The following is a 144,179-nucleotide window of genomic DNA, read 5'->3' as shown; positions in this document are numbered from 1 at the left end:
ATACAGCATACAGTGATTGAAACTGTAAATTCATTTAAGGACCTGGGTATGTGGGTAGATCCAGCTTTGAGTTTTTCTAATCGTAGCAACCAATTGGTTAATGATAGTTGTAGAACTATGCATTGTATAAATAGATGTATAAAGTCTAGGAAATCAGAAATTATTAAATCATTGTTTGATAGTTAATTTAGACCCAAACTTCAGAATGGAATAACAATATTAAAAGATAACAAGCATAAGTAAACTGGAAAGATTACAGGGGAAATATACCAAGGGCATTTATAAATGTGAACATTTAAGTTATTATGAAAGACTAAAGTATCTGAACTTGTACAGTGTCTCATATAGACTTTAAAGAGAAGATCTTATTCAGATTTATAGGTCATTTAGAAATAACTACTTGTGGATATGCATGGCATTATCAAAATATTGTACAGAGTCATCAGACAACCCATGTAGAAGATTGTATAGGACTGAGAAGTGTATTTATTGGTTCTCTGAGTAGCTGATGAGTACAATAGACTACCAAAATACATTAATGCAAACACTAGTTTAGATATTTTTAAGAACAACCTGAATACTCATTTTTTGAATAACTGTTTTGGCATATTGGCAGGCTAGAAGGGCATTGTGCCTAAAATATTTGTCTGCATGTATGTATGTATGTATGTATGTATGTATGTGAGAGCTTTGAGATCTGTTGTTTCCTGTAGGCATCATCTTTAAATTCACACCAAATGCATGCCTTTTCTGGAGCCCTTGGTCCCTAGTCAGAGAAGCTTACCATCTGTACTCCTATTTGGTCAACCCTGACTAAACCAGCCCCAGCTAATACATGGTACATGCTGCCTAAGAACTATCCCTGTCCAGCAGCTATAATCTAAATCTGAAGTCCACCCTTGAAAGGACTGAGAGTATGCAAAGTACATAGCCATCTATACTCCTACTCTGTCATTCCTGGACAAATCAGCCCCAGCTAATATACGGCACAGGCTACATAAGAACTATCACTGTCCAGCAACTATCATCCAAGCATGAAGTCCATCCTTGAAAGGAATGAGAGTGTGCAGTCAAGGTAGATATCCAGCTCTACTCCTACTCTGTATATATATATATATATATATATATATATATATATATATATATATATATATATATATATATATATATACATATATATATATTATACTATAGCTGTATTGGTGCATACTCTGTTGTAGAGAATGTGACGCCATAGAATACCTAACAACACCTATGCCACTGGTATATGCTACAGTCCATAATAACGGGCAATCAGTTTAATAGGTTTTTGTGTAGTCCAAAATAACAAGCCAGTACATAGCTTGTTGTCAATCCCTCCATGAAACAGGACAAACTATTTGCTTTGCTTTCATTTTCAGACTACTGCCTCCTCCTTTTCTTCCTTTACCACAGTATCTTGCAGCAAACTCTCTAAATACTTAAACACACATGTACATCTCTGTTTAGTCTTTCTGGACTTGTGTGCTGCTCTCTGTAATTCTCTTTCCCCCCTCTCATCTTCTATTTTACACTGTTCAACTCATGTAGTTAACTATCTCAGGAAACCTTTTTACTTTTTTCCATAATCAAAGCTTACTGATTGGTTTTTTAAACACCGTTGATTTGCTGATTCAGCGGTTGGGCTCCACTCTATTTATTCTCACTATGCTTGGGCTCATTCCACTCCCCTACCCTACCACCAATTCCAAGCCACCCCCTACTACTTGATACTTGAAATATCCCAACTCCACCTCTGCTCTTTTCTGAACTTATATCTGCATCAAAAAATCAGAATAAACCACAAATGCATTTTGTTACAGGCTTTCCTTCACAAAGATTCCACCCAAAAAAATCAGTGGAGACATTCACCCAAACCCTGGCCCCACACAAATGCAACAAAAACACAGTAACAGTACAGTATTAAATGTACCATTCTCTTTTCTCTCCCACCCCACAATTCCAGCCTTCTGTTCTTAAATATCAATCTTAAAAAAACAAGTAATCTCCGTGGTATCCCCGAAGTCTCAAAACCCACTAAACAGGTATAGTGGGTCCAAAAACAAAACAGTGTAAGAAACTCCTCTGTGTGGAAGATTTTCAGTCCATATAGCTCTAGTTAATCACTGTATATTAATCAGATCAGACAATAGTAGTAGAAGTAGCGAACTTAAACTTGTCTTAAGTAAAAAAATATATATATATAATTGTACAGAATTACTAAGTATTCGAAAGTAATCCAAGCAAGGCAGGCAGTCTGTTTCCAGTCAAAAATCCTTTATTAAGTGCACAGACAAGTGATCCAAGTAAAACAAAAATAGAGTAATAGTTTCCTCACAAGCTTTCTAAATATATATATATATATATATATATATATATATATATATATATACACTTTTTATCAGGCAAGGGAGTGGTTTATTGTGCTGTAAAACAAAGTAAAATCTTCCACACAGAGAAGTTTCTTACACTGTTTTAAATATCAGTCTTACAAGCATATGCAATATGCATATGCATTAAAATCCAGGGCATACATGCTTATATCGCCACATATTCCCAAGATGTAATCATAGCTACAGAAAAATGGTTAAAAAAAGACACAAATGACAATGAAATTACTTCACCTGGTTTCAGTATAATTAGGCTTGACAGGACAAATAAGTGGTAGGTGGAATAGCCATCATCTACAGTAATTCCCTAAACATAACTGCATATGCACAGGAGATACCACAGTTTAATAATCCGGAACTACTTATATCACATCTCAAAATCAATAATAGGAAAACACTTTGTTTAGCAGCCATATATATCTCACCAGCTAATAAACATTACCACTGAAGAAAATATCCTATACTGGATATCCCAGCATATACAGCATGAAACAATAATACTAGAAGGCATAAATATAGACTGGCAGCTTATCAATGGCAACACCTCATTTGATTCCATAAACCTGTACGGCTTTATACAGTTAATTACATCAGTTATTAGAGTCCACAAAAGTACTGGTAAGCAATCCACCTTACACTGGATTCTTACTAATAGACTCAACAAAATTAGGCCAAATGGTGGCCTTCCAGACAGCCTAAGTGACCATCAACCTACTTACTGTCTCAGACATTACAATATCCAAGATAATCATATTATTTACAAGCAAGTTTGTACGTCAAAAAAACTTTGATAAACACACTTTTATCATATCCTTAAGAGAATATAATTGTAATACACTAAAATATATGTCCTTAGACTCTACTGTCTCACATTTCGATGAGATAGTCCTAAAAAAATTCAATAACCTTGCCCCAGTATGTATTTAAAGGGTCAAATCCAATCCTGCACCATGGCTAACAAAAAAACTAAGAAATTAATGCTACAGCATTACAAAGCCTGGAAAGAGTAGCTCAAAAATAGAACATAAAATACATTTCAACTTTTCAAGCAACTAAGGAACAGGACAAAAATACACAGTAAAATATGGCAAACAAACATAACATCCTGTAAACATAACATGTAAATGCCACTGACTATTCTGCCTGTCAACTAAATGACATAGCTTGTCCTTTACTCAGCTGAAAACACCTTAGACTAATGTCATGTCACCATTTAGATATACGTATCTTCCTCTCTCTCCATCTAGATATATACCTAAATATATATTTATATATATATATATAAATACACATAGATACATAGATATAGATATACATAGATAAAGATGTAAATCTCTATATACATCTATAGTTATCTCTCTCCTTCTATACATACATACATATATATATATATATATATATATATATATATATATATGTATGGAGAGACACAGAAATACATAGATCCATACATCTATCCATCCACAACCCCTTTTCCTGTTTTTGTACATGGGGTCGGGGTGTCACTTCAACAGTGACAATCATCTAGAGCCAAGGATTACACTGCCGGGTGTCTAGCCCTGCCTTGGTTGTTCTTTCGCACCACACACTCACACCTATGAGCACTTTAGTGTCCAATCCACATACTGTATGTCTTTGGAATGTGGCAGGAAACCAGAGCACACAGAGGAAGCCCACGTGAGCACAGGGAGGACATGCAGACTCCATACAGAAGGCACCATAGCTGAGAATCAAACCGAGACCTCTTGCTGAGAGGCAACAATGCTAGCCACGGTGCCACTGTGCCATAAACAGATATATAGATAGATATAAAGGTTTAGAGCCACAGCCCTTGGCAGGTACAAACTACTGTAAGACACTGACTTATCTATGAGCCATGTAGAAGTTTGTTATTGGCATATTTATTTACTTATATATTTGTTAAATGGGTAAGTGGGCTAGTCCAAAGGTCTTTTTAATCTGTGACCCAGTCTAAGCGAGCAACAACAAAATATATTGTACACAGAGTTAGAGCTGTACAGTGATAATACAATGCATAATATTCAAATAATACAAAACTGCCCCATGGTGCAGAGGGATAAAGCTCTTACTGCACACTAAATGACTCATGTTAAGCCAGTGGATCGGTCATTGTAGGGACCAGGAAAAAAGGATGGGAATGAGTGTCCAATACCAGTTCACCCATCCTGGGGGGCAGAAGCCAGCCTAGGCTGCTTTAAATATCAGTATTAAGAGCATGTACCTGTCAAAGGCAGTGATTGCAGAGTTTATTCAGCTGTCTCAGGGAGGTGGTGAGCTAGGGTATACTTCCTGGCAGAAGTCTGATGCTGTACTAGTGACCTCTATCACTTCACTGACCCTGTACATGGTTCAGGATGAGCCTGACAAAGACAGTTCCTGCCGATCCAGTGTACAAAGGGTGGAGCTGGTACTACATGATGAGCAGCTTTGGGAAGGAAGATAGTCAGATAATACATTTACTATACTTAGTTATGGATGCAAGATTTCTAAATTCTCAGACTGAGGCACTTTTAAGGGAAATGTGAGCTTTTGTAGGACAAACCCTAGCATCAGTAGAGAGAAAAGCTGGACTTCAATTTCTTGCCACTATAAAAGCTTATTTTTATTGAAATTGAGTTGTTTATGCTTTTTCGTGTAATATTTAGGTGTTTCAGATACACGGTGACTGTCTTATGCAACTGCAAAAGGAATTTAAAAAACATTTTTTGTCCTAAAAAATCTCTGTGCATTTGCCATTTTTCATGTCTTTTCACAGGTTACAACTTCCCAAACTGGGATGCTAAGACAGTCCTATGTAAAGAGGGATGTTTAAAGTATTTTGCTTGTACAAATGTAAAAGCTTTAGTGACGTGTGGTCACAGAAATATCACAGTGAAGGCTTTGAGGTTAGCATAATAGTTTTTTTTTCTCTCAAACACAAGGTGCAGGGTTTCATTCTCCCCTTTGGTCAATGATTGGATATTGGCTAGGTATATAATTGTCTGCAGAATAATTGCCTAGTATTTACCTATGAAATGCATAGCAGATATGTCTTGTACTCACCCCAAATGGCAACTAATATAATATTTATTAAATGGCAATTAACATATTGTTTTTATTCAGGACATGTATGCACTGCTTTATTTACTATTGAACACATTTTCACTCCTAGTCTGTTATGCAGTCTCAGTATAACAATTTTTGTAGAACTATGCCTACGTTTTGCTGGAATAAATGAAATTATTATTGCAGCTGTAGCTGTCCATCCAGGACAGCCTCTTGTGATTCAGTACCTACTTAGTAAGTAGCAGCCATGAAATAATGCTATAATGCAAAACAGTCAAAAAGCTGAAATATTGCATTCAGTACCATATAAGGCACTAACAATATTCAGTGAAGAAGAAGAAGAAAAACTATAAAGGTTTCTCACTAAGGGGGTTCTCCTCCGCCTTGGTGAAATTTTGAAAGAATTCAGAAAAGACAGGTTATAATGAAAAGAACTCTTCAACATCTTGCACACAGTTCTGAAAACAGAACCATGGAAGGCTGTTTACTGCATGATTACTGAAGTGACCTAGGAATGGCAGCTTAAATTATTGTTCTTTTTTATTCTGCATCCTGATAATTACTACAAGGACTGTCTGCTTTCCTAAGAAGTTGTTGAGTAACCAAAAAATCTCTTTTAGCACAGTTTTTAAATGCAACACCAATATCTTGCACATCTTGCTTTTACAACATTACAGTGAGTGTGTGGAACTGTATTGAGCCCAGTTTAAAAAGCAGGGAAACTCTATTAAAAAATGATTACAGAGGAGCAGCCGAATTCAGCAAGGCCATAATTCTGATTCTGTAGGGGAAGAACTGAACTAGATTTCTCTTCTATCAGGTTGCAGGCAGTCCCAGAGGTCACTCAACTAACATTCAAAGTCATAACTAAATTCATAAATAAAACTTGAACTTACAACTAAAAATCTTTCAACTACCCTAAGGGAAAGAAGGAAAAGAAAAAAATTAAATGAAAAGGTACTAGCTGCTTGCTTTGGAAAGCCAATAGAGCTTGAAGGCAACATTTTGCTTATGTATGTTTTCAAGTGTTTATATTAAGTTATAATATTGGTTTCAGACGTTGGAATGTCTGTGCAAATTTAAAATATTAATTTTTCAATTATTTAATGAGTAAATCTGTTTTTAATATGCAACGACACCACTATAGCTGGATCAGCCATAAAGCTAATCAATACTATGCCAGTGGTGCAACAGGTAGTATATTTGCCTTTTGTGCTGGAAGATCAGAAGGCTGTTGGTTCTATTCCCACTCTAAGTACATGATTAATTTCTCCAAATCGTTCGGGCTTCTAATACCATGGCGGAGATGGACCCCATTCCTAAGTCAAAGTACTATTAAAGTTCATGAAATTAATACTGTTTCAACCTTTGATGTCAGACAAAAGTGCTCTTCATAGCACCCACAATGTACCCAGTAATGACTTCTTCTGCAATTTGTAAGGGAGTTACATATACTGGTAACATATCTAAATATGATTGTAGATTCTTTTTTTATAAGACCCATTGCTCCTACTACTATTGGAGCTGTCTGGGTATCCTTCTTCCACATTGCTCTCATTTCTGCCTGCAGATCCTGATATTTTATGACTTTGTGTCTCTCTGTACACAAGACACTGTAGTCACTGGGTGTGGTGATTTCAATAATTAATGCTACTTTTCTTCTTTTCATGGACCACTATATGCAGTTTTCTAGCGTCTATCTTTTGAACTGTTAGTAATGGGTGATCCCATGTGATGTAATCTTCATCGTTTTTTATGCTGCTTTGTGGATCATGTTTCCAGTGTTTTTCAGCCACTTCAGTACCATAATGTTTGCACAATCCCCAGTGCAACAGTCTTGCCACATTATTATGCCTTTCAGTATACAGTTCTTCTGCCATTAGTATGTCACATCCAGCAATTAGGTGTGCGACTATTTCCAATTCGGTTTTACAAAACCTACATTTGTCTGTTTCTCCCACATGTTCAATGGACTTTGTAAACCAGCATGTATGTAGTCCACTATCCTAGGCCACCAATATTAACTTTTCATCTCTTGGTTTGAATTCGCCTCTCCTTAACCATTCCTGCGTTCATTCCTGATCAACATGAGGTTCTAATATAATACAATAGAACCACTCATTCTATATAAGATCATAGTAGACGTCATATGATCATAGTCAGCTAGTCATAAAACTCAATTAATAAAACAATTCAAATACAGAATATATCTAAAATATGTATAGGCTCATAGCTTAGTACTAGGCTAACTTCCCTCATGGGCCATTTTAAGCCTAGCCAAATTACCCCATGTAAGAATAAAACTCTGCACCTTGTACTTCTAAGGTAAGCACCTTATCCATTACACCAACCTCCCACCCATAAACAGTTGTTATTTTATGTTATGTTCTTTCTAACTTCTAGTTTACCACTGCATTAACTTTTGGTGTTGAATATGAGGTTCTTCCAGAAGTTTTCTATACTTGCAGCTATACTTATGCATTTTCCACATTTCTTGCCTTCTCGTCTGGTCTTTTGTTTTTTGACTCATTCAGTTGCTGCTTGATTTTTATCTACTTATGGTTTGATTTCCATTCCTGCTTGACACAGATATGCTTCTGCTAGATTAAGCAGAGAAGTCATCCTAGATTTATTCTCCTCATGTTTCAAAACTTTCACTACATTTGGGTCCTGTGAGGTCAGCAGATATGTGTGGAGTCCCACAATTGCAGATCTATACATGCAATCAATTTCAAGGAGGCCCATCCCTCCTTCAGAATAGGGAATATATAATCTTGATAGGCACTGATTTTTATAAATTATTTGGTGAGCATGAAGCATCCTTCTTGTCTTCCTATCTAATCTATCCAACATGTTTTGGGGCCAGTCAATCACACCAAAACTGTAAGTTAGGACAGGAAGAGCAAATTGGTTTATAGCTTGGATTTTGTTCCTAGATATCAATGCTGTTTTCAGGATTAATTTAAGTCTTCTAAAGAACTCCTTGCTAAATTTTATTCACATTTGTTCATGTTTTATTGTTGATCCTTCATCAGTTCCCAAATATTTATACACTCCCTCTTGCTCAAGTTCTTTTAGATCACATTCTTGTCCCAAACTGATGTTTTCCTGCTTTAAAGGTTGCTTTTGTTTAAGCTTTACGCAGCTTAGTTCCAAAGTGTTTCTAGCAGTTGGTGTCCAAAAACCAAATTTCATATCACCACATTAACATGCTTGTGACTATTGAAACTCCTAGAACAAAATGTGATTCACAGTCCGGGTAGTCACGCCAACTTTAATCCACATATAAACCAGAATGGCTTCAGTGGTGAAAAAACGATCCACTAGGCGTATAATATAATACAAAGCACTTTATTAACAACACACACAGAGGAAAAAAAAAAAAATAAATGAATAATACTAATCCAAATAGACCAAATCCAAGCGCTTTTGTCTCCTGTGTAGGAGACTTTTTCAAGAACAGAGCATGCCCAACAACTGAAAACATTTATAGCATCCTTAATTAAATTTCAAACCAAAATGCCAATCATTTTCTGTTTCTACTAATTAATCCATTAGTGTAAGGTGTAATAATTAAAGGTGTAACACAATAAAATATGCAACAAAATATGCAGTTCTACCACGACCAAACAATACAAATATTAAAACATATATGTGTGTATACTGTTTATGCAATACAGTCAGTTATCATGAAATTAAAAAGTATATAACTAATGTACTTGTATTAGGTTTTACAAGTACATACACATACATGCATGCTTATGTAACCTATTCACAAAAAATCATGAATATATGAATGAATGAGTATCTGTATAAGTAAAAGTGTAAAATATTTGTGAGTATATCTAACTTATATACACACACAAAATTCATTTTAGAGGATCAGAATGCACATAATTAATATTCATTACCAACAATATACATATGTGTTGGTATCATAAAAGATTTTTTAAAAACATAATAAATAAATTAGTGTAAATGTATTTCTAATAAATTAATAAATAAAAACATGAACCTATTATGTTAAACACTTAAAATTGTTGACTAATCACCTATGTTAAAATACAATGTATAACAAATTCACCTATCTAGGGCCTTTAACTTCAAAAAACAAGTAACTGAAATGGAATCATTCAGGCCTGGCCATTGAGTAGCATTTGTTCTTAATTGCCATAAAGCTTCATTCATTTCCAAATATAATGGCCATGGTCCACCCCTTGGATTCACTTCCATAGGTTCTATAACAGTAAATTTAAAACCATGATCCGGCCATTCATTACAATGCCTTGCCAAAGCATTTATATCCTTTTTTAGTTTAATGTCCCTCAAGTGCTCATAAATACAGGTCTTTAACTTTCTTTCCATTTTTCCAATATAAAAACAGGTGCATTTGCAACAAAAAGCCCAATAAACAACTCTTTCAGTGTTACAACAACATTTTTCTTCAAGGTAACTCTAATGCCATTAATGTTAAATTTCATGCCTTCCATTATATATTGCCAATACTTGAAATATCCGCATTTTCTCATGCTCCCAATACTATAAACTTGGGTTTTGTTTTCGAGTATGATTTTGAGGGTCTGACCTTTTCTGTAGACTGCAATAGGTCTTTCTCCTATACATTATCTGATTTCATTACATGAGGTTGAAATAATCCAGTTCTTCTCTAAGATTCTTAATATGTCATGACTTTCAAGGTTATATGTGGTAATAAAAGAACAATGGTAGTTGGTTTCTAATAATATTGGATTTTCAAGACTCATAACCATTATCCTGTATATTATTATTAAAGACCATTTGTCCATCTAATTCACTCTGTGTTTTGTTGTATTGACTACCATCAACCATTAAAATAGCTTGAAAGAAACCCCTTTCTCTTTTGTTAACAACCTCTAACATTACATTGTTTACTAAATCACTTTGATACTCTTTTTTTTATAAACATTTATTTTAGTAAATCACACTCATTCAGAAAAGTGATGTCATACGGGCCGCTCTTACAAATTGATCCTTCACTACTGCTCTTTTCTGTTTATAAGGGTGTGCACTGTCAAAATGTAAAAAAATATTAGAATAAGATTCCTTTCAATATACTTCTGAAACAAATTTTCGTAACTGTCTATCCTTTAATAGTCTAATATTCAAGTATGAAATTTCCTCTTCACCAATGTTGTGGGTGAATTTAAGAAAGGGCATTGAATTATTGATATAAATTAAAAAATCATCAATAAGGTCCCTTGGACCAACCCAAAAGATGAAAATATCATCCAAAAATCTGACATACATTCTACAATAGTTAAAGAAATGTGATTTAAAAACAACTCTCTTTTCCCATTGTAGCATCACCATATTAGCATAAAGGCCACCACAAGGGGAACCCATAGCAACACCCACAACTTGAATAAAAATTCTTTGCTAAAAATATATACAATTATTTTTTAAAACAAGATCAAGCAGTTGTTTGAACACATTGATTCAGGGTTGGGGTATCCCTTTTTCAAGTAAATAGTCACATACCCATTCAACCCCTGTATCATGAGATATTGAAGTATAGAGGTCCTTTACATCAATGGTTATGAAGAAGCCACTCTCATTGAATTCTAAGTTATTAATTCTCTTCAAAAAATCCCATGAATCCCTACATACATTAGTCTCTTCAGCCACATACATTTTTAAGTTAATGTCTAGATCTCTAGCTATAGGATAAGTAATAGAACCTTGTCCATTAACAATAGGATGCATTGGTGGGTCACACATATTTTTGTGCATTTTAGGCAACCCAAAAATGCATGGGGTAATAGGGTGGTGAACAGATAAAAAATTAAACTCATCAATTGACAAAGAAACTTCAATAAATAAATCATTCAATTCATTCCTAATCTTATTATATGTTTGATTCAACTCATTTAAATAAATTTTTCTATAAGCATCACTCATTACATTTTTTATCATCCTCTCATTATAATCACCTGTATCCATAATTACAATACCACCACCCTTATCAGGTTTTATAATTCTTATATCCTTATTGTATCCTAATTTTTTCAAACTATCAAATTCAGTCTTATTCAAACTAGAAAAATGAACATTTTTATCTAGATTCCTGGCATCAACTTCACATATCTTATCAAACATTGCTATAGAAGGATGTAATGGTGGATTATATGTACTCAAAATATGCAGTGGGTTACTAACATGTTATACAGCTCTAAATAACACATTTAGATTCAGTTTTCTTACAAAGTGGCGAAGATCCACTAATGTACGTGCAGTATCAAAATTCTTCATAGGCACAAAAGTTAAACCCTTGGACAATAAGTCACAATCATTCATATTTGCCTCCAATGAAGAGAAATTATATACATTAAAATCACATTTCATATTTTTTAAAATTGAACAATTTAATACATTATTGACCTGTGCATTCAATTCCATCCTCGGCGTCCCTCCCTCTGAACAAATGATGTTTGACCCCCACCGACCTCTGTTCACTGTAAACGAAGCCTGCCTTGCTGGTTCTGATTGTACCTGTCCCTCAGTCTCTACAAAAAACAAGTAATCTCTGTTGTATCCCCGAAGTCTCAAAACAACCCACTAAAGTGTAGTGGGTCTAAAAACAAAACAGTGTAAGAAACTTCTCTGTGTGGAAGATTTTCAGTCCATATATTTCTAGTTAATCACTGTATATAATCAGATCAGACAATAGTAGTAGAAGTAGCGAACGTAAACTCGTCAAGTCAAAAAGTAATAATAGATATATAATTCTACAGCATTACTAAGTATTCGAAAGTAATCTAAGCAAGGCAGGCAGTCTGTTTCCAGTCGAAAATCCTTTATTAAGTACACAGACAAGCGATCCAAGTAAAACAAAAATAGAGTAATAATTTCCTCATAAGCTTTCTAAATATATATATATATACTTTTTATCAGGCATGGGAGTGGTTTATTGTGCTGTAAAACAAAGTGTTATTGGTACACATGTTAAATTCACATCCCTTCTCCCATGAGTGTGACATTCGAGCTGGTCCTACCCTACCATGTAGCTGTCATAATAATATATAGCCCTAATGTACTTTAATGGTACATCTTATTTAACCAAATTATTAAGTAGATTATTAAGTCTGTGATTTTATATACAAGGCAATATACTACATGGCTGGAAATATATAAACCTTAGTTCATTTTGCAATCAAAAATTATATATAAATATATACATATACATTTAGCATGTAAAAATCAGTTTCTATTTTCATAACCTATTGTTAACAAAGATCGCTTTCATCCTTCTAGACTTCTTAGGTCTGTGTACAAGAACCCTAAAAACCTATATAATTGTATAATTAGTATTGTTATTACCATCATTTTGAATAAACTTGAAAAAAAAAAAATATATATATATATATATATATATATATATATATATATATATATGTATGATGATGGAAACAAAATATACACTTAAATTTCAAATTATTTAAAATGGTATTTAAAACCAATTTGCAGAAAAAAATAAAATAAAATACAATTAGTCATGTAAACAATGTGGCAATTTTCTAAGTTTCAATGCACTTTTAATTGAACAGTAGTAGTTTAGTCCAGGCTTTCTAAAAGAGTTTAGCTTTAATTGCCACATAAGTTCATGTTTCTCCAGAATATTCAGGATGTCTCCTTCAAGATCACCCATGTCTATGCAATCCAGGATCTGGAACTTAAAACCTGTGTGTCTTTTATGAAGAGAAAGGTGTTTGGCTAGTGCATTATTTTTACATCCAGAGCGGATTTCTGACAGATGACATGAAATCCTTTGCTTGAGTTTATTTACAGTCTTGCCCACATAGAATGCATCACATTCATTGCACTGTGCCCTGTAAATTACTTTTTTAGTGTTGCAGTCGCCCCCTGCACTGGTTTTAATGATCTTCTTTAATAAGGGCAATAAAAACTATCACCTTGCTGTATAAATATACAAAATGTACAATTAGTTTCACATCTTTTAGTGCTTTTCTCACATGGTCTAGGTTTAAATTCAACAAAACTTCTAATATTCCTGGCCTTCCTATAAACAAATGATGGGGCTTCACCTAAGAACAACCCCCTTCCTGAAGTTTACCTCTTCCCATAGCTGTACTTCAACTACTTTCTTAGATATGCAGATTTCCAAGGACAAGAACAATAACAGAATCACCACTGATCTATTCAGAAAACCAACGAGGGTTACTTTTCAACCCTTTCACAAGAACCCAAATTTGAAAATCAATAATCAACTGATAAATCTTAAAAAATTTCCACTTATAGTTAATTTAACTTTAATTGATCTCTGTTTCTCAATACATGATATTTTAAAGGAGACAAACCTTCTAGTGATGTTTGAATGTGTTAGAATTAAGGAAGAAGATTTAACCATTTGTTCAAATTTATGGCAAACTCTTATACAAGATTCCAAATATATAACCTCTACGTATAAATTGGTAAAAGACTTGAAATATCAAAATCAAATACTGTTATCAAAATACTGGAGGGGGAAAATACCATCGATAGAAGATAATAAAATACTAAAAGCAATTAACTTAACTATAAAATCAATATCTCTTCAGAAGTTATTATTTACTCAATTGATGATTCTTAATAATGCTTATTATACTCGTCTTAGCCTGCATAAATTCAATTCTAAAAATTCGCCGAAATGCCCATACTGCAATGATCAAGTGGCTGACCTCTTACACATGTTCTGGAGCTGTAAATGCATATATAAACTTTGGAATTCCCTAAAAATTCAATTACAAAAGATGGGTTATCAACACTCTGCACTTTCTTGGGAATTTATGATCCTACATATCCCTCCGAATAATTTGGATAAATCCCAAATAATTATACTTATAAATATTTTCTTATTAATGAAACTTTATATAGCTGCAAATTGGTTGAATCCATCCCAAACTTCATGGGATAACTTTAAAGGTTTAGCGATAAAACATATTTTAGCTCACAAATTATTAATTAAGGATCATAGGAAAAACATAAATAATCCAAAAATATGGGAGAAAATTTTCAATATTCTGTTGGCTTAATGTTCCGAATCCACTTTAACCCCTGGACATATATGTTTAAATATTTGTTTAGCATTAACTATTTCATATATTGATAAATGATCCTTTAATATTCCTGTCAGAAGTTCTTATCGTTTTATATTGACCTTGTTTAATTGATGGAAGCATTCATGTATATAGTGTATATATTTTGTAGTATTGTTTTTATAAGTTTCATTTGGACATTGTTTGTTTTCTTGGTTTTCTGTAATATTGTATGATAACTCAGAAAAAATAATAAAGATTGATTATGGAAAAAAAAAAAGAAAACCAACAAGGGTTAACTTATTACTCCACAGTAAAAGTCTACATCCTACAAAAACCAAATATAATGTAGTGAAATCCCAAGGCTATAGATTAGCTTGAATTACCACAGAGATGGAACCATTTTTGAGAAACCTGAACAACTTAGAGAATGATTTTCTAGTGAGAGGCTATGAAAGTCAGATGTTAAAAAAATCCTGGAACCCATTATAGAACTGAAAAGGACTGCAGCACCTTCACTCAACCTCCCCAGTAGAAAAATGTTAAGTAATTCCACAGAGAATAACAAATGCAAAAATAGCTGCATCCTGACATACACTTTGGATTATCACAGTATCAAAAATATTATTGAAGAAAACTGGGACATTGTCACAGGAAACCCTTTTCTGATTAACATCTTAGGTGAAGCCCCATCATTTGTTTATAGGAAGGCCAGGAATATTAGAAGTTTTGTTGAATTTAAACCTAGACCATGTGAGAAAAGCACTAAAAGATGTGAAACTAATTGTACATTTTGTATATTTATACGGCAAGGTGATAGTTTTTATTGCCCTTATTAAAGAAGATCATTAAAACCAGTGCAGGGGGTGACTGTAACACTAAAAAAAGTAATTTACAGGGCACAGTGCAATGAATGTGAGGGATTCTATGTGGGCAAGACTGTAAATAAACTCAAGCGAAGGATTTCATGTCATCTGTCAGAAATCTGCTCTGGATATAAAAATAATGCACTAGCCAAACACCTTTCTCTTCATAAAAGACACACAGGTTTTAAGTTCCAGATCCTGGATTGCATAGACATGGGTGATCTTGAAGGAGACATCCCGAATATTCTGGAGAAACATGAACTTATGTGGCAATTAAAGCTAAACTCTTTTAGAAAGCCTGGACTAAACTACTACTGTTCAATTAAAAGTGCATTGGAACTTAGAAAATTGCCACATTGTTTACATGACTAATTGCATTTTTTTTTTTTCTACAAATTGGTTTTAAATACCATTTTAAATCATTTGAAATTTAAGTGTATATTTTGTTTCCATCATATATATATATATATATATATATATATATATATATATATATATTTATTTATTTATTTATTTTCAACTTTATTCAAAATGATGGTAATAACAATACTAATTATACAATTATATAGGTTTTTAGGGTTCTTGTACACAGACCTGAAGAAGTCTAGAAGGACAAAAGCGATCTTTGTTAACAATAGGTTATGAAAATAGAAACTGATTTTTACATGCAAAATCTATATGTATATATTTATATATAATTTTTGATCGCAAAATGAACTAAGGTTTATATATTTCCAGCCATGTAGTATATTGCCTTGTATATAAAATCACAAACTTAATAATCTACTTAATAATTTGGTTAAATAAGATGTACCATTAAAGTACATTAGGGCTATATATTATTATGACAGCTACTTGATAGGGCAGGACCAGCTTGAATGTCACACTGATGGGGGAAGGGATGTGAATTTAACATGTGTACCAATAACACTTTGTTTTACAGCACAATAAACCACTCCCATGCCTGATAAAAAGTATATATATATATTTAGAAAGCTTGTGAGGAAATTATTATTCTATTTTTGTTTTACTTGGATCGCTTGTCTGTGTACTTAAAGGATTTTCGACTGGAAACAGACTGCCTGCCTTGCTTGGATTACTTTCGAATACTTAGTAATGCTGTAGAATTATATATTTTCTATTATTACTTTTTGACTTGACGAGTTTACGTTCGCTACTTCTACTACTATTGTCTGATCTGATTATATACAGTGACTAACTAGAAATATATGGACTGAAAATCTTCCACACAGAGAAGTTTCTTACACTGTTTTGTCCCTCAGTCTCTCTGACCTCTTCAATGGGGGAAAGTTCTCTTCGTCCAAAAAAGACTCTTGGTTATTTTTATCACCCATGTTGGTCTGTGTATCAGTCTCCAGACCTGTGACCGGGGTGGATGGGGGTAAGCAGTGTTGTTACTATATTTTGCTCTATCTCTTTCAATCTTCTTTAATTTTCTATTTTTAATAGAAATAATTTCTTGTTCCATAGTTCTAAACATTCTGTTGTAATCAAAAAAATTATTAGAGTGAACCACATCCTGTACAATCCTTCTATCCAGTTCTGTAGCTTATTTTATCAGGTCAGTTAAAAGGAGTTCATTATGCCTAATTACAAGCTCCATATATTCATAGCCATGCTTGTCAAACAAGCAAAGTAACTCTGTGAAAATCAGAACCAGCCATTAAACCTGTGGGAAAGTGCCACATGCGCAAACCCTTAGGTACTAATTTGTGTTTCAAACACTCTCTAAAATAAGCATTATCAAGTTGTTTTTTTTTTATTTTTAGTAAAATATGATCTAATCTCTGTAGGTTACATTCATAAGTAACAGTACTTACAGGTTCATTGTATGACAAAGTGCCAACCAGTCATTCGTGTTAGTAGGGAAGTTGAAATTAGATTCATTACCACCACAAGCGTTTCCTCTAGTGAAACGGCTGTTGTTCTGTAAATGCTGATCAACATTTGTCACCTACAATGCATTAGACCCTCCGGCCTCATTTACATGAACTTCAGTGCCAGGCACATTAGAATTAGTGATTCTATCACCTCCTGGTGCTATTCCAGTATTACTGGCATCCAAAAAAGAAGAAAACGAAGTTCCTTCAATGCCACGGTCGCTGGCAGCAGTAGTGACTTCCTGGTCGTGTCCTCCATTCAGAGCTGAAGTCATACAGGCATGGTCAATCGCATCAAGCCTTTGTGTAATTGGTTCAAGTTGTTGAAGTATAGATTCGATAAATTCATTTAATGGTGGAGAATATAGTGGCTGGGAGGATTCCATCCCTGGTACCTCTGAAGCCATAAACAAACAAAACTGTACAAACTAAAAAAACATAAAACAAATAAACCAGAATGGCTTCAGTGGTGAAAAAATGATCCACTAGGCATATAATATAATACAAAGCACTTTATTAACAACACACACAGAGGAAAAAATAAATAAATAAATGAATAATACTAATCCAAATAGATCAAATCCAAGTGCTTTCATTTCCTGTGTAGGAGACTTTTTCAAGAACAGAGCATGCCCAACAACTGAAAACACTTATACCATCCTTAACTAAATTTCAAACCAAAACACCAATCATTTTCTGTTTCTACTAATTAATCCATTAGTGTAAGGCGTAATAATTAAAGGTGTAACACAATAAAATATGCAGTTCTACCACAACCAAACAATACAAATATTAAAACATATATGTGTGTATACTGTTTATGCAATACAGTCAGTTATCATGAAATTAAAAAGTATATTAAAAAGTATATAACTAATGTACTTGTATTAGGTTTTACAAGTGCATACACATACGCGCATGCTTATGTAACCTATTCACAAAAAATCATGAAAATACGAATGAATATCTGTATAAGTAAAAGTGTAAAATATGTGTGAGTATATATAACTTATATACACACACACAAAATTCATTTTAGAGGATCAGAATGCACATAATTAATATTCATTACAATATACATATGTGTTGGTATCATAAAAGATTTTTTTAAAAACATAATACATAAATGAGTGTAAATGTATTTCTAATAAATTAATAAATAAATACATGAACCTATTATGTTAAACACTTAAAAATTGCTGAATAACCACCTATGTTAAAATACAATGTATAACAAATTCACCTATCTAGGGCCTTTAACTTCAAAAAACAAGTAATTGAAATGGAATAATTCAGGCATGGCCATTGAGTAGCATTCGTTCTTAATTGCCATAAAGCTTCATTCATTTCCAAATATAATGGCCATGGTCCAACCCTTGGATTCACTTCCATAGGTTCTATAACAGGAAATTTAAAACCAAGATCTGGCCATTCATTACAATGCCTTGCCAAAGCATTTATATCCTTTTTTAGTTGAATATCCCTCAAGTGCTCATAAATATGGGTCTTTAACTTTCTTTCCATTTTTCCAATATAAAAACAGGTGCATTTGCAACAAAAAGCACACTAAACAACTCTTTCAGTGTTACAACATTTTTCTTCAAGGTAACTCTAATGCCATTAATGTTAAATATCATGTCTTCCATTATATATTGGCAATATTTGCAAGATCCACATTTTCTCATGTCCCCAATACTATAAACTTGGGTGTTGTTTTAACGTATGTTTTTGAGGGTCTGACCTTTTCTGAAGACTGCAATAGGTCTTTCTCCTATACATTGTCTGATTTCATTACATGAGGTTGAAATAATCCAGTTCTTCTCTAAGATTCTTAATATGTCATGACTTTCAAGGTTATATGTGGTAATAAAAGCACATTGGTAGTTGGTTTCTAATAATATTGGATTTTCAAGACTCATATTATAACCATTATTCTGTATATTATTATTAAAGACCATTTGTCCATCTACTTCACTCTATGTTTTGTTGTATTGACTACCATCAACCATTAAAATAGCTTGAAAGAAACCCCTTTCTCTTTTATTAACAACCTCTAACATTACATTGTTTACTAAATCACTTTGATACTCTTTTTTTTATAAACATTTCTTTTAGTAAATCACACTCATTCAGAAAAGTGTCAAAGATAGATGTCATATGGGCCGCTCTTACAAACTGACCCTTTACTACCACTCTTTTCTGTTTATAAAGGTGCGCACTGTCAAAATGTAAAAAACTATTAGAATAAGATTCCTTTCAATATACTTCTGAAACAAATTTTCCTAACTGTCTATCCTTTAATAGTCTAATATTCAGGTATGAAATTTCCTCTTCACCAATGTTGTGGGTGAATTTAAGAAAGGGCATTGAATTATTGATATAAATTAAAAAATCATCAATAAGGTCCCTTGGACCAACCCAAAAGATGAAAATATCATCCAAAAATCTGACATACATTCTACAATAGTTAAAGAAATGTGATTTAAAAACAACTCTCTTTTCCCATTGTAGCATCACCATATTAGCATAAAGGCCACCACAAGGGGAACCCACCATTTGCATAAAAATTCTTTGTTAAAAAATATACAATTATTTTTTAAAACAAGATCAAGCAGTTGTTCGAACACATTGTTTCAGGGTTGGGATATCCCTTTTTCAAATAAATAGTCACATACCCATTCAACCCCTGTATCATGAGATATTGAAGTATAGAGGTCCTTTACATCAATGGTTATGAAGAAGCCACACTCGTTGAATTCTAAGTTATTAACTATCTTCAAAAAATCCAATGAATCCCTACATACATTAGTCTCTTCAGCCACATACATTTTTAAGTTAATGTCTAGATCTCTAGCTATAGGATAAGTAATAGAACCTTGTCCATTAACAATAGGATGCATTGGTGGGTCACACATATTTTTGTGCATTTTAGGTAACCTAAAAATGCATGGGGTAACAGGGTGGTGAACAGATAAAAAATTAAACTCATCAGTTGACAAAGAACCTTCAATAAATAAATCATTCAATCCATTCCTAATCTTATTATATGTTTGATTCAATTCATTTAAAGAAATTTTTCTAAAAGCATCACTCATTAAATTTTTTATCATCCTCTCATTATAATCACCTGTGTCCATAATTACAATACCACCACCCTTATCAGGTTTTATAATTCTTATATCCTTATTGTATCCTAATTTGTTCAAACTATCAAATTCAGCCTTATTCAAATTAGAAAAATGAACATTTTATCTAGATTCCTGGCATTAACTTCACATATCTTATCAAACATTGCTATAGAAGGATGTAATGGTGGATTATATGTACTCGAAATATGCAGTGGGTTACTAACATGTTCTACAGCTCTAAATAACACATTTAGATTCAGTTTTCTTACAAAGTGGCGAAGATCCACTAATGTACGTGCAGTATCAAAATTCTTCATAGGCACAAAAGTGAAACCCTTGGACAATAGGTCAGAATCATTCATATTTACCTCCAATGAAGAGAAATTATATACATTAAAATCACCTTTCATATTTTTTAAAATTGAACAATTTAATACATTACTGACCTGTGCATTCAATTCCATCCTCGGCATCCCCCCCATGAAAAAATTATGTTTGACCCCCGACCTCTGTTCACTGTAAATGAAGCCTGCCTTGCTGGTTCTGATTGTACCTATCCCTCAGTCTCTCTGACCTCCTCAATGGGGGAAAGTTCTCTTCGTCCAAAAAAGACTCTTGGTTATTTTCATCACCCATGTTGGTCTGTGTATCAGTCTCCAGACCTGTGACCGGGGTGGATGGGGGTAAGCAGTGTTGTTACTATATTTTGCTCTATCTCTTTCAATCTTCTTTAATTTTCTATTTTTAATAGAAATAATTTCTTGTTCCATAGTTCTAAACATTCTGTTGTAATCAAAAAAATTATTAGAGTGAACCACATCCTGTACAATCCTTCTATCCAGTTCTGTAGCTTATTTTATCAGGTCAGTTAAAAGGAGTTCATTATGCCTAATTACAAGCTCCATATATTCATAGCCATGCTTGTCAAACAAGCAAAGTAACTCTGTGAAAATCAGAACCAGCCATTAAACCTGTGGGAAAGTGCCACATGCGCAAACCCTTAGGTACTAATTTGTGTTTCAAACACTCTCTAAAATAAGCATTATCAAGTTGTTTTTTATTTTTAGTAAAATATGATCTAATCTCTGTAGGTTACATTCATAAGTAACAGTACTTACAGGTTCATTGTATGACAAAGTGCCAACCAGTCATTCGTGTTAGTAGGGAAGTTGAAATTAGATTCATTACCACCACAAGCGTTTCCTCTAGTGAAACGGCTGTTGTTCTGTAAATGCTGATCAACATTTGTCACCTACAATGCATTAGACCCTCCGGCCTCATTTACATGAACTTCAGTGCCAGGCACATTAGAATTAGTGATTCTATCACCTCCTGGTGCTATTCCAGTATTACTGGCATCCAAAAAAGAAGAAAACGAAGTTCCTTCAATGCCACGGTCGCTGGCAGCAGTAGTGACTTCCTGGTCGTGTCCTCCATTCAGAGCTGAAGTCATACAGGCATGGTCAATCGCATCAAGCCTTTGTGTAATTGGTTCAAGTTGTTGAAGTATAGATTCGATAAATTCATTTAATGGTGGAGAATATAGTGGCTGGGAGGATTCCATCCCTGGTACCTCTGAAGCCATAAACAAACAAAACTGTACAAACTAAAAAAACATAAAAACAAATAAACCAGAATGGCTTCAGTGGTGAAAAAATGATCCACTAGGCATATAATATAATACAAAGCACTTTATTAACAACACACACAGAGGAAAAAATAAATAAATAAATGAATAATACTAATCCAAATAGATCAAATCCAAGTGCTTTCATTTCCTGTGTAGGAGACTTTTTCAAGAACAGAGCATGCCCAACAACTGAAAACACTTATACCATCCTTAACTAAATTTCAAACCAAAACACCAATCATTTTCTGTTTCTACTAATTAATCCATTAGTGTAAGGCGTAATAATTAAAGGTGTAACACAATAAAATATGCAGTTCTACCACAACCAAACAATACAAATATTAAAACATATATGTGTGTATACTGTTTATGCAATACAGTCAGTTATCATGAAATTAAAAAGTATATTAAAAAGTATATAACTAATGTACTTGTATTAGGTTTTACAAGTGCATACACATACAGCATGCTTATGTAACCTATTCACAAAAATCATGAAAATACGAATGAATATCTGTATAAGTAAAGTGTAAAATATGTGTGAGTATATATAACTTATATACACACACACAAAATTCATTTTAGAGGATCAGAATGCACATAATTAATATTCATTACAATATACATATGTGTTGGTATCATAAAAGATTTTTTTAAAAACATAATACATAAATGAGTGTAAATGTATTTCTAATAAATTAATAAATAAATACATGAACCTATTATGTTAAACACTTAAAAATTGCTGAATAACCACCTATGTTAAAATACAATGTATAACAAATTCACCTATCTAGGGCCTTTAACTTCAAAAAACAAGTAATTGAAATGGAATAATTCAGGCATGGCCATTGAGTAGCATTCGTTCTTAATTGCCATAAAGCTTCATTCATTTCCAAATATAATGGCCATGGTCCAACCCTTGGATTCACTTCCATAGGTTCTATAACAGGAAATTTAAAACCAAGATCTGGCCATTCATTACAATGCCTTGCCAAAGCATTTATATCCTTTTTTAGTTGAATATCCCTCAAGTGCTCATAAATATGGGTCTTTAACTTTCTTTCCATTTTTCCAATATAAAAACAGGTGCATTTGCAACAAAAAGCACACTAAACAACTCTTTCAGTGTTACAGCATTTTTCTTCAAGGTAACTCTAATGCCATTAATGTTAAATATCATGTCTTCCATTATATATTGGCAATATTTGCAAGATCCACATTTTCTCATGTCCCCAATACTATAAACTTGGGTGTTGTTTTAACGTATGTTTTTGAGGGTCTGACCTTTTCTGAAGACTGCAATAGGTCTTTCTCCTATACATTGTCTGATTTCATTACATGAGGTTGAAATAATCCAGTTCTTCTCTAAGATTCTTAATATGTCATGACTTTCAAGGTTATATGTGGTAATAAAAGCACATTGGTAGTTGGTTTCTAATAATATTGGATTTTCAAGACTCATATTATAACCATTATTCTGTATATTATTATTAAAGACCATTTGTCCATCTACTTCACTCTATGTTTTGTTGTATTGACTACCATCAACCATTAAAATAGCTTGAAAGAAACCCCTTTCTCTTTTGTTAACAACCTCTAACATTACATTGTTTACTAAATCACTTTGATACTCTTTTTTTTATAAACATTTCTTTTAGTAAATCACACTCATTCAGAAAAGTGTCAAAGATAGATGTCATATGGGCCGCTCTTACAAACTGACCCTTTACTACCACTCTTTTCTGTTTATAAAGGTGCGCACTGTCAAAATGTAAAAAACTATTAGAATAAGATTCCTTTCAATATACTTCTGAAACAAATTTTCCTAACTGTCTATCCTTTAATAGTCTAATATTCAGGTATGAAATTTCCTCTTCACCAATGTTGTGGGTGAATTTAAGAAAGGGCATTGAATTATTGATATAAATTAAAAAATCATCAATAAGGTCCCTTGGACCAACCCAAAAGATGAAAATATCATCCAAAAATCTGACATACATTCTACAATAGTTAAAGAAATGTGATTTAAAAACAACTCTCTTTTCCCATTGTAGCATCACCATATTAGCATAAAGGCCACCACAAGGGGAACCCACCATTTGCATAAAAATTCTTTGTTAAAAAATATACAATTATTTTTTAAAACAAGATCAAGCAGTTGTTCGAACACATTGTTTCAGGGTTGGGATATCCCTTTTTCAAATAAATAGTCACATACCCATTCAACCCCTGTATCATGAGATATTGAAGTATAGAGGTCCTTTACATCAATGGTTATGAAGAAGCCACACTCGTTGAATTCTAAGTTATTAACTATCTTCAAAAAATCCAATGAATCCCTACATACATTAGTCTCTTCAGCCACATACATTTTTAAGTTAATGTCTAGATCTCTAGCTATAGGATAAGTAATAGAACCTTGTCCATTAACAATAGGATGCATTGGTGGGTCACACATATTTTTGTGCATTTTAGGCAACCTAAAAATGCATGGGGTAACAGGGTGGTGAACAGATAAAAAATTAAACTCATCAGTTGACAAAGAACCTTCAATAAATAAATCATTCAATCCATTCCTAATCTTATTATATGTTTGATTCAATTCATTTAAAGAAATTTTTCTAAAAGCATCACTCATTAAATTTTTTATCATCCTCTCATTATAATCACCTGTGTCCATAATTACAATACCACCACCCTTATCAGGTTTTATAATTCTTATATCCTTATTGTATCCTAATTTGTTCAAACTATCAAATTCAGCCTTATTCAAATTAGAAAAATGAACATTTTTATCTAGATTCCTGGCATTAACTTCACATATCTTATCAAACATTGCTATAGAAGGATGTAATGGTGGATTATATGTACTCGAAATATGCAGTGGGTTACTAACATGTTCTACAGCTCTAAATAACACATTTAGATTCAGTTTTCTTACAAAGTGGCGAAGATCCACTAATGTACGTGCAGTATCAAAATTCTTCATAGGCACAAAAGTGAAACCCTTGGACAATAGGTCAGAATCATTCATATTTACCTCCAATGAAGAGAAATTATATACATTAAAATCACCTTTCATATTTTTTAAAATTGAACAATTTAATACATTACTGACCTGTGCATTCAATTCCATCCTCGGCATCCCCCCCATGAAAAAATTATGTTTGACCCCCGACCTCTGTTCACTGTAAATGAAGCCTGCCTTGCTGGTTCTGATTGTACCTATCCCTCAGTCTCTCTGACCTCCTCAATGGGGGAAAGTTCTCTTCGTCCAAAAAAGACTCTTGGTTATTTTCATCACCCATGTTGGTCTGTGTATCAGTCTCCAGACTTGTGACCGGGGTGGATGGGGGTAAGCAGTGTTGTTACCATATTGTGCTCTCTTTCAATCTTCTTTAACTTTCTATTTTTAATAGAAATAATTTCTTGTTCCATAGTTCTAAACATTCTGTTGTAATCAAAAATATTATTAGAGTGAACCATATCCTGTACAATCCTTTTATCCAGTTCTGCAGCTTATTTTATCAGGTCAGTTAAAAGGAGTTCATTATGCCTAATTACAAGCTCCATATATTCATAGCCATGCTTGTCAAACAAGCAAAGTAACTCTGTGAAAATCAGAACCAGCCATTAAACCTGTGGGAAAGTGCCACATGCGCAAACCCTTAGGTACTAATTTGTGTTTCAAACACTCTCTAAAATAAGCATTATCAAGTTGTTTTTTTTTTATTTTTAGTAAAATGTGATCTAATCTCTGTAGGTTACATTCATAAGTAACAGTACTTACAGGTTCATTGTATGACAAAGTCCCAACCAGTCATTCATGTTAGTAGGGAAGTTGAAATTAGATTCATTACCACCACAAGCGTTTCCTCTAGTGAAACGGCTGTTGTTCTGTAAATGCTGATGGACATTTGTCGCCTGCAATGCATTAGACCCTCCGGCCACATTTACATGAACTTCAGTGCCAGGCACATTAGAATTAGTGATTCTATCACCTCCTGGTGCTATTCCGGTATTACTGGCATCCAAAAAAGAAGAAAATGAAGTTCCTTCAATGCCACGGTCGCTGGCAGCAGTAGTGACTTCCTGGTTGTGTCCTCCATTCGGAGCTGAAGTCATACGGGCATGGTCAATCGCATCAAGCCTTTGTGTGATCCGTTCAAGTTGTTGAAGTATGGAGTCGATAGATTCATTTAACCTTGGAGAATATAGTGGCTGGGAGGATTCCATCCCTTGTACCTCTGAAGCCATAAACAAACAAAACTGTACAAACTAAAAAAACGTAAAAACAAATAAACCAGAAGGCTTCAGTGGTGAAAAAATTATCCACTAGGCGTATAATATAATACAAAGCACTTTATTAACAACACACACAGAGGAAAAATTAAATAAATAAATGATTAATACTAATCCAAATAGACCAAATCCAAGCACTTTCATCTCCTGTGTAGGAGACTTTTTCAAGAACAGAGCATGCCCAACATTTGAAAACATTCATACCATACTTAACTAAATTTCAAACCAAAACACCAATCATTTTCTGTTTCTACTAATTAATCCATTAGTGTAAGGTGTAATAATTAAAGGTGTAACACAATAAAATATGCAGTTCTACCACGACCAAACAATACAAATATTAAAACATATATGTGTGTATACTGTTTATGCAATACAGTCAGTTAGCATGAAATTAAAAAGTACATTAAAAAGTATATAACTAATGTACTTGTATTAGGATTTACAAGTGCATACACATGTATTCACAAAAAACCATGAAAATACGAATGAATGAGTATCTGTATAAGTAAAAGTGTAAAATATGTGTGAGTATATATAACTTATATACACACACAAAATTCATTTTAGAGGATCAGAATGCACATAATTAATATTCATTGCAACAATATACATATGTGTTGGTATCATAAAAGATTTTTTAAAAACATAATAAATAAATGAGTGTAAATGTATTTCTAATAAATTAATAAATAAATACATGAACCTATTATGTTAAACACTTAAAAATTGTTGAATAACCACCTATGTTAAAATTCAATGTATAACAAATTCACCTATCTAGGGCCTTTAACTTCAAAAAACAATTGAAATGGAATCATTCAGGCATGGCCATTGAGTAGCATTCGTTCTTAATTTCCATAAAGCTTCATTCATTTCCAAATATAATGGCCATAGTCCCTTGGATTCACTTCCATAGGTTCTATAACAGTAAATTTAAAACCATGATCTGGCCATTCATTACAATGCCTTGCCAAAGCATTTATATCCTTTTTTAGTTTAATGTCCCTCAAGTGCTCATAAATACAGGTCTTTAACTTTCATTCCATTTTTCCAATATAAAAACAGGTACATTTGCAACAAAAAGCACAATAAACAACTCTTTCAGTGTTACAACAACATTTTTTCTTCAAGGTAACTCTAATGCCATTAATGTTAAATATCATGCCTTCTGTTATATATTGGCAATATTTCCAAGATCCACATTTTCTCATGTCCCCAATAGTATAAACTTGGGTGTTGTTTTCGAGTATGTTTTTGAGGGTCTGACCTTTTCTGTAGACTGCAATAGGTCTTTCTCCTATACATTGTCTGATTTCATTACATGAGGTTGAAATAATCCAGTTCTTCTCTAAGATTCTTAATATGTCATGACTTTCAAGGTTATATGTGGTAATAAAAGCAGTTGAAATTGTACCAGCAACAACAAAAAAAAGCACATTGGTAGTTGGTTTCTAATAATATTGGATTTTCAAGACTCATAACCATTATCCTGTATATTATTATTAAAGACCATTTGTCCATCTACTTCACTCTGTATTTTGTTGTATTGACTACCATCAACCATTAAAATAGCTTGAAAGAAACCCCTTTCTCTTTTGTTAACAACCTCTAACATTACATTGTTTACTAAATCACTTTGATACTCTTTTTTTTATAAACATTTCTTTTAGTAAATCACACTCATTCAGAAAAGTGTCAAAGATAGATGTCATATGGGCCGCTCTTACAAACTGACCCTTTACTGCCACTCTTTTCTGTTTATAAGGGTGCATACTGTCAAAATATAAAAAAAACTATTAGAATAAGATTCCTTTCATATATTTCTGATGCAAATTTTCCTAACTTAGGATCATTGCAGCAGAAGTCTCTGAGGTGTTCCATGCTGTTAAGCACAATATTTCCTATAACAGCTTGGACTGTGCAGTAAAGTTGGCCAGCCAGTTGTACAGTGACTCGGACACTGCAAAGAAACTATCTTGTGGAAGAACCAAGGCTGTAGCCATAGTTGAAAATGTTTTGGGACTGCACTCATTGGAATGCCTCCTGCATGACCTTCAAAAACCAGGCACTTCATTTGCAATTTCATCAGATGCTTCCAACAAGGGGAACATAAAATTATTTCCACTTGTTGTGTGGTATTTTTCTAAAGAAGAAGGGCTGGTGAATGGCCTTTTGGACTTCTATGAAGACCCTGATGAATCAGCACAGGCTATTTCACAGCAAATTTCCAACATTATGGAAAGGCACTCCTTGCCCTGGAACAGCATTTCAGCTTATGGGGCTGATAATGCCAGTGTGAACTATGGGGAGAAATCTGGTGTGTATACCAGATTAAAAGAAAAGTGCCCATTACTCCAGAAGGCTAACTGTGTTGCCCACATCATTCACAATGCAGCCAAAAAAGCTGCAGCAAAACTACCGTACGACGTGAAAGTATTTGTAATGAAACTTTTCAGCCACTTCTCAGGTTCTGCCACAAGGACCAGAGACTTGAAAGACTTCTTTGAGTTTTGTGGCATGGAATTTGAGAGTCATTTAAGACATGCCAACAAGGTGGCTGTCACTACTCCCAGCCATTGAAAGAGTAGCGAAAAATCTCCCAGTGATCCAGTACTATTTCCTCTCCCAGGGAGAAGAAGAGACCCCCCCCCCCGGCAGATATGGCAGTACTTTTCAGCTAATGAACATGGTGAGAATTAATTGCCTACACTGCCCCAGTACTATTTGCACTTTCTCTGTGCTGTTTTTGTTGATTTTAATGAACATATAAGTACATTAGAAAAATCAGTACTTACTGCCATGGAAACGTTTTGTGTAATGGTCTCTCTGAAGCAAAAACTGCAGACAAGAGCTGAAGGTGCTTTCTTTGGAGGGAAACTTAGGACACTTATGAGCACATTAGATAGCACTTCTGCTAACAAACTGAAAAGAGACTTCATTGTGTTCTTGGAGACAGCAGTGAAATACCTGGAACAGTGGTTTGATTATACTGAAAGCAACTACTTGTTTACACTATCTAAATTATCTCTAAATGAGCCCTTTGCTTTCAGTGACTTACTTAATGTGACCACTGCCCTGAGACTGCAGGATGTAGTGCCCCCACACCCCCCCCCGTACATTAAATATACTAACTCCGAGATCATACTACAGTGAGGAAATGGAATGATTGCATGTTTGTCATTGAAGCGCAACCTCCCTGCACAAAGTCAAACCAAAATGATCGACCTACACTACCCATTTGCTGTAGTGTAACTCGATCGATTTTTGTTCGACATTCTGCCTACCTGGAAAACTGCCTTTCGACCATGTGCCGGTCAACCACGGCAGTTTCAACATTCCTGTAGTAAACCATTTTGCTCTCACCAACATATTTGGGAGGTGATCTATACAACACAAAATGGCCTAAGCTACTCTGAAGACCCTCATTTGAAATGCAAAACCTAATAAAATAATGTAACTCTTCACAGCGAGCAACTCTCAGTTCTCATGACCAGTGTCCCCAGATAACAGGAGGTGTGGGACAAATTTATTTATTTACATTTGCTTACTGGGAAAGTCTGACTAGGAATTAAACTTCCTTTTCAGCAGAGTCAAATGAGTCAGTGGAGATTAAGGTTGCCAACTTTTCATGTCAAAAATTCTGGACATGTATGTGAAAGCGAAATGCGTGTAATTTTGGCACCTCTGTCCCCACCCACGCAACCATTCCAATGTCCCATTACTTGGCTGTTTCTCCATTTCTTCCCAGTTGCCTTAAACACTGTTCAAAACTCTCAGTGTGGATACTGTTTTTTGATTTACTTCTATAATGATTACAGATATTTGGATTTAATTTGAAACTTTTATTTGAAATTTTATAGCACAAACACTGATAGATATTTGCTAAACAAAGTAATACAGTCTTACAATGAAAACAGAATTAGCATTAAAACCTTTTGCCTTTGAAACTCACATTCACTGAAACAGCATTGCATCTGACCAGTGGCAAATTAAGTTTACCTTTAGGCTGTTTTCACATCATAGGCCCCCTGCACACATTTTCAGGAACATGCAAAAGTTCTTTGATTCACCTTCCAGATTGTAATAAATTATAATATATAATAATCAAATTATATCCTTGCATAATACAGCACCACTTGTTAGAGTGTGTATTAAATGTATAGTTTTGAACATTTTTCCAGTAAGCAATAAAACAAAGTATATGAAGCAACAATGACAAAACTTCTCAATTCAGAACATTTCATCCATAAAAGGCTACTCAAACTTCTGCCATTACAATCCACCAATATCAATCAGTATGCACAATCTCTGCAGAAATAAAAGTCATCTGAATAATTCCACATTAAAGAGATCTGTAACTAATGAAAGTGTTGCTGCGAGCAGACATCTTTACATTTCAGTGTTTCATTTACAAATTCAGTGCCTGCTGCCCTTGAAGAATAACTTGCCTATGTTGCATTAAAAAAAATGGTAAGCTGGTAATATTGCAACAAGGAATGGATGGCAAACTGAAAACAGGTTTATTAAAATCATAACAAATATTGACGTCTGCAGAAGAAGCGCTTGATGGTATGGATAAAAGATAATCCACCATCCTGAAGAAAATCTTGTTTAACTACACTCTGAAATTCAAGTCTGAGAAGCACAGTACTTACATGATTTGGTTTATTTTAAACAAGACAAAGCAAACAAAAGAATTAAGTACAACAAACGAGCAGCATTCAGCACAATACATATAATGCAATTCTTTCATTCCATTTGCATTTGTTTGTATAAAATGCCCCAAATACAGAGCGTCTTTGCTAGCTATTGTTACAAAGTCATTCAAAAAAGCTTCTGTTAGAGAGAAACATTTTCAGTGCTGAGTAATACAACACAGTTTCTGGTTCAGTAGCAGTGATGAAAGATAACTTGTTTTGGTGAGCTCTGCTTCCCTCCTAATGCAGGAACGTATATATTTCTAGATTTCTTAATGAGCATCCAGAAAAGGAGATCTCTAATGTAATATATGTATGTATTAGCCATTATACAGCTCCCTAAATGCTAAAAATCTGTCCAATGATAAAGCTGCCTGCCAGGCAATTAGTTAGTTTTTAACAGTTCATATAGGAATGAACAGAAGTTAAAGAAATATGACCAGGTAAAGAAATATGCTGAACTCTAGTTTAATGCAGTCTAGGCAATGACAGCTTCATTGAAAAAACTTAATAGAGTAATACTATGCCTGGGCACTGCTTCATATTTACAGAACAATGCCACTGTCCCAACTACTGAGCAATTCTGCATTTTTCCACTTAATCTGCCCCTAAAAAATAGCCGTCTGTATAATGAATGTTAGCACAGGTATCAAGGGGTTAAGAGGTGAACCCCTGCCTTCTAGAGCTAAACCCAAGTTAAAAGTGTGTGTGTGTGTGTGTGTGTGTGTGTGTGTGTGTGTGTGTGTGTGTGTGTGTATATATATATATATATATATATATATATATTATGAAGTGCTGGTGTTTCTACCAGCATATAAATTCTGTTAGACGACAGAAAATCCAGAACTGCAACAATGGCTTCTTAGTATAGTGAGACCATATTTCTCACCCCATTGTGTCAGATCTGGAACATCAGTCCTACTCAATATGAATATCAAGAAAGTGATATGAAGTGGAACAACCCAGGTGGCCACATAGAAAAGCATACAAATACAGCCATGTTAACCACAGTATATTATGTCTACATGTGAATTAGTCTGTTGAGTTAACAAGTTACACAGGTCAGTAAACTGGTCTGAGAATCTGTATCATGCCCCAGGCTAAATAAGCTGATATAAAAGAATGTTGACAGCTGTACTACATAGAGTGCATTTATAACTGGTTTAACATGCACATAAATAAACCTTATATCTAAACTATAGAGCTATATAAGCAGCAATATACAATAATTAAATTATGTGCATTTATGGAAAAAATCTATTTACACTGTCATATGATAGCATGGGAATCACAAGTGAGTTATGTTGTCAGCTTTGCACCCCTGTACCACTTTAGTAATGAGTGGTAACCCTGTAATGCTGCCCCTTTCCTCAGTCTTAACCCTACACCTTACCTTCATTAAATCCATTCCATAAAAGTGCCACTACATAAGACATACTTGGACACACAGACAATGCTATATCTTATCCCCTAACCTAATCCTGACTCTAACCCTAAAATACAGAAACTCGTACACAAATATATAACACCTATCCTTTACTCATCCCCGATTCTAATCCTACCTTGCATACACATGCAGAAACACTCTCAACCCTCCAACCTCACTTACCTATCTCGGAATTATACAATATCAACATTTCCCCTGTGTGGCTATCCGACATTAAACCATATCCCCTGTGTTTGTTGAAGAAACAGCATTCAACAAAATGCAGGGTCATATATATATATATATATATATATATATATATATATATATATATATATATATATGTATATATATATTTATTGGATCCGGACACATGCTCGACTAGCATATGTCCGAATCACAAAACATCAAACACACATACACGAAAGCGCTTAACATCGACAAGCGCTTATGCATATGTGTGCCTGTTTTGTAGATCGGACTTCAGTGCGGGTAAGGGAAAATTCCCTTTTCCCCACTGTATTGTGATCTCGGAGTGAGAATAATAAAGTAGGGGGGTGGGGGGTGCAGGGGAGCGAACTACCCCTGCAGAAACGTAGATTTTTTTTTGAACTACACATACACGGAAGTGCTTTTCGATGTTAAGCGCTTTCGTGTATGTGTGTTCGATGTTTTGTGATTCGGACATATGCTAGTTGATGATTGTGTCCTAGACCCATATATATATATATATATATATATATATATATATATATATATATATATGTGTGTGTGTGTGGATCTAGGACTATGGAGTTCAATAGTCGGAATCCACATTCACCGAACACACTTTAACAAAAGTGCTTTCACTGAAAAAGTGCTTTCATTAAAGTGCATTAAAAAAAACCAAACAAACAAATAATAAATCTACTGTGCCCCCCACACCCCCCTAATTTAATATTCTCACTCAGAGATCGCACTACAGTGAGGAAAAGGGAATATTCCCTTATCCGCACTGTAGTACGATCTCTGCAACAGTCATTCCCCCATGACTCCCTCTAGCTGCAGGCATACTTCTGCAAAAGTGCTTTTTTGGTAAAAAGCACTTTCGCGGACGTATGCCCGGCTGTTTGTGCTTCGGTGAAAAGTTCCTCCGGGGATCAGTCCCGATCCCATATACATATATATATATATATATATATACACACACACACACACACACACGGATTCCATACATTTGGTCGAATTACACTTGTCGAAAATGATACCAGGCATTGCACTTCACTGAAAGCTCACTTGACTGAAAGCTCACTTGGTCGAAGTTCATTTGGTCAAAAATGGAATATAGCTCCTGCCCCACTGCAGTGCATCCCTGGAGTGAGAATATTAAATAAGGGGGTGTGGGGGGGCACAGCCTCCTCAATGGGGGGTGGGGGGCATAGCCCCCCACATAATGTTAATGTATTCACTATTATAAGAAGGTATATCCATTAGAAATGCATTGATATATATATATATATATATATATATATATATATATATATATATATATATATATCTTTAGTAAAAACTATTGGCATAATGTGGGGGGCTATGCCACCCACACACCCCCAATGTGAGGGGCTGTGCCCCTCACCCCCCCCTTATTTAATATTCTCACTCCAGGGTTGCACTGCAGTGGGGCAGAGGCTATATTCCATTTTCGACCAAATGAACTTCGACCAAGTGAGCTTTCAGTCAAGTGAGCTTTCAATGAAGTGAAATGCCTGCAATAATTTTTGACTAAGTGTAATTCGACCAAATGTATGGAATCCATACACTCACACACACACACACACACACACACACACACACACACACACACACACACACGCACACACACACACACACACACACACACACACACACACACACACACACACACACACACACACAGTGGATATAAAAAGTTTATACACTCCTGTTAAAATGCAAGGTTTTTGTGATTTAAAAAAATGAGACCACAGTAAATTATTTCAAAACTTTTCCCACCTTTAAAGTGACCTATATCCTATACAATTCAAATGAAAATCAAACAAATCTGTTAATGGAAAAAATATAAAAAATAAAAAACATACAATAAGCTGGTTGCATAAGTGTGTACATTCTTAAACTAATACTTTGTTGAAGCACCTTTTGATGTAATTACAGCATTCAGTCTTCTTGGGTAGGAGTCTATCAGCATGGAACATCTTGACTTGGCAATATTTGCCCACGCTTCCTTGCAAAAGCACTCCAAATCTAATTGTTTGGGCATCTCTTGTGCACAGCCCTCTTCAGGTCACCCCACAGATTTTCTATTGGATTTAGGTCTGGGCTCTGGCTGGGCCATTCAAAAACTTTAATTTTCTTCTGGTGAAACCATTCTTTTTGTTGATTTGGATGTATGCATTGTTGTGTTGAAAGGAATCTCTTCATCTTCAGCTTTCTAGCAGATGCCTGAAGGTTTTGGGACAAAGTGACTTGTATTTGGAACTGTTCATAATTCCCTCCACCTTGACTAAAGCCCCAGTTCCAGCTGAAGAAAATCAGCCCCAAAGCATGATACTGCCACCACCATGCTTCACTGTGGGGATGGTGTTCTTTTAGTGATGTGAAGTGTTGTTTTTGTGTCAAACGTACTTTTTGGAATTGTGGTCAAAAAGTTCAGCCTTGGTCTCATCAAACCATAACACATTTTCCCACATGCTTTTGGGAGATTTGTTGTATTGTTTTGCAAATTTTAGCCAGGCCTGAATGTTTTTTTTCTGTGTAAAAAAGGCTTCCGTCTTGCAACCCTACCCCATAGTCCAGACATATGGAGAATACAGGAGAATATTGTCACATGTAGTACACAACCAGTATTTGCCAGAAATCCCTGCAGCTCCTTTAGAGTTGCTGTATGTCTCTTGGCAGCCTCCCTGACCAGTTTTCATCTTGCCTTATCATCAATTTTGGAGGAACGTCCAGTTCTGTGCAACGTCACTGTTGTCCCATATTTTCTCCACTTTTTGATGACTGTCCTCTCTGTGTTTCATGGTATATCCAATGCTGTGGAAATTTTTTGTACCCTTCTCCTGAGTGATACCTTTCAACAATGAGATCCCTTTGATGCTTTGTAAGCTCTCTGTGGACCATGGCTTTTACTGTAGCAGGCAACTGAGTAAATGTCAAGAATATCCTATTAGGACAGCCGAACTTTATTTGAGGTTAATCGGAGTCTCTTTAATTGATGGCAGGTGTGTACCCAGGAAGACTGAATGCTGTAATTAAATCAAACAGTGCTTCAACAAAGTATTAGTTTAAGGGTGTGCACACTTATGCAACCAGCTTATTGTACGTTTTTTATTTTTTATATTTTTCCCCTAACAGATTTGCTTGTTTTTCAATTGAATTGTACAAGTTATAGTCACATTAAAGGTGGGGAAAATTTTGAAATGATTTATTGTGATCTCATTTTTTTATATCACAAAAACCTGGCATTTTAACAATGGTGTGTAAACATTTTATATCCACTGTATACATGTTTGCAGTACCATGTGCATGTGGTACTCTAAGGTTTATAAGGCAGTCATAAAATCAGATACATGAATGTGCACATTGATCATATGGTCTTCTGACATGATCCCACTGAATACTGGCTTGGCAACTATCATCCTTATAGAGAGAGAGGGGTGTGCTTAAATTGTCTCAGTATTTGATGCAACTAGATTTGATTAGTACAATAGCATCCACAGGCTTGTCATACTTGTACTTTTGGATACATTATATTTGTAAACCACTAGTTATTAATATTTGTCAGAAGTCTGTGACTGCGTCTGTCACCAGAAATGAATTCATCCACAAACAGAAACTTTTAGAAGAGTTCTATGATCACATTAAATGATTAAGTCCCCACCAATAAGATTGAACTACATAATCAGGTGCAACAAAAATATTCTACTTAATCGCTTACTGAAAACATGAGTAAAACAGCTTAATAACTAAAAACAGTATCATAATTTAGTAGCCTTCTGTTTCAAAATACATTTAATATTCATGGAGTCCTTCAGACCTAGTATCTTTATTGCATGAAACTTTAACTGCCAACATAGCTACTTAATATCCAATAACAGTACTTTGAAATATTACTGTAGAGCTAGGAATTCACATTCTACTTCCTCTAGATATGCAAACAGACTGTGGAATGAGTGGGTAAAACTGCAACATTTCATAAGCACCTGAAGCATATTTGAAACATCCATTCCTGGTCTGCTGCATAGTTCAAATGTCTTCAAGAATTCAAACTCCCCGCATGCGGAAGACAAGGACTTCTGTGCCTGTGTGCGACTGGATGCAAAGGGTGTTCTTAAAGAAGAACACTCTTTCAAAAAAAGTAATTTTTTTAATTAAAAGAAAATATATCTCCTGGTATTTTATTTCTGGACAATATGCTGTCCTTTCCATTTTCTGGACGGGGTCCCTTAATTCTGGGCAGTCCAGAAAAATTCTGGACAGTTGGCAACCCTCGGGAGATAGGCTTAATGGTTGTGGTAAGCCCGGAGAACCAAAAAGAGCATGTGCAGTTTCTAAACTCTAGTAAACAGTCTCTTCTCAAATTACCTTTTTCTTCCTTCATGGGCTTTCCATCATCTCCTGTACCTGCCCTGAACGTCTGAAGTCCCTTGCCCAGTTAATTCTTATACCTTGTTCTAGCCATTGTGTTTTCACAATCCCACATATAACTGCTGAACCTTCTTCTATGACTTTTTCTGGCTTAACGTGTTTGGAATAAAATCCGTTTTTTGAGAAGAAGCAGAGGTTCGTGCACTTATTGGTGACAGTGTGGTTGTATGAGTTCCAGTTGAAGCAGTCTTTGGATTATTCATGCTTTTATATTCTAGCAACTCTCCCCTTGTTATTTGGCAGATTTCCTTGAATCTATCCCAATGTAGTCTTTGCTCCACTTCTCAAAGCTCTTCCCAGAAGTGTATATTTTATTATTCCTGCACCAACTCCTTATTTCCAGTGTGTTTATTGAGAATGGGTTCCAGCTCAGTCCAACAGGCCATACTTCACATTTTCAGTTTTTGTACTCATTTGTCCTAAATATCCCCTTTATTCTATCTCCTACCAATTTTTGGTAGACACTCTGTTGTCTCTCATCTAAAGTCTATGTCCACATTTTTAGCACCTCTATTTCTACATTTTGTTCCCTCTGGCCTATTAACATTTCTTTCCCTTTTGCTTTATATTTTGGATTCTGTAAGAAGTAGATCATTTTCATTTGAGATGCCTGATAATACTTGTATAAATATGGAACTGCTAATCCTTCTTCTTCAGTCAGCATTATAATTTTTTTTGCCATTGCACCCTTGGGTACTTGTCATCCAATACATAGTTCATAATTAGTTTTCTAAGTTTCTCGAAAAATTTCCTTTCTGGGTCATCGAATGATGCTTCTAATACATGTATGATCTGAGGGACTTTTTATCGCTCATCTAAGTCACTTTCCATTATCCTCCTCCACTTTCTTATCATACCAATAATTTTCTCCCAGACTTGTTCCTAGATTTCCTTAGCAGTCTATTCAACTGTTCTTGCTATCCAGGTGCCCAAATATCAAATCTTGAAATGTCTTCAGAGATATGGGAAATCATGTACTATGTTAAAAGATGGGGTATAACTGATTGTTATTGCTTTTGTCTCTCTGTTTATTTTTGTAACCTGATATTTTCTCAAAATTTCCAAATATTTGGGAAGAATAGCTTACATATAAACATGTCATAACAAACAGGAACCTATTAAAATGCAGTACCTAGATAACATGTCAAATACCTTACCTCAAAAAAAAGTTATATGTGTCACAACACCAAACAAACATAGCCAGGTGTAGTCTTTAATATAACAATGACAGTGAATTTCTAAACTTTCACTATCATAAATATTAGGATCCACCCTTTTTAAAGTCCCTTTCACTATACAAGGTCTCATCTACTACACTGCCTAGCAATAGTGACTCACTAAAACAGCATATGGATATTTCATAGCTGTAACCTGTATATATATATATATATATATATATATATATATATAGAAATTTGCAATTAAATTATCTAACACATGTTATATATCTTTAGAACTTTATAAATTCTTTGCTTTAATGTGTATTCAGTTTTTGCATGTAACCACATTGCTCTTCTCTCCATGTCTCAGCTGAAAAGGGGTCCAATTCCCAGTCAGACTTTTCATATAGATAAATAAATAAATAAATAAATTATATAGTGTAGGATTCTCAAAATATCCCTCCTGTCAATATTTTTCATGACACAGTACTCTAATACTGATAGCGTAGGTGCCACATTTTTCAAGGCCACAGGCCTTTCCCTCACTTTGACAGCTATGCTGTTAAATATAAGAATACAATAGAGAACTATATGTTAATAGTGGTTGATGCTGTACTCCAACACTCCAGCCCTCTAAACAGCACCCTACAATCTCAACTACATTAATAAAAATAATTTTCAGTGTGTTACAGATGTCTCTTAACAGCTTCATACAGAGCCTGCAACTTAATAAACAAACATCTTTACTTAAAATGCTGTTTTTTTTTAAATGCCTTTATTAAACTGAATTATTTTAAATGCAGACATAAGTATACAACATTAATTAAAAACAATCAAAACACAGTAACATTTTCCACTGTTACTATCATACATTATACTTATGTTATCTTTTAACAATTTTCATTCACTCCAGCATTATTTAAATTGCTCAGTTCTTGGCTTGCATTTCCTCATGAGTGTTACTCTTCATGTATTATTCCAACAAATTTCATTAATTTATATGTAACTGGCTCATTCCCTTTCTAAAGCTCCCACCTCCCAGTCTTTTTTCTTCTTTACAATATTTAGAAGCTAATAACCTTAAACTTAAGAAGGTCATATTATGTCTAAGGAATTGAGATCTTACATCCCAGCCAAAAACAATAATTTATTTTGTATTTATTTTATTTATTTATTTCTATTTGTTTACTGGGAAAGTCTTGTTGTATCTTTCGGCTTTTCCCGGTTAGGGATTGCCACAGTGGAACTCCGGTCCGCTAATGATTGGCAGTAGATTTTTACGTACAAAGTTGCCAGCCCTGATGCACAACCTTCAATGAAGGTATGCCCATTCACGCATGTCTCCACACAGAAGACGCTTTAGCTGGGAATCGAACAGGACAACATCTTACTGTGAGGCGACAATGTTACCGGCAGCACCACCACCACTGATTTATAGCAAATGCCTGGGGATTAAAGTTCCAAAGAACATTAACAATTTAAAAATAAATAAATCTGAAAAGTATATCAAACACTAGATAAAGGGAAAGAATGGGGTAAAGAATAAATGATAAATGTGATACACTTAACGGGAATACAAGATACAAATATAACAATTAAAGAATAAATACAAGCTCAGATATACATCAGAAAAAAAAAGAAGGTTGAAAGGCACACTAAGCTATTATAATGACAAAAGGCCAATGGCAGCTGATATTAGTTCTAGGGGAATTACAGAGGTAAGAGTAGAAAAACAAAAAGAATGAATGCTAGGAGCCATTCTGTATATGGGTCTAACCTGAGACACTGGAACAGCAGCAAATCAGGAGTCATTAAGATATTGTTTTAAATAATTTTTAAGCATGTGTGAAATAGATTGCTGTCTAATGTATGTTGAGATGTCCTTGGTTACAAAAATTGCTTCCCCAATATTTTTGACAAATACTTTGTAGGAAATTTTTAAAATATATCACCTTCTTACCCCCTCCAAAAAATGTTCAGATTAATAACTCTTTTCCATCATAGCATCAGCATTTGCTTTCTACTTAAGGAAAAAACCCTCTGAAGTCTGTTTTGGGTACACAATTACTTATGTAAACAGCTTTGTGCAAAAATCATAAAACCTCCGGACTTGTGGACTTTATTGCATACTTGTAGGCCATCCAGCTGATCTCCAATTGTTCCTTTGTACATTCTCTTTCCATTATCTTTTCCCAATCTTTTCCGGTCTTCTCTGATTGATTCTTATAGTTACTAGGTAATATTTTATATGCCCTACTGATTATCTCATTTTTAACAGCAGCTATTGCTCTAAACTGCAGCCAAACGTGTACTTAGCCTCATCCATCTACTTTCATTTCTATTTTAAAATATTTCCTCCACAAGTGCTCCAGAAGGTTACCACCTAATTTCCAATTACCGCACCCTGAGCCTTATACAAAATCAAGTTTCATATTCTCAGCACCAGCAAGTATTCATATCTCTCAAACAATAATCATTACTATGAAAGTATAAACAACAGATCTGTTTAATGTAATTCTTCTTAGTGACAGCATCACTCATTGCATTCAAAGTCTTTAACTACATTGTATAAATCACAAAAAACAAATGAATGTAACTTTTGTAATGTTTTAACAGCACATCGATAAGCATTAATGCTAAACACACATTTTCTCAGCAGTATTTACCTTCCTCAAGTTGTGAGCTTCCATATGAAAACAGTTCATACCTTTCAAGTGTCCAGATTTTCGGCTCATATTTTTGGTCTGTTCCTAATAAAATTTGAAGTTTTTCTGGCAAATCACTCGGATGATGTGAGGACTGAAGTCACTAAATAATGACATATATTTGAGTTTCAGATTTCATATCCTTCAGAAAATATAAGTTAAAACAAATCCTGTTATTTTAAAAATTTATAAGAGCAATATTTAAAATATATCCCTATTTTTGGGCCTTTGTACCTCAATTTTGTCAGGCTTTGTCCAGATTTCTTGCACTAAGAGGTTGAGAGATATGAACCAGTTAATTATATCCTTGTTGCTTGTATGTTGAGATACTTCAAAAAAAGAAAATGACATGACATTTGCATGATTATGTGTATGAACTTAATATTGCCAGACAAAGTCAAGTGTTACAAGAAGTTAGGATGCCAGTCATATAAGTTTTAAGTTGTTTTCTTTTAATTGCTTGTACAAAACATGGTTGTGCAATTATTAATGCAGAAGTAGATACCTAGAGGGGTCACTCAGCTGATGTTACAATAATGTCTGTGGTTGTTATCAGAGTTTTATAAGTTAAATTTAAGGATGCACAGTGACATGGTTAACTAGTTTTGTTTCATGCACTCAGCATTATTTATTTCAGACAAATTATTTGTTGTATACAATATATAGTAATACAGCTGGATTGTCATTTAGTCAATCTGAAATTATGTGCTCCTCGTATGAAATTATATTTACAAAATCTTAATTTGCTATTTGTCCTCAGACATGAACAAGTATAATTTACTTTATTTAGTCTTTATTTGCTAACAGGATACATTAATCAATCCATGTTGGACTATTTTCAATCAAAGCCTGGTAGGGCTTGTCATGGGAGGGTTATACTGATAACTTTGCATGTAGATAATATTAAACTGCATAAATGTATTAGCCAGCATTGAAGAATATGAATGCAAGCAAATAATATTAACAATTGCAAAGTCTTTAACCACATTTTTTTACCCCAGAGCACCTTATCTTGACCATCAGGTGCCAAGTAACCATTCTTTTGTCACATGGCCTCTCTTTCTGAATGTATGTGGCTGCCTTGATGGGGGTGGGAAGAGGAATGGAACTGTGACATTGAGAGGGGGATCACCCCGACTTCTACACAGCTCTTGATGATGCCATCTTGGAGGGGTGGGCAGGGGAGGGAAGCAGAGATTATCTAGGTTATCTGCAGCTTTATACACACTGCTTACATCAAGACTTTTTCTGTTAAGCTGTAATCCCTCTGATGTGATGGTCTGACATCATGGGGGCATGCAATGACACTATGAGGAACCTGCTCCCATCAGCAAGATGAGATTTCTCTGAAACTACTTGCCCCCATCATACATCTGAACACATTGCATGGCTCTAGTATTAACTCTATGTTTTTTGATCTTTGCACTCTCACACATGCTTCACCCTGAAGACAGACAAACTTGTTGAGCTGTCATTCCTCTCTTCCCCCTGCCATCTGTAGCAGGCACCTGAGCACTAATCAAGCTTGGGCTGCTTACTTCACAGTCTGGACACTGACATGGCCTAATTTCTGCCTACAAGTTTAATATAGCCATAACTTCACAATACCTGCCAATGAAAATGTCAGTTGTCCTTTCACAAACTCCTTAACAACTCGAATAAAGGATTTGCATCCCTGAGCATAGCTAACTGATACACATTCTAAAGTGCCTAGAAAAGATGACTGTTTTTTGCTTATTTGACAGCATTCCAACATAATTGGTTACCTTCTCTGATTAGAGCTTTGACTCAGTGGCCTTATTAACAATGCCCCTAAACTATTATATTTTTAGAAGGGCTTATCTGAATCCAAAAAGATGTGTAACTTTGAATTTAGACAGTGTTTGATTTTATTATGCCTGTCCTTTGTATTTTATACGTATTGCCATATTACTATTTATTTACCTTTTGTGGTATTTTTTAATTGTAAAGTGCTCCACTAAAAAGCATATAAGTAAATAAATAAATAATTAACTGCCTTCAGTCAAGCAGATTAACATTATTCTATGACTGTTTTAAGGACTTAGTTTCTTAGTAAGTGTCTTTTGAAGCCTGCATATTTAAGCCAGACCACAAATTACACATTACTTGCTCCAAGTGATCATCTCTGCAGCCTAACATGAGTCATGTTTGTTCTTCCTTATTTAATGGCTAACTTCTGAAAGGGATATGTGAACGCTATGTGCCTGACTTTTGCTAAGACAAAAGTAATGCATACTGGCCAGCAGCAGCCTGCATGGGATGTTTCTGCTGAGCATTTATTACTGAATGTTCTGTTTTGGCTTTAATGAAGTACACTGTCTGCAGTATTCTGACCTCAGTATTCAACAGCTATTTTATTTATTTGTTTTTAACTTTCAGTTTTCCAGCCTATGCTTGTCGGTCCTCCTGTTTTTTTTTTTTCTTTTGTTTTCTCCTCTTCTAATCAAAAACATCTGTTTCCTGACCTCTTTGTCACCCAGTTGTTCTGACTCACAAACTCAACACCTTGCTGCTTGTTAACTTGTTTCATAAAAAAAATGACATTTAGTAGCTGAAGCAATAGAACATTCCAGGCCCATCCATTGCCATAACAACTCGAACCTATAACAGACCCAGCCAAAGGCAATCACTTAGCTACAGTGATAACTAGTTCTTAGCTGTCTGACCAGATACTGTGCAGGCAATAAGCAGCCAGAATACTAGAATGGTGAGAATAGAAAAGTGCCTGGCAGATGGACAAACTGCCACCAGTGGTAGTCCAGACAATGGATGACAAATGCACTGATTGCACTTACAGTGTTGGTAGGAATTCCATTGGCTACACCTGAACTGGATAGTAGAAGAGGAATAAGGTACAATTTTAATAGACTGGTGGATACAGAGTATACATAAAAGTTATACTTTTATTTTGGTGAGGTGGGAGAAAGAGCCAACAGAAAACAAATTCATTCATTCCTTGCAACTGGTTTTGTCCTATACAGGGTTCAAGGGCTGCCAGATCTTATACCAGCAATCAGTATAAGACAGAAACTATCACTTTATAAAAATACAGAATAAATTTAATTTATTTTGATGTACATTTTACTTTAAAATTACAGCCCCATTATTAATGGTAGAGATCTGCCACAGTTTTGCAAATAATGTTAGGATTAGAGGTCCACTGTCCAATACAACTCTGCAACTTAATTTTTTAAGCTTTTAACATTTAGCACTTACTCATAGTATTAACACATTATTACAAGCATTGTAAGTTAGCAACAAACCACAGGAATATATGTTATTATATGTTGTTACATGGGCTAAATCTATACCCCAGGTACATTGTGAGGCTTAAAATAAAGTGAATTCAGTCACAGCACCTGAGTGCAAATTGTCAGTACTTGTATACTCTGAAGGGGGTTACACTGTTTATTAAAAGAACTCCTGCCAACAGTAAGAGAGAACAGTAAAATGTTTTCATGATTTGATATGTAATTCTGACAGTGTTCTCTCTATATCATCTGTAAAAATACTGTGCAACAATCATTACAGCCACTATAACAGTATGCATTTTAGGAAATAGTAGAGATGTTAATTGTTAACAACAGCATGTATACTTTTGCGGACTGTAAAAATCCTCACTTCTCTGTGTATTGCATAACAGAAAAATGTTACAGGTTGTTTACACACACATTGTATAGTTATCCCTTTCTCTACTTCAAATTCAGCATGGATCAGCAAGGTTGTTGCTGGGGTCTTCAACAGCACACCAGTAAATTGCTTGCATCATTCTGTATCCATAGAGTGAAAGGAACTAAAATTGCCATGGGCATCAGTAGCGGCACACAGATATTGTTTGTTAACATAGATCAGCAGCAACATTTCTTTACTTGTGGCATACTTCTTGTATAGACAGCATTGACGTGAAAATGCCATGGGCTTGCACATCAACACATTCTCAGCACAGATTAATAATAACTTCCTCTGCTCAGGAACAGAGGGTCTGACATTTTCTGACATTTCCAATATTTCTCATTTAACAAACAGTAAAAAAGAATGCCTGACCTGTAACAGAATCACTCTGAAGTGCTTCCTTTTAGCTGTCATGGCAAGGCTGAGGCAGTGTTACAGAGGGGATGTTTTCCATATTAAATATTCCAAAATATTGATTATAGATTGAGTTGTTTAATAAACTGCCAACAGGAATGACAGTTTACCATTAACCAGAATTCTGTGTAGAATCATTGTGCAAATGTGCTTTAAAATTACACTAAATATTTATATTACATAGTTTACAGATTAATGTACAATTATAGGATTTATCTTCAGAGTGCATTTTGACTTCTTGTTATTTTATACATTTTATATAAATATATATATATATATATATATATATATATATATATATATATATATATATATATATATCTGTGTGTGTATTATATATATATATATATATATATAAATATATATGTATACACACATATATATATATATATATATATATATATATATATATATATCTGTGTGTGTGTATTATATATATATATATATATATATATATATATATATATATATATATATATATATATATATATATATATATATATATATATATATATATATATATATCTGTGTGTGTGTGTGTGTGTGCGCGCACGTGCATGCGTGTCTGTATTTATATATTTATTAAACTGATCTCTTCGATATCTAATCTATATTTCTCTAAGGCCTATTCTTGTTTTCATCCATTGTATTTGTCCGAAGACAAAATTGAAGACTGATTTTTCTTTAAAGATAGAGGAAAGGGAACCTTCAAAAAAGTTTTATTATTTCTGACTTCAGAAAGTATGAACAGACTGGTTTTCTAGCTAGGAATTTTCTTCCATTGAAATGCTAATTGCATAAGGTCAACAAAGTCAAGTTATGTATTTGCTAGTAGTGTTAATGGCCACATTTCATACCTCCTAGGTTAATTGTTTTTCCAAAGGAAGTTAACAGTGGCAACAGAATTTTTACTATAATTTAAAAATGGTGCTGAAACTGTCTAAATACAAACTGTATCTTTCATAGCATCTAATTCTGGAATGCTCCATAGGTACTACTCCTAGAAAACTCAAAAAGTGGGTACTGACCATTTTTCCAGTGAATAAGCCCCCTTATCTTATTGTCTTAAGCAGTTTAAACATCAGTGTCAGCTTGCATTGTTTCCATGCAGACTAATAATGGAAATCTAAAGGGTCACTATTGCAAGATCATCAGTCAGAATATATCAATAGATAATTGGAAATTTGATATAATAGTTTTCAGTTTTCAATCAGTCCTTGTTCTTAGAGCTCAAGTGATCCCCTTTCTTAATTACTCACACTGGGGGATCAAGTTTTTGAGGTTTAAAACATCATATTTCTGGTTATGGTTGTGTCGCCCGTGCCCTGGCCCAGCAACTAAGGAGCCTCAATCCTCACCACTAACACCAGAGAGGGTGTCTCATATATGAGGAAAGGATAACAAATACACACAGTAAAGTGCAATTTTCCTTAAGAGCACATGGAGATCACAGTCAGTCTAGGGCTGGTTGCTCTCTTGCTCCCCAGGACCCCAGTAAGACTCTCCACTGGCACAGCTATAGGGTCCAGATCTCAGCCTAGCTGGGCAAGCTAAAATCTCCAGCACCCTCTCTGTACAACCAGTGCTTTGTGTCCCTGCCTAGGTAGCTCACACACTTTAAGATAAGAGTTTACACAACCACACAGACACTTCTGGGGAAGGCTGGCACAGGTTCTCCAGATGTGCCCCTTTTACCCAGACTATACGGTAGTACCCTGCCACCACCCAGCTAATAATTATCAGCTACTGAAAGATCCTTAAAACAGTGTCCAATTATTACTGTGCAATATTATTATCCAATTGGTAGTATGACTAAACAGACAAAGCTTATTAGAGTGAATTGGTACAGGATCAATATAAGCATGCAATGTACTCTAGAGCTTACCTTATCTCTACACAAGCCAGCCACAGTTAAAAGGTTTTAAAATATTTAATAATAAATAATTAAAACCACAAGACAATACTTTCTACTACACAGTGCTAGTCAAGAGTTTAGAGATCACACAGAAATACTTAAAATAATTCAGTAGTACAGTTCTGACATCACAGAAAAACACTTAGTCTAAACTTTCTAGCTTCTAGCTATCCCTAAAAAAAACACAAGTCTAAGATAACTTACATGTGAGCAAGAGGCAGTGCTGTGAGTTGGATGATCAAGACAAAAATGCTTAATGCCTTCTGATTCTCTCTGTCTAAATTGATATTGCAGTTCTGATAAATATTATATCATTTTTTACACTTTCCTGGTGTTCCCAGGCTACACATTAACTACATTTACATTCTTAACATTTCCCTTTTGTTATCTTGCAGCTGGTCAGGAAACAGAGCAATAAAATACATGTGCATGTTTATAGCTAGCAATTTAACTCTTGGTTAAAACAATGGAAAGAATGTCTTCATCTAGATGGATTGGAGCCAGCTTTAGATCAAAGGGTCACAACATGCTTTTATTGGGTCAGTAGAGAGCACTGTTGCCACATTTTTGTAACAGTACTTTTTTCATTTAAGACAACAAGGCTGTGATTTGCATTCATATTTACAAATGATAGAATTATGTATAAAATTCTATTTGGCTAGGCTGGCAGCCTTCACCCTTCTCTACCAGTCTTCACACCCCCCCCCCCCCCGGAGAACTCAAGTTAGTTTTTCAAGTGACCCTTGAGAAACACTGCTTGAGAGAGTCAGGTCTATCTGAGTATACCTACCCCATTCCCTGTCTTGAGAGCCCATCTGCATTGGCATTGCTACTCCCACTGTGGTTCTGCACTGACATATATGCTTGCAACCCTAGGCTCCATCTTAGCAACTTGGCATTTTTCTGGCTGGCTCTGTTTAACCATTTTAAGGGGTTGTGATCTGTCATAACAGTGAATATCCTTCCATACAGATAAGGCTGAATTTTCTGCAATACCCACACTATGGCTAGACATTCCTTTTCTACAGCTGCATAGCATTTCTAGCTAGGTTGGAGTCTAAGACTGAGATAAGCCACTGGGTGCTCTTCCTTCTCTGAAGAAATCTGGTTAAGTACAGCTCCCACCCCATGGTTTGAAGCATCCACCTGCACAACAAATTCTTTGCTGTAATCTGGACTGGCTAACACATGGGGTCCTCCCAATGCGTCTTTAAGCTTCTGGAATGCCTGCTCACATGCTGGGATCCACACTACCTTATCTGGCCTGTTCTTCCTTGTCAGGTCTGTGAGGGGGAGCAGCTATGGTACTATAACTGGGGACAAACTTTCTGTAGTACCCTGCTGTCCCTAAAAATGCCCTCACCTGCGTTTTAGTAACAGGTGCAGGCCATGCCTGAATGGCTTCCACTTTGGCAGGTTCTGGCCATATCTTCCCACTTCCCACTCTATGTCCTAGGTAGGAGACCTCTGCCCTACCCACGTGACATTTGCTCAGCTTAATGGTCAACCCTGCCCTCTGTAGTCTGCCCAACACCTTCCTGACATGCTGAAGGTGCTCTGGCCAGGAATGGCTGTAGATGGCAATATCATCTAGGTAAGCAAGGGCAAACCCTCCAGCTCCTACTAGGATATGATCTACCAGCCTCTGGAAAGTTGCTGGGGCATTCTTCATCCCAAAGGGCATCTTTGTGAACTCATACAAACCAAAATGAGTCACAAAGGCTGACTTCTCTCTAGCACTGGGAGTCAAGAGCACCTGCCAGTAACCCTTGGTAAGATCAGTGGTTGTAAGATACTTAACCCCACCCAGCTGCTCTAGGGCCTCATCTGTCCTAGGTATGGGGTAAGCATCCAACTCTGTGTGAATATTTAATTTTTTGTAGTCCACACAGAACCTGGTGCTGCCATCCTTCTTTGGCATCAGCACCACTGGGAAGGCCCAGGGACTGTTGGACTCTTGAATCATCCCTAGTTCCAAAATCTCCTGTACCTCCTCTCTCAGAGCCTGCCTGACTCTCTCAGGCACCCTATAAGGGGCCTGCCTTATAGGCCTTTAGGGCCCTGTATCCACCTGGTGCTGAACATGTCCCCAAATTCCTGCAACACTGCTCGGATTTCTCAAACCTGGGTAGGAGATAGCTGCTGGGATATTGCTACTCCTGTGGTGTCAGCCCGAGCCCCACTGAGTAGATCAGTCTCCAGATCTCCCTCAGACTCCTCCTGCAATCCACTGCAAATGCTCAGCACAAGGGCCTCCCTATCATGGTAAGGTTTCATCATGTTAACATGGTACAATTTGTGCCCCTGCCATTTGCCTAACAGTTCCACAATGTAGTTAACATCACTTACCTTTCTTACCACCTTGTAGGGTCCCTCCCAAGCTGCTTGCAGCTTGTTGTGTCTGACAGGAATGAGAACCATTACCTGCTGCCCCACAGCATACTCTCTAGCTTGAGCATTTCTGTCATACCACACCTTTTTCTGTTGTTGGGCTTCTGTTAGGTTCTCTTGGGCCAAGCCCATGAGTTCCCTAAGTCTTGTCCTGAGGTTTAGGATGTATGCCACAACAGACTCCTTGTGAGACTTGCACTCACCTTCCCACTCATCTCAAATTAAATCTAGAGGTCCCCTCACCCTATGCCCATACAGCAACTCAAAGGGTGAAAAACATGTGGATTACTGAGGAACTTCTCTGTAAGCAAACAACAGATGGGGCAAATATTTGTCCACTCCCTCTTAAACTGATCTGAAAATGTCCATAGCATGCACTTGATTGTAGAGTTTAACCTCCCAACAACACCATTAGTCTGGGGATGGTATGGGGTGGTCTTCATGTGTTTCACCCTACAGGACTTCCACAGAAAAGCCAGTAGGTCTGACTTGAAATTGGCACCTCTGTCAGTCAGTATTTCTTTTGGGAAACCTACCCTGCTGAAAATCTCTAACAAAGCATTTGCCACATTCTCTGCCTCAATAGAGAACAAAGCTGCTGCCTCAGGGTATTGTGTAGCATAATCCACTACCACTGGGCTATACTATTTCTCTGTGGAACTTGGGGTACTCAGAGGACCTACAATATCCATAGCTACCCTCTGAAATGGCTCCACAATCACAGGCAAAGGCATCAAATTAGCTCTCACTTGTTCTCCTGCCTTGCCTACCTTTTGGCACTGCTCACAGGTCCTGCAGTACTCTGTTACATCTCTGGAAATTCCAGGCCAATATAAGTTCTGTATAATACGCCTCTTTGTACGTTTTATGCCCATATGATCTGCAAAGGGAATATTATGGGCTATGGCTAGAAGTTCCAGATGGTAGGCTCTAGGCACTACCAACTGCTGTGCTCTTTCACCTTCTAGCCCTCCCTCAGGGGTCCACTCTCTGTATAGTAACCCTTTGTCCCAGTATACAGATTCCCCCTTTCTTTGAGAATCAGGTGCCTCCCTAGCTACCTGCCTCAGGCCTTGCAATGCAGGGTCTGAGAGCTGAGCCTGTCTCAACTCTCTCCTTGTAACCCTTCCCAGCTCCCCTTCCACAGGAAGTCTGGCATCCTCTGACAGTGGTGCCTCACTGTCAGCCTGGGTACTACTACTCACCTCTACCTTTGCAGTCACTCTGTCCAAGGGAACATCAGTACCCACAAGCAGCTGTGGCTCACATTCAGTCTCACTGCTACAGAGTAGCTCCCTCTCTGAAGCAACCACCTCAGCAGTCCTGGCTGCAAGTATGCAGTCTGTCTGGGTCTCCCCCAGGTTACCAGACCAACATGCTTGTCTCCTAGCCTGACTGCGTGTAACTGCATAAGCATATGGTAATTACTCATCCAAATCCTTCCCTCTCAGGACATCTGCAGGATGGTAGTGTAATACCCCTGTTGTCTCAAGACAACCTACTATTGGCATTTTGTCTTTCCCATTTACTGGCTCCCTCACCTTTTGTTCCCCACTTTGCCTCCGTGGACACCTGTATGCCACATGGCCCCACTGGTTGCATTCAAAACATTTAACCCTAGCTCCTGGACATGTACCTGGACTAGTGGCATCCCCTGTTACTGGCATATTCTGTTGGGGCACTCTGTGCTGCCCACCATGCATTCCTCTAGACCCATGAGCAGTACTGGGAGTCCCAGTCCTGTTCAGGGCTGCCCTGCTTGCCAGGTATAGGTCTCCCTTCTTCCCCAACTCATCTAAAGTAGCACATTGTCTATCAGCTATCCAGATCCTCATGTCCTCAGGCAAAGTGTTAAGGGCTTTTTCCCTCACCAAAGGGTCTGCCAGCCCTTCAAAAGTGGTGACCTGACATCCATTCACCCACCTATGGAAATAAGTGCTCAATTCAGCAACATATTCACACACACTTTCATCTACCTTGCATCTATGCTCACGCAACTTTTTCCTATATGTTTCAGGTGTTAGCTTAAATAGTTCTAAAAGACTATTTTTTACAGCAGTTTAATCAAAACATGCAATGTCAGACATTTTGGACAGAACAGTTACAGCTTTACCATGGAGTAAGGTGGTCAGGAACCGTACGCAGAGCCTTTGATCAACACCATACTGTTTGCATACCCTCTCAAACATATGAATGAAACTATCAAAATTATCCACTCTTTAAATTGCAGAAGAAATTTCCTGACCTGTTGTGCTTCTGGGGTCCAGGTACTCCCTTTCCCATTACCTCCATGACTCTGGCAAAGAGTCAGTATCTACTTCTCGTGCTGCCTCTGTCTCTCTTGCTCCTCAGCTTGCAGACACAACATTTTCTCATTCTCCTCAGCCTGCAAACGTTGCAGTCACTCATTTGCTTCTAATTCCACAGGCCTGGCCTCCAACTCAAGTCTCTTTAGCTCCAGCTGGATTTTTAAGTCCACTGCAGAAAGGTTGAGCTGTCCATTCTCCGAGGGTATTATATCTCCACTACCAGTCTGATTGTCCGCCTAGTTGCTGTTTTCTGTTGCAGCTGTAACCAAGGCTGCATTCAGGTCTGTCTTAGTCAGGTTTGCATGCACCAGTCCCCTAGCCTGGCATATCTACATCAGCTGGCTCTTTCTCAGCTTTCCATACTCCTCTGCTGACATGTTGCCTGCTCACTGACTAACTAAGCTAAAAAAAGAAATAAAACAATTGTGATCTGAACTCTGAGTATTCACTGTGTGGCTGTTTTAGAGTACAAAACACCTTCAAAGTTCACTGTACACAAGCTACAGGGTTCACTCTACCCACACCACTACAAGCCAATTAGTATTTGCCAGCTAATTAATATGTGATGTAGGTATCCCACTGCTGCCAAACAATAATATGTGAGGATATCCCACCACTAGCACCAATTAATATGTGATGCCCGTGCCCTGACCCAGCAATCAAGGAGCGTCAATCCTCACCACTAACACCAGAGAGGGCATCTCATATATGAGGAAAGGATAACAAATACACACAGTAAAGTACAATTTCCCTTAAGAGCACACAAAGATCACAGTCAGTCCGGAGCTGGTCGCTCCCTTGCTTCCCAGGTCCCCAATAAGACTCCCCACTGGCACAGCTATAGGGTCCAGATCTCAGCCTAGCTGGGCAAGCTAAAATCTCCAGCACACTCTCTGTCCAACCAGTGCTTCGTGTTCCTGCCCAAGTAGATGACAGACACACTTTAAGATAAGAGTTTACACAACCACACATACACTTCTGGGGAAGGCTGGCACAGGTTCTCTTGCTGTGCCTCTTTTACCCAGACTATACGGTTGTACCCTGCCACCACCCAGCTAATAATTATCAGCTACTCAAAGGCCCTTAAAAGGGTGCCCAATTATTACTGTGCAATATTATTATCCAATTGGTAGTATGACTAAACAGTCAAAGCTGATTAGAGTGACTTGGTACAGGATCAATATAAGCATGCAATGTACTCTAGAGCTTAACTTATCTCTACACAAACCAGCCACAGTTAAAAGGTTTTAAAATATTTAATAATAAATAATTAAAACCACAAGACAATACTTTCTACTACACAGTCAGTGTTAGTCAAGAGTTCAGAGGTCACACAGAAATACTTAAAATAATTCAGCAGTACAGTTCTGACATCACAGAAAAACACTTAGTCTAATTTTCCTAGCTTCTAGCTATCCCTAAAAGAAAACACAAGTCTAAGATAACTTACATGTGAACAAGAGGCAGTGCTGTGAGTTGGATGATCAAGACAAAAATGCTTAATGCCTTCTGATTCTCTCTCTTTAAATTGCTATTGAAGTTCTGATAAACATTACACCATTTTTTTACACGTTCCTGGTGTTCCCAAGCTACACATTAACTGCATTTACATTCTTAACATCTCCCTTTTGTTATCTTGCAGCTGGTCAGGAAACAGAGCAATAAAAATACATTTGCATGTTTAAATTTAGCAATTTAACTCTTGGTTAAAACAATAGAAAGAATGTCTTCATCTAGACGGACTGGAGCCAACTTTAGATCAAAGGGTCACAACATGCTTTTACTGGGTCAGTAGAGAGCACTGTTTTTTTTATTTAAGACAACAAGCCTGTGATTCACATTCATATTTACAAATGATAGAATGATGTATAAAATTCTATCCGGCTAGGCTGGCAGCCTTCACCCTTCTCTACCAGTCTTCACAATGGTGAAGCAACATCCTTACTCACTAGGAAAGTTCCATTTGATTGAACTGTGAAGCAGACAGCAGGGGTACCAGATCCCTAGAAGTCTAATGGACTCAGAAATAAGACAGAATCAAGGTTTGTTTAGTATACTCAAATGAATATAGTTTTTATCTGAGCATTTTTCAGAAACATTATGGCTGTTAGAGCCAAAGAATCTACAACCATTTATGTAATTTCTGCAACAACATAAGAGTTGTACTTATCAAGGTTAGTGATGTGAAAACTCTCTAAAAAATAATTTTCTAGGACTGATGGGGTCAACGGTGAAAATAAAGTGGATTTCATACATCAACAGAGGCAACATTTAGTAAGATAAACATTTGTTGGTTTTGGGGAGAATTATATGAGATTTAAGTTTAAAAGACAAATTACTAGATACATTCCTGACCATAAGTCCCCTGAAACCTGCTTTATGTTCTAAATGAACGAGCTTATGAAAACCTCAGATATCTATCCTTTATCTTACTTGGATTCACCTTACAGTTGTAAACACTAGCAACATCATCAAGAATACTCATTATCCCTGATATACATTTTAGGAATAAAAAGCATAAATCACTGGTGTAAATACAAACATTACTGTAATGATTCACAAGCTCTGATGGTGTAGAAGGATAAAGCCCTTACTATGATCTCAGTGAGCCAAGTTCAGGTAGTGGTTCAGGTGCCTTTTAGAGCTGGCTTGGGGAAAAGGAAGAGAGCAGCAGCTTTGCCAGTTCATCACGCTTTGAGGGGAAGAAGTGGGTCACATGTCTGGGCAGTCATACCCAAGACAGAATCCCTGATGGGGATCAAAGATCACACTGGAGTGATGACATTTAGAGCAGCCTTGAGGGGTCACTGAGGGCACTGACTTTGAGGAAGGCAGGGCTGTCTTGAGGGGTTGCCTCACCTGTGGAAGCAAGTGACATGCCCTTACTTAAAACCTATTGCACATCAAAACCCAGGACAGTACAGGGCATGCACTTGAGGCTGGGGACCTAAAAGTGCAAACTTCAAAATTACCCCTGGTGGCTGGCTTAACAGTGGCCTCTCCTGGCTGAGGGTGGAATGAATGGGCCAGTTGGTTGGAACAGGGCTGATGAGCAGCAGGCAGAAGGAGCAAAATACAACAATAAATAAATAAACACTGCTATGATGGATAGTCAAAAAAATGATCATAACTAAATGATGGGTGATATGATATACAGCATGGCTGACCCTGGTGACCAAATGCAGCAGTAACAAATATAACTGCACAGGACAAAGTATGAAGAGATATGTAAGAGCCTCTCATAAAATAAGAGGCAAGGCCACAATAAACAGGGGTAATAGTTTTTCTCATGATTTTGGGCAGCCTAAATCTGCACAGTAGATCCTTAGTTATTCTATCAAACTCCTTCTCATTGTCAGCTCTACCATAAACAGCCTCTGACTCCACTTCTTTTATTTGCTATACAGCATTCTAGAACCTCCTCATATTATTCCTGATAAAACATGTGGGGATAAATTTAATCTGACTACACTGAATCAATGATCCCACCAAACAGCTGAAGCGACTATCCCTTGCTGACATAAAAATGTTGCCATGTATGTTTACATTTAAGATGGGCAGTAGTTGCACACTGAAGTGGAGTCTTTCCTGGGCTTAAGTACTATACATATGTAAGAATAAGTCAAAGGCTTTAGGGGAGATTGTCTATTCTTAGCATGAAAATCCTCCACCTCAAACAGTCTGTCCATAATACTTTGCAATGGAAATCAGTAAACCTCTACTTGTAAACCATCAAGACCAGCAACCTTGCCTATTTTCAGCTTCTTAAAAACCTCTCTCCCTTGAATTTGGAACCTCACTATCCATTATCACAAAATGCATCCCATAAAAAAATTGGGATAGTGAATTTTAGTTCCACAGAGTTTTTGTTTATGAAGGAAGCTGATTTAATAGAACTTAGATTGCATCTTTGTTCGCTTTACAGCTGACTGTAAATATTTATGTCTTACCAAAAAGAAACTCAGCCATAAGCATTCAGCTGTAGCTGACATTTCACAATGTAGGATCTTTTTCACCTCACCCCCCTTAAGCAATCCAGAATGTCTTTACATGTTGTCTAATGCTATTGGGAATACAGATCAGGGAGATAATTTGTGCTAGTAAAATCCAGGTAACTTCAGATACTGACATTACATTAGTTAATATTGAAAAAGGACTGTGCGAACTGGACCAACATAAAGCACATGGAGGAGAGGTATTTGTAATAATGACTTAAGAACACTTCAATGTGAACTTAACAGTGAAATTAACTCTGTTATTCACTATGTCATTTAAGTATGAGATTTCTTGGGATTGGAGACGTGGACTTATTAAATCCATCTCTATGGAAAAAGGAAAGGGGACAACTCCAGAGATATACAGACCCATAAATTTACTTCCTTGTTGTTGAAAAATAATGTAGAAGGTTATTTTGGATACATTACTGACAGAATTGGAAAGACTGGGACTTGAAACCATGTATCAGCATGCATACTTTGAAAATAAGCTACAACTACCTGTAACATGATGTTCTATAATAACATAATACCAACTATAAATGAAGAATTGTACTGTGGTATGATTTATATAAACTTATTTTCAACCTTTGATAGAATCACACACAAAGCTGCTAAATAAAATAGAACAACTAGGTATTAATGTGATCTTGATAAGACTCGATAGCTGCATGGTTTACAAATAGAACATGGCAAGTATCATACAGAAATAGGACAAATGAAGTTCTAGGTTACATTCAGGGTGACCCAGAGGGCTCTGTCCTGGGCCTGTATTTATTTAGGTTAAATATTTCTGAGCTATCTCATCTGACCTGTTCTATAGACTGTATGTAGATGAATTGAACATGGAATAATTGATTACATATGTTAAAGATAGGGATATAATAAAACAGAACACCACAGCTACTGAGCCCAAATAAAGGATTTAAGGTTAAGGTTTTAAGCAATTAGCATGACTGTGGATACTGATTGGTTACTTTGAATTTGTAATGAATGGGGAAAGTATAAAGCACAAGGGTTTTTCACATTACAAGTTGTTTTGATAAAGTTGAAGACGAAAACGTGGTGCTGTTTGCGTTATTAAATAAATCTTCTACAGCAAGCTTATTGTCAGCTCTTCCCTTGGATTCGGATTTATTTGGGCTCAGTGGCTGTGGTGTTCTGTTTTATTAGTTTGTTTTTTGCCACTTGCTGCTTTTTCGTGTTTACTAAAAATAGGGATATGGCATTTCTGCAAAACAACTTATTTAAATGACCATTTTGGCACAGAAGAGTTTTATGATGATAAATACATCAAATCTAAGTGTATGAGATAGCATAGATTGAAGGGCAAATATTTAACACAACATACAGTGATTGTAACTGTGGATTCATCTAAGGACCTGAAAACATGGGTAGAGCCAGCTTTGAGTTTTTATGATCATATCAACCAGTTGGTTAATGATAGTTATATAAAAAGAGTTACAATGTCTAGGAAATCAGAAATTAAGAACTTATTTGTAAGTTACATTACACTCAGACTAGAGTATGAAATAATAATATGAAAAACTTACAAGAAAATTAGCATGAGTAAATTTGAAAGAGTATAGTGCCATCCATCGATGTGAATGCTTCAGTTATGAAACATTAAAATAGCTGATCTTGTGCAGTATCTCATAGAGATATTTTGAGACAGTAACCAGAAGATAATACACAAATCCACGAACACCACTCACTTCGATGCTGGCCCCAATAAAGGCTGTCCCTCCTGTAGTTCCCCAGTTCAGGGAAAACAATCTCAAAACTCCACAATGTGTAGAACTAAGAGAACCAGGCAACCTATGATTAGAAAGCCAAATTTATTAAATAATAAAAACACAAAATAACACACAAACTACTGGATTAAGCGCTTTCATCTCCCATCCAGAGACTTCATCAGAATCAAGCTCTTATGTACATTGAAACAATTGTAGGTTATTCCTGATTGGTTGTCTAATTAACTTCTTAAAGTTAACTCTTAACTTTCCTTCATAAGCTATTAAATGCATAGTAAATATGTACAATAAATATATAATATAAATATAAATAAACTATTAAAATGCAATTTCATAAAAATCTCAAGAGTGCCTGATGTGTATATAAATATGTAATTAAAAATATCTAACTAAATACATATGAATGTGTGTGTGTATATATATATATATATATATATATATATATATATATATATATATATATGATAAATTATGAATTATGAAAAAAGAAGAAGGATTGGAAATACCATAAAATACCATAAAATTATCTAAAAAGTCATAATGCTCATCCTAGCACCACAACAAATCATCATAGCAGCACAACATTTTAGTAGCACAACATTTTGGTGAACATATAAAGTATGCATATATATGTAACAATGCCTAATACATAAAATAAACATACCACCAATATACAAATACTTAAATAATGCCAAAAACATATACCATTTCACAAACATAAAATCTCCCCTTATTTTCTATGCCGGAAATTCCCTTATAGCATAGAAACTATTGATAATAGTTATTTAATCTTTTAATCTTTTGGCGTTGTTGGCTAATAATTTCAGGGCTAGGGTAATAGAGATATCGTCATTCAACCCTGAGTTATCACATGCATCCAATCTCAGTTGCCAGACCATCTCTTGATATTCCAATTTTGTTTCCCAATCTCCCCCCTTTCACTATGTTTCAATTCTTCATACACCCAGAATTTATAATCTGCCTTATCACATGTTAAAATATGTCTATATAAAGCATTGTTATAATTTTTTCTAGTTATATCATACATATGTTCATATATACGCTGTCTTAAATTGCGTTCAGTTTTCCCTATATAATATGCCCAGCAAGCTGTACAGTAAGCAAGATATACCACCCCTTTAGTGTAACAACTGGAGTATGTCTTGCTTTTGGGTTTGTAGGAAATGCTGGGTATACATAAATCTTTGGATCCTGCTATAACGGAACACTGGGAACATCTCCCACATTTAAATGTACCTAACCTAGGACTTGCCCCTCCCTTATTATCTCCTTTTTTCCTTTCTAAAATTTCTTTTAAATTATAGTTCCTCTTATAATTATATCTGAGGGGTCTCTGAAAAAAGTCCACTTTACTAGGCATTCTTTTGAACCTATCCCAGGTGTCATTAATACATTTCTTGACCCACCCTATATTTTGACCATGCGTTATGACCAAATATGGTATCTGGGGTAATACTAGTTCAGTATCATTCAATTTCTTTCTATTACTTATAACTTCTCCACTTGTGAGTAGGGGTAAATAAATAGTCCCCCATCCTTTAACAGTAGTATTTTTAATGGGGTTAATTAAACTATCTGGATATCCCCTTTCTCCAAACAGTGTGTGTACATAGTCAATTTAAAAAAAAAAAACACTTTTCTCTGATGTCATCCTGGCTACTCTTACCATCTGTCCCAATTTGGCTTTCTAATCATGGATTGTCTGGTTCTGTTGGTTCTACACATTGTGGAATTTTGAGATCATTTTCCCTGAACTGGGGAACTACACGAGGGACAGCCTTTATTGGGGCCAGCATAGAAGTGAGAGGTATTTTGAGACCTTATTCAGGTATACATAACATTTAGAGACAACTACCTCTGGAAATGTTTGGGATTGTCAAAGAGTTGTAGAGAGTCATCAGGCAACCTGTGTAGGTGATTATATCAGAATTAACTAATTGGTTCTCTGAAAGAGTAGCTGATGCCTGGAATAGACTACCAAATTATATTAAAGCAAGGATTAGTTTAGATATTGGGAGGTCTGTATTATTTGCCATTTGTTACATATGGTATGCTTTTATTCTGAACGTATGTGGGGAAAAACACTGTGATATCTGATGCTTCAATAAAATGTCAAATTTAAAAAAATCACCTTGTATAATGGAAGCATAAACTAACCACTCGCAATTCAGGAAGCTGATCCTAAGGCTTCTAAAATGAAAACATGTACCTGAACTGCTGACTGTTAGCAGTGCTTTTTAAATAGCTTTCTACAATTCATTGCCATATATTGTTTAGAACAAGCATGAAACATCTTTTGTGTGACAAAAAAATCCAAAAACTCAAATAAATCCCACTTTTCTCTCATTCTACACTGTTTATATGTAATCATGTAACATGAATCAGTGTACTTGCAAATATTACACATCCATAAGTAACCAACGGCCATATTCAATAAAGCCTACATGGTCTGTTTACACTGTGTGTGCATCAAAGCATCAGTAGCTCACTGTTTTAGATTCAGTAAGTGGCTCTACAAGATGTGTAGAACCTCGCAAACAAGTAAACACCGTGGCTTGCAAATTACAGCATAAGCAGCTGAATTGTATGTTAATCAATTAATCCAAGATGAAGGAGCTATTCAACAAGCTATAAAGCAACCGAGTAGACTCAGTACTGGTTTTCCCTGTGAATTCCAAAGCTTATTGGAATACAGCCATGTTAGGAGTCTACACAGAAAGAATGCTAGGGGCTGCTGTTTCTTTAATTCACATGTATGTGCAACAGGCTGAAGTCTATGTTGCTGCTGTTGCTGCTGCTAATAGACCAAGGCCAAGAAGGAGAAGAGTTTTCAGACCCTGGGTAACTTATCACAATCTACATGAGATGGAAATTGTAGAATGCTACAAGGTGGACAGAGACACTACAGGATCTCTGCAACCTCTGTTGTCCTCAACTCATAGCCAAGGCAAATAGAAGGGAACCCATCCCAGTGGAGATAAAGGTATGTGTAGTACTTAGAATCTTAGCTGCAGGTACCTTTCAGAGACCAACTGGGGACATGCTGGGGGTGTCACAGGCATCAGCATCCAGGATCCTCCATCAGTTATTGAATGCTATGGTCCAACATGCTAGTAACCACATATATTTTCCTCATACTCCTGAGGATAGGGCCAGAAATATGCAGGAGTTCTACCCTGTAGCACAATATCCTGAAGTACTGGGAGCCATAGATTGCACACATTTAGAAATTAAGCCACCACCTGGGGAACAGGGAAGGTTCTACACTAATAGAAAGGCTTTCACTCTATTAACTGCCAACTTGTGTGTAATACCAAGGGAATCATCTTGAATGTGTATGCCTGCAACCCTGACAGTTACCATGGATCAATATCTGGCACAACCCCCAAGTGTATCAGATGTTCACTGTGGGGGATATCCCAAAGGGTCATTTACTGCGGAATGCAGGTTATGCACTGGAAGAGTCTATATTATATCATTGAATGCTTAAAAAGGTGAACGCTGATTGATCGACCTAATTTAAGCGAAAGCTTACAATCTCAAACTGTCAGATCAGCGATTTTTTTTCCCAGGGAAAAAAATCGCTGATCCAAAACACATACACACAACACAAGCACACCAAGCAAACAGAAATCCACACACATACACCTAAAATCTGATACCTAACCCTACACTAAACTATGCACACACCACTAACTACCCACTTACCTTAACCCAAACCCTAACCCTAAGGTCCGTCACTATCACACACTCACCTCACCTGCTCCCTAACCCTAACTCACTTAAATCCGCCCTAACTCTCATGTCCACTCAATCGCACACACACCTAACCCGAGCCCTAACCCTAACTCACCTAAATCACCCTAACACTCACATCCACACAATCGCACACTTACCTGAATCCGACTGGTAACTTTCCACCATAACACTGAAAATACCGAAGCAACAGAAACGGACAACCAAATTCTTTCCCTAGGAAAAAATTTGAGTTTCTGCTGCTTCGATATTTTGTAGTTTCGCGAAAATAAGTTCGATCAATCAGCATTCGCTTTTTTAAGCATTCGAGGATATAATATAGACCCCACTGGAACTGTGGCTGATGACACTCATCAGAAATGCACACACACCCACTGAAGAATGCCGAAATTATGCATATACTTAAACCAGAAATATCAGAGTGTGTGTTTAGGCTGCTGAAGTCGCAGTTCCAGTGCCTAGATACATCTGGAGGAGCCCTGCAGTAAAATCCACAGACATGTACTGAAATATTCACAGCATGTGCCATGCTACACAACATCATCCTGAGAAAATAGCTTCAGCAGGATCAACAAGGGAAAGAAGCACACATCCCACCGCCAATGCTAAGGTCACCACAGCCACAAGCAGGCGAGGAGTTAGAGGGGGAATCAGCAGCTGCTGTGGGTGTAGGCAGACATAGGCATGCACAATATGCCCTTGCATTGGCTAAGAGACAATGCATGACACAATCACTTACCACCTCAGAGCCTAAAAATCTTCCTCCTACAAATATACATATAGTAACCATGATGCCTGGCAACTCTTACAACATTTACCTCCCCATGTATTGGCTGTGTACTGCTTGAATCGGACACAGTCAGCCCTGAACTGAAATTGTTGCAACTGCTGGATTTACAAGGTAAGTGTTGAACCTGCAAGATATTGTCTACTAATATGCATGATTGACATATCCTTGCATTTTGTTACTTTGCAGTGTAAGCAAATAAAAGGTGGAAGATTTGTACAGAAATGATCTTCACATGTGACATCAGAGACTTATTTGACTTATATGTGTCAATTATTAAGAAGTAGGCCTCAGGCACCAAAGATTCACACAGTCATACCTCTAAAAAGTATTGATGGTCACTGCATGCCCTCAGTTTAGCACCATACATTTGTACTGGAAAATCATTAAAGAGAGAAGTTAAAAAGAAATGATACACATTGCAGTTTCAGACTTCACAACCCTTACAAGATCATTCACAATAAAGATGGAAAATTTTGATGCTATCAACTGTCTAACTTTCTAAGACCAATATAAGTCAAAGGTACAATTCCCAGTTCAACATCACAAATGCAGATATACTAAGCACTAAGTCAGCTATGCACCCTGAGCATTGGACATAAAGCTTATGTATCTCTGAATCCAAAAGATACAAAACAGTGATATGGCACAGTTATTATCACCTGCACAGGGTGTTGGGGGCAGGAAACCTAGGCTGACACAAAAGGTGGTGAGTGTCTGTGAGTAAGAAAGAGAAGCAGGCAGACATTTGGATAAAGTGACAAATTTTCTTCAGCAAAATGAATCAGAGGGAGAAACACGGCAGAAATAATATAAAAAAACTTTAATACGGTTACCGCTTTCCCAATACAGATGCTTCTTCAGACCATGAATGAAACAACATAAGCTAAAACCACTTTATATGCTTCTTAAGCTCAACCAAGTTGCTGTTAATTAATTGATTACATCTATTCAGCACTCAAGTTAAAGAGACAGCATAGTAATAGGTATCTAGCAAAAGACATACTGCAGCTTGCTAACCCCAACAATTTAATACACAAACTGACATTTCATCAGTGAAGTAAAAATCAACAAAACAAGTACAGAGTTTTTAATAAAATATGAACAACATAAGGAAATTTTATAAATGTCTTGTTTTTAGATAGGGCTCAATCAATGTTTTAACATTAAGCCCTGGTTCTTTTTCTGCCTGTAACTCGATAATCCATTTTAACTCTCTTAATTCCGGTTTATTTTTCATGTCACCCAGCCTTGAATCTTGAAAAATACATTCAATAACTTTGAATTGGAACTGATGCATTCCCCCTGCACAGATAGCATGTTTGGCTAGAGCACTTCTATCTGGTTCATTATTTCTGATGGCAGCCAAATGCTCTCTGACCCTCTCTCTCAGTGAGCGAGAGGTCATGCCAACATAGAAGGAAGGGCAAGCTAAACACACAGTCAATTATACTAAATTCCTTGTTTTACAGTTTGCCTTAACTTTAAATTCAGACTTCTTGTTTGTTATAGGATGTACAAAATTCCTGTTATCACTCAAAACATCACAGACACGGCATTGCCCACATTTATTAAGACCATAAATCATCTCCTTGGACTTCTTCGGTTGACAAAGTAACCTTTTGAGAGTCTTTTTATTTTTATAACAATACCTTGGCCTCTGGCCTACAATCCTAGCTATCTCAGGGTCTGATTGCAAAATGGACCAGTTTTTATCAATCACATTTTGCACCATTCTAACATTCCCAAGCATATTCTAAGTGAATAGGTAGATTTTTAGTGGTATAATTTTCTTTCAACTGTTGGGAAGACGTATCATGGGTATTGCTGGTATATGGTTTTGCCCTACCTTTCCTCATAGATTTAACTGGCTGAATCCCTGTATCTACCTCAATTCTCAGATATTTCCTCTGTAACAATTAATTTCTGAAAGTTCCCATATCCTGTTCATAATGTTCCTCTTCCATATCTAACCTAGATATACGCATATCCTGACCTTTTATGATATTTCTATAGATATAGGTAGGATGCATACTGTCTCTACTCAGGACATTATTTTTTCTACATTCTTTTCTAAATAATCTGGAAGATAACTTAACCCATTAGGGTCCTTGAATATAGTCACATCCAAAAAAGATATTTCAGTCGAGGAGACAGAATAAGTGAACCTCAAAAAATCAGTAGTGGTATCTCCATTTGCAGGTGAATAATCCACTCATACTCTTTGGTGTCCAACTTATTAAACAGGTCACCACGTCTAACATTAGAAGTTAGGACATCCATCACACAAAACAAAAAGTAATGTGATCCGTCTGTCTCTTGTATATGTTGGGCTATGGAGTTAGTAATCATTTTCCTCCTGTGCCCCCCACACCCCTGCTATTTAAATATATTAACTTTGAGATTGCACTTTAATGGAGTATGGTGCGGAAAGGGACGATTTCCCTTTCCTGCACTGTAGCATGATCTAGGAGTTGGTATATTTAAGTAGCAGGGAGTGTGGGGGGTGCAGGGGGGCTTGCCTCCCTGCTTAAACCCATCAGGGTAAGTATCTGATGTTTCAAAAAAATTTTTTTTCGAAGTTACGGAACTTCAATAATATGGTGTCAACCATATTGTATTCGATGTTCCGTAACTTCAAGATAATAATATAGTCCCGTATTTGTCTGAAAGCTTTGTTTTATTAAAAAGGATTTACACAATGCTGTGGAACTTGATTTTGTTGGTATTGTTCATTAACATCTGACCTCCCCACTTCATTGTTGGCAAATGCATATTATATTATTGCCATTTAATATCATCACACATTTTAAGGACAATGATATAGAATTGCTTACAGACTGCAAGTCTCAGATTACTGGTCAGATAAGAGAAGAATGACTAACAAACTCAGAAGTAAGACAGAACTGCTTATTTGCAAGCAACTTTCATAACTGGCTGTGTGATCACTTACTGCAATACATCCAAAAATAATGAATGTACAAATAATAGTTGCATGGTTTCATATTACTGTAGATGGCTCTGTAGTTGGTTGTATGCAGAATTATTTCAATTCCTTGCTGCAAAGCTGTTTGTGTGGCAAAGAGGGATAAAGCACCCTTAGTGTGTTCTGAAGAGTCACTGGAGTGAGAATTCAAATCCAGACCTGTCATGTGTACTAACATTTTGTAGTGTGTATGTCACAGATTACTCTTCCTCATTTCAACTACTTTTCCCTTTTTTTTTCTTCTTTCTTTTTTTAGGCCGCTGTTTGCGTGATGCGTTGCTTAGCATAAACATGGGAAACAGAGAAATTGAATGTCAGGTTTGGCTGTGCTTATCTCATTTGCGTGAAACACATCAGTGTACAAACCTGAACTAGTGGCCTACCCAGGAAGCAGAGAGAACACCTGAAGAGAGGACTCAGACAGCTAATAACTGAAAATGGATACATTCAATTAATTCTGTTAGGCGCCACTCAAATACGCTAAGCAGCATTGCAAGGTGGTTAACACAGTGACTTTAAGAATGTTTAGGAAATTAGGGAATGTCATGTAACTAGTCCTGTGGCAGCAGCTGTAAGAGTAGGGCTGGAGCACAGATGGCCCTAGTTCTAGTACAGGGTGTGCAACTTTCTTTTCACTGTAGTGACTGTGCAGTTTATAGCAATGAACTGAAAAATTGACAAGTGTTATTTAACATTCTTGTGGGAACAGGTGTAAGTACAGGACTGCCATAAACATGGTCCTGGGTTCCTATACAGGATATTTCATACACTTTTACTGTTGTTCCACTTGCCATTATATTCACTGTCACTTATAACACTTCAGATAGTAGAGCTGATATGAATTATATATATATATGAGGGATGAGACCCCATTATTGTGTTTTCAGATGTATGACTGAGGGTATACTGTCTACTATATTTCTATAAGTATAATTCTGCTATCTGGACTTGCATGGCTACCTAGGGCTACCTAAAGTCCACTCTTCAAATTTTCCCTTAAAACTACCTTCCTCAAAGTATACTGCTGTTCTATTTAGCGTATCCTACAACTATAAATTATCTCTACTTGACTCCCAAGTAGACTATTCTCTATCTGTATAGCGAAGCACTTGCTCCTACAGTACTTATCACCTCAATACAGCACTCTTGTTATAGAAAGTACCCCAAAAAAGCAAACCCCATTTCTCGGTCACCCACATCCCCCAGAACCTTTTCTTAAGTTTTTCTGTCTATTCCTTCTGGCATGATCAGTTGCTAATGTCCTCTCCTGCTCAGCTGGTGAACCTGGGAATATTGAGGCAATGTTACAATTGCCTCATGTACACAGACAACCCTCTCCTCCTCCTCCCACAAAACACAAATACATGCGAGAGATGCAACTATACGGCCAAACTGGAGGCTGAGCTCTCTCAACATAGGACTGGCATGACCAGACAGGAGGAGAAGGTAACCACACACACTATAGACCCAGTCTCACATAATACCATCACAACCTCAAATCATACACATAAACACACAAAGACATACTCGGAGGCTCTGATCAAAAATCTACCAAAACAGCAGAGGCCACCAAAGCAGACACCCAAACAACTACCACCTCAGAATGCAACACCTGCAACACATAGACCACACAGTCAGAGTGTCAAGCAGTCACAGCCCTTAAGGCCAAACACAATGCCAGACACACTAGTCATTGGTGACTCCATAGTCAGACACACTGACGTCCCGCTCACCAGACTGAGTAAGGAGAAGGTCACAGTAAGCTGCCTGTCGGGTGCTAGAATCCGCCACATAACGCATGCACTCAGGTCTCTCAACAGCAGGTACAAGTACGACTCAATCATTGTCCACGCTGGTGTTAACGACCTGAGACGCACCTCCTTGGACTACATGAAAAGAGACATAGAGGAGCTCTCTGATTATGTAGCCCAAGCAGGTATGACCCTGACCTTGAGCAGTATCCTACCTTCACCAAGAATGATGCCACAATACAGAGATAAGATGATCAGCTTTAACAATTGGCTTAAACTCTGGTGTCATTCAAAGGGGATCCAATGTCTGTCTGCCTGGGATGACATGCTGGACAAGCCACGCTGCTTCACAAGGGACGGCTTGCACTTGTCACCCCTGGGATTCCGGATTTTGGCAAAGGCTCTTGCCACCCCATAGTGCTTTTTTAGGCAAGGCTCAATTTCTTATCCTACCACCCTAGAACAAAACAAAGAAAAAAACTAAGGGTAATGCTGCTCAATGCCAGAAGTCTCAACCTCAAGATGCATGCACTCGAGGCCCTTCTCAGTATGGAGAACATCGATGTCTGTACTGTGACAGAAACCTGGTTCAAGGCTCCTGAGAGCACCCCAGCACTATCAGGTTTTACCTCATATCATGCTCCGCCCCAAAACCCGGACAATACCAAGAAAGGAGGAGGGGTATCCATATTCATCAAGGACACCCACACCTCAAGATTGGTGGCATCGCACGATGCATCGGAAACCATCCAGGTGTAATTAACCATAGGCAAGATTGCTCTGCAATTTGTAGCATGTTACAGGCCACCCTCGCAAACTCAGGAACCTCATATGGCCTTCCTGAAAACACTGGAGGGGATAAATGTATCTCCGAACACCATCATACTAGGTGACTTCAACTCCCCTAATATAGACTGGGAACACTACTCAAGCCCAAACACTCTAGCCCAAAAGTTCCTGGAATTCATAAACTCAAATGCCATGGAACAACTAGTCACCATCCCCACAAGAGGAGAAAACATACTTGATCTCATCATCACGAACATGGGAGCACAATGTTCAACGCCGAAGTATACCCTCACTGGTGAGATCTGATCACAAACTAATCTCGCTGGAGGTCCTCATCCCGCCCCCACCCCAAATGAAAAAGACCACAGTAAAGAACTTCTCGAAAGCCGACTTCACACTTCTAAAGACTAGTGTGGTCTCCTTTAAGGCCCCTGAGCCGGCGGTTAACATTACTCAAACAGCTGAATCACTTACAAATGCCTTCTACCAGCACCTGCAGGGCTGCATGGATCAGGCAATCCCAAGCAAAACAAAGACTCTTTGTACCAAAGGCAAGCGTCCAGTCTGGTGGACCCCAGCCTTAAACAAACTCTACAACAAAAGGAGAAAGCTACTACAAGATAGAGCAAAATCCTTAAAAGGTAAGACACCGCTGATCACTATAAGTAAAAAGCTAAGAGCTCTCATAAAATCATCCAAAGCTAATTTTGAGAAAAAAATAGCTAAGGACTCTAAAGACAACCATAAGGCATTCTTTAGCTATGTCAGAAACCTAGGTGGAAACTCCCAGATATGCTCAGAATTAGTTCAAAATGATGTGAAGATTACTGATCCTACAGACATTGCCAATATACTGGCTGACAGGTTCAGTGCAAACTACCCCCCCCTCCCCCCTAAAGGAGAGATATCTATACCAAATGATTGTAGCCCCCCAAACATCTCTAACGCCCAGGTGAGAACTGCTCTCCAAGGCAAAGAACACAGCATCCATGGGACCTGATGGTGTCCCCGGCTGTGTGCTCCATGAACTCAACGAGGAATTAAACCCACAGTTAGGACAGCTGTTTAATCTTAGTCTCACCTCCGGATACGCACTCAGGAGTGGCGCAGCGACTGTGGTCCCACTCCACAAAGGCGGTGCCTCCACCGACCCTGGAAATTACCGTCCCATTAGCTTGACAAGCCTTATCTGCAAAGCCATGGAGAGGATCATAATGGATCTCATAAATAAAGACATAGGGAACTTGCAGACTTTGGATCCAACCCAGTTTGGCTTTGTCAAAGGCAGATCATGCCTTTTAAACTTGGTTGACTTTTTCGAAACAGTCACCAAGGCCATTGATGAGGGAAAGGCAGTCCATACAGCCTACCTAGACCTGGCGAAGGCTTTTGATACAATACCTCACTCGGGTATCATTGAAAACTCATCAACTTAAATGTAAACCCATACATTACAAGATGGGTTGCAAACTGGCTGAGTGACAGAACCCACAGGGTTAGAGTTGCTGGCGCCATGTCAGACTCAAAGCCTGTCACAAATGGTGTCCCACAGGGCTCAGTCCTGGGCCCACTCTTGTTTGGCATCTACTTTTCTGAAGTACAAGCAAACACAGGAGGGTTATGGCTGACAAAGTTTGCAGATGACTGCAAACTGGGCGCCGTAGTTGAAAACACATCCAACACAGATATCCTTCAGAAGGGTCTCACAGAAACGGATAACTGGTGCCAGAGCCATGGCCTAAAGTTAAATGCCAAGAAATGCATAGTCATACCCTTCGGGAAAAATAAGGTTACCCCTAGCTACCATATAGGTGGCAATCCCTGAACACAGAAGAAGTTATTAGGGACCTGGGAACCCAGGTTGACAGTAGCCTTTCATTCGACACTCATATTGCTAAAGTAGTTAGGAAGACCTTCTACATTGCCCACCTTATCATGAAGGGATTCACATCTAGATCAAGGGAAGTCATAGTCTCCCTATACTCATCACTCATCAGACCAATGATCGAGTACAATGCCCCATTCGGAATGTATCTGACCCGACACTTGCAGCAGCTGGAGAGGCCACAAAAGTTCCTCACCAAAAGGATAAAGGGTCTCAAAAATCTGTCTTATGCTGCCCGACTGAAAGAACTCCAGTTATATTCAGTTGCTTACCGCTTGCTCAGAGGTGACCTATGCCTGACATACAAGGCCATGTCAAACCCAGATTTGATGAACATGCTTCATCTCAAAAAATCTAGATCCCTCAGAGCCACAAGGGCGGGAGAATTAAACCTCGACACGGTTATTAATAGGACGTGCTGGAGGGATAGATTCATCACCCAAAGACTCCCTATGCTGTGGAACAAAATCCCGGTTTATGTGAGGCAGAGCACCTCGCTGGCCCTGTTCAAGAGGAATCTTGACCAATGGATAGGAGATCGCAGATATACCCCAGGGGTTACCTCAGTGTCACTGCTCGACAGAGGCACAGCAAAATAATGGGCATAGTTTCTCCAAACTAAAGGGGTGGCGTAAGCCACAAAACTATGGGCTAGGCTTATAAATGCCCTCGGGCAGATAGCCTAGTATGAACCTATGAACCTATGAACCTAATTACCTAAGATACATACACAACTGAATCTATATCCAATAACCTTGTCAGGTCACACACATACACGTGTAACAGCTGAAACTGTCACCTGTATTTATGTACAATTCCTGACTATGTCTGAGCAGCACATCTTCTCTTTCAAAGATGGAAAATCAATGCTATGGAAAATAAATTTTGTCCCTTATGCATAGTTTTGAATCCCACACTTTAAAATTTAATTTTCTTCAGTGTATAAAGAAAACAAAATGTGTCAGGTCATTACATTTATGCACCCAGTGCATGTCTGCAAACTTAACTCACCTAACAGTTACCTTCCAATTTCCAATATATATTCCCAGGCTACATCAGTAGACACCCCTCAAACTAAGGTCAATTGTCAGATTAACCTTCCAATTTCAATTATTTAATTCTTCCCTGCTTGGCAATGCTGCATTTCACATAACGTTGTGCAAACATGGTTGGCATTGTTGCTCAGGTTTGTGCACTCCCAGTAAACACAATAACTGGAATTAGTGGGAAAACATCAGTTTCCATTGCTCTAGTTCAGCAGGTAGACATGGTTGGCATTGGAGAGGAAGGTGCCAAGTTTAGGGCACAGATGTGGGGTGTCCAGGAGTCCAGAATATTTATTGGACTCCTGGTAAAGCACTACAGTCAAAGGTCTTTTGCAGGGGGAGTATTCTGGCTCCCAGTACAAGTCTGAGACATTGAATAGTTTGTCCCAGGCTGTATCCAGTGCCACTGGTATCCCATGCACTGGAGAGCAATGTAGGCAGCATTTCAGTGACCTACACAGAGGAAAAAGGGAAACTGTGGGTTGCATGAGTTTGAGACTGAGGACATCCCACAGCTGTGTAAGTATGACAATAAGAGAGTACTTGTAAGACTTAGCTAAATATTGGCAAGAGTGGTATGCATAATCCTCTTCTGTTCTTTTCTGTTCTTTCCCTAGGTCACAATGAATGTGAGTTCAATCAGCAGGCTCATGTTGCTCGATTGGAGAGACTGAGGGAAGCAAGTGGTATGCATGCAGCAGAAGAGAAGTGTTATTGTAGCTTTAAAAGTTAAAGATAGCTGTTTTGGTCTTTTATACAGCTGTATCAAATTAAGCATGCATATCCCAACTGTAAAACCAAGTATGCCTGCATTAGTTTTTAGCACAAACCAATTGTAAGAGTCCAATATTAGGCTGTAGTCAGAGATCATGGGTTCATATACTGGTATTCCAAACTATACAATACTGTTATTTATTCAATAATAGTTACATTAAATTAAAAACTCTAAACCAGTGGCACAAATGCAGTGCTGTGAAATGTAATCTATATAACTGGAGCACACATATGTGCAGTATATGCACATTTCAAAGATTATTTTCAGCAATCTGTAGTATAGTGTGTATCTGTTAGGGCATTTACTTAAATGAAATATTTCAGATAAAAGAGTTGTATAATTATGTTAATGCATTGTATGTCACATATGATGGTACTAATTTTATCTCTTTTTTTCTGACATCCCAACCCTTATCTCTCTTTTTTTATTTTCTATTATGTGTCATGTGTCTCTGTGTCATCCATGTGTTCCACATCACTAAATACTATACAGCACAGGTGAGCCACCCCAGTGGATTAGCCTACGCCCTCTCCACCTGTTCTAGCACCGATGTCCAGCATGTCTTGGAACCAACCAGGCAGTACCGCCTCTGCTGCACCTGCACTACCTGTCCCCTCAGGTAGTACTGCCCCAAAAGCTGATACAGTGGTACCCTCCAGAAGCAGTGGTGGAGATGGTGATTTTATCACCCACACAGAGATGCCAGGGATGGTGTGTAGGGTTGTGCACCAGTTAGAGAGGCTGCTCTCCATTATGGTCTATAAGAGGAGAAAACATCAAGCACTCCAGCCACCAGTGAAGTAAGGGGACAAGGATGACAGTCCAATGGGTTAGGACTCGATTCTCACTGCCATCAAGCTTGATGTCCATAACCCTGTGCTGCCCACACCCTTATTCCAAGCATGGTGTCCCCCAACCTTTTATGTCCATCACCATCCCTGTCTATTGTCTTGCTTGTTTGCATTTGCTTCCTCGCCTACCTAACTTACCTGACCCGTACATACCTATGTCCTTTACTCAGCAGTCCTCTATTACTGAATTAAAAAAAAATGGGCATCTGTCCAACAAAACAATAATCATCCCACACATAGCTCTCCATTTCACACATGTCTTCTTGGTCCAATTGGCTATACAACATGATTACATTGTTGTCATCCTTCTCTATCTGGAGGCAGCAGTCCAAATTCTGCTAATATTCTGCACATATGATCAGTTTTTACTGTTGAAGAAATGGATAGCTATGGTTTATTCCTAACTCCCTGTTGCACATTCTTGTATTGCTTTCCTTTTGTTCATCCCCTTGCTTGCTTCACACTTCACCACTATCCTATCTACCTCATTTTAACACCTACAATCTGGTCAAAAAATAGAATCACACACAACATATATAAGCAGCAGAAAAAGCAATGGATTCCTTCACTTTTTGGCCTGCATGCTTGCAAGGAGTTTTGCATCGTGCAACAATGCCAAGTGACATTGAGTGGTGGTATCACTGATTATTTAAAAGTATTTAAAAGTCTTATATATACCTGGATCCAAACCCAGTATTATCTAGGGTCAAAAAGAAATGTGTCAATGCATTTACAGCTGCTGTTTGTTTCATTGACTTAGTACTAACTGTCAGACTTTAGCAATGTGGCTCATGTTTGTGCACTGCTTAGCTATGCACAAACAGGGAAAGTATATCTCACATGCACAAACACTTTGCCAACCATCACACAAACCAGCTGCTTGCTGCCCTATGGAAAAGTAAATATTATTATGTGTTACTACTGTTTACTGTCCATTTTCTGTCTATGACATGAAATTACATGTGTATGGGTCTATATTAGATCATCAAAACGGCTCATTATCGAATGCCGTAATGTTGAACTGCATAACCCGAACCCTAACAATATCAAAACCTCAAAACAGAATTTTTTTCCCATGGAAAAAATTCACTGTTCTGAGAAACACACACACACCACAAGCACACGAAAAAGCAACAATCCACACATATACACTTAAAAGCTACATCTAACCCTACACTACACTGCACATACACTACTATCTATCCACTTACCTTAACGCAGACCCTGACCCTAAGGTCCATCACTATCTCACACTCACCTCACCTGTGCCCTAACCCTAACTCACTTAACCCATCCCAACCCCAAATTCTCACTATCGCACATTCACCTCATCCACGCCCTAACTCTAACTCACTTAACCCGCCCCTAACCCCAAATTCTGTCACTATCGTACACTCACCTCACCCGCGCCCTAACCCTAACTCACTTAACCCACCCCTAACCCTAACGTCCGTCACAATCACACACTTACCTGACCCGCGCCCTAACCCTAACTCACCCAACCCGAGCCCTAACCTGAACGTCCGCACAATCACACACTTACTTTAACCCAACCCGTAACTTCCCACCGCATCTCTGAAAACAGCGAAGTCACAACAACGGCCAACCGAATTCTTTCCCTAGGAAAGAATTCGGTTTTGTGCAGCTTCACTGTTTTCAGCATTCGAGATATTCGGTTCGATATTAGATCATTCGAAATTCAGCCGTTTCGATGATCTAATATAGACCCGTGTAAACATAACAAACTGAAGGAACTATCTAACAATATGTCACATATTTACAATACAGCCATGTGTTGCCTCCCCCCAAGCACTGCAATCCTGGTGTCTCAGTACTTTTTTTCACAGATATATCACTAACACTACAGAAATTAATATCCAATGTTGTGTGATATGCAATGCACATCAATCTGTTAACATGCAGAACTGTAACTATTGACCCATAAGCCTAAAAATCCTTATCTTCAGGGTTAGGGAAGGGATCAGCATGGACCTTATCCACAGGAACATAGGTGACCTTCAACACACTTGATGTGACCCATTTTGTTTTTTTCAAGAGTAGATATTGCTTATCAAAGTTAATGGACTTCATTGATAATGACCTCAAAGACATGAATAAGGGATAACAGGACATACCACTATATTGATTTATCCAAGGCCTTTGACACTATTCCCCATTCAGATATCATAGAGAAACTCTCTCCCATCTGGGGATTAGCCCATACATTTCTAGATGTATAGCCAACTGGCTCGCAAACAGAACTGTCAAAGTTGGGGACTGCACCTCCACCACTAGACCACTTACCAGTGGAATACCACAAGGATCTGTGCTGGACCCTCAACTGTTTGGAAACTATCTCTCTGAAGTCCAGACAAAGGTAGATGGCCTGTGGCTTAACAAGTTTTCAGATGACTGTCAACTGGATGTGGTCATATAGAGTCCCCCAACTATATTAACATATTACAGAAGGGGCTGACACAGACAAATGATTGGTTCCAAACTCACAGACTGAACCTTAAAGCAAAAAATTCCTCATTGTCCCCTTTGGCAATGAAGCACCCCTGCTAATTATGATGTACATAGCACCCCTCTAAGCTCAAACACAGTGTTGCCTGACTCGAGAGCACATGTTGATAGCAATATACACTTCAATCACTATTTGTCCATAATGGTGAGATACACATTCTACATTGCACATCTTATAAATAAGGCCATCACATCCAAGACCAAGGAGGTCATAGATCTGCTGTACTCTATCCTTATCAGACCACTAACTGAGTACAATACTCCCTTCTATCTGTACTTCACCAGACATCTGCAGCAACTGGAGAAAGCACAGAGGTTTGTGACTGGGAGAATCCAGGGCCTCTAAATATGACAAACATGGAAAGACTGAAAGACCTGTCACTGTACTCAGTATCATGCAGGCTTCTGAGAATTGACCTATGCCAGGCCTATAGAGCAGTCTCAGACCCTGCCCTACTGGAAATGCTGGCCATCTGCAAATCAAATCGGACAAGAATAACTTGCTGCAGGGATCTCAGCCTAGCCTGTGGCATAAACAGAACATGCTGGGGAGACAGATATATCTACCAGCAATTGTCTCTCCTATGTAATAGGCTCCCACTGCATGTGAAGCAGTGCTCCTCAATGACCCTATTCAAGTGCAACTTTGACAACTGGGTGGGTGACTGTAAATTCATCCCTGGGGTGGCACATATGTCCCTCATGGACAGGGCCAGTCAGTGCTGATCAGAAAATCACTCTGCTAACAATGAACATCTAATTATGCTCAATAAGGGTACTTGTGTTTTTACATGGCAAGGCTTGTAAACGGCTTAGGGGTATTAGGCTAGTAACCTCCTATGAAGCTAAGAAACTATTAACCTATGCAGATCTCCCACAATCTTCTCTCCAACATGCCCTGGTGATGTCATCCACTATAGGTTGACCTGCAGTTTTGTGAAAGTCAGATTTGTGCAGCAACACTTGCATAAAGTACTGAGTTCTGTAGTATGTGTACTTAGGTAGGGGTTCTGTTCTCTCTGCAAATTAACTGTGTGTGTGTGTGTGTGTGTGTGTGTGTGTGTGTGTGTGTGTGTGTGTGTGTGTGTGGGTATGTGTGTCTGTCTGTCTAGCCCAAAGAGCAGAAGTGTGCATCATACAGTTATCCCTCCAATCCCAGTGACAGACAGTGTTTTGATACTTGCACATGCCTACACATCCATTTCATGCAGGCCTCCCAACATCTTCTCTTCAACATGCCCTGCTGATGTTATCCAGTATAAGTTGACCTGCATTCTTGTAAAAGTCACACTTCTGCTGTGGTGCTTGCATAAAGTACTGGGTTCTATAGTTTGTGTACTTAAATAGGTAGGGGTTCTGTTCTCACTGCAGTCAACTGTGTGTGCATGTGTCTGTGTGTGTGTGTGTGTGTGTGTGTGTGTGTGTGTGTGTGTGTGTGTGTGTGTGTGTGTGTGTGTGTGTGTGTATGTGTCTAGCCCAAGGAGCAGAAGTGTGTATCCTAGGGTTACTGCTCCAATCCTATGGATTGACAGTGTTTTGATACTAGCATATGCCTGCATATCTATTTCATGCAGGCCTCCCAACATCTGCTCTCCAACATGCCCTGCTAATGTCATCCAGTATAAGTTGACCTGCATTCTTGAAAAAGTCATACTAGGGCTGTGGCACTTGTGTAAAGTACTGGGTTCTGTAGTTTGAGTACTTAAGTAAAGGTTCTGTTCTTACTGCAGTCAACTGTGTGTGTGTGTGTGTGTGTGTGTGTGTGTGTGTGTGTGTGTGTGTGTGTGTGTGTGTGTCTAGCCCAAAGAGCAGAAGTGTGTATCCTAGGGTTACTGCTCCAATCCTATGGATTGACAATGTTTTGATATGAGCATATGCCTACACACCATTTCATGTAGGCCTCCCAACATCTTCTCTCTAACATGCTCTGCTGATGTCATCCACTATAAGGTGACTTGCAGTTTTGGAAAAGACTGACTTGTGCCATTGGACTTGCATAAAGTACTGAGTTCTGTAGACGGTATACCTAGATATGTAGGGGTTCTATTCTCATTGCAGTTAACTGGAGTGTGGGTGTGTGTGTGTGTGTGTGTGTGTGTGTGTGTGTGTGTGTGTGTGTGTGTGTGTGTGTGTGTGTGTGTGTGTGTGTGTGTGTGTGTGTGTGTGTGTGTGTGTGTGTGTGTGTGTGTGTGTGTGTGTGTGTGTGTGTGTGTGTATGATTGTGTCTGTGTGTGTGTGTGTGTGTGTGTGTGTGTGTGTGTGTGTGTGTGTGTGTGCACTCTTGTTTGACATTACATCATGCCTTTTACACCAGCATGTGGGACACTGTAATTACCACAGTCTTCTTATTAGATGCTGCTGATGTCATCAGTTATAAAGTGTTGTCTTAAACATGCCAAGCCAGATTTGAGCTGTTGCACTTGCCTTAAATACAGATTTCTGTAATCTGTGTACTTAGATGGGTAAGGGTTCAATTCTCACTGCAGTCAACTGGGTGTATGTGTGTGTGTGTGTGTGTGTGTGTGTGTGTGTGTGTGCATGTGTGTGTGTGCTCTTGCTTGACATTACAGAGAGCCATTCACACCAACATGTGGGACACTGTCGTTACCATACTCTCCTCACCAGAAACTGCTGATGTCATCAGCTGTATCTAATTTGTGAATGTTTACTATTCCCACCATGGCAGAGTCAGAGACTGGCCTGGAGACCAGGAAGAAGTCACCTCATCCTATATGATCCAGATTACAGTGACATGACTTTCAGTCTCTATCCACATAAGTCATGGCATGGTTTGTAGGCCCTGGGTTTTCATGGTGAGAAACACCTGTGGTATCTCCAGCTTCTGCATGTGTCTGGTGAGCTACATGCATAATAGAGCATTATACTCTATTAGTATTCTGATGAGGTTTGAGTACAGTGCTGTAATATAATCCTCTGATCTGAATACAATGGACTGACATGATATGAACAACAGAGGCTTTTAATAATAATAACAGTGTGGAAACTTGGTGGCTAAAGTTCAGATGTCTATCTACATGTGTTTCCAGTGCTTGCATCACTGCATTTCAGGATAGTGGGACTGTTGCCAATGCTGTAATTAGCAGGGAATTCCAATTTACAGAAGGACAAAATAAAGACACATTTTTGCATTTATTTGAAGACAGTGTGGATTTGTCAACAATCATTTGTTTGTGTTAGCCCCTCCTGTAGTATGTTATAATCATAGGTTGACTCAATGATTGTACCCACTATGCAAGAATGAGCAAAAGCAGTAAGCCAAAGGCTGTATACTTTAGCCTGAACTGCTGAGAAATAGAGTTCAAACAGTAAAGGGACAAGTACAGATCCCTGGGATACGCCAGTGGTGACATCTCTACTTGTACACGTTGATTCACCAACTTTCATGGTATGTGTTCTGTCAGTGAATCAGTTAGTTACCCATCTAGTGACATAAGGGTTAATCTCCAGCTGGGTGAGTTTCTTATTGATACCTGCATTGGGGATTGTGTTCAAACCCTAAGCCAGATCAGGATAGCCAGTTTGTACTGGCTTACCTTCATCCAGGCCTCTCACACAGAATCAATGGGCTGTGACAACATTACAGATCACCTATTGCGTGACTCAGCACATACACCTTCCTGACATGGTTGACTACACACTTCAACACACTCTCCACACAGACTATGTTCCTGTTGAAGGGGGTACATCAACATGCATCCATGTCAGTTGGGGGGACAGCACCAGATGCATGCAGGTATAGACACATCTTGATTCTCCTCATCTGTGAGGTAGACCAACACGTCACCATGGACCTTTTACTAAAGGGACTCTAGTAATATCCCAGCTGTATGAGTTGTTAATGCTATATCATGTCTGTTACATCTGTTATTAGTCCTTAAGGAGGTCATTGAGGGCATGCATGACCAGCCTTTTGAACTTGACAAGCCCAAGGCATTTGACACAAATCCACACTGAGTTATTCACTCAACACTGTCAGATATGGCCATACACACCTATATCACCAAATACGGAGACCACTGCATCACATACATGGCATGGAAATATGTTGAAATGTGTGAAGTGAACTATATCTCAGGTCCAGTACTCAGGTCTGTACATCAGGGCTGCCTGCTAGGCCATTTCCTGTTCATTATTTAAGTCACAGACATCACAAATGACATACACATCCTGTGTCCAAACAGCTGTCTGTAGGACTACAGTTTGTGGGCAATCATTGACTCCAGCTGTGATATTACTATAATACAGACAATATCAACGCACACCAAAGACCCTGCCACAGTCATGACAACCTGCAATGACAAAAAAGATGGGGGATTTGTTACATCAGGAAAACACACACACAACCCAAGTATAATGTAGACATCATACCCTATAATCAGACCAATAGGTATGTGAACTTTGTCCTGGGGCAGATGGTATGTGAAATGTACACCAGCATGTAGCCACAGTGCTGACTACTCCCTTGTATGTGACACGACTTCTGAGTATGTGAAGGACATTTACATCAGACGCCATAATGCCTTCATAGTTCACAGCCTTCATCACACCAATAACTGGATACAATGCACCCTTCTTCATGTAGCTCACTACACATTACAGTGATGTGTAACTGGAGGGTGCCACCTTTGCCATGTCACATGTCATATTGGGCATACCTAGGTATTTTTTTCATGGCATAAACATTACTGTATGATGGTACAGCATCCCCATCAAGGTGTTATATCAGATACATGTGTGATACCTGTTCCAGTGATGAACACAGGTCATACATGGCTGTTTGACAACATTAATTACATAGGTAACATTTGTTACAGTGCGGATTGTGCTATATATATATATATATATATATATATATATATATATATATATATATATATATAGGTTCACTTTATAATTACGAGATACTGAAATACTGAATTTCAGTATTTCGAAATCATAAAGTCGAAAACTCAAAATTGGGAAAGTGCATAATCACAAATTTGAATACCTCAAATTCATGGTTATGGCTTATGCTACTTGGTGTGCAGTGTTGGGAGTATATTGTGTATGGGTGTAGGTGCAATTGAAGGTAAGTGAGTGTTTTGTAAGGGTTTTGTGTGTGTGTGAGGGACTGTGAAATGTGTGGGTCTGTGTTTCCTTTTTGTGTCTGTGCAATCTCGGAGTTAGTATATATAAGTAGGGGAGGTTGTGGGGAGCACAGCACCCCCACATCGAGGGTGCAGGGGGGCTTTCTTGTTTGTGGTTTTGTGTTTGTGTGTGTTTTGTTTGTTGTAGTGAGGGTTGGACGATGTATGTGTTGTGTGGTGTATGTTGTGTATGTGTTCGTAATTGTGTGCTGTCGGGGTTATGGAGGTTCAACTTTATGATTTTGAAATTATAAAGTGAATCCATATATATATATATAAAAAAAGGCATCTCATATAGATATATATATAAATATATATATATATATATATATATATATATATATATATATAGATTCCATACATTTGGTTGAGTGAGAATATTAAATAAGGGTGGGTGGGTGTTGGGGGCACAGCCCCCCACATTATGCCAATAGTTTTTACTAAAGATATATATATATATATATATATATATATATATATATATATATATATATATATATCAATGCATTTCTAATGGCTATACCTTCTTATAATAGTGAATATATTAAAATTATGAGGGGGGCTACGTCCCCCACACCCCCGATTGAGGGGGGCTGTGCCCCACACACACACCCTTTATTTAATATTCTCACTCCAGGGTTTCACTGCAGTGGGGGTAGGGTCTATATTCCATTTTCGACCAAATGAACTTCGGCCAAGTGAGCTTTCAGTCAAGTGAGCTTTCAGTGAAGTGCAATGCCTGGTAATTCGGCCAAATGTATGGAATCCATATAAGTTCATAGGTAGGTAGTAGGCTATCTGCCCGAGGGCATTTATTAGCCTAGCCAGAGTGTGTCGGCTTTCACTGCCCCATTGATTAATTAACTGAGCCTCTGTCAAGCAGAGCCAATGAAGTGATCCCAAGGGTGTATTTTCTGTTACCCATCCACTCGTCAAGGCTTCTCTTGAAGAGTGTTAGTGAGGGGCTCTGCCTAATGTAGTTATGAATTTTGTTCCAAAGCATGGGGAGTCTCTTTGACAGGAATTTATCCCTCCAGCATGTTCTATTTATTGTTGTGGTGAGGTTTAGCTCACTAGAGCGTGTGGCTCGCAGTGACTTGGATTTCTTTAGGTGGAGCATATCCATCAATTCTGAGTTGGACATGGCTTTGTAAGTCAGGCAGAGATCACCTCTGAGTAAGCGATATGCCACTGAGTACAGCCTGAGTTTTTTCAGTCGGGCTGCATAGGACATATATTTGAGGCCAGTAATCCTCTTGGTGAGGTGCTTTTGTGGTCTTTCCAGCTGTTGGAAGTGTCTTGTGAAGTACATCCCAAATGGAGCATTGTACTCTGTGATGAGTCTGATGAGTGATGAGTAGAGGGGCAATATAACCTCTTTATTTCTAGATGTGAACCCCTTAGTAATTAGATGGGCCACATAAAAGGATTTCCTAACTACTTTGGCAATATGATTGCCATGCACACCAGTCAACTAGCCTATATTGATCATAATGTTACATACAGGTATAGCAGTGTCCCTCCTAACACTTCCAGCAGGTGTTACAGTATCAGGAAGGTGTGCATGATTACCCTCATAGAGTGCAGGCTTGTTATAATGGTTATATAAGTGTGTTTGTGCAGAACCCTCTCTGATCACTCTAAATCACATATGTTATATCAGAGACATGGGGTTACTTGTGGTATAATTCTAATATTGTCCATGATTGTGCATGCTTCTTCTAATGTTGTCCATGAGCCATTACATGTGTTCCACTTGCTGGAGACCTCTGCTGAGATTACACTCATATTCAGGCAAATCAGTTTGCACTGCTTCACAAAATGCACCCTACCTCAATTGTATATAACATCCCTGACAGATATCCTCTATATTGTTCATGTAAGGATGATTATCTCACACAGACATTCTCCTCATTGTTATGTCACCTTGTGTGACAGTCTCATAATACACATTTTCACTGTTCTATCCTTACTGTACCATATTGATATGTGATTGGTGTTGCTGCTACAATTGTCTTCCACTGGCATGCCCTCATCTGCTGTACATTAACTTGTTTCACCTGTCTTATTTCCCTGTGTTCATTACTACTGTTCATATGTGTGTTCCTATTCAATACACACACTACTCCTGAGTGTTTATTTTACATGGCAGTCCATGTACCCTTACAGATCATTTATACAACTTTAGTACAGAAGGCCAGGAATGGGTTTCACAATAATCTGCACTATAGATACACTGTCCTGTACTGTGTTTGGACTAAGCATACCTCACAATGTCTAGATTTTCACATATTTCCAGATATTTGCTTTTATATATTTTGGTGTGTCTCTTATCATATCTGTGGTTTTCTGCCATATCACTGGGATGATCTCAGGACTGATGTGACTCAATAATTACATACATTTGAGTTTCAGACTTGAAATCCTTCAGACCATGTATCCTAATACAAACCTCTGGTTATTCTAGCACATTTCTAAAGAGCAAATATGTCAAATATGTGCCTATTTCTGGGTCATTGTCCCCCCATTATGTTGACTTTTGTTCAGATGTCTTGCACTAAGAGATTGAGAGCTATCTGTTAAGCCCTGGTGATCATTGTGGCATTCCGTGCAAAACCACTGACATTCAGTCCTCTGATTTAAACAGGATTGCTATCTGTGTTCAGTTACATGGTTCCATGAAACATAGCTTATATATGTTTAAACATGGTGCGTGGCATGAATATGCAATAAGTGCTGCTGCTCACCGTGCATTACTGCACACACATGAAGCTTACACAGAGTTTATTGATTCTCAGTGTTGTAAACATTTTCTGATACTTTAATAAGGTACTTTCTGTATTCAATAATTATTTCATCTTATCATTCCTTATTTCCTATATCTCTTATAACTACACATATACATCTGTCATTTCACACTATTATGTTTCTTTAGACAGATATATTTACTTTGTCTACAGTATAAGTTTGTTTCAGGCACAATGATATAAACTATATTTCCATGCCATGTCTAATTTCTGTGTTATTGTACTTAGTTTTATCAGTTGCCTCACATCACCCTCTGAAAATGGGCATTGCCCACCAGGACTAACGTGGTTAATAAAATGTAAACAAAAAAGCAAAACAACAAAAAAAAGCAAAATAAAAAAGCATCTCATATAAGTAATATATTCTACAAAACTTTCCCATGTAACAAAATGAGCTGTTAAAACATAACTTACTTATCAGCATCGTAACTAGTTGCTAAAATGCCGTTCGTAACTAGTTGCTCCATTTGATGAACACACCCTTAATCCCTGGACAGTTTTTAATATTCCGATTTGCAGTTTATAATACAATAATTTCTGTCAACATGATGTCATACAAGTAGATTTTCCACATGTACCATCACTGAACCTGGATAGTTTAGCAGCCTGCATGTCTGTGAAAAGGAGTGAATGGCTGATGAGTTTTATTCATTTCTACTAGCAAACTGTGGGCTCTTTTATTGATTTTAGGCTTCAACAGATTGGCAGATAAAAATGCATCATATTCTTCTATTATTCATGATATGTGGTCAAGTTACCAACATCATAGGACATTGTCTGTTTATAAAGAGGGTTGGACAGAAGGTGGAGTATACAAAAAAATCTGCTGTCCCTGCATTCTAACAGCATCATCGGTCTCTATCTGCCACACCTTCAAACTTAAAAAAAAAAAAAAAAACAAAACAAAAAAACAAAAACAAATGAGCCTTGAATGGCAAAGGAATGGTTTTCAGGTGACTAAAGTCATTGGGAAAAAAATGTTGACATATTTTCATATTACCTTATAAATGTAGCACATTTCATATTTCATGTACAGGCTGCATTCCATCTTTATGATCCCCCTCAAAACTTGTGTTCACTTTCTGAAAATGTGTTTTTTGTTTATAAACAGAGGCACTTAATCATATCACCTCAGTTTTAAACATATTTATGCCATCACCAGAAGCTTAATTTGTATGCCCTTGCTGAAAGGAGGAACGTACAAACAGTATAACTGAGGCAAGAAATGTGACTGATTTAATAATGCCTCAGTATACAGAAGTGTGTTTTTGAAGGAAAATGCACATAAAGAATATGATCTGAAGTAAGAAGAATAGCTGATATGTAATGTGAGCACACTGTTGTCATGGGTACAGAACTATTTTTTTGAAGAAAATGTGGAACCCAGGCAATGCACAAATTTAAGACAATTCTAGAAGAGACTGTAGGAAAAGTTAACTAGTGTAACAACTTAGACATTAAATAATGTGCAAACTACAAGGACCTCATACAGGTCTAGACGTGAGGCTGTATTTCTAGATGGTATAAGCAAAATCTTAACCCTTTTCTTTAAGATGTTTATACAACAACCTGAAATTCAGACCAGAAAAGATAAACAAAATAAAGACACCAGATTGTGCTTCTTCTACTATAAAGTTTTAAACTTTGGGACATAATAAGCACTAAAATAAACAAAGTGGATGCTGAAAGCCTTCTCTGCACTTACAAATAATATATCAATAAGCTAATAACTTATGTACATCGTAATTCTGTTTTCTAGACTGATGAAGTACCTTGTGCCAACTATTATGTGTTTCAGAGCTGCTGGTACAGAATCAGCATGATTTCATAAAAACAATCAATGGATATGACAATGTGTTATTTGTTAATATGTATGAATGCATTTAAGGTAAGTAGATAGGATCTAATGATCTCTTTTTGACTATGACCTGTTACATAAAACAATTTATTAAGAACACTAACAATTCCAACTTACACAGAGTAATAAATGATTTAGTAAGTTACACGAGTGGAGCAGTGATTGTAAACTTTGCCTCCCAAGCGAAGTTTAGGAAGTCCTACAGTTTTGTTGCAGTTATTTTAATGCCAGTTTGGTTGTGGATTGTCCATCGACATTAACACTAGATGTTACATATAACAGTTATACTGTCGCCAGACTGGCTCTTCAAGCATACCTCTCAATGTCTTAGCACATGAAATCAGAACAAAGACAAAAATAATGGGGGACAGAGGTCCAAAAAATAGGGACAGATTTTAAATATTACTTTTATAACCTCTTATGGGATGGTATAAATAGCTTCACTGCACCCCGCCAGATAGAACTGCCAACTATGCCGAATTCTACACCAATGCTTTATACAAACACCTGTATAACTGCATTGACTTGGCCATATCTGATAGGACCAAAACAAGTTCCTCAAGGAAGAGCAACCCTGACTGGTGGACAACTGCCATTAACAGGCTTTACAATAAGAGGAAGAAATTGTTGTCTAAAAGTAAGAGGGCATGAGCCCTAAACTGGAAGCACTCCATCCTCTTAAACAAGTGAATAAGACTTCTTGTGAAATTCTTCAAAGCAAACTACGAATCCAAATTAGCTTCTTCAACTAAGGACAGCCATAAGGCATTCTTTAGTTACATCCATAACCTAAAATGAAAGGGACAAATTTGTGCGGAACTGGTAGTTATTTATAACACATACACTGAGCCTGTGGACATAGTTAACCTGTTGGCCGACAGGTTCTGTGAAAACTTCACTCCCTTGCCCCTGCCACATGTACCCCATGACATCCCTACCACCTGCCCCTTACCTTGTATCTCTAGAGAGCCGGTCATAAGCTCCCTCTCTAAAGCCAAAAACACAGCATCTATGGAACCTGATAACATCCCAGGCTGTGTCCTACATGGGCTTCAACAAGAATTAGCAATACCACTGGGTACTCTTTTTAATCATAGTCTAAGCATTGGCTTTGTCCCAGCTGAATGGAAGATGGCCATTGTTATTCCCTTGCATAAAGGCAGTGCTTCCACTGCCCCCGGGAACTATAGACCTATTAGCCTGACTAGCCTTATCTGCAAGGCCATGGAGTGAATTATCATGGACCTTATCAACAAAGGTATAGGTAATCTCCAAACACTTGATCCTACTCAGTTTGGATTTGTCAAAGAGAGATCATGTCTGTTAAAACTGGTGGGCTTCTTTCAAACAGTCACCAAGGCCCTGGATGAGAGGAAATGTGTGCATATTGCCTACGTAGACTTAGCCAAGGCATTTAACACTATCCCCCACTTAGACATCATTGACAAACTCAGCCAGCTAAGTATCAACCCTTATATCATTAGATGCATCACTAACTGGCTCACTGATAGAACCCATATAACCAAAATAGGATAATCCACCTCCAACAGCAGATTTGTAACCAGTGGTGTTCCACAGGTATCACTGTTTGGAATCTATTTCTCTGAAGTACAAGCAAAAACTAAAGGTCTGTGGCTGACAAAGTTTGCTGATAACTGTAAACTGGGAGCAGTCATACAATCTCCAAATGATGTCAACATCCTACAAGAGGGTATTAAACAAACAAATGATTGGTGCTTAAGTCATGGCCTTAACCTCAATGCAAAAAACGTATTATCATCCCTTTCGGTAAGAGCAATGTTCCTGCTAAATACCACATCAATAGCAACACAGTAAGTATGCACTCAGTGGTGAGAGATCTGGGCACGCAGGTTAACAGGTTACCTTTGACCACCATGTCCCCACAGTGGTAAAAAGGGCATTCTGTATTGCTCATCTCATAAGTAAGGGCATTGCCTCCAGAAAAAAAGAAGTTATAATCTCTCTGTACTCTTCCCTCATTAGGCCAATAATTGAGTACAACACACTGTATGTATATTTCCAAGCACTTGCAGCAATTGGAGAGACCACAAAGATTCCTCACAAGGAAAATTCAAGGTCTTCAACATCTGTCCTATGTAGATTGTCTGAAATCCCTGTCACTTTATTCTGTTTCATACATACTACTCAGAGGTGATCTCTGCATGGCATACAAGGCAATCTCTGACTCTGCCTTATTGGAAATGCTGCATATCCGTAAGTCAAATGGTACATGGGTTACTCACTCTAAAGACCTTAACCTGGTATGTGACATTAACAGAACCTGCTAGAGGGACAGATTTGTCTCCCAGAGGTTACCACACCTTTGGAACAGACTCCCACTTGACGTCAAACAGAGCACCTCATTGTCACTCTTCAAACACAATCTGGACAATTGGATGGGTAAACATAAATTTACCCTGGGGCTTCCACCTGTGTCCCTCTTGGACAGGGGCAATAGGTGCTGATCTTGGAAATAATGGTTGAACTTGACCATTAGCCTAGTAACGTCCTATGATCCTATAAACTGAGAAAGTTGCTAGGATAAAAAGTTTTGTATTACTGTGTGTTTTCTGAAGGATATGAAATGTGAAATTCAAATATCTATTATTATTTAGTGAATTCAATCCCCAGTGATTTGCCAAAAAACACAAATTTTATGAGGAACAGACCAAAAATATGAAGCAAAAATCTGACATTCTGCAAAAATCTGGACAGTTAAGTGGCATGTTCAAGGGAAGGAAATGATAGCCACCTAAGGTATATACCTAAAGCATCGTTTGGGTGGAGGTTGACGAGTTTTGTTCATCTTCTGGCCCAATAATTATTTTCTTTTTAAGACTAATTCCTGAGCATGCAGACATGCACTGATGCAGAATCTATGGAGAAGCCTGCAACCTGGCCATAGATATACACCATTGTTGCAGTGATATGTTGTAGTGTGTCATTAATACATTAACTATCATTTACATTTCCTCCATTACCAGTGGCAGGGTAGTATTAATAGCATACACCAGTACCTTTGAGGTAATAGCCCAGTGAAAGTCAAGTGGAACATACAACTGGGTATTTAACATCCACTTAAAAGTACTCGCTATTGTGAATGAATATCAATGCATCTCAGTGTTTTATGATTAAAGTAGCTATGCATCTGGGATGATGAATTACTTAAAAGTAAACATCTGCAATTAAATATGATTTGTTTTCATTTAGTAACAGAAAACTGGTTAACAGACTGCATATAAAAACATTGCAGGACTGCTATTGTGAAAAGGTAAACATTATAGCTTCCATAACATTCACAACAAACAATCTTAAGCACAGAGGACCATTAAATAAATGTCCATTGACAGCCATAAAATAATTACAAAAGTCCACATTTAGATGCTTATTTTAAAATTCTACACCAAGCATCATACCTCTTAAAGAATACATATAGCATTGCGTACCAAATACTGTAATGCTGTAACGTTTCTTAAAGTCCTGAATATAGTCTAAGAAATGGGGAAACATATATTATAAAAACAATTAAGTGTTAGAAATGACTGGTATAGAACATACACACAGCAAGTATCACAGTGTTTTAAAAAATATCATAGTGTACACAGAAAAACTGATAACCAGAATGCTGTGGTTTTCATATAGATGTCATTTAGAAAAATGTGCACCTATTCCCTTTGGATAATATTGTAACTAGCCATACAACTGTAAGACTATAAGTCATCCTAAAGCTAAAGGTAGGTCACAGAATCATCTGTGACATATGTCCATTTAGACTGTGGAAGTCAGTGTTATGTGAACTGAAAAGTGCCTTTTTGTGGGAAGGAATGTAAAAATCAACATTACCTTGCATTTTACTTTTGCAGAGTCCCCTCAGGCCACTGATTCAACAGAAAATGCTTCAAGAAGAAATACTTCTGCAAATAGCCGCTCTGAAACAGAGCATTAGTGTAATAGTTGCTTGGAATATTAAAGTACATTAAAGCTCTTTTATGGCTTCTGTTGACCTTTCGGTTCATGCCTTTGGGTTATACTCCACCCTCTTCTACTCATCTGTTCATTAGCTCTGTCCTCCTTCAGCAAAAACTATATGTAGTATATATGAGGTCAGGTGTGTTAATCACTTTATTCATGGAACATAAAATGTCTTGCCGTTCCTAGTCTTCCTTTTGATTCATCTCCCACATTTTTTTACATGGTTGCATTTGCATAAAAAGAGGTTTACCTGTATTGAAATTAAAGGTCTCAATGTCATGTCCTTATGTTAAACACAAATTAAATGGTGATAGTCTGGCATGTCACTTTATAATGGTTTGTCTTGTTGCTGGATAGGTGATTACACTTTTCCAAATATTAGCTACTAATTTTGTAGCACAGTACTAGCAGAAGCATTCCCAAAGATTTCACAAATATGAGCTTTGCTGTTTCTTCTAAATAACTAGATTCATGGTGAGAAACTCTCTTTTAACAGTAAAATATTTGCTTTCTTTTTTGATCATGCCATGGATAATATGAAGTTCTTTTTTACTTTTTCTTTGAATCCCCCTTAACTCAAGCCCATTGCATGGCTGTGCTTTTACATCTTCTTGAATGGTACTGTGTGGTCAGAACTCTGAATGCTTTAGTGTGCATCACTGGACATGCCAATAAAGGTATAATCTCCATAAATACGGCCTATGCTTGGAATGCCATTACCTGTTGTAAGATGCACATCTATAAAGATTTTGTCTCTCAGAACAAGTCAGGGTATGTTTAGATTATTTTCTCATTTGTTGAAGTAGACAATTGATTTTCCTGTTTCATGGCACTCTTTCAGTTGATTGTTGTCATATTTTTTCTATACATTTGCCTTTAGAGGATTTTTTTTTTTTAATTTTTGAATTTACTGAAGACCATTTGGTTAGGGGCAATGTTTTCTTTATCATTAAATAAAAATAAAACAGGTAACCAGGTCCCATCATTGTATTTTGTTTCATGACTGTCAATGGAGAAATCGGCATATATCATATCAATAAGCTCTGAAATGCACTGAGGGAAGGAAACAAGAACATGTAAAAACAAGAGACACTGATTCTCTTTAAATACATTAAACATGAAACTATTACTACTACCAGGTGGAGAGATGATACCTTTAGAAGGCTTTAAAACTGGAAACCTCTGCATTCTAGAACCAAGATTATGCAGTGTGTAAAGGACTTATGGTAGCTACCAATGCAGTAACTGAAGTAATGATCCTGGCAGTCATCTGAAACAGGACATCACAATCTTTTAGCCAACAGAGAAAGTCATATATCTCTGAATTGAAGCTTCAAGGCCAGAATGGTATCAATTGTCTCATCTCTGAATTTTATTAGTGTGTCCTGTGACAACATCAGAGGAATGTATGCTCTGGACAGGTATATATAGCCTACTCCATCCAGGGCATTCTAAAACTCCTACCCCATCTAATTTGACTCAGAATTCTCCCAGCCAAATTGCCAATACTTTTAACAAATTTTTCTCTGAAACAGTCCAATCCTTAGCAAATACCTTATTTCCTGCCAGCATCTCTAACATATGCTCTCTAACCAATATACCTCCTGCCTTACAACTGCAGCCTGTTCCAACAGCTCTCATCCATACCCTACTTCATAAACTAAAACCATGTTCACCTTCAGCTGACCTCCTTCCCGCTGAATTTCTGCAAATTGCAGCTGATGTACTTGCTTACCCTATCTCCATATTAATAAATTGAACCATTACAGAAGGTTCTATCCCATCTCTCTGGAAAGTATCACATATTATCCCATTACATAAGGGAGGTAACTCAACTGAACTCTCTAACTTCCGTCCCATAGCTCTACTTTCTCCTTTAGCAAAAATCATGGAAAGATGCATTCATCGGCAACTACTTGATCATCTCCTTCAAAATAATCTATTATCTGACTGCCAGCATGGCTTAAGGTCATTTCATAGTACCACAACCGTGCTCCTATCCTTTTCAGACTGTATTAATAAAAATCGTAATAACAACTTGCTCTCCTCAGCTCTCTTTTTAGACCTCTCCAAAGCCTTTGATATGGTGAATCATCACCTAATGTTAGATACACTTAAATCACTTTCAGTAGACACTCAGATAATCAAATGGTTTAGGTCATATCTAGAAAACAGACAACAAGCAGTCCTCTGGGACAATAACCTATCGACCCAGCTCCCTATCTCCCTAGGAGTCCCGCAGGGCTCTATTCTGGGACCCCTCCTCTTTTCCATTTTCATTAATGATCTAAAAACATCCCTTCCTCAAACCACCTGCATACAATATGCCAATGACTCTACCTTAATCTGTGCTGTAGCATCTCATGCTGAACTGCAGTCTAGCACCCAAAAAGCATTTACCATAGTTGAAAACTGGTTCTTCAAATGCTGTCTCCTCCTAAACCCTAAAAAAACAAAACTCCTATTATTCACCCCCACCCTAAAATCTTCTCCCATCAATTTCTCAGTAGTTTCAAATAATGGGACTATAATAGTACCTGATACAACAACTAAACATTTAGGCATAACAATCAATCACAATCTTAGTTTTGACTCTCACATAAACTTAACCATTAAATCAGTCAATAGAAAACCTGATCTCCTTTATAGGCTAAAAACCTTCCTTACACCTTCTGCCAGGACTGCTATCACCCAAACACACCTAATTTCAACCCTTCTCTATGCATCACCAATTTACACTAACCTATCCAAAAATAATCTAAATAAGCTGGCCACCGCTTATAATAACATTGCCAGATTTGCTACTGGTTCCCCATTCCGGACCCACCATTGCCAAAATCTGAAAAAACTAGGATGGCTGGAACTGCAAAACCAACTTCTTCTTCAACAACTAACTATAACTCAGAAGATCTTGTATCATCCTACAAATACTCCCATACTCTCTAGCCTTATTAGCCCATATAAAAATCTGACAACTCTACGCTCAGCTAATAAGGTACTAGTAGCCACCCTTAAACCTAATAACAAATCTGGAGACTATCTATTTGCTAATACCATTGGAAACTCTTGGAACAAACTTCCTAATAAACTAACATCCCTGACATCCACACTACTTTTTTAGCAACTAAGAACCTTCCTAACTTCACAATGGCTATGCCCATGTACTAATCCTGACTGATATTTCTTCCTCTTAACCACCACCTTCACATGACCATAACATTCATCTATGATGCAAAAAAAAAAAAAAAAAAAATATATATATATATATATATATATATATATATATATATTGTTCTAATATGATCAACTTATACATGTATATATGTTTCTTTCTAATTTTGTCTAAGTTTCTCACATGTAACCTATATGTACTTGCATATTCATGTCATTTTGTTTCCTCTTAGGTTATCTACTTAAAGGGGTATTTATGTTTAATTAACTTTTAAATATTATCTTTTTATGTCTTTTACTTACAGATTTGTGTCAATTTGTATAATGCTGTAGTGGAGCTTTTCTCCCCGGGCCACTACTGAAAATGGACATATATTCAGTTAGACTAGCCTGGTCAACAAATATAAAATAAAATAAAATAAAATGTTAAGAGCCAAACTTCCTCCCAGAAATGGGACTGTCTCTCCTAGAAGCTCCATTAAATCTGCTTGGTACTTCAGTATAGAAAAATACCAATTTGCAAGTAAGTGTTTTCATCATCATCATCATCATTCCAGAAACATTTATTTATTTTTTGTTTTTGTTTACCAGGAAAGTCCGACTGGGTAATGACCATTTTCAGCAGACACCCGGGGAGAGAAGCTGTACTTGCTTACATTGCATTATACTAAATTCCAGTTAAACACAGAGTAGTTACATTTCTATTTACATTTATACACAAACAGTAGTTACATTTATACACTCTAAGATTTTACAGAGGTGGAAGTTACTAAAGAGAAAGCCCACGTGCAACTTAGTGGATTGCACAGGCAGTTATCTATAAAAATGTTGTCATTTCAATGAGAGGTTGAGTGCATTCTGTTTAAGGAGAGTAGCCAGAGTATTGCATGGTGAACACAAAGTCTCAACCTTGAGATGAGCACGTGCAGGACCAGGACTGGTTAAGATGTTTAAGCAGTGGTTTAAAACTACTGAGTTTGTCAGAGAGTTTTATTTGTGTGGGGATACTATTCCAGAGTTTAGCAATGCTATGGGAGTAGAACGAGTCTCCTGCAACATTATTTGATTTATTTGCTACTAGAGTGGCGGTCCCCTGCTGGACAGTAGGTCAGTAATAAGTTATGTAGTGCAGGGTATTTTTCTGGGTGATAAATGAGTTTGTGTGCTGTAGTTTGCTGTGAATATGTTATGTAGTTGGGTAGTTCAAGCCCGTTTAATAGCTTTAAGCTATGACAATGGTGGGTCCTATGAAGGAGTGTGGTGGCAAATTTAGTTATTTTATTATAGAAGGAGGCAAATTTATTTCTTTGAGTATCGTTTAAGTTTGTTAGGATAGTATGAGAGCTGGCAATAAGAAGGTGGTGGCTAGAGTTTCTGTAAGGAATCCATTGATCCTATAAAGGGAGCCTAGTTTCTGGTGTGTAGATTTAATGGTGTGCAGTATATGCTGGTCATATTTGAGATTGCCATCTATTATAACACACAGAAGTTTAATGTGAGTTATAGTTTCAATGACAGTATTATTTGCTGACTTTATGGTAAAAAATGTTTTTTTGATTTTGGCAGCTTTTGAGGTAAAAAGTATTAACTTAGTTTTCTTGGAGTTAAGTAGGAGGGTTGATTTTTTTGAGCCAGGTTTCTACAGAGGAAAAAGATTTTGGGGTAATGTCTTGGCTGCAAATATTAATGTTGAGTCTTCTGCCTACTGAAATAAACTAGCATGGTGAGTGGAGCTGTGGAGGTCATTAATAAAATATTAAACATGGAAATTACATGACTAAAAAAAAGTTTTCCATGGTTTATGGCTGAAAACATTCCATTTTGGATTGGTCTAGTTATACATATAATAAATTATATATAATATAAATATATATTATACATATAATAAACAAATGAATAAATGGATTGAATGGATTCATAAGCACACTTGCACACATGAATATAAGTAGAAATATTTTTGCAAATAGATATCTTGAAAAAGATCATTATTGAAATGGTTGCATGGAATATTAAAGTATTTAAACCTCCTTAATGGATTCTGATGACCTTTCACTTCATGTATTTGGGTCATTCTCCATCCTCTCATCTCCATCAGCACAATCTACATGTAGTATATATGAGGTCAGACATACAAATCTTTATGCAGACTTTCAAAATTATTTTTTGCTTGATAATAGGCATTTGTATGTGAGTGGAAGTATTTCAAACACACACACACACACGTATATACATATAACTATAAATATAAATATATATAGGTGCAGAACCTTGAGTCAAAGTGGCTTTTTAATCAACAGTGAAAAAGCCAGTACAGTTGATTAAAATCAGCTGATCAAAAATGCTGGCTTTTTCACCATGTGATAATGGTACACTGAGGACTGTAGCACTATCTTGGAGTTGGTATATACAATTAGCATGGAGTGTGGGGAACACAGCCCTTGGAATTGGTATTTATAATTAGCATGGGGTGTGGGTAACATAGCCCTTGAAGTTTGTATATACAATTAGCATGTGGTGTGGGGAGCACGGCCTCTGGAGTTAGTATATACAATTAGGATTGGGTGTAAGGAGCACAGTCCTTGGAGTTGGTATATACAATTAGCATGGAGTGTGAGGAGGATAGCCCTTGGAGTTGGTAGATACAATTAGCATGGAGTGTGAGAAGCACATCCCTTGGAGTTGCTTTATACAATTAGCATAGAGTGTGGGGAGGACAGCCCTTGGAGTTGGTATCTACAATTCGGATGTGGTGTGGGGAGCACAGATCTTGGAGTTGGTATCTACAATTAGCGTGGTGTTTAGGGAGCACAGCCCTTGGAGTTGGTATAAACAATTTGCATGGGGTGTGGGCAGCACAGCCCTTGGAGTTGGTATATACGATTAGCATGGAGTGTGGGAAGCACAGCCCTTGGAGTTGGTTTATACAATTAGCATGGCGTGTGGGGAGCACAACCCTTGGAGTTGATATACACAATTAGCATGGAGGGTGGGGAGCACAACCCTTGGAGTTGGTATATATAATTAGCATGGGGTGTAGGGAGCACAGCCCTTGGAGTTGGTATATACAATTAGCATGGTATGTGGGAAGCACAGCCCTTGGAGTTGGTATATATACAATAAGCATGGGATGCAGGGAGCAAAGCCCTTGGAGTTGGTTTATACGATTAGCATGGAGTGTGGGGAGCACAGCCCTTGGAGTTGGTATATACAATTAGCAAGGGGTGTAGGGAGCACAGCCCTTGGAGTTGGTATATACAATTAGCCTGGAGTGTGGGGAACACAGCCCTTGGTGTTCATATATACAATTAGCATAGAGTATAAGGAGGACAGCCTTTGGAGTTGGCATATACAATTAGCATGGCATGTGGGGAGCACAGCCTTTGTAGCTGGTATATACAATTATCATGGAGTGTGGGGAGCAGAGCCTTTGCAGTTGGTATATGCAATTAGCATGGAGTGTGGGGGGCACAGCTTCCCACATGGGGGATGCATGAGGCCTCCCCCCCGGAAAGGTACTGGTTTAGTATTTTCTGTTGATCCTTTGTGGATCAATGTTTTTGTGTTTTGAACATGGGAGGTAGCTTAAGTTAGCGTCTATGTTTCTGTACGTCAATAAACATTTACAAATTTATATATATATATATATATATATATATATATATATATATATATATATATATATACATATATATAAATAGTTTACTATTGAAATTCCATCACTGCATTCCTCGACCAGACACAATGGTCAACTCAAAATACTGAATTTGGAACTTTGAAACAGCAGCCATGGCACAAATGAATACATCGACACCCGTAGTTTGATTTATTCGACATAGCAGGAGGTGATGTCACTCACCCATGCTATGCACCTTAACGTACCATTACACTCTACAGTCAACAGTTCATTAATTGCACTTTCTGTAGACACCCTACAAATTAAATATACCAACTCTGAGATCACACTACAGTGAGGAAATAGGCTAATTTTCTGATCCTTATTGAATCGCGATCTCCGTGCACAATGCCAAATCTCAGATACTCAAACTTCTTCTTCTTCTTTCAGCTTTTCCCAGTTAGGGGTCACCACAGCAGATCACCTGTCTGCTCATGAGTGGTAGTAGAGTTTTACTGTGTCGAGCTGCCAGCCTGGCGCCCAGTGTTCCATGGAAGGCATGCACACGCACACACTCATGCATAGGGCCAATTTAGAGTGTCCAATCCACTTACAGCATGTCTTTGGGATGTGGGAGGAAACTGGAGCAGCTGGAGGAAACCCACATGACCACAGGGAGGAGATGCAGAGTCCACACAGAAGGCACCCCAGCCGAGGATCAAACTGGTGCACCACCGTGGCCGCCCTCACTACCCATTCACTGTAGTGTAGTTGATGGATTTTGGTTCGGCATTCTACCCATTTGAGAAGAGCATTTTGACCACATGCCAGTCGAGCAGTGTAAACTATATATATATATATATATATATATATATATATATATATCTCTTATATGTATATATATATATATATATATATATATATATATATATATATATATATATATATATATATACATATATATATATATATATATATCTTATATGTGTGTATATATATATATATATATATATATTTTTTTTTTTTTATATATATATATATACATATATATATATATATATATATATATATATATATATATATATATATATATATATATGGGGTCCCTTTAAATCATCGAATGTTCAGAACATCAAAGTTCTGATCATCGAGACCAGAACATCAATGTTCAGAACATTGAAGGTTTAAAGTGGAAGTGCCAAGTAAGTGAGATTGTGGAATGTTGGGTGTGTATGCAGGGCAGCAAGGTACCCTGCTTGTTGTGTGTGTGTATGTGCCATCTGAGTGTTGGCATTGCAGGTAGAGCACGGGAAATCCACAGACACAATGCTTTGCCAGAGATGGTCTGCACCCATCAGGTTACTGGCCAAAGCTCTTGCCACCCCTATAGTGCCTTTTTATGCAAAGTTCAAAGGACAAAACCACCACCGTAACAGGTACAAGCATGTAAAATCTGAAGGTAATGCTACTCAATGCTAGAAGTCTAAACCTCAAAAATGCACACTCTCGAGGCACTCCTAAAAATGGAGAACATCGATATCTGTGCAGTAACTGAGACCTGGTTCAAGGGTCCAGAGCGCACCCCTGCAATACCAGGCTACAACTCTTACCACACTTTTCGGCCACCAAACCAGGACCGAAACACTAAAGGTGGAGGAGTGTCAATATTCACCAAGGATATTCACACCACCAGGCTAGTAGCCCAACACAATGCATCTGAAATTCTCCAGGTGCAACTAACACTAGGTAAGACTGGAATCCAAATTGTAGCTTGCTACAGATCCCCCAACATACCCCAAGATTCTCACTACACCTTTCTAAACATACTGGAAAATATTAAGAAAGAACCAAACACCCTAATAGTGGGTGATTTTAACTACCCTGCCATTAACTGGGAAAACTACTCATGTACCAACACCTTTGACCAATGGTCCTTGGAATTCATAAATTCCAACGCCCTAGATCAACTAATCCATAGTCCCACCAGGGGCTCCAATATCCTAGATCTGGTCATTACCAACATGGGAAATCGATGCTCCACACCTATGGTCACCCCCTCATTAGTCAAGTCTGACCATAAGCTAATCACCCTTAACATCCACATCCCACCCCCACCCCCAGTAAGGAAACCTCCATAAAAAACTTCTCCGAAGCCAACTTCATGCTACTCAAGTCAGAAGTGACAAACTTCATAACACCCATGCAGATGGGAACTGAATGTTCAACTGCTGAATCCTACACTAAGGCACTGTACGAGCACATCCACTCATGCATGAATTGTGCCATCCCAAATAGAACCAAGATGCTTTTCATCCAAAAAAAGGAAGCCAATCTGGTGGTCCCCTGCCATAAACAAACTTTACAACAAAAGGAAGAAACTGTTGCAGAAAAGAGGAAAATCCCAAAATGCAAAAAACTTCCTTACCAACCTCAGTAAGAAACTGAGATCCCTCATAAAATCCTCCAAAGCTAGTTACGAAAATAAAATTGTCAAAGATTCCAAAGAAAACCACAAGGCATTCTATAACTCTGTCAAGAATCTAAATGGCAATGCTCAGATCTGCTCTGAGCTAAAACAGAATGGCATTAAATATACTGATCCCAAGGATATTGTCAATATCCTGGCAGATCGATTCAGTGCCAACTTCACCCCCTCTCACCCCCTAAATGGCCCATCTCAATACCAGAAGATTGCCAAATTCCAGTAATAACAACCACACAGGTAAAAAATGCACTCTCCAAAGCTAAGAATACAGCATCCATGGGACCAGATGACATCCCGGGCTGTGTACAACATAAACTACAATATGAACTGGCACCTCACCTAAGTGTCATGTTTAATCATAGCCTCACCTCAGGCTTCGTGCCCACTGACTGGCGCAGAGCTATAGTTATCCCACTCCACAAGGGGGGATCCACCTTGGATCCCAGAAACTACCATCCCATCAGTCTGACAAGCCTTATCCGCAAGGCCATGAAGCGTATTATCATGGAACTTATAAACAAAGACATTGGCAACCTTCAAACACTGGACCCACCCAGTTTGGGTTCGTGAAGGGCCGATCTTGTCTCCTGAACCTGATTGACTTCTTCGAATCAGTCTCCAGAGCCATGGACAAGGGTAAGGTGGTCCACACAGCCTATCTAGACCTTGCTAAGGCCTTTGACACCACCACCTACTCTGGAATCATAGATAAACTTACTAAGCTGGGCATTAATCCCTACATCACCCAATGGGTTGCTAACGGGCTTACTGATAGAACCCACAATGTAAAAGTAGCCGACTCCAAATCCAGCTCCAGACAAGTGACAAGTGGAGTACCTCAGGGTTCAGTCCTGGGACTGCTCTTGTTTGGCATCTACTTCTCTGAAGTACAGGCCAACACTAAGGGACTCTGGCTAACAAAGTTCACAGATGACTGCAAACTGGGAGCCATTATTGAATCCCCAAATGATGTGGATACTCTACAAAAGGGCCTTACAGAAACAGATGCTTGGTGCCAGAGCCATGATGGGCTCAAGCTCAATGCCAAGAAATTTATAATTATCCCCTTTGGGAAAAAACATGTACCCATGAATTACCATATAGGTGGCAGTACACTAAACACTGAAAGTGTGATAAGAGACTTAGGGACACAGGTGGACAGTGGTCTCACCTTCAATAACCACTTTGCCACAACAGTCAGGAAATCCTTCTATGTGGCACACCTCATCACTAAGGGCTTTTCATCCAGAAAAAAGGAGGTCATTGTCCCACTGTACTCATCCCTCATTAGATCCATTATAGAATACAACACCCTGTTTGGTATGTACCTCTCAAGACATCTGCAACAACTGGAAAGGCCGCAGAAATACCTCACTAAAAGAATCATAGGCCTAAAGCAGATGCCCTACACTGACCATCTTAAAAAACTTCAGCTATACTCTGTAGCATATCGTCTACTCAGAGGCAATCTCTGCTTAACATACAAGGCCGTGTCAAACCCAGAGCTGTTGGACATGCTACACTTAAAGAAATCCCAATCCCTCAGAGCCACACATGCCAGGGATCTAAAAACTGTCATCACAATAAACAAAACATGCTGGAGTGATAGGTTCCTGACCCAGAGACTCCCCAGACTCTGGAATAGATTGCCCATACATGTCAAGCAAAGTGCCTCTTTGGCCCTCTTCAAAAGGAACCTTGACGATTGGATGGGAGAAAGGAAATTCACCCCGGGGATCACGTCAGTTGCCCTTCTAGATAGGGGTCCAGGGAAGTAAATAGTGTGGGAAGAAATAGCCAGGGAATTGTTATGTCTAGGCTTGTATAGGCCCTAGGGCTCATAGCCTAGTACCAACCTATGAACCTATGAAATCTCCTGTTTAGCGCTACCGCATATAGCGGTAAACGGGAGATTTCACTTACCCCACTGTAGTGCGATCTTGGAGTTGGAATATTAAAGTAGGGGGGTGTGGGAGGCACAGCCCCCCACATGGGGAGTGTTTGTGATTTTTTTTTTTTTTTTTTACGGTTCATTTTAAATTTTCGATATTCTGAACATCGATGTTCTAGTCTCGATGATCAGAACATCGATGTTCTGAACATTCGACGATTCAAAGTGAATATATATATATATATATATATATATATATATATATATATATATATATATATATATACACATACATACATACAAACACAAGTGTTGGTAACTTATATATAATATGGTATATCATACACTTTCAAACCTTGATTACCAGCCAGTAAAGATCATGGGAATGGACTCCATTTGATAATTTAGGGCATCAATGTAGAAAATGATATGCTAAAAGCCCATTTTAACCAGAACATGATTATCTGCGAAATATAGATGGGAGACCTACAATCAGTAAATCAGTCTCATTTTCAGAAAGCTGAGATGCAGAAGGCCACTTTTTCCAATAGCCAGCCATCTTACATTTCAATGGATCTTGGTGTCACAATAGCTTTTGATCAAAATCTGATCAAATAGTATGTTTAAAAAGTGGAAAATTTACAGAACTGACTCTTTCTCTCTCTTACTCACTGTGAATGGACACTCACACAGGGGGTTTTCAAGGAACAGCGGACAGTGCTGTTCAAGTGTTCAAATGGTTACATACACCAAGATGGAGTATATCTTTCTGTAGAGTTAAGCAGCAGTAAACATTGTGACAAAATCTTCCACTCTTTTTTTTATCAACTTTTTGCCTCCCATCCTACAATTGTCATGAAGACGTTATCCCCAGTAAACACAGCCATTCCTGCTAACCTTTTAATCAGCAGACAATGGTGACAGGATGCAAGATTTAAGAAATCATAACCATTATCAAGCAGGGATTAGATCTTTTTATATACTCCTAGCACTAGCACTAACCGCGGTGGTGCTGCGGTAGAGTTGTCACCTCACAGTAAGATGCTGTCCGGTTCGATTCTCAGCTAGAGCGTCTTCTGCGTGGAGATGTGAATGAATGGGCGTACCTTCGTTGAAGGTTGTGTGTCAGGGCTGGTAACACGGTACGTAAAAATCAACTACCAATGATTAGCGGACCGGAGTTCTGCTGTGGTGACCCCTAACCGGGAAAAGCCAAAAGACACAAACAAACAATATACTCCTAGCACTACTACAAATAGCTGGAAAGTGAGGTGCAGTGCCTGCCATGCCTGATGCTGTGTGAATGGAAGCTTCTACACACCTGCAATTTCCAACTAGAATGTTTATATAGATGCAACAGATATTGCTTTTCCAGCTGCATACTCAAATGTTATGTCTCAGAGCATTTGCAAAGATGTGTCAACGTTTTTAGGTGTTTTGTTATTTGTTAAGTACACCTGCACACAGACATACATATTGTGGCCCATGCACACTCATACACATTGTGGCCTAGCTAGATAAAGGGCAAATACAAATACAAATGTTAAAACAAAATGAACAACCTCAAAGAACACTTCACCCTCCAAAGAAGAGCAAAAACCATTTATTCCAAATCCGACTAAGCGCTTTCACCAGTTATCTGGCTTCTTCAGAGTCGTTGTTAAAAAATTCAACATCCACTTAAAACACATAGGATACACTCCCATTGGATAAACCACCAGCCACCCTTCAATTAAATATACAAATCTCTTAAAAACAAATCAATATCCTATTAAACATTAAATATTTACAATATCAAAATATAATATCAAGAATTACTACAATTAATCTAACATTCATATTATTAAATTAAATAACACATCTCAATGAAAAACATTCAAAAAAATTTTTTAGTTTTAAACACATATAGCCTATTCACAATATAATACTTTAAAATTTGCTGAGATCTCAATTTAAGCAATGGTTTAAGTGAAATATTGTCGTTCAATCCAGGATACTTACATGCATCTAATCTGATTTGCCATTCTGTCTCCAATGCCCCCACCTTACTAACTGTGTCACCCCCCCTGTTCATAATCTATAACCCATCCTATGATAAAAAACACAAACTTTTTGAAGTTTTTGCACTTAGTACTATGCAAATACAATGCATTATGTATGTCACCCTTATTGATTGATCTCTCATGTTCAGCCATCCTGTCACGAAGCCTCCTTATGGTCTTCCCAACATAATATGCCTCACAACAGGTGCATGTAGCGACATAGACCAAATTTTTGGTGTTACAGTTACATTGTCCAGGACAGGGTAGAGTATATTTATACCCACCCACACACACATAACTACCTTCATTGATGAACCTACACCATCTGCAAACACCACATTTCTTCATAGCAGATTTTGAATACTTCTTCCCCTTCCTTTCAAAGAAGCCTTTCAAATTCTCACCTCTACCATAAACTGTAACGGGTTCCTTGCCTATAATTTCCTTCACTTCTTCACTAAAGGAACATTTCCAAGTATCCCTGACAATATTCATCAACTCAGGTGTCATATTATTGTATCTCAAAACCAGTCTGGCCTTATCGTTTCTATCCACATTACTTGAATTATTTCCTTCCATTAATGTCCCCCTACCTGCAAAATAGGGGCATATTTATCAACCCTTTTCTTATAAACCTCTCTTTTTATACTTAACAGTAGTTTCAAAGGGTATCCACGATCCAAGAACATACCAATAAGTCTGAACATCTCCATCTTAAATGTAGCCTCATCACTTACCAACCTTGATGTCCTTACCATCTGCCCCTTAATCACCCCCTTACGCTAATGCAAGGGGTGACAACTACTGAAATGTAACAGGGAGTTGGAATAATTTTCCTTCCTATAGATGTTACTTTCAAAACCCCCCATTTTCTTACTAATACTTAAATCCAGGAAATTGATCTCATTAACATTCCAAGAAAATGTGAATTTCAAAAAATCAGTTGTTTTACCCAAATATTCAACAAATTTAACTGCAGATTGCTCATCTCCCTTCCATAAAATGAGAATGTCATCCAAAAATCTATTGTACATTAAAATATTATCAAAATAATCTTTGGATGAAAAAATGTGTTCCCTTTCCCAAGTCAGGAGAACAGCATTAGCAAACACCGGGGCACATTTTGCCCCCATTGCTACCCCAGACACTTGTTGATACAATTCACCTTCAAAACCAATGAAATTATTCTTCAACACCAATTCCATAAGCTCAAGCAAAAATTTGGCCTTCAATCCATCAATCATATCACTTTGAATTAATGCATCATAATACATATCTAAACCTACCTGATGTGGAATTACAGAAAATAAATTCACAACATCTATAGTTAAAAATCCAAATTCACAACCTCCAGTCTCACATTGCTTGAGCCTATCAAGACAATGCCAGGAGTCTCTGATAATGTGCTCTACTCCACTAATGGCGGGTTTCACATTGATATCAATGTATGCTGCCAGGGGTTCAGTCTTAGAACCCCTGGCTGAAACAATCGGCCTAAATTGTAACTTATCTGTTCCTTTATGAACCTTCGGGATACCAAACAAAGTGGGCATCTTTGGATAGTTCACTGTTAAAAAATCAAATTCCACCTCATTGATTGTACCCTGAAATAAAGCATCATGTAAAAATAAATCAATTTTAGTATATGCCCTATTGATTTTGTTTCTCGAAACCTGAACATAAGTGTCATCATTGTTCAAAATGGCACTAATTTCAGATATATAGCCTGTTTTAGACATAATCACCATACCTCCCCCTTTGTCTGGTTTCATAAATCTATATTCACCAGCTTTCCTAAGGCAAAATGTGCCCCGGTGAATGCTGTTCTCCTAACTTGGGAAAGGGAACACATTTTTTCATCCAAAGATTATTTTGATAATATTTTAATGTACAATAGATTTTTGGATGACATTCTCATTTTATGGAAGGGAGATGAGCAATCTGCAGTTAAATTTGTTGAATATTTGGGTAAAACAACTGATTTTTTGAAATTCACATTTTCTTGGAATGTTAATGAGATCAATTTCCTGGATTTAACTATTAGTAAGAAAATGGGGGGTTTTGAAAGTAACATCTATAGGAAGGAAAATTATTCCAACTCCCTGTTACATTTCAGTAGTTGTCACCCCTTGCATCAGCGTAAGGGGGTGATTAAGGGGCAGATGGTAAGGACATCAAGGTTGGTAAGTGATGAGGCTACATTTAAGATGGAGATGTTCAAACTTATTGGTATGTTCTTGGATCATGGATACCCTTTGAAACTACTGTTAAGTATAAAAAGAGAGGTTTATAAGAAAAGGGTTGATAAATATGTCCCTATTTTGCAGGTAGGGGTGACATTAATGGAAGGAAATAATTCAAGTAATGTGGATAGAAACAATAAGGCCAGACTGGTTTTGAGATACAATAATATGACACCTGAGTTGATGAATATTGTCAGGGATACTTGGAAATGTTCCTTTAGTGAAGAAGTGAAGGAAATTATAGGCAAGGAACCCGTTACAGTTTATGGTAGAGGTGAGAATTTGAAAGGCTTCTTTGAAAGGAAGGGGAAGAAGTATTCAAAATCTGCTATGAAGAAATGTGGTGTTTGCAGATGGTGTAGGTTCATCAATGAAGGTAGTTATGTGTGTGTGGGTGGGTATAAATATACTCTACCCTGTCCTGGACAATGTAACTGTAACACCAAAAATTTGGTCTATGTCGCTACATGCACCTGTTGTGAGGCATATTATGTTGGGAAGACCATAAGGAGGCTTTGTGACAGGATGGCTGAACATTTGAGATCTATCAATAAGGGTGACATACATAATGCATTGTATTTGCATAGTACTAAGTGCAAAAACTTCAAAAAGTTTGTGTTTTTTATCATAGGACGGGTTATAGATTATGAACAAGGGGGTGACACAGTTAGTAAGGTGGGGGCATTGGAGACAGAATGGCAAATCAGATTAGATGCATGTAAGTATCCTGGATTGAACGACAATATTTCACTTAAACCATTGCTTAAATTGAGATCTCAGCAAATTTAAAAGTATTATATTGTGAATAGGCTATATGTGTTTAAAACTAAAAAAATTTTTTGAATGTTTTTCATTGAGATGTGTTATTTAATTTAATAATATGAATGTTAGATTAATTGTAGTAATTCTTGATATTATATATTTTTTTAATAAATAATTTTTATTTTTTTTTTTGTTTGTAGACAAATTATGATACAGTAAATTTAAATTACAATTCAAAATAAAAGAAAATAGTTAATAACTATAACAATATGTACAATATTTACAGGTGGTCCAATGAAAAGGATTAACCAATAAGGCTATAAAGAGGAATAATCTCATAGAACTAGTATAACCTTTACTGGCATATATTCACATAAGTCCATCTTAGTTTATGACATTTCAGTTTCATGTAGAAGAAATTCTATCCTTTTGTAATGTGTCTATAAGTATTAAGATTTTATTCCAAGGATTGTCTGTCCAACGTCTGGGAAAAATTCTTTCTTCTTTGACTTTTATTTCTTTTTGTGCAGATTCCTTTAATAGAGATATGAAGTCTTCATAACTTGGAGGGACAGCGGATTTCCATTTTCTTGTTATACATTTTCTGGCTACAGCCAGAATAGACCATAAAAGATATTGATCACTTTTACTCATAGTTACTGAGTCATCTACATTCAAAAAAATTAAAGATTTTGTTAGAACAAATGTATCATTATAAATGGCTTGAAGAAATCTATTAATATCTTCCCAGAAATTTTAATGCAATCATAAAATATATGTATCCAATCTGCCTCGGAGTTTACAGTACATCTCCAGCATGTGGGCTTTTGGGCAAGGTCAAATTTGGCTATTTTATATGGTGTATAAAAGGCTCTATGTAAAAATTTCCATGTGAAGATTTTCCATATCTGGAAGTTTGATGTTAGCTTAACTGACAACAAAAGGCCATTCATACCTTCAGATGATAGATTTATTGTCAAGCCCTTTGTTAAAATGTTCAGAACATTTTGACCTATTTTGGTTTTATACACTATTAAAATTTTGTATAATTTAGATATAGAAATTAGCTTATTATGATTTCCATAAATCAATTCTTGCATATATTTTATGAACTTAGGTATAGTATTAATAGTTTGAATCATTAATAGTTCTACATAAATCACTTGCATATTGTAGTATTTTTTGAAGTTCTGTCTGTTTCAAATATACTAAACTCATTTATTACTTGTTGGGTGGTTAAAGTACTGTGATTATTTAAGCATTGAAACCAGTAAATAAAGTTTTTGGATTCCCAATTAATGAGTATTTTTTCTTGGATTTTTTCTTTAAAATTCTTTGATGTTTTAAATGGTATTAAGAGTTCGAACCATAATTTTATGTCTGGATTTGTAATTATAAATTTTCTAAATAGATTATAAATATTATTCAGATATGATAAATTAATGGGCTTTGTTGTTTTATTTTGTAAGCTATGACATAGTACATGCCAAAATATGTTATTATAATTCTCCAAATCCATATTTTTTAATATTTTGTTTTCATTTAAGAAGAAAGTTAGATGTAAAATTGTCCATGCGGATGAATAATTTGGATTTACCCAATTTAGTATAAGTTTAATGATGGAAGCTTTAATATACGTTTCTATGTCTGGAAATTTAATTCCTCCCAAGTCCCAGGGTCTAATATGATGTGAGAAAGCAATTCTATTCTTTTTTGGATACCAAAGAAAATCCATTAAAAGTTTCTGTATTGTCTTTATAACTTTTTTATCTGGTAAAATAGGGATTGCTAATGCTATATAGTTTATTTGTGGTAGTAATATCATTTTTATTAACTGTAACCTATCTTCCAAGTTTAACATTAATTTATTCCAGCTATTAACTTGTTTTTGAATTAAATTTTGGATTTTATTATAATGTAAGGTCATGGTAGTATCTATGTTCTCAGATATAAGAATTCCTAGATATTGTAGTGAAGAAACCTTTTCTCCAATTATTTGATATTTATTCAGATGCAAGTCATCTATTTTATTTAGAAGTATATGTTTTGATTTGGATTTATTGAAACAAAGACCTGAAATGGAAAAAAAATCTTCTACTTGTTTCTCTAATTCTTGCATGGACTCTTCATTCGGTCTTAAAGTCAACAATATATTGTCAGCAAATAACAAGATTTTAGAATTAATTTTATTGTAAAAGTTAATTCCTTCTATTTTTAGATCACTTTGTATTGCAGACACAAATAATTCTATCACCAGGGCAAACAGTATGGGAGACATAGGGCAACCTTGCTTAGAGCCTTTAGTTATTTTGAAAGCTTCCGAGGTAAATTGACCTAATTTTACATAAGCCAGGTTATCTTTATATATATTCTTTATTAAATTTATAAAGTTTAATGGGAATTCAAAAAGTTTCAAAATTTTAAATAGATACTTCCAGTTTACCGAATCAAATGCTTTCTCTATATCTAATGTGATTATAAGAGCTTCTGAATTGTCTCTGTTCAAAGCTTCTATAATGGTTAAAATTCTCTGAATATTGTCATATGTGTGTCTTCCAAATATAAAGCCTGTTTGGTCTTCATTTATGACTTTAGTCAGGGATTTCTTAATTCTATTTACTAAGATAGACATAAAGATTTTATAATCATTATTAAGCAGAAAGATAGGTCTATATGAGCTACATTGGGATGGATCGCTTTTATCTTTTTTTATAGGGGTAACTAGTGAATATTTCCAGGATGGTGGAGTAATCATTTGAGTTTGAATATCATTTAGCATGTTATGAAGTAGAGAAATTGCTGAATTTGGAAGAATGTTATATAATTCCATTATTATTCCATCCATTCCTGGTGATTTGTTGTTTTTACTTACTTTAATTATATCTTTTATTTCTTTTATGGAGATATGCTTGTCCATTTCTATTTTTAATTGGTTAGGTAGTTTTTTTATTAAGGAACTATTAAATTTCCGATCTGAAAATGAAATATTATTATCATTATTTCCATAATGCTTAGCATAATAGAACTTAAAAGCTTCAAGAATATCATTCACATCAGATACCTTTTTTTTTTCCCCATTTTCCTTCATGTATTATATTTATGATGTTATTTTCTAAGTTCTGCTTTTTAATTCTCATTGCTAGATTATGTAAGTGTTTTGGAGAAGTTGAAATTGAAGCAAATTTTAGTTTTTCCAAAGCTAGATTTGTTTTATGAGTGAGGAATTCATTGTATTTTTTATTTAAATCTATAATTTCTTTTTTTTTTTCTGAGAATCTATTAAATCATAAGAACTTGTTTTTTGTATGTTGTGTAATTCAGATTCCCATTCCTTTGTTTTATTTTTAAACCATCCTATAATCTTGCCATACAAAAAAGCCTTAAGTGTATCCCAAGTTATTATATTATTTGTATCGTTAATAGGATTTGTTTCTAAGAAATATTTGATTTCTGAATCTAGCCAAGGTTTAAACTCTTTTAATTTAAGGATGTAAGCTGGTATTCTAGTTATAGTGTTTAATCTTTTGAAATCAATTTGTACTTTAAGAATTAAGGCATTATGGTCTGAGAGGGGACATGGAATAATAGAAAATTTTGTTATCCTACTGTTTAAATCAGAGGAGACCAATATTTTATCTATTCTTGTTTTAGTATTAAAGCGATAATCGCTATGTGTGTAACTTAATGAGTTAGAATCTTTAAAATTAAATGTATCTATTAGATTTAAGCTTTCTAACCATCTCTTGAAATATTTACTTACGGGTGTGAGACGTAACTTTCTTTTATTAGTTGTTTCAGAGTTATCTAGAATACAATTGAAATCTCCCCCCATTATTACCATACCTTTATTCTATGTGTTTTTTTAACCGTAGACAATCCTATTCCAGGAATCCAGTAAATATTTATTAAAGTCCAAATTCTATTTTGATATTTTATTATTACAATTGATATTAACCCTTCTTTATCTTCATGTTTGTAAATGATCTGAGGAATAACTGCACTTTTTTTCCATAAAATTATAACTCCTCTTGTTTTTTTTTTGTAAAGGGAGTGAGAAAGAATTAGATAGTCACTAGGTTTCCATGTGAAATTATCATCTCTTTTAAAATGAGATTCTTGTATAAATATGATTTGTGCTTTTTGTAATTTCAAATATCTTAGAAAATTCGACCTTTTTATAGAATTATTTAAACCATTAATATTTATAGATAATAAAGTTGTGTCTGTCATTTTTTTAAGTATTTATTTGTACTTTTGGATTGTTTGTTCTTGGAATTTTGTTTTACCTTGGAAGTTAATGTGTTTAGAGTATTAGATTTATCCTTTCTTTTAAAAGTTATTTTGAAATGAATATATTTATTTCTATTTATGCTTAAAAAAGTTTTCAAATTGGACCACTGAAAAATGAAAAAGCTGAAAAACATTGCGTTAACATATTTTGAATAAACAATTAATGATTTTACCATTCTAAATCCCAAACATGAAGTGTCTAGCACCTCAAATCTGTTTGGACTTAAAAGTTCAAACAGATTTACCCTCAATAATAATAGTTGCATTAATGAGGAAATGTTGCTTTAAATTGAGCTCCTCAAAAAAATGAAAACTAAAACCAGAGAACAAGATGCACTTATTATGTAAATAACATATATGCCTAGTCTGTGAAGTTTTGTTCATTACTAATTAGATTCTAAAATGAGATATTATTTCAAATTGCAAACAATTTTAAATAAGACATTTGTTAATTACTTTAACAATATATTAGATGTTCATTTTTCATTAATATTATGAAATTTTTGCAAATTACCAATTGTAGATAATATATTAGCAAATGTCAGATCATTAATGTTCATTAGTGATATTTAACATTGTTATTAATAATAAAAAGAAGTAGGGTGAGTATGATAGATAGATACTGTTTAAAATAAAAGAGATTTTTTTACATATTTTTAGATCTATATAAGGTATCAGCATAGTGAAGTTAATTGACATATAGCTAACCACTTATCTAAACCAATTAAAGTCCTTACAGATAATAATATTCATTTATAAGATTTAGTATAATAACAGAATTAAAACAATATTTATAGTGCTTTACATTAAAGCATTTTCTCATTCTTCAGTTAATGTCAGTTTTATAACTCTGATAATTCCACAATCTAAAATTAATAAAATGTGTAAAAGATTTCACTCCTAAATTACTTATATGTGATCTTTTGTAGTTCTGCTATTAGTAAGTTATTATTCATAAGATTTTCTCTATTAAGTTCAATTTAAAGATCACACATATCAGATATTGTCTTCTACTTATCACAAATGTAGTGAGCGTCTGGTAACTAGTAAAAGGTCTCAACTTATATGTTAAAACTATAAAACAGAAAGGAGAAAGGTCAAAATTAGAATTATACTTGCAAAGGAAATCTACCTTGATAATGGTGCAATAGCACTCTTGTCCCATAACTAATCATTTATAATAAACATTTTACATATACTACTTCCTTTATACAATAACAAGTATGATAAAGCAATCTTTAGATAAATGAAAGTATAATTCCCAGTAAGCTGACACTCAGGATCTTTTTTTTTTCTTTTTTTTTTACTTTTTCTTCACCTTCCCTTTTCCTTCCCTCTTCTTCCATTTCTATATAACTTAATAACTATAAGTAACTTAATCTAACACAGTGTCGGTTAGATGTGTTCACAGAGTGCATGTATTATACTTTTACCAGACACTCACCCATTAAGACACAACAGTATTTAAATGATTCACTATCTTTCTTGTTATAATAATGCTGTCTTCAAAGCAGATCTAGCGCTATACTTGCATGAGATATTAGCTGAGATTGATAATACACCATAAAATTTTTAATAAAATACGAAAGAATATGTGAAGTGTGAAAATAATTGAAGCAAACGCTTCCTTTACTGTAATCAAAACAGCGGTGTTAAGGAAAGAACTCTGCGATAGTGCGTGTTTACATGCCATCTTGTGATCAGTAACTTAAATTGCATCTAAACACGCTAGGATATATCGCGTGCTTATGAATGTGGACGGTGAACAACTTTGCAGACAAAAAAATCTGAAAAAGCCGAGCAGAAGGCTCATGAATACTGTCCACCCTCAGATAATACATTAATGTTCTAGATGCTTCCCAAAATGTTCACGAGTGGTTCCATTTTATAATATTTTCATTAATATACTTTACATTAATTCAAATTAACAAATTGTAAATGTGTACCTCTAAGCTACATAAAAGCATTCACCAAGAACAACAATATTTATTCAGGCAATAATAGCACACTATTCTAGTAACTAAATACTTGTATAGGGAAGAAACAGCAGTGTTAAAGAGGAAAACTCTGCAATAGTGTGTATTTACACGCCATCTACTGGCCAGTAACTTAAATTACATCTATGTACAGTTAAATATATCACGTGCTATGTATGAAGTGGTGAACAACTTTTTAGATAAGGAAACTAAAAATAACTGAGCAGAAGGCTTGTGGATGTTTTTTTTTTTTTTTTTTACTTTCAAATAATACAGTAATATACTGAATACATCTAAAATGTTCATGAGTGATTCTATTGTATAACATTTTTATCACAATACTCTACATCAAATTAAATCAATGAATTTTGAATGTGCACTTTTGAATAAATTATTATTTTGCACTGTTCTAGTAACCAAATACTTGTATAGAGAGGAAACAGCAGTGTTAAAGAGGAAAACTCTGTAATAGTGTGTATTTACACGCCATCTTCTGGCCAGTAACTTAAATTACATCTATGTACAGTTAAATATATCATGTGCTATGTGTGAAGTGGTGAACAACTTTTTAGATAAGGAAACTAAAAATAACTGAGCAGAAGGCTTGTGGATGTTTTTTTACTTTCAAATAATACAGTAATATACTGAATACATCTAAAATGTTCATGAGTGATTCTATTGTATAATATTTTTATCACAATACTCTACATCAAATTAAATCAATGAATTTTGAATGTGCACATTTAAATAAATTATTATTTTGCACTATTCTAGTAACCAAATACTTGTATAGAAAAGAAACAGCATTGTTAAAGAGGAAAACTCTACAATAGTGTGTATTTACACGCCAACGTCTGGCCAGTAACTTAAATTACATCTATGTACAGTTAAACATGTCACGTGCTGTGTATGAAGTGGTGAACAACTTTTTAGATAAGGAAATTAAAAATAACTGAGCAGAAGGCTCGTGGATGTTTTTTTACTTTCAAATAATACAGTAATATACTGAATATATCTAAAATGTTCATGAGTGATTCTATTGTATAACATTTTTATCACAATACTCTACATCAAATTAAATCAATGAATTTTGAATGTGCACTTTTGAATACATTGTTATTTTGCACTGTTCTAGTAACCAAATACTTGTATAGAGAAGAAACAGCAGTGTTGAAGAGGAAAACTCTGTGATAGTGTGTATTTACACGCCATCTTCTGGCCAGTAACTTAAATTACATCTATGTACAGTTAAATATATCACTTGCAATGTATGAAGTGGTGAACAACTTTTTAGATAAGGAAACTAAAAATAACTGAGCAGAAGGCTCGTGGATTTTTTTTACTTTCAAATAATACAGTAATATACTGAATATATCTAAAGTGTTCATGAGTGATTCTATTGTATAACATTTTTATCACAATACTCTACATCAAATTAAATCAATGAATTTTGAATGTGCACTTTTAAATAACATAAATGTGATTTCTAAAAATGATAATATTTATTCAGGCATTGAAAGTGCCTTAATTTATCAACTAAGTAGTTGTATAGAGAAAACCATTTAAAAGGGCAGTTTATATTAAAAGCTTAGTGACAAAATAAAAAGAATGTCTAGTAGACTTCATTGGTTATTGTTTTCAAGTATTTAGAGAATAAATATATACTTCAGGGCTTTCGTAAGTTATTAATTAGTACTAAAATTTAAGTATTATATTAAACTAAACAATTAAGTAAGAAAAGAAAAAAGAAAAAAAACTGCTTTATACTAGTGTATTAAAGAGTTTAGTTTTAATATATCATAATCATACCTTAGTTGATACTTTGAGAGAAATAGTATCATCAGAGTTCTTTTTGTCAGTCTTTTGTTTCTTTTTTTCTCTTGCCTCCGACCAAATATTTTTTCCTGGAGCCCTTTTTAAAGAAGATGAATTTAACCAGTCCATTTCTTCAGGTAGTGGAATTATGTTATTATTCTTTATGAAAGATGTGGCTTCCTCTATGCTGTTGAATGTTCTCATCTCATTGTTATATTGGATTCTTATTTTGGCTGGATAAGAGAGCTGCACTTTGATTTTATGTTGTTTTAAAAGTTTTACTAATGGCCATGTTTTCTTCCTTATATCCAGAACTCTTGTTGAATAGTCATTATCAAATCTTAATAATGACTGTTTATACATAACAGGACTTTTCCTCCATGTAGATCTCAGTATAAGCTCTTTGTCCATAAAGGAAAGAAATTTAACTACTATGGATCTTGTAGCTGATTTAGAAGAAATAGAAAGTGGCTTACCGATAGCTCTGTGTGCCCTTTCTATCCCATAAGATAAGCCTTCTTTTAGTCCGAGAACTTCAGGAAACCAAGAGTTCAAGAATGAGATAATGTCGTCACCTTCGGATTTCTCTGGAATACCAAAAATCCTTATGTTTGTCCTTCTTTCTCTATTCTCTATATCATCAACTTTATTTATTAACCAAGTGTTCTGTTGTAGCAGAAATTGAGTATGTAGTTCACTTTCTTTTAACCTCCCATCAACATCACTTAAGGAAGTCTCAATGTCTGATATTTTTATTTGTTGCTGTTGTAAGATTTCTTTAAAAACTTCTGTTTGTTTTTGGCAGTTATCCTTAAGACTTTCTAGATTTTCAGTAAATCTGTCCATTTTTTAGCGATAAGTCCAGCAAAGTAGCAGATATCTGTTGCATCTCTTTTTTATAATAGAGTCTGAGTGTGAATTCTTGGAGTTAATCATCTTCAAACAGTTTGGAATGTCCTCTGTAGTATTTGACAGGAAAATTTCAGAATTTTTTCTTCAAAATTGGTAGTTTTGTTATAAATTACTTCATCTTCAATATTTACCCAATTTTTTTTAAATATATTTAGTTTTTCCTGTATTTTCTAGTATGAGTATGAAGAGCCCAAAATCTAGCTGCTCTCAGTTAGCCATTAGGCTCCGCCCCTCCCTTGATATTATATTTTGATATTGTAAATATTTAATGTTTAATAGGATATTGATTTGTTTTTAAGAGATTTGTATATTTAATTGAAGGGTGGCTGGTGGTTTATCCAATGGGAGTGTATCCTATGTGTTTTAAGTGGATGTTGAATTTTTTAACAACGACTCTGAAGAAGCCAGATAACTGGTGAAAGCGCTTAGTCGTATTTGGAATAAATTGTTTTTGCTCTTCTTTGGAGGGTGAAGTGTTCCTTGAGGTTGTTCATTTTGTTTTAATTCTACTTGCCCTTGTGGGTGGAATTGGACTTTATTCATTGGTGGTACCGCTGGAACAACTTTGCTTTCTGGTCGAGTGAGAGACTAATTGATGGAGGTGATTTTGATAGAACTGGCCACCGTTGTGGATAAATTAATTAAACTATGTGCTGAAAAACAAGCAGACAACACTGGTGTACCTAGTGTGTCGCCGGTCAGTCCGACTGACTCAGAGGTGCGTTTGTTAACTTTGCACTCTCCCCCAGATTTGATTCCATTGGGACAGCGTTCAGGGGGTAATACTTTTGCTGGCGTTGTTGGTTCACAGCTTTGGAACCCTGGCAGTACGCACAATACAGCGACAGGTGAGGTTTCGAATGGGAGACATTCGGAGAGACGTTTTGACCTCACTTCCTGGTTTCAGGCACCGTTGTTTGGCGAAAAGACAAGTGACGCTGGGTTTTATATGTTTCCAAGTTTAAAAGAGCAGGTTTCTCAGTACAAGAAACTATGTATTAAATATCGTGCTATTCAACTAGATACATTGTTTCTCAAGAAATCATGGGAATTGAATCAAGTCCCCAAGGGCCTTTGTATTTGGAAGAGGTCAATGGGAATCGACGAGGGCTCTGTGGCCTTTAATGAATTGGTAGAGTTGTACAATAAAGCGGGAATGGATATGCTTGATATTATTTTAAAGAACAATGAGGTAAAACTGGTGGACCTGAAGGAACAAATTGGTCAATTGTATGTGAGTATTACCTCTCATTTATTATATGAACAATATCAAAGTAACATGGAGAGAGCATTTAAAAACATTGAGTCTTTTGTGGCTAAAAACTTTGTGTTGAAACAAAAGAAACTTGAGAGAGACACTTTTGATTATAAAAACAAAAGTGCATACCCCCCGGGTGTAAAACAGCATAATACTAACAAGGAGAAAGAGAATATTATGCAAAACTTTGAAGAATTTGATAATACTGTCGAGCCTCTAATGGGTGAAGATTTTTTAGAAATGGACAATGTTCCACGGAGATCCGAAAGGATATGGAACAGGGACAGAACAATGGGGGCTCACAGAGGTTTTACAACCCATGGGGGAGGAACACAAGAGGGAAATATTAGATTTTAATGTCAATGAAAATGAAAATGTTAATACAAGTGTAAATAGGGATGAGTTTTGTAACACGTTAAGTGATTGTTTTGGTAGTAGCAGTCATAATAATGATGTACTATGTATGTGGAACAATGATGTGCCTATTCACTTTGAATGTTTAGATTCCATTAATACGCCATTCGGTGCTTTTAATGATGAAATAGAATATGCTGAGAACTGCAATTTAGAAGATTTGGCTGTAATTGTTAGTACAAAGGAAAGGACAGAGGTTGTTGAAGGAGTTAACCATCAAATAGTGAAAAAGAAAGGTTATTGTATTTATAACTATACGGAATTGGTTATCAGTGACACCTACTTTGAGCTATTTTGTAAAGGTGTGAACTTTGTACCGATGTTTAAATTGGATATAGCTCAAGTGCTTATTGATTTTAAGTTTTTTATTCGACAACTTCATTTAAAGATGTTTGTTGCACTTAATGGGAAAGTCAATAACATTGGAGATGGAGGTTTAAGTGTAGGTACGTATGAGCTAAAAAGGAAAAGTTTGTTCATCCCCCCTGTTAATTTGGATGTATTGTTGTTTGAAAAAACAGTTGAACAGCAATTTAGGAGGAGTTTAAATGTTTTTTGTCTGGTTGATGACAATCTTTCACAACAGGAGAGGGAGCTAATGAATTCCCTTAGGAAAGCTGGTGAATATAGATTTATGAAACCAGACAAAGGGGGAGGTATGGTGATTATGTCTAAAACAGACTATATATCTGAAATTAGTGCCATTTTGAACAATGATGACACCTATGTTCAGGTTTCGAGAAACAAAATCAATAGGGCATATACTAAAATTGATTTATTTTTACATGATGCTTTATTTCAGGGTACAATCAATGAGGTGGAATTTGATTTTTAACAGTGAACTATCCAAAGATGCCCACTTTGTTTGGTATCCCGAAGGTTCATAAAGGAACAGATAAGTTACAATTTAGGTCGATTGTTTCAGCCAGGGGTTCTAAGACTGAACCCCTGGCAGCATACATTGATATCAATGTGAAACCCGCCATTAGTGGAGTAGAGCACATTATCAGAGACTCCTGGCATTGTCTTGATAGGCTCAAGCAATGTGAGACTGGAGGTTGTGAATTTGGATTTTTAACTATAGATGTTGTGAATTTATTTTCTGTAATTCCACATCAGGTAGGTTTAGATATGTATTATGATGCATTAATTCAAAGTGGTATGATTGATGGATTGAAGGCCAATTTTTTTCTTGAGCTTATGGAATTGGTGTTGAAGAATAATTTCATTGGTTTTGAAGGTGAATTGTATCAACAAGTGTCTGGGGTAGCAATGGGGGCAAAATGTGCCCCGGTGTTTGCTAATGCTGTTCTCCTGACTTGGGAAAGGGAACACATTTTTTCATCCAAAGATTATTTTGATAATATTTTAATGTACAATAGATTTTTGGATGACATTCTCATTTTATGGAAGGGAGATGAGCAATCTGCAGTTAAATTTGTTGAATATTTGGGTAAAACAACTGATTTTTTGAAATTCACATTTTCTTGGAATGTTAATGAGATCAATTTCCTGGATTTAACTATTAGTAAGAAAATGGGGGGGTTTGAAAGTAACATCTATAGGAAGGAAAATTATTCCAACTCCCTGTTACATTTCAGTAGTTGTCACCCCTTGCATCAGCGTAAGGGGGTGATTAAGGGGCAGATGGTAAGGACATCAAGGTTGGTAAGTGATGAGGCTACATTTAAGATGGAGATGTTCAAACTTATTGGTATGTTCTTGGATCGTGGATACCCTTTGAAACTACTGTTAAGTATAAAAAGAGAGGTTTATAAGAAAAGGGTTGATAAATATGTCCCTATTTTGCAGGTAGGGGTGACATTAATGGAAGGAAATAATTCAAGTAATGTGGATAGAAACGATAAGGCCAGACTGGTTTTGAGATACAATAATATGACACCTGAGTTGATGAATATTGTCAGGGATACTTGGAAATGTTCCTTTAGTGAAGAAGTGAAGGAAATTACAGGCAAGGAACACGTTACAGTTTATGGTAGAGGTGAGAATTTGAAAGGCTTCTTTGAAAGGAAGGGGAAGAAGTATTCAAAATCTGCTATGAAGAAATGTGGTGTTTGCAGATGGTGTAGGTTCATCAATGAAGGTAGTTATGTGTGTGTGGGTGGGTATAAATATACTCTACCCTGTCCTGGACAATGTAACTTTAACACCAAAAATTTGGTCTATGTCGCTACATGCACCTGTTGTGAGGCATATTATGTTGGGAAGACCATAAGGAGGCTTCGTGACAGGATGGCTGAACATGTGAGATCTATCAATAAGGGTGACATACATAATACATTGTATTTGCATAGTACTAAGTGCAAAAACTTCAAAAAGTTTGTTTTTTTTATCATAGGATGGGTTATAGATTATGAACAGGGGGGTGACACAGTTAGTAAGGTGGGGGCATTGGAGACAGAATGGCAAATCAGATTAGATGCATGTAAGTATCCTGGATTGAATGACAATATTTCACTTAAACCATTGCTTAAATTGAGATCTCAGCAAATTTAAAAGTATTATATTGTGAATAGGCTATATGTGTTTAAAACTAAAAAAAAAATTTTTTTTGAATGTTTTTCATTGAGATGTGTTATTTAATTTAATAATATGAATGTTAGATTAATTGTAGTAATTCTTGATATTATATTTTGATATTGTAAATATTTAATGTTTAATAGGATATTGATTTGTTTTTAAGAGATTTGTATATTTAATTGAAGGGTGGCTGGTGGTTTATCCAATGGGAGTGTATCCTATGTGTTTTAAGTGGATGTTGAATTTTTTAACAACGACTCTGAAGAAGCCAGATAACTGGTGAAAGCGCTTAGTCGTATTTGGAATAAATGGTTTTTGCTCTTCTTTGGAGGGTGAAGTGTTCTTTGAGGTTGTTCATTTAGTTTTAATTCTACTTGCCCTTGTGGGTGGAATTGGACTTTACAAATACAAATGTTTATTTGACTGCTTCTTTGACATAAAGTGTACATATGTATTAGGATTATGTCATGAAACATTTATGCACATTCAACCTATATACTCTATCAGCATCATCAGTTAAGAAAACACTACCCATTTATTCTTAGAAACAAGCAGAAAGAAGAAAGTACACGTAACACACACACAAACCCCAAACAGTAGTTTTCACCTAAATCAGCCCCCTAGAAATGAAATTTGTTGACATTAAAATGAAAAAACAAATTGTCATTCACAAATAGTCATTTACAAATTGACATTATGGGCAAAACATACCTGACTGATAGTATATGCACTAAGGTTAAGCTAACAAAAATAAGTAACTATGAAAATAATAAATCATTAAATAACTTCCTACACTGCTAAAATGTGACAAAAATAAGTTGACACTATTGAAAAATATATTTCGGAATAAGACAGAAGAACCACCCATGAGATACTCCAGTCATAAAATCCTGTAAAAATTATGTAAAGCCCTGTTCAACAGACAACTTTTGCAATTACCACAAACCACTGAAATAAACAGGAATTAGTAATGCTAACTAAGGAAACAGAGTAAATATTGGTGAACGGAATATGGTGGTCTGGGTTCTAGAATCAATTAAATATTTTATAATGTAGGATTAAGGATCTCAGTTTGGGACTTTTTTTTTTTTTTTCATTGCTCATCCTGAAATTCATCCAGGCCATATTGATGTTTTATTTCTGCACTATCACCCTGGCAGTAGGCGTGTTTGTAATATCCTAATCACCATGCCAGGGCCAGAGGACACATGACCCACTTCATTGCAGAGATCCATAATGCCTTCCCCATATGAGTGAAAGTTTCCATAGACCTGAGTTAAAGGCTGCCACCAGTTAGTGGCTTGGTGAACCTAAAGCCCACTCCTCAGGCAGTCCATTTACATCACCACCCTTCCTCCAAGGGATTGTGGCAGTATATAGATGGTTCTGACCCGAACTCTGTTCTGACTGGGTAAGCTATTCCTTTCCCAGCAACTTCTTGAGGTACCTAATTCAACTTGGGTCACCTGAGTCATTGTCAAGCCTTTATCCCTCTATGCCACCTCAGATGGACAAAGGAGGAATAAAGTTGGTCTGGTTTACACTAATAAATTTGTCTCTGATTTAGATAAACACACTTCTCTTGCACAATAAGTTGTCCTTGCTCTACTGTTGCTAAAAGAGCAGGTTTGGAAATAAATTAGTTAAAATGGTAAGCAGGCAACACATGAATATTTCCTCTGCTGACTCATACAAGATTCTATATGCTACATAGCATGGTTTCTTCTAACTTTGTATGTTTGTTAATCGCTATCTCATCTTGTATGTTTATTCATAGAATCATACGAGGTTACTTGGCTAATGGCCATGGGGCCCTTACAAGCCTAGCCAAGAGTTTATCCCCAAAAAGAAATCTCTGTCAGCACCTGTCACTTCTGTCACTCAGGGACACAGGTGGAACCCCTGGGACAAATTTGTGGTTTCCCATCAACTCATCAAGGTTGCACTTGAAGAGGGTCAGTGAGGTACTCTGTTTGATGTGTATGGGAAATCTATTCCAGAGATGGGGCAGTCTCTAGGAGACAAACCTGTCTCTCCAGCAGGTTTTGTTGATGTCGCATATTAGATTCAGGCCTTTCAAGTGGTAATTTGTGAGGATTTAGACTTAGGGATATGGAGCATCTTTAGTAGGGCAGGGTCCGAGATTGTCTTATAGGCGATTATTATACTGTATTCAACAAATACAGGCATTTTACTTATTTCTGCACAGACCTGAACTGCCATTTCTTTATGTACCAAGGAGGAAACATTGGAGCATATTTCACCTGTATGGCCTTAACATCACCTGGGATATAATAATTGGACACACACTCAGTAGAGTGTGAATTTTTTGTTGTTACATTAGATTTACTGGAAAATACTAGTGAATTTTAATCTACTTTTACCATGACTTACACACACACACACACACACACACACACACACACACACACACACACACACACACACACACACACACACACACACACACACACTAAATTACTTGGACTTGACTGTTGTAAATGTAATTAAAGTGGTTTAATCATTTAAAACACTGCTATGGATATTTACACTAATTTCCAATTACAATATGTATATCTCCTGCTTTACTGCTATTACATTACTACTTCTTTAACAAAACTGGGTCATGGTCACTAAGTAATGAGGAGAATCTCGAAGTATTCTGTCAAAGGAAAAATAACTTCAAAATGATCAGCACATGGCAGGTTCAGGTTAAGGCACTTTAATCTTGCAGCAAGGAGAGAAAAACGTGCTAATACAGAGTTTGTCTAATTAGAATCAGGAAGTGAAGCTATTCTTATACATTTCTTACAAGACATTGCCTACCAAGCTGATGTAATAAATCACAAGTTCTTTCAATATTATTTCACAGCAGCTGTTTGTCCATGATTTTCTGCTGGCATATCAGGTTTACAAAAAAACTTCCTAAGAAAAACAATGTGGCCTTGATGACCACCGGTCAGATACAACTTCTCACTATGCAATGTTACCATTCAAGGTACTATGGCTAATTCGAGCACAAAGCAAGTACAGATTACAGTTAATTTCTTCAAGCAGTCTTTGTTTGATGTGCCTCTTCTTTTCTGCAACTGTGCAGGTTCTCATAACACGAACAGAGCTGATTGTTCATATTCAATCACATTATAGAAAACAGTATTGTTCTATTCATTCACTATTCATTCATTTTCCTGACCTAGCAGATAATCACCTGCTTCTCAGTACATTTCCAAAAGGCATAAACATGAATTTTGCTGTGCTAGCAAATACTAGGTCAGAGGGCATCTTGCAATTTCAGAAAGCATACTACAGTTTGAAAAAGCATCTTATAATTTCATACAGAATTAAACTATACATAAAATAGAATGAAATGTGTTAACTCTTTTAGCTTCTAATAAGCACTAAACATATACATTAATACATATTTTTCTAACATTCCCCCCCCCGTTAATACTTTTTATTCTATTTTCAAAAGCATAAACAGTTGCTTCTTCTCCTAACCTCTTTCTGTTCAGAATTTGCAGTTAAGAGAGTCATTTAGCTTAAACTTATGAAAGTGTTTAATTTTTTAACAGTTCTTCAATTTCAGTACTTTGATATAAAGTTTCAGAAACTGACATGTCTATAAAATCTTTGATCAATCTTTTCATGCAGGGAATGCCACAGCAAACACACACTCCTAATAGGAGTAATCCCACACAAATGGCAATCAGGATGTTCATTAGGTTGCTATCCCACCCCCCAAACAAATTCTGGATAAAGTCCGTCAGTGGGTTTGGGCCTGGTTTGGTCATGGCCGACACTTGCTGAATCACCTCAAGATGGTAATTTATCTCATGCTGGTTGTCAGGAATATACGAACAGCACTCCTCTTTTATTAAAGTGCACGTACCACCTTTTGCTGCTAGGGTGAAGTCGAGAGCCATGCGGTTTTGAAGCACCACAATTCTCATAGCGTTTAGTTCATCAGTCATTAATTCGAGAGCAGAAAAAGTTGCATTACTCATTACTTCGAGAAGTTTGGACAGTTTTCTCAGCTCCCAAATCGATTTCACTGCGCCATATGCAGGGACTATACCTGCACACGATATAATAGTGTCACTCAAGTCCATGTGTGTCAGTTTATCTTTATATTTTACGGAGCTATGGTTTCTCCAGCCTGCTTCGATTCGTCCCACTGGATTTTCAGGCCTTCTGATTGGATTTCTGGTTTTCTTGGTGACCTCTCTGACATTTCGAATTCTTCCCTGAGGCAAAACTGCAGTGTGTCATATGGCCAGAACCAGGTAACCCAAAAAACAACTGCCGGACCAATTCTCAGGTAACCATTTGTATGCCTTTTTCCCAGAAACAAAATAACAGTTCTCTACTTTAGTATTAATATACACTTGCCCTGTATGAAACATTTTCTTATCAATAATAGATAGTTGTTTTAAAAGAACAGGATTACGTTGTATCTCATCAATAGTTTTATGTATCGACTCAAGATATGAGTCATAGTTTGCATCACAGATATAACCTGCATTATTGGCTTTGGTATAACATTTGTAAGGAACAGTCACATTACAATTACTCCAACCTACCTGAACAGTATCATTTTTGGAAAAACACACAATTCCCTTTTGTGTAACAGGTAGGTACAATGCTATTTTGTGTTGTGATTTTACAGTTGTAGTATCAAAAATCAAATTTTCCCAGGTCTCATTGACCCCTAGGGGGACAGCAGTCATTAATAATCCCCTGTATGCTTTTGGTATAGCTGTGCAGATCCAGCAATTCGAAACATTAAAAGTTTCAGCATACACATATTTAATTGCTTGGTAAGTGTTAAAGTTCGGATGCCAGTCTATGAGTGATTCACATTTATTCAGTTCAGCTCATGTGGCTGGAAAAAGGAAAGGCCACAACAAAAAGATTAATGTTATCAGTATGGCCAACAGAATGATCATGCAATACTTCTGAGGTTGTTCAGCATTTCTATTTGTTCTGTATCTGGTCATTTTTTTCTTGTGTAACAGTAACACATTTTTTGCCCAGTTCAAAGTTTTAACCAATTTACAGTGTGTCAGACGAATCCAGGACGCTCGCTCTGCGATCTTAACTGCAGTGGGTGTTGACAGTAGCACTTGGTGCGGCCCTTCCCACTTCGGTGTAGTCCAATTCTTCCTCTTAATAACTTTCACCCAGACCCACGTGCCTGGGACTACTGCTGCTTCCGATGGTCTGGTTTGTTCTTTATCTGAAACAGAATTCAACTGCAAAAGTTGTTTATTACTTAAAAGTCGTCTCATATATTCTGCAAGTGAACTGTTGGCCTCCTGGTCTGCAGGCATGAGAGGTTTCCACTGAGATATATAATATGCCCTCCCAAACAGTATTTCAAAAGGAGATAACCCCTTTGCATTTGGAACAGTTCTCACGCTCAACAGTGCCAGAGGCAGGCAGTGCACCCAGTTCTTTTGTGTCTCCCTAATCAATTTCCTAAGTTTGTTTTTCAAAACCCCATTATGCCTCTCTACTAATCCTGCAGATTGGGGGTAGTATGCACAATGTTTTTTTAAGGAAATTCCAAAATATCGGCTCAACTGTTGTATAGTTTGATTTACAAAGTGTGTGCCATTGTCACTGTAGATCTTTCCCGGTATGACAAATCTAGGAATAATTTCTTTAACAAGGACTTTTGCAACAGTAGCTGCATCTGGATTTTTAGTCGGAAAAGCTTCCACCCATTTGGAAAACATATCTATAATGACAAGACAATACTTCTTATTTTCACATTTGTTTAGTTCTATGAAATCCATACAGATAGTATGGAACGGGTACGGTGGTGTTGGGAAACTCCCTTGCTTAGGCTTCAATGCCCCTTGTGCATGATGCTTGTTGCAAACATGGCATGCTGCACAAAACTTTTTTGTGTAGTTTGTAAATCCATATGCAGTGAACACTCGGTTCACTAACTGTACCATCTCCCCTGTTGAGACATGGCACTGCCCATGGCTCAACAAAGCTGCATATCTAAACAAGTTAGACGGCAAAATCTGTTTTCCTTCTTTGGAGATGTACAGCCCTTTCTCAAGAATTGCTCCTCGTTTTATCCATTTCTGTTTTTCTATTTTCGTAGTAAGTGTCTGCATTGTTTTCAGCATTTCAAAATCTAAAATCTCAGAAGGTTGTAATTCCTCACTCAAAAGAAATACTTCTGAAGCTGAAGCTGCCTGCTTTGCAGCTGTATCAGCTCTCGCATTACCTTTTGAAATCCTATCCTGTTGCTTGGTATGAGCTACACATTTACAAATAGTTACTTTCTGAGGTAACTGAATGGATTCTAACAAATCTAAAATAAATTGCGCATGATTAATCAGTTTACCAGTAGATGTTATCATTCCTCTATTTTTCCACTGTTGCGCAAAAACATGTAAAGTAGAAAAAGCGTACTGGCTGTCAGTAAACATTTTCACACATTTACCCTTTGCTAAGGTACAAGCCCTTGTCAAGGCAATCAATTCTGCTGCTTGCGCAGATAAGTTGTGTGGTAAAGACTTCACTTTTAAAATCTCAGTATCAGAAACTACTGCATACCCCACTAGGTTCTGTCCTGTAGGACCCCTCCTGCATGAGCCGTCCATGTAATATGTCACCTCGGCATCATCCAAGGGAACATCCGTTAGATCTTTTCTAGGCAGTGTCTTTTGCTCGATCTCCTGCAGGCAGCTGTGTGGTGTGCCATCCGCAGGGGTCGGGAGCAAGGTAGACGGGTTTAAAGTTGTACATCGTTCAATTGTCATATGAGGTTGGCTCAAGAGTATAGTCATACAGGAAAGATGTCTAGCAGGAGAAAGATATGCTACTTTTTCTTGCAGTAAAATAATTGCGACTGCATGAGGCACTCTCAATGTGAGAGGGGGGAACAACACTACTAAGGCTGAAGCCTGTACTGCTATTGCAGCTGCAACTACTGCTTGTACACAGTGGGGCAGGGATCGAACCACTGGGTCCAGCTGTGATGAATAATAAGCTATGGGGCGTTGCTTATCCCCATGTTGCTGTGTTAACACTGATGTCATGTAACCTAGCTTACAATCTACAGTTTGGAAAAAAACTTTATGATAGTTTGGTAATCCTAAAGCTAATGAGGATGCTATCAGTTGTTTCAGTTTGCAGAAGCTGATTCTGCTTCTGGTGTCCATTGTAACAAATCTTGTGCTGCCATAGGCTTCTTGTATATCAAGTTGGTCAGTGGAGCAGACTCCAAGGCATAGTTTGGAATCCAACTCCGACAGAAATTGGTCGTTCCCAGGAAGGACATCATTTCCTTCTTGGTAGTCGGTTTGGGTGCTTGTAAAATTGCTATTTTCCTATCTTCATCTAATGTTCTGCCTTCTTTGGATATTACATATCCCAGGTATTTAACCTGCTTTCTCCAAAGCTGCAATTTGTTTTTGTTTCTTTATGTCCTTGAGTGGCTAGAAATTGTAGTAATGCTATGGTATCTTCTCTGCATTCTTGCTGGGTGGGGGCTGCCAGCAGGATATCATCTACATAAAGTAAAATTTGGCTGCCTCTTGGTGGACTAAATCCCGCCAAGTTGCTTGCCATCTCCTTTGCAAATATTGTTGGACTCTCACAATACCCCTGTGGTAGTCGCGTATATGTATACCTTTTCCCCTGAAACATAAATGCAAACCAATGTTGGCTGTCAGGGTGTATCGGTATCGAAAAGAACGCATTGCTAATATCTACCACAGAAAAATACTTCTGTTGAGGCTTTAAATCATTCAATAGGGTGTGTGGATTTGGCACCGCAGGTGCTCTAGGTATTACTGCGTCATTTACAGCTTGTAAATCTTGGACCATACGCCATTCTCTGTTTGCTTTCCTGACAGGGAATAAGGGTGTGTTACATGGTGAATCGGGAGATTCTACCAGTACTCCTTCCTTAAGTAAGGCTGCTATTATAGGTTTGATTCCTACTTCTGCATCCTTTCTTAAGGGATACTGTCTTTTTTGAGATCTAAATGCTGATTTTGGCGTAATAGTAACTGGTCCTGCTGTACGAATTAGTCCTACATCTGATTTCCCTGTTGATCAGAGAGTTTCTGGTATGCTCCGTAAAGCTTTTTCTTCCTCTTCTAATAAGAGTGCTAATCAGCTGTCTTTGCTAGACTGCAAGTGTACAGCTGGGTGTGTCTGTGTTATCCAATTTAAGTTCTGCTTCTGTACTCCCTGTTCTGACAATTCTAGCTCTGTCTGTTTTTCCCACTTTGTGACTTTTTCTCCAAGGTCTGCCCATTTCACATTCTTGTCCTTAGTTAAACTAACATGTGGTAATCTATTAGATTTATAGAGTGCAAAGAATTCCTGGGGCAATGAACAGCTAACTACACTGTTCCCTTCTATGTCCCAGTACAGATTACGTAATACTAATCTGTTTGCATGGTTTTTGAACAGTTCTTGCTCATATTCCTTATCAGGTCCTGGTGTGCTACAATAATACAGAGTACAGTGCAACAAATGTTGTTTATCGGTGTCAGGGGAGGGGGACTTACTGATGGCTATGTTCATCAGTTCTTCGGTTACTGCCCCTGGACCAGTCGTAACTAAGTCCTGGCTGTACCAATAAAATGTTTCACCCTCCGGTTGCACCACAAAAGTGTCCATTTGTTGCTGTGCTTCCATACCCTGCATAGCTGGTACTACTGCTATGCCAAATATCTGCATAAGATCTCTGCCCAAAAGATTTACTGGGCATTTTGCAGAAACAACAAATTTGCTTTTCTGGGTCATCCTTGAAACAGGGTCAGTTATTGCTACGTTATGGGAGAGTGGCTCCCGATACAGCTGTCCATTAGCTGCTTTCACTAATATGTAATCAAGTGATTCTGAATTTTCTGGTAGTTTGGAAGGATGTATCAGGGTTCGTGAAGCCCCTGAGTCACACAGGAATTTAACTTCCCTCCCCTCTACCAGAAGTGTAACTTCCGGTTTTGTGTCTGCTAAATAGAGCTCTAGGCTCAATAATGCCAAGTCTAAAATTTCACTTTCTTCACCATCTGTGATTTCTTGTACTTCCTCTATTTCTTCTATCACATTTGCATTTGTCTTTCCTCGGTTACTCCCTTCTAGTGATTCTTGACTATCATATAGTCAGTCCTCACCCTCCTTATCTTCCATGGCTACCTTCTTATTTTGCTTGCAATCCCTTGCTAAATGTCCCTTTTTTCCGCACTTAAAACATTCACCCCTTTTCTTTCTTTCTTCAAACTCTTCTGATCGTTTATCAGATTGTTTGTTTCCCTGGGCATTATTCTTGCCCTTTTTTCCTGATTGTACTACAAAAACTTCTGCTCCGTCTTCTACAGCAAATACTTGGGTTTTCTTTTTCTTTTTACTGTTAAAATGCCTTTCGGCATATCTAGTATATTCAAGTAGTGACTGTAATCTACTTGTGCAATGGTCTACCATGTGCTTTGTAATAAAGCTGCTTATAGGCAAAATACTGCCTTTCAAAAATGCATTCTTTAATTGCTGCTCATATGGGGAATCATGTGTCTGGTCTTCAGGTACCTGCATTCCACAATGGTTATTAAAACACTCTAATAATCTAGCATAATATCTGTCAACAGTTTCACCTTCCTGTTGAATGCATTGATTAATGCAAGTCCAGTCTGCCCTAGGTTTCCATTTCTCAGAGATTCGGTCTGTTAGACCTTTCACTCTGTTATCCAGTTCTGCGTTGCTATGTGGGAGTGGCTTGTGTTCTGCGTCACGGGGATTCCAGTTGCCACTAATCATGTGCCAATCTGGACCTACAATTTGTCTGACTACTTTTTCTACTTCTTCTCCATTTAAATGATAACTTAACCTCATGCCCTGTAAGTCTTCTAGAATTTTCTAAAATTAACTTTTGGATGGGGAATTCCCTCTGTGGCTTTCCGGATGTCTTCCGGTGTCCACGGTCTATATACTAGGAGAGTCGGGTCCTGTCCTGCTTGTCCTGCCTGATGATTTGGTACTTCTATGAGTGGACATATCTCTTCTTCACTCATAGCTCGTGAAGTTATTTTATATAACTCAGTATCTCCTCTTAAGTTACGTGTTCGAGACCTAGTCTCAATGGGATCTCTGACATACGGTCTTGGCTTCACAGTAGCAGATGGGTATAGCAGAGGTGGACCAGGTTGTCCACTCACTTCATATTCTGGTGCGGGAAGCGGAGGGGGCGGTGGGGCTGATGCTATTACTAAATTATTGTCTTCTTTATCTAGAAACATAGCTTTTGAATTATTACTTTTTTGTTCACTACGGTTTGCTTCCTCAATCCACCTGTGTGCCTGAGGAATGACCAATTGACGTTGCTTTTTTACTTGACCTTTTGCGTCAGTTTTAAGCTGTTTGACAAGTTTAATAAGCGAGGATTTTTCTAATTTGCCATCAAATTTATATTTATTAACCCATTTTGTATAGTACCTAACATTGTCGGCACGTTGTAATTGCATATATTTTGCATCTTCGGTTAGCGGTGGGTCTTGGGAACTTTTTGTGCACTTATTACCCATTGTTCTGACTGTTAAAAAATGTTACATAACCCTTCTTATTTTTACGTGGTACCACAACTTTCTGTTTCACAGTTTATCTAGAATAACTGTCTTACCTATTCTGTTTCTCTGATCTATGACAAGACTGCAATCTTTTCTGTCCCTGACTTGTACAAAACAAATCTCCTAACAGATGATTTAAATCAAGTCCCTGATCTAAAACAGAAAAAAGGTAAATCTCACCTTACCTGAGCCTCCGTGATTGACCGTCTCTGGTTCGTATACCAACTTGTCCTCCAGTCGCAGATCAGAAAAGTGGCTGGCCCAATTCAGTCGGAGGTCTTTCAAAGCAGAAGAACCGATGTGGTCTCTTCCCCGTACGGTTTCATGCCACCTGGCCCATCTGACTAGAGGCGAAGTGAGAGTTCAGGTCCGAAGGATCAATCTGTCAAAGGAAAAATAACTTCAAAATGATCAACACACGGCAGGTTCAGGTTAAGGCACTTTAATCTTGCAGGAAGGAGACAAAAACATGCTAATACAGAGTTTGTCTAACTAGAATCAGGAAGTGAAGCTATTCTTATACATTTCTTACAAGACATTGCCTACCAAGCTGACGTAATAAATCACAAGTTCTTTCAATATTATTTCACAGCAGCTGTTTGTCCATGATTTTCTGCTGGCATATCAGGTTTACAAAAAAACTTCCTAAGAAAAACAACGTGGCCTTGATGACCACCAGTCAGAATCAACTTCTCACTATGCAATGTTACCATTCAAGATGCTATGGCTAATTTGAGCACAAAGCAAGTACAGATTACAGTTAATTTCTTCAAGCAGTCTTTGTTTGATGTATCTCTTCTTTTCCGCAACTGTGCATGTTTTCATAACACAAACAGAGCTGATTGTTCATATTCAATCACATTATAGAAAACAGTATTGTTCTATTCATTCACTATTCATTAATTTTCCTTACCTAGCAGATAATCACCTGCTTCTCAGTACATTTCCAAAAGGCATAAACATGAATTTTGCTGTGCTAGCAAATATTAGGTCAGAGGGCATCTTGCAATTTCAGAAAGCATACTGCAGTTTGAAAAAGCATCTTATAATTTCATACAGAATTAAACTGTACATAAAATAGAATGAAATGTGTTAACTCTTTTAGCTTCTAATAAGCACTAAACATATACATTAATACATATTTTTCTAACATATTCCATGAGCGACTCTGTCTTTTTTTTAAGTTCAGTGGAACTACGGTGTGAATGCTACCTAGTGTTACTCCATCACATGTGGACACATAAAATATATACTGAAGGTGATAAGGCTAATACTTTTCATTGCTCACATAGCTGGTAATTAGAGCTGTGCATATTATATATAAACAATTTATTCACTTTGTACTGTTATGTTTATTTTTCTTTTAATAGCTATTTTAAGATCGTTTATGGGGACATGTCTAATTTAGACCAAATCAGTCCTAAACATTAATGCATAAATCTGACAGCATTCCCAAAAATTCAAGTGTCATACCTCATGAATACTGACCTATTCTCCCAGCTACCTTCTTCTTAGTTTATTATTAATGAAACACTCTTAGTTGTATGTTATCATTTCTTTTCTTCATTAGTCAGAAAGTACACTGTCATGCAATTCTTTTTTTGTTCTCTTGGTTTTGTCAGATGATTCTGTTACAGATCCTTGTTGTATTCAGGAAGGGTTCCTGTGCTACCAAGAAAACACTAAGCCCTATATTATCACTGGCTTGCACTATGTCTCCACTTAAACTTGCGACATTTAGGCACCTTAAGCCTATTCACTACCAATCTTTTTTCTCTGTGGGTTGTTAACTCACAAGTCTATTGCAATTGGATCATAAGCTCATCCCTTCTTATTGTCATTTATGTACACTTTATCTTGCTTACTTATTCCTGTTTTCTGTGATTTGGTTGCTCACTGGTTCTTACCTTCAGGTCTTCATACTCAGGTAATAACATTTCCTCTTCGCACTTCCCATTCTGTACCATTCTGTTCTTTCCCCTAGGTTATCCTTGTACATTCCATGTAATGACGTTTCCTTTTCCCATTTCCCATTCTGTACCATTCTGTTCTTTCCCCTAGGGTGTCCTTGTACATTCCATGTAATGATGTTTCCTTTTCCCATTTCCCATTCTGTTCTTTCCCCTAGGTTATCCTTGTATATTCCATGTAATGATGTTTCCTTTTCCAATTTCCCATTCTGTACCATTCTGTTCTTTCCCCTAGGTTATCCTTGTACATTACATGTAATGAAGTTTCCTTTTCCCATTTCCCATTCTGTACCATTCTGTTCTTTCCCCTAGGTTATCTTTGTGCATTCCATGTAATGACATTTCCTTTTCCCATTTCCCATTCTGTTCTTTCCCCCTAGGTTATCCTTGTACAGTCCACGTAATGACATTTTCTTTTCCCATTTCCCATTCTGTAGCATTTGGTTCTTTCCCCCTAGGTTATCCTTGTACATTCCATGTAATGACATTTCCTTTTCCCATTTCCCATTCTGTACCATTCTGTTCTTTCCCCTAGGTTATCCTTGTATATTCCATGTAATGAAGTTTCCTTTTCCCATTTCCCATTCTGTACCATTTGGTTCTTTCCCCCTAGGTTATCCTTGTACATTCCATGTAATGACATTTCCTTTCCCATTTCCCATTCTGTACCATTCTGTTCTTTCCCCTAGGTTATCCTTGTACATTCCATGTAATGACATTTCCTTTTCCCATTTCCCATTCTTTTCTTTCCCCCTAGGTTATCCTTGTGCATTCCATGTAATGACATTTCCTTTTCCCATTTCCCATTCTGTTCTTTCCCCCTAGGTTATCCTTGTACATTCCATGTAATGACATCTCCTCTTCCCACTTCCTATTCTGTATCATTCGGTTCTTTCCCCTAAATTATCCTTATACATTCCATGTAATGACATCTCTTCTTCCCACTTATCTTTCTGTATCATTCTGTTTTTACCAAAGGGGATGACAATGCACTTTTCGGCATTGAGCTTGAGGCCATGGCTTTGACACCAGGCATCTGTCTCAGTGAAGCCCTTTGTAGGATGTCCACATCGTTAGGAGTTTCTATTATGGCTCCTAGTTTGCAGTCATCTGTGAACTTTGTTAGCCAAAGACCTTCTGTGTTAGCCTGTACGTCAGAGAAGTAGATACCAAACAGGAGAGGACCTAGGATTGAACCTTGTGGTACTCCACTTGTCACTGGTCTGAAGTCAGATCTGGAGTCTGTTACTTTCACAGTGTGGGTTCTGTCAGTGAGCCAGTTGGCAACCCATATTGTGACATAGGGATTTATACCTAGTTTAGTGAGTTTATCTATAATTCCAGAGTGGGGGATGGTGTCAATAGCCTTGGCGAGATTTAGATAGGCTGTGTGAACCACCTTACCCTCATCTACGGCTTTGGTGACTGCTTCTAAGATGTCTATCAGGTTTAGGAGACATGATCTGCCTTTTACAAACCTGAATTGTGTGGGTACCAGAGTTTGTAGATTACCAATGTCTTTGTTTATAAGTTCTATGATGATACGTTCCATGGCTTTGCAAACTAGGCTCGTCAGGCTAATGTGGTGGTAGTTCCCCTGGTCCGTGGTGACTCCCCCTTTATGGAGTGGGATAACCATCACTGTGCACCATTCAGTGGGTACAAAGCCTGAGGTAAAGCTATGATTGAACATGGTACTTAGGTGGGGTGCCAGTTCATTCTGTAGTTCATGTAGAATGCAGCCTGGGATGTTGTCAGGTCCCATGGATGCTGTGTTTTTGGCTTTGGAGAGTGTGGTTTTCACCTGTGCAGCCATGATTACAGGAACTTTGCATTCTTCCGGTATAGAGATGGGCCCTTTAGGGGGTGGGGGGTAAAGTTAGCACTGAACCTATCTGCCAGGATGTTGGCAATATCAGTTGGTTCTGTGTATTTAGTGCCATTGTGCTGTAACTCAGGGCAGATCTGAGTTTTGCGATTGAGATTTTTGACATAGCTATAGAATGCTTTATGGTTGTCTTTAGAATCAGTGGCGATTTTTTTTCGTAACTATCTTTGGAGGATTTTATGAAGGATCTCAGCTTCTTACTGAGGCTGACCAGGGAGTTGCTCCAATCATGGGATTTTACTCTTTTTTGAAACCGTTTCTTTCTCCTGTTGTATTGTTTGTTTATGGCAGGGGACCACCAGATTAGCTTCCTTTTTTTTGAGGATAGCATCTTGGTTCTGTTAGCGATAGCACGATCCATGGACTCATGTAAGTGCTTATAAAGTGCATTTGTGTAGGATTCAACAGTTGTACTTCTATTGTCCATCTGCATGGGTGTCGTGAAGTTTGCCACTTCTGTCTTAAGAAGCGTGAAGTTGGCTTTGAAGAATTTTTTTACAGTGGTTTCCCTAATGGGGAGTGGGGTGGGCTGTGGATGTCTAGGGTGATTAGCTTGTGGTCGGATCTGACCAACAAGGAATTGACCTCTGGTGTGGAACACTGGTTGCCCATGTTGGTAATACCAGGTCTAGGATATTGCTGCCCCTGGTGGGGCTGTGGATAAGTTGATCCAAGGCACTAGAATTTATGAATTCCAGAAAACATTGAACAAAAGAGTTGGTACATGAGTAGTTTTCCCAGTTAATCATGGGGCAGTTGAAATCACCCATTATTAGGGTGTTGGGTTGTACCCTAATATTTTCCAGTGTATCAAGAAATGAGGAGTGGGATATCAACTAATGGAGTATGCTAACTGAGATAGATATCAGTTCAGATTTCCTTTGTCAGTTACCACTGCCCTAGCATGATTCATCAGTAAAAAGAAGCATGGAATAACACATTACCTACTCTTTTTTTATCATTTACATTAACTTTTATATATGACTTATTTAAGTTATGTGGACTAACTGCCTAACATTAAGACTTGAGACCCACTGACTGCTCCTGAAGCAGTTCTCAAATACAAGGAATCCATAAAGTGACAGCACTTTTCCTGAAACAATATTAGGTGAGAGATGCAGATACCGGATAATATAACAGCTAAGAGCAAAAGGAAGGCAACACATTCAGCTGTAAACAGACATCCTACACTCACAAATACTGGGAAAAATAGGTTGCCGCCCTAATGTTTGTTGTTTGAATTACTCTCTTTAACTAGATTAGGTTTTATCAGAATCCTTTCATGTAATTGGACTGATCAGAGGAAACAGCTCACTGTTGTTTATTATTAAGACACAGTTAGTGTAGTGGTTAAATTCTTCACCTCACTAATACAAGGTACAGGGTTAAATCCTTATCTGTAGTCAATGTCTATGTGGATTTTTCATGTTCTTTGCTTGTCTGTGTGAGACCCTTCCCAAAACATGCCTGCTGTTACCACCTCAAGGATGGAAAGTCCTGGGCTTAAACCCAAAATTGAGCTTGAGAGATATGTCAGCAGAGTATGCCCAAAACTGAACAGTGTTTTGGGCAACAGCAGTACAGACTCCAGGTGGTACCTTTAGGGGGAAGAATTGTGTAGACCAACTGCCAGGTAGACAATACCTTCTAGACAGCAGAACACAGATCACATACTTTGCAATTCATCAGGGCTATCCACTGGAAGGTATAAAAACTGGCTCTGCGTGATCTGGTCATGTTGACTAATGTTGCCAAAAATGGGCATTGAAATTTGACAGTGCTAAGTGGCTTGAGGTCCCTACCTACGTCTATGCGCCTCTGTTGGTCAGTGTTCAAAATATTCTGATACTATTCCTTCTTATCTGTCTCCATACTTTACATATTTAACTTCCATAGCATAATTTTGTTTTGATATGCCTTTGTCTCTAGATTTACAATACCCCCTTTCTTTTCTGTTTTTCAAACATATCACAAGACCTTCATTTACCAAGGCTGACACCTATTTCATTTGTTGATTTTAATACCTTTAATATTCTTCCTGCAGCACCAAATTGTACTACAATGCTCCATAGGCATATATGCTCTACATAGTCAAAAGCTTTACTCAAATCTACAATTATCATCTTTAAATATTCTTCCCCATATAAAATATAATTTATTACTAATACAAATAATTCCTGATAACTTGTTCCCTTTTTAATGCTATATATTCTTTCTACCATAACATCACATTATTTCTTTAAATATCATCTGTATTATTTATAGGAATAGCTTATGGTCTATATTATTCAATGTGACAGGCCTCCATTTTAGTCATCACTTTTTTACCATTTTTCATATAAACTTAATAAGTCTATCACATATCTTTTCTGTAATTTCCCCAGTCATTAATCAATTTCAGTAAAACTTCCTGCTGGCATATTTTCAATACTTTATAAATTTCGTATCCGATAACATTCTTACCTGAGACTGAAATTTCCTCAACCATTCTGAAAACCTTTTCCAGTTCTAGATAATGTAGTTTTGTAATCCTTCTATCACCAGTTGTGAGAACATATATACTCCCCATTTCACCAGATAATTCTCTTTTCCTTTTTTATGTTTGTTTTACATATTCCTTTAATAATCTTCATAATCACATATTGTTTATATTTCATATCTTATATTTTACCCTTCATTTATCTCATTAGACTCACTTCGTTTTTCACAATTTTAGTCAAATAATTGATATTGCTTCCTTTAGTAATTTTTTAATCATCTTTCTATTTTATCATACACTTCTTTAATAAAATATTATCCATTTTTTTCTCCAAATTATGCATTGCTTCTTTTTGTGAGTTATTATACTGTTGGCTTTCCTTCTTCCTATTTTAATTCCAATTGCAAATAAACCTTCATGCACTTTTCTTTAAATACTATATATCAGTCTGTTCAACACTGAAAAAAAATCAGTCATAGTAATATGATTTCCCCACACCCAAGTCATTCCTTGTGTTACCATTTCTTACTTTGTGCATTTTGCTCTCAATCTTTGCATACTTTTTCCTTGCTTTTCAATCTCCTCATACCCTCCAACAACCAACCACATAGCTCTAGGATCTGGAAAAAATGCTATAATGCTACCACATTATCTCGCTTACATTTTATGATAATAAAAATAGTTTGTCCATACCTTTCAACTGCACAGATTTTCACAGAATGTCCTGATTTTTGCCTCAGATTTTTGGTATGTTCCTCATAACTTCTGTGGTTTTCTGGCAAATCACTGAGGATTGAAGCCAGTAAATAATAACAGACATTTGAGTTTCAGATGTCAAATCCTTCAGAAAGTACATGCTAACACAAATCCTGTTTTAAGATGAATATTCAAAATCTGTTCCTATTTTGGGGCCTTTGTCATTCCATTATTTTAGGCATTGTCCAGATTTCTTGTGCTAAGAAGTTAAGAGGTATCTCTGTTTCTAGCTCCCCTTTATACAAACATTGTTACTTATACTATACTTTCAGATTTTCAACATCTAATGATTTCTCTTATTTTATTTACATCATGTCATACTTTCCTTTTTGTACTTCTTAGGTTACAGTTTACATCACCTATCATTATTATTTTCACATTCATTATCATAAAAAAGTTCAAAATCCTCAGATAACTTTCTTTCATTCCTCTGAGTGTATATATTCCAGTCATACATAAAACCTTTGTATTTCATCTTACATCTACCACAGTAAACATACATGCTTGTATTATACATACATCCAGTATCTTAACATTTTCCATTAAAAGCAAATATGACCCCTAAAAACATCTGTCTTCCAGACAGTTTGATTACCTCATAACTTTTCAGTCTGAGCTCTAACCCTGTAGTAAATCTTATTCAATGACAACACAGGAACAAATGTGTAATATGACTTAAATACACATTCTTCTTTATTCCGCCTTCAAAGACTTCATTTCACCACTTCTATCACCTCGACTAATCAGCCTTCAAAGGAAATGATATCACAATACACAATGCAATATGATAAAGAATATATTCAGTGGGATAAATGAAAACTAGTAGCATTCATATAATCTAAAACGCCAGTACATTTACAATACAGTATAGTGTGTATATTCCCATTACCAACGACAAAAAAGTAACATCTAAATAATTAATAGTATTACATTGAACATTGCCTACACATTTTAAATTCATGTTATTATTGTTTAAATGCAAGACACACCGATCTATTTCTGATTTACCCCGTTATATAAGAAAAAATCAAATTGTCAATGCACCAATGATATTTGATAACATGCTTCTGGAAAAATTCTGAATTATAAATACAATTAATCTCAACTTGACCCATGAAGAAATTGGAATAAGCAAGGGTAAAAAAGTGCCCCCATAGCTGTACCTACCAAATGTTTATAAATCAATTCATCAAACATGAAAAAACTGGGCTTTAAATAAAATTCAATAAGTTTGATTACATACATGGATGTTGGACAATCGTGTATAATATAATATAATATAATATAATATGATATGATATTGTCTAGAGGCCATCAGTTACCTGTACGCTTGTATATAAACTTTGTACATCCAACACTGACCAATACATATCACTGCACCAATTCTGTATAACATTTTTTTTTAGTAAATCAGAAGACGCCTTGATATAAAAAAGTAATGCATAAACATAGGGTAGTAAATAACCATTAATTACCCTTTCCACATGTTCTAATAAAGTACCACATAAAGATACTATAGGACAGCCAGGAGGCTCTGTAACACTTTTATTATATACCTTTGGAACACAATAAAATATAGGCCTTCATGTTGTAGAATAAAGACACTTCTCAATATCCCTGTCTAAAAAAAAAAAACACAGAAACAACCCCCCTTGTGTATTATACTCTTAAAATTAATAACAAACTGTTCATACGTAGCTTCAGACATGACTTCGTAAGTATCAGTATCCATCAAATACAACATATACATTTTAAAGTATTGCTGCTTCTTCATAACTTATTATAGTTTTAACTTTATCAGCTGGCCTAAAAGTCAGATTTTGTTTTCTCTTTAAATAGTTTCAATAATTGCCAGTCTTTCTTACTTAGGCTAAATATTACTTCATGTCTGTTAACATACAATTGTTTAAATTTCAAATCTAATTCTGCATTCACCAATGCTACAAAACTTTTAAGAGCCTTGTTATTAAAAGTATGTATAAAATTATTCTTGCTCTGTATGGAACCTAAATTAAGAGTTTCAAAGGTATTATAAGGCCCTTTGTCGTCTATTAAAGAAAAAAAATCATCCTTCCTCTTCAAGAGTGTAATATCTAACTCTTTATTATTACCTAACATATTTATATTATTATCAACCTGACAATAATGTAGTAAATATAATTTTTTTATAAAAATTAAGCAATTCTATTTTGTCTGATACTGTCTAGGTAATATTGCAGGTATGAACTTCAAACCCAAAGAAAAAGTGTCATATAACCGTACATCTATAATTTTACACAACATATTTAATACACGTTCCACAGAAGCATATAATCTGTGATAATACAATATCAGTCCTTTGCATATCAAAAGTCACTGTCTTACTTATTGTTGTTTTTTGGAGTTGGCTGATATCTATTCTAATAGAAGTTCTGGTTCTGTCTTTTCTGTCTTCTGTTCGATTTAAAGTCATTAATGTGCACAGAATCCTGCTGCTGCATTTGTTTTGTTTTGTTTTTGCTGCTGTTATCATTACCTTCTCGTGCAGCTGCTGCCTATGCAGCTGAATTATCACGTTTGCTTTCGGTACTCATGATGCACTGGTAGCATATGAGTTTACCGAATGCGTATGAGAATGCACTTCCTCTCGGATCTTTGACCTCTGTCATGAAGTCTATATAAAAGCCTTCTCCAAATTACAATCTTTAATTAATCAGTTAACATTTTTTTTTTTTATGCTGAATGAGATTTTGTTCTAGTTTTACAAGTTTTTGGTCAGCATCCTTAATGATATGTTTTAGTTGAGAATCTGTAAGTTGTTGCTTCAGTTCAGGATGTGCAATTTTAATCTTTTTGCCCAACTGCTGTCATTTAACGAAATTATGCTCAGTCAGAATAACCACCCATATCATCGCACAAATATTTGCAGTTTTAACCCATTGATCAGCAAACAGTTTATCAGTTTCATCCTGTAATTTAAATGAAGTGGTTGGACACACATGCTATCAAACTATACATCTAATTGCATATATTTCTTAACAGTAGCATGATTATAATATATTACCATTTCAGAGAGAATTAGTTTTTCAAATTTATGAAACAATTCTCGCATACCCGTTGGCATCTTGCCCCCATAATTGAATGGGCTGAAATAATTCAAAATTTCATCATGTCTACTGTGATATACCGAGAGAAAATCCTCCTCCAACATATTTCCAGCCATAACGGGGGAGGGGGGGGCTAGAAGCAGGTTCAGGAGAATATGCTAAATTACTCACATCATTTAAAAATGTGTCTGTGGAAAACTGCTGTTGTCATTAATCCTCATGCATTACAAACCTATGAGGTATGGAAAGAAGAATTGTTGCCACTTGTAATATTATTCAATGACAAAACAGGAATAAAAGTGCAATATGACTTTCAAACATACTCTTCTTTATTCAGCCATGAAAACATCTTTTCACCACTTACAGGTTCATAGGTAAGTACTAGGGTATCTGGCCTTGTTGGCCATTTTAAGTCAGTCAAGTTCCGTTTTCATGCTCCAAATAACCTGTTCCATTGGGTTATAGATTGGCTTTACTCATTCCATTGCCAATAATTATATATTATCCCCCGACTAACTTGATTGGGATGAAGCATTTAAGAGCCACCGCTGTCCATTAGTAGTACAGGGGGCAGTCCTGGAGTAAATGTACTGTTTCCTATCCATAGATCTAAGTTGTGCTTAAATATGGACAGATATTAACTTTTATTTGGCTGGGGAGTCTATTTCAGAGCATTAATATCCTCTGTGAAATATACCTGTCCCTCCAAACCATTCTGTTGATGTGCAGAAGAGGTTTAGATTTCTAGACCAATTATCTCTGATTTCATATGACTTGCTGATGTGCAGTAAACCCATCAGTAATGGGTAGGAAGATGTCTTGTATGCCAGACACAGGTCACCTCTTACCATTCTGTAGGATATTGAATATAGTGACAGGGATTTGAGTTGGTCCATTTAGGACATATTGTTTAGGTCTTGTATCCTTTTAGTGAGGTATTTCTGTTGGCATTCCAGTTGTTACATGTGTCTGGACAGACATATGTCAAAAAGGGGCATTATGCTTAATGATAGGCCTAAAAAAGGCTGAGTAAAGGGGAACAATGGCATCCCTAGATCTACACAGAATCCCTTTATTTATAAGCTGTGCAATATAGGTGGACTTTCTTATAACAATGGACACATGTTGGTCAAAAGTTAGATCACTGTCCCCACAAATTCCCAATCCTGAACAACTGGGTCAACATTTAGGGGTATACTGTCAATCTGCTAGTTTTCTGGGTAGATAGCTTCCCAAGGGATACAATAATGCATGTTTGGCCTTTAGTTTCAGTCTATGATTTTCACCCTAGTTATTTATTTAGGACAAACCTTCCTGCAGGATGGCTATGTCATTTGAGGATTCAATGACTACTTCTAGCTTGCAGTCATCTGCAAACTTAATCAGCCAGAGAGCCCTTTGTTATTGTCTTTTTCTTCAGAAAACTAGTTATCAAAGAGGGAGGAGAGGTCCCAAAACAGAACCATTGGGGACATTACTGCCACTGTTTTTGAAAGGCCATTAAGTCTAAACTATGCATAATATATTTAGTCATGCTTTGTGGGGTATATCTATTTCAATGAAAGTACATTCATTCAGTTTGTACAACAAAATGATATAAATATGTCTTAGTGGCATATGACCCAAATTATGTAAAATTTCCTTGTTGCATTTTAGTGAAACAGTTGATGAAAAGCTCATACAACTGATCATGGGCCAAGAACACAGCAAAACATTCTTGTAAACACTAATACTATTAGCTAACTTTTGTAAAACATGCTAAAGGTTTTTTTTTCAAAATACAGGCTAAAAGCTCCATAAGGCACCACGAGACTTACTCTACGAGTCATAGTTTTATCTATTAATAACTGATACTGTAAGCTGAAGACTTTTTAAAATGTTGTAAGTGCCTGCACCAAAACTTCTAACTAAACACATGTACAACATGTCTGAGTAAAGTGTACAAAGCTGAGTATGGACATTTAAAATTGAACTCAATGACAGAACACCGGGAAATATCAGATATATAAAACCACAACATCCGCACAAACTTCTACAAAGTTTATTAATGCTTAACTAGAATCCCCACGTTTTCATCCAAAGCATAGGACTAACTTTGTAGAAGTGTTGTGCGAAGTTTGTGGTTTTATTCTAAAATAACTCGATTCAGTACTTTATCCAGTACGGAATTCCAGGTGCCCTGTTGTTATTGAGTTTGCCTGGTCTGCTTTGGGACACATTTAAAGATACAGTATATGCAATATTTTATAAATATATATGCATCACAGATAAGAAAGTGATTTTGCTACGGACAGACTTTCAGCATATCAGCAACATACACAAACCTACTCTCACACATTAACACACGCACACACTTAATCTCTCATACTAACAGAGCAGCTAATTAAATTTCATACACACAAACACACACTTTCTCTCTCATACAGAAATGAACGGCTTAAATTACACATAGGCACACGCACACATACACTTACCTGCTTTCCAAACCAAATGGCTACAGGCGGACACATGGACTTGGCTCATTTATTAAAGGAACTGCTAGTTTAAATTATGCGCAGGCCAGAAGAATGTATTTAGGTCCATGTTGGCATCGTAACGCATGCATGTTCATGTTCCTCCTTAAAGTAACAGATGCTTCTGCTGCGAGGTAAAGACTTTTTTCTCCTAGCCAACCTGCAGCTGTAAGGTGGAGTGCACTCACCCCCTGTAGCGCTCCATGCTTCTGGTTATGAGCAGAGAAGAATGCAAACTTTATTAATTAAAATAAATAAATACATAAAGAAAAAGAGCGCCCTTTACAAGGTCGGTCAGTATGGCGCCCTAGGTGGTCGCCTAGTTCGCTTATGCCTAAAGCCGGCCATGCAACTGCCTCATCTACACTGACAGCCCTCTATTAATAGCTCACTCTAGTACAGAGTGCAAGAGATGTAGTATCTACAACAAGAATCTTGAATCCCTGCTTTCTTGAATTCAAAACAGTAACACTGAAGAGGTTGCCAACTCACCCACCACTATTCATGCACATAGTATCATTACTCATACACATAGCATGCACCCAGCATAAATCAACATATGCAGAGGTTCTCTCAAAAAACTTACTGAAACACCAGAGACCTCCAAACAAAAGACTGCTACAACTAACATAGTTTCCACAGCACCAGACTCATATCAACTCCATTGTCTCACCTACCAAGCCCTTAAGGCGTAACACTCAAAAAGCAAATTTTCTTTTCCTTGGAGACTCCACGGTGAGACACACAGATGTCCCACTCACCAGGTTAGATAAGGAGAAAGTCACGGTCAGTTATCTGTCTGGTGCAAGGATTCATCAGATTGTGCATGCACTCAGGTCTCTCAGCAAAAAGTACCATTATGACACTGTCACAGCTCGTGTTGGAGTGAATGATCTGAGATGTACCTCACTGTAATATATGAAGAGAGACATGACTGAGCTCTCTGAGTATGTGTCTCAGGCAGGTATGTCCCTGACCTTGAGTAGCATATTACCTTCACTTAGAATGATACCACAGTATAAATAAAAAATGATCAATTTCAATAATTGGTTTAGTTTTTGGTGTCACTCAAAGGGAATCCAGTTTCTGTCAGCCTGGGATGACATGGTTAACAAACCTTGCTGCTTTGCCAGAGTGGTTTGCATCTGGCACCACTAGCCTTTCAGCTGCTGGCAAAGGCTTTTGCCTCCCCCATAGTGTCTTTTTTAGGCAAGGTCTCAAAAAGAAAATTGGTGACATGAAAATTGCCAGCCATAACAAAATAATGGTTATGCTGCTAAATACTAGGAGCTTAAATCAAAAACTGCACATGCTGGAAGCACTTCTATCACTGGAGGATGTAGTTGTCTGTGCAGTCAAAGAAACCTGGTTCAAGGCCTCAGACAGTACCCCAGCCTTGCAAGGCTATAATGTCTTCCACACTTTCAGACCGCAAAACGAATGTGTGAGAACCAAAAGAGGCAGTGTTTCTATCTATATTAGAGATAAATTCACCTCCTGACTAGTTAGACTGGACAACTCCATGGAGTTACTTCAAATTCAGATTATTGTGGGTAAGACCACCATTCAAATCATAGCTAGTTATAGATCCCCTGCCTGGATCAGGATGAGCACAGGGTCTACTTGACCAAAATGGAGTCAATCCAAATATTGCCAAATAATCTGGTCATGGGAGATTTCAATTATCCCACCATCAACTGGGAAACCTACTCTAGTCCTAACTCACTAGCAAAAAAGTTCCTTGACCTTGTTAACTCAAATGCCCTGGAACAAATTGTTCAAACTCCAACAAGAGGAACAAACATACTAGATCTGGTCCTTACTAACATGACAAACAGATACACCACAGCAACTGTCAGACCCTCATTTATTGAATCTGACCACAAATCAGTTGCCTTTGAACTGACACTACCACCAGAAGTCACAAAGGGTGAAGTCAGGCTATAAATCTTCAAAGCAAACTATACACTCCTAGGGGGAAGATATAAATGCATTCCAAGCCCCACCCCCATCTGGAAGTGGTAACTACACCAAAACTTACACTAAAGTCCCGTACAATCACTTGTATAAGTCTATAGACTTGGCTGTTCCATACAGAATCAAAGCCAGAGCCCCAAGTAAGAAAAAGCCACCCTGGTGGACATCCAGCTTCAGCAAACTTTACAACAAATGCAAAAAGTTACTGTCTAAGAAAGTTAAGGTGAGGCCCCAACAATGGAAAAGCACCCTTCTCAGCTTCAACAGACAAATAAGAGAAAATGTCAAATCCTCTAAGGGTAACTTTGAAAAAAAAAACTTAGCAGTCACAGCCAAGGATAATCATAAGGCCTTTTACAGGTCTATATCAGAACATCGAAGTTTTAAAACTTCAAATGTTCTAATATCGACCCATTTTGAGCGAACACTAAAAATAGCGAAGCTGCAGAACACCAAATTCTTTCCTAGGGAAAGAATTTGGTTGGCTGTTTCTGTGGCTTCGCTATGTTCAGTGCTGTGGTGGAAATTTACGGGTCGGGTTCAGGTAAGTGTGCAATTGTATGGTTGTTAGGATTAGGGCACGGGTTAGGTGAGTTAGGGTTAGGACGCAAGTTAGGTGAGTTAGGGTTAGGGCGTGGGTTAGGTGAATTAGGGTTAGGGGCTGGTTAAGTGAGTTAGGGTTAGGGCACGCGTTAGGTGAGTGTGCGATAGTGATGGACCTTAGGGTTAGGGTTTGGGTTAAGGTAAGTGGATAGATAGCAGTGTATGTACAGTTTAGTGGAGCGTTAGTTGTAGGATTATAAGAGTATGTGTGTGGATTGATGTCTTTTAGTTGTGCTTGTGATGTGGTTATGTCATTTGGAATAGTGATTTTTTTCCCAAGGAAAAAATTCGCTGTTCTGAATGTTCGATATTATGTGGTTTAGCTACTTTAGGTTCGATTAAATAGTGTTCGTTATTTTCATCTTTCGATAGTGTGATATAAACTCCCTTTTACAGCTACATACATAGCTTAAAAGGTAGGA

Source organism: Protopterus annectens, chromosome 3.part0, assembly GCF_019279795.1.
Source record: "Protopterus annectens isolate FY-2018-M chromosome 3.part0, PAN1.0, whole genome shotgun sequence".
Taxonomy (NCBI): Eukaryota; Metazoa; Chordata; order Ceratodontiformes; family Protopteridae; genus Protopterus; species Protopterus annectens.
This window is presented reverse-complemented; position numbering follows the sequence as displayed.